Genomic DNA, 144,179 nt, shown 5'->3' on the forward strand with positions numbered 1-144,179 from the left:
CCCATCTGGAAATATCAGGTTTAACCTGGTGCAGAGTCTTCTTTCCATTAGCAGTTCTGCTGGAGCTCTCCCTATTGTTGTGTATGTGATGGTCCTATAATCAAACAGGAACTGGGACAGTTTCTTTAAGCCTGCCTTCGATGTTTGGACTGCTCTGTCCAAGAGACCATTGGACAGATGGTACGGAGCTATTCTTATGTGCCGAATGCCATTGAATTTCAGGATATATTTGAATTTCCTGCTGGTAAATAACGTCCCATTGTCCGTGATCAGTACTAGCGTAAGTCCGTGTATCATGAACGATGCTCGCAGCTTCTCAATCATCATCCCTGAGTTTGCTGTATGAACTTTATACACATCTAACCACTTTGAATGTGCATCCACAATGACCAGAAACACTGAGCCCATGAAAGGACTGGCATATTCGACATGTGACTGAGTCCAGGGTTTACCCAGCCATGCCCAATGAATATGGGGTGCTGTTGGTGGCAATTTTTGTCCTTGCTGGAACTCTGAGCACTATTCTTCCAATGCAGCTGTGTTGGCATCCTCCCTGGCCACCAGTCATTGCTTCTCGCCAGCATTTTCATCTTAGAAACCCCTGGATATCCCTGATGAGTTCAACCAGTATCTGGTGGTGACCTTTACTTGGGACAATCACCCTGCTCCCCCACACTAATATGTCATCTTCTTCGTGAACTGGTCTCGCCGGGTCCAAAAAGGTTTCAATCCTGGTTGCAATCCCCTACTCCCACCAGCGGTTTTAGTTTTGCTAGGACAAGATCTTTTTTGTGTCCACAGTTGGATATTGTTCACGGTGACTGGAAGGGTGTCCAGAAAGTTTTAACCAAACAGACACTTCCAGGAGAGAGACCGGTGGAGTATCTGCCAGTTGGAGGTGGCTCAACGTAACAGCATTAGCCACTAGGCTTCTTGGAACGTTTGAAAACTTGTACTTGTACGTGCTGAGAATAAGGGTGCAATGCTGAATTCTACTGGAAGCCTACCCACAGAGGAACAGTACATCTGGAAAGGTGCAGTTGACTCACAAAAGCTCAGTCCAAACACCAAAAAGTGAAAACACATGCAAAAAGGAAAGTACAGACGCTAAAAACAGAGTGCTAAGGCTAAGCCCTGCCACAAAATCAGTATAGTCCTTCTCTCAAAGTAAAACAAAAAGAATAACACACAGGCTGTAACCAGTCAGTGAAACACCAGTTCCCTAATGAGAAGTGAAATACATCTGTAGCATATTGACTGTGAAGATCAGCCAGTTCAAAAACCAGTCCTCCTAACAGGAGTACCAGTAACAAACTGGTTGTGTAGATCAGCCAGTTCAGGAATCAGGTCCCTGAAAAACAAAACCAACAGCAGTACACACTGGCTGTAGCCAGCCAGCTCGGCGTCAGTCCTCAACTGAGGAGATTCTAATCTCTTGGCTGTATATTTTTTTCCCTCTGAACTGGGAAGACTCTAATCTCCTGTTTATATATTTTTTCATTGCACTCCCCCCCCCCGCCCCACCCCAGCACTACTGCCATACAGCAGTAGTGCTCATATTCCTCAGCACCCATGTTTGTGTGTGTGCAGGTGCAAGATACAGTGAAAACACCAAGTGAAAATAACTTTATTAACATTCCACCACCAGAAAAGACACCTGTGCGGCCAATGAACCAGTGACAAGCAAAGCCCAGGGCGAGCAATAATCTCTTGGTTATATATTGTTTTTTGTTTTTTAGGATTCTAAATCATTCCTTTTTTTGCTTCATATAAACACTACCGACTAACAGCAGTATTGCTTGTTTTTCCCCAGCATCCATGTCATGTGTGTACAGGTATAGGACACAGTGAAGAACAACAAGTGCAGAAATCTTTATTTATATTCCACCACCAGGAAGAAAGGAAACACACAAGTGGCCAGGGACAAGCAGTGCCCTTGTCATTAAAGGGCAATGTTTAAGTGATCAAAAGGCGAAGGGGAGGGCAGGGATCAAAATAGAACTGGAGGGGGAAATAAACACTCCACGTGCCATGGTGCCCAAATGTTTTGGTCATATCAGTCAGCCAAGGCTTTTTTGATTGGCACAAGTTAACAACCCTGATCAAGAACCTTGTAGTTAATGAGGTCAACCTGGTTCCAATCACTGCACCTGCTTGTGAGCCAGTAGCTTAGGGTACAAAGTCTTACTCCAGGTCTTGATAACCAAGGAGGTATCATCCTTATGCAGTCCAACTGGCTGTATATCAACTTGTAAATCCATCCAACATTCACCTGTGATAAAATGAAAGAGACCTCTCATCAGCGATCTTTAGAAGGCAATTTTAGTACCTCGCCAAGTATAGCCAGGGATAAACATGAAGTTCATGGTTACCAATGTCCAAATGAAACAAGTTATATCAACTGACCTGTTACTGTGCTGCACATTCAATGAAATTCTGCATTAGAACAGAACACCTCAAAAGTACTTTGTTGGTGTAAAGCACTTTGGGACATCCTGAGGTCTCTTTTTAAATGATATGTGATGTCATATTTAATTAACCACAACGTTTTACAGCATAAAAGGAGGCTACTCAGCCCATTGTGTCCTTGTCAGCCAAAAGTGAATTATTCAGTCAAGTCCCACCTTCTAGATCTGGGCCCATAGCCCTGCAGATTATATCACTTCACTTTTTTGAAATTTTTTTTGCTAATAATTATTTTTCTGAATCTCCTTTGTAAGTAGTGTTCTGTGTCCAATTATGTGAGTCTATTTAACCATTGATGCCCATTGTGTTTGTTTGGTTAAACCTAGGTATGGACTAGGCAAAAATAAATACATTGTGTAAGTTATTGGAAGCTAAAGTTGTAAGCATGGAGCAAATATTTTAAAATACTGTCACAAAACCTGCCAAATGCACTGAATCTATTATTAGCTCTGCACATTTGAGATATAAAGTACAGAATAAACCAACAGTGAGAATTACGAAGGAAAATGTAAACTTACTGGCATCTACATCTTTCATTTCTTTGCTGGGAAATTCACTCATACTGTACAATCAGTGGACTTTGAAGTTAATGACCTAATTATTTGAACCATAGAGCCATAGAGATCTACAGCACAGAAAATGGACCATCAATCCATTAAGTCTGTGCTGGTCAAAAATAACCACCTGACTATTCTAATTCTATTTTCCAGCACTTGGCCCATAGCCTTGCATGCTTTGGCATCACAATTGCACATCTAAATGTCCCTTAAATGTTATGAGGATTTCAAGAAAACCAACCCCAGTCTCTCCAAGCTCTCTGCATAACCAAAGCTCTCCAGTCCTGGCAACATCCCGTTAAATCTCCTTTGCATCTTATCCGATGCAATCATATCTCCTCTTATAATGTGGATTCTAGAACTGCACGCAATACTCTAGCAATCGAATTTTTATGCAGTTTGAACATAATTTTCCTGCTCTTAAACTCTAGTCCTCAACTAACAAAGGCAAGTATTCCATTCTTGAATGCTTTATTACTTGTCCTGGTACCCTAAGGGACAGGTGGGCATGCATATCAAAGGTCCTTCTGATCTTTGGTGCTTCCCAGGGTCCTACTGTTCATCACGTACTCCTTTGCTTTATTTCTCCAGCCCAACTACATTACCTCACATTTATTCAGATCGAATTCCATATTCCTCTGATCAGCCCAGCTAACCTGCCCATCTAGGTAAAAACAATGACTGCAGATGCTGGAAACCAGATTCTGGATTAGAGGTGCTGGAAAAGCACAGCAGTTCAGGCAGCATCCGAGGAGCAGTAAAATCTATGTTTCGGGCAAAAGCCCTTCATCAGGAATACAGCTGCCTGAACTGCTGTGCTTTTCCAGCACCTCTAATCCAGAACCTGCCCATCTATATCATCCTGTAATCTAAAACTACCCTCCTCACTATTTAGCACATTACCAAATTTTGTACTATCCACAATCCTATTACGTTCTAGTCTAAATCATTTATATATAGTATAAACTCCAAGGAATCTAATACTAATTGCTGTGAAATCCTAGTGGACAAAGGTTCCCAGTCACAAAATCACTGCTCAACTATCACACTATGCTTCGTGCAACTCAGACAACACTGGATCCACTTAGCCAAATTTCCTTGGATCCCATGGGCGCTTACCTTTGCTTATCAAAAGCCTTGCTGATGTTGAATGCATGGCCCTCATCTATGCATCTGATCACCTCTTTGAAAAATTTAATCGGGTTGGTCAGACACGACCTCTCTTTTTCAAAACCATGCTGACTGTTTTTGACTAATCTCTGCCTCTACAATTAATTCCATCCCTCAGAATTGTATTCTCCCTGTCTCCTTCTTGAATGCGTCCCAATGCTGTGACACAGATTTACCCAAGAATATCTGCTCCCAATCCACTCTGGCCAAATCATACCTGACCTTATTAAAATTGTTCTATCTCCAGTTTAGAAATGTGATTCAACAATGTTTTGATAACAATTTTGAATCCAACAGAGTTATGAATACTGTCTGTAAAATACTCCCCACTGATTTTTTTTTTGCTTATTTGTTCACAGGATGAGGGCATTGCTGGCTACTTCAGCATTTATTGCCCAGAGAATAGTTAATAGTCAACCACAATGCTATTGGCCGGGTTTCATAGTTAGGCCAGACAAGGTAATGATGGCACTTTCTTTTCCTCAAGGACATTATTGAAACAGATGGGATTTCTTTTTTCCTGACAATTGATTAATGATTACCATTAGACTCTTAATTCCAAATTCTTAATGAAATTCAAATTGTACTATCTGTCATGGCAGGATTCAAACCCAGGTCCAGAGAATGTTACCACAGGCTTACCAAATCAACAAATTAGCAATTAATGCAGGAGTGCTTAGTAGCTTGTCTTCACATGGTTTCATAATTATAAGATTGGACAAACTTCAGTAGAAGGTGTGCTTTTATCAAACTGGCGTCCATTTTTGAAAGAGTTTGAAACAGTTGGACGGTTCAAGAAGCTATAGCATTGTCTTTTATTGGGACTGTTAACCTCCATCTTTGAAACCACACATTCATTTCTGAAAAACAGCATTACTGATTCTAACTTGTTTAGTCTGTGTTATATATTCTTGTGAAGGGAAGTGCTTCCCAAGGAAGCAAAGAATGGGAAGAGAGCAGAGGAGCAGCACTAATGGATAGCACTTTCAAAGGATCAAACAAACACTGATGGGCTGAATGGCTGTTGTTGCTTTGTGACCCTTTGACTTGTGTGCATGAGCTTCTCACATGATGCTGTTGTGTCTTGCTAAAAATAATTCAGTTTGTAAACTGAGAGATGTCATCAAGCTGATCCGCTGTCATAGTCCCTGGCTGACTCTGATTGCTGTAAATATCACAGCAGTTATGAAATGAAAACACTAATTTCATTAATCAACAGCAGGTTTCACTCCTATCCTCTTCTTGAACAATTATCTTTACCTTTGCTGCTTTGAATGTGATGAGTTTGGACATTCTGGAACGGGAGCCAGACAGTTTAGTTGAGCTCTACTTTGGCAGAGGTCAGATAAAAATATCTTTTCCCCTTGGACCAAACAACTTATAAATATCAGCAGAAATGTTGGGTCCTTGGACTCACAAAAACAGAGATGTTCTCATCTCATTAGAAAGCCTCAGTATTTGAAATTCTCCTTCATTCAGTTCAATCTGGGGGAGCACTGATCCCTGTGGTACCCCATGAGTCATTGACTGCCACTTGGCAAAAGACCTGTTTATTCTTGTTTCTTGTTTCCTGTCTGACACTATATCCATGTCAGTATGCTATCTCCATGCACTTTAATTTTATATGCTAATCTGTTATGGGGGTCCTTATCAAAAGCCTTCTGAAAATCCAAATGTTGTAGTAAAATTAATAAAATTCAAATTTAGAAGCAAGTCAATCAAATTTATTAAATCAGAAGCTTTTGGGAGTTGCAGCGTGATTCTGACGCTAACAGCAGAACTTGACCACGCCATCTCTCCCCGAACAACAGATATAGCAGTTTTTATCGTCTGGATGATGTGTACAACAAAAGCCTGCAAAGACGGTTTCTTGGGTTCTGTGATTGCATGCAGAAATCGCTGGTTGTGTTCTGCACATGAATGTGCAAGATCGTTGTTCTCGGGAATGGGGTACCACACCGTTGTTTTCTGCGCACGCGCAAGCAGAGATCACTGTTTCCGGGAGCGGCATACCATGACATTGTATTCTGTAAGTATTTCTTCTTTAGTTAGTTTCTGTTTTCACCAAATAAAGCACTGTTACTTAAATGGTGAATCATTGCAGCATCATATGCAGAGAGATCTGTGTGCATGAATCACAAAATGTTGGTTTACAAATGCAGCAGGTAATAAATAAAGCAAATGGAATATTGTCTTTCATTGCTAGAGGAGGTTATGTTGCAGCTGTATTGGGTGCTGGTGAGGCCATACCTGGAGTACTGCGTTTTGCTCTCTTTACTTGAGAAAGGATGTACTGGCACTGGATGGGGTGCAATGGAGGTTCACTAGGTTGATTCTGAAATTGAGACTGTTGACTTCTGAGGAGAGATTGGATAGACTAGGACTATACTCTTTGGAATTTAGAAGAATGAGTGGGGATCTTATAGAAACATATGAAATTATGAAGGGAATAGACAAGATAAAAGCAGGGAGGTTGCTTCCTCTGGTGGGTGAAACTAGAACTTGGGGGCATAGCCTCAAAATAAGGGGGAGCACATCTAGGACTGAGTTGAGGAGGAACTTCTTCACCCAAATGGATGTGAATCTGTGGAATTCCCTGCCCAGTGAAGTAGTTGAACCTACCTCAATGAATGTTTTCAAGGCAAAGAGAGGTAGATTTCTGAACAGTAAAGGAATTCAGGGCTGTGCTGAGCAGGTGGGTAAGGGGACTGGAGTCCATGAAAGGATCAGCCTCGATCTTATTGAATGGCAGAGTAGGCTTGTCAGGCCAGATGGCCTACGCCTGTTCCTATTCCTTATATACTTATCCACCAGCTCCCCCTTATCAACTCTTCTAGTTAATGCTTGAAAAACTTCAGTAGATTTGTCAAGCCTGATTTCTCCTTTCTAAATCCATGCTCTATCCAATTCTGACACTGTTTTCCAAGTGCTATTAATCTGCTACTAAATCTTTTATCATAGACACTAGCATTTTTCCTCCTAACAATGTTAGGTTAACCAGTCTGTAATTCCTTGTTTTCTCCCTGTCACCTTTTTTTTAGAGTCAGGGTCCATTAGCTACCAATCCATGAGAGCTGTTTCAAAGACTATAGAATCTTGGCAGAAGACCATCAATACATCCGCTATTTCTAGGGCCAATTCTTTAAGTGCTCTGGGGTGTAGATTATCAATGTGTGGGAATTTATTGGCCTTTACCCTGTAAACCTCCCCTCACTATTTCCCTATTAATACTGGTTTCATTCAGTTTCTCGCTCTCACTAGACATAGACTCCTCAACATTTTTGGGACATTATTTGTGTCTTTGCTTGTGAAGACAGCACTGAAATGTGTATTTAATTGATCTGCCACATCTTTGTTGCCCATTATAACATCTTTGTTTCTCCCTTTAAATGGACCTACAATTGTCTAATCTTTTTCTCTTTGCCTAATTTCAGTGCTGGTTGTCTGAGGCCCTTGATTGGCCATTTGAGGATTTCATTTGATAGCAAGTAAAATTGACCATGTACCCTCCCACCCACAATTTACTTCTGGTGGAGGTGGTAAGGCAGTGGGGATCAGGTGCACTCATATCCTACCAATGTTCCCTCTGAGCTGTGCAGGCACTGTGAGCACACGCTCACACACACACACAGTCTCCAGCTTGCAGAAATCGGACACATGGTCCTTGGTTATCTGGGAAGAAAATAAGTTAGAGAAAATATAGCACCATATCGTATTAAATGTCCCTCCTGCCTCCTGCAATGCCACCAACAGGGTCACAACATTCTGCTCTTTATGCACATGTACAGCAGATATTATTCGAGTAAAAGAACAGTTTACTCAATGGAGTTGAATGGCCTCCTGCTGTCTTTATGTTCCTGAGGACACAGTGCTTGTTTGCACAGGTCGTTCTGCTATAACGCGTGTATCATTTATGCAAATTCACTGTATTGTGATTGACAAATTGGGGACACTGTTTCTATGGTTCAAACCTTTAAAACGTGTTGCCCCTAATGTGATTACATCACCAATACTTTAGAAGCTGTTTCTAATTTTTCTATAAGCGGGGTTACACAAGAACGCAACCATTGCTTTATAGAAGAACTACCCATGTGTTCAAATTTTCAAACCGGAGATGTCAATTCTTTTCCCTAACATAAACTGACATCAAACTATGAACAGTGAAAACAGCATCCTTCACAGAGTTAAAAACTAATCAGTGTCTCACTTGGAAGGAGTGTCAAAATCTTGAAGGACCAGAAAATAAGAGATAATATACAGACATTGCACTTCTTTCCTCTGCATGCAAAGGGACTATGGGAAGGGAGAGAATGGCATTGGGGTGGGTCAGAGGAGTGGACTGAGGTATCATGGTGGGAATGGTTCCTTCTTAATGCTGAAAGGGGAGGTCAGGGGTAGTATGTTTGGTAGTGGCATATTAGGTGTGGCAGAAATGGTGGAGAATGATCCCCTTGAATGTAAACCCCTGTTATTGGCCTTATTTCTCCAGAAAGCAGAACTTGTTGAGGAGAAGTCTAAATTATTTCTTTGAAATAGCAAATGATTATGATGGGGTAGATGTAGAGATGTTTCCATTTATGAGGGAGACCAGAACTTGGAGACCATGAGTATAATACTGTGACCAAAAAATCCAAAAGAGCACTCAGAGAGACACCTTTACACAGACAGCGGTGAGAATTTGGAATTTGAAACTACATGAAATAGTTGAGGAGAGTATAAATACATTTAATGAGAAACCAGCCACATTCCTGAGGGTGAAGACCATAGAGGGATATGCAGATAATGTGAGATGACCTAGGGTAGGAAGAGGTTTATGTGAGGCATAAACATCCTCAGAGATCAGTTCAGCTGTTATGATCATGCAATAAATAAATTTATAAAATTAATCTAAATCTTATCCAGTGTAAGTGATCTTATATTGTCAGTACCACTGCCAAGTAGTATTTAATATTTGCAGAAGAAATAAACATTCAAATTCAAGATATAAACTTTGTCATCAACAGATTTCAAGTCTCTCAGAGATGAATATTATAATTTTTTTATCAACTCTTAGAGAATCAGAATACTGGTTTATATAGAAGATTGCAAAAAAAATACTAAATTAATCAAAATTCAACAAAATAAATGCAAACTAGAGTGAAATTTTAATACATCTCTTCAATAATCATGAAAACTTCCTTAAGTTAAATATATTTTTAAAGATTCAAGTACAATAAATTTTCAAACCATTATTTAATTCACAAAATATTAAAAATAGTTAACTAATGTGATGTCATTTATCACCCATCCCTAACTGCACTTAGTGAGGTGGTGGTGAGCTACCTTCCTGAAACGCCTGCAGTCCATGTTGTAGGTACACTCAGAATGCTGTTAAGGAGGGAGTTCCAGGATTGTGACCCAGGACAATCAATGGGAATGTAGTTCCAAATGAGGGCAATGTGTGATTTGGATAGGGAACTTGCAGTTGGTGATGTTCCTATGCATCTGTTGACCTTATCCTTCAAGGTGTTTGTGGTAACAAGTTTGAAAGATCCTGTCAAAGGAGCCTTGGTGAATTGAAGCAGTGCATCTTACCAATGATGGAGGGAGTGAATGGTGATGGGTTGGAGCACCAGTCAAGTAGCCCAGATTGTGCTGAACTTCTTGTGTTGTTGCAACTACACAATACTGCACATTTACTGTCAAATACAATGCATTACCACATATTCTGTAAATAATGTAATTTTGTATCATTAATCTAAAATGACTAGTACTCCTTGACAAAAATGAAACAATTAGACAGAATGATTCAATCCATTTGAATAAGTAAGGTTGTTTTATGCTGATTTTTTAAAATGACAATATCAAACCTTCTCTTTTTCTCCATGGGCTGTCAGCTGTGGCTTACTGGATAGTGTTTTGTTCGACAGTCAAATCACTGAGTCAGAAATTTGTGTTCAAGGCCTACTCCAGTGAATTGACCACAAGATTCAGGCTGAGAACCCATGTACAGTACTGAGGGCATCTGAACTATTGAAGGTGTCATCTTTATTAAACAGAATGTGTTTAATAAGTATGTTTAATAATAGAGTATGTTTAATAAAGAGTATGTTTATTTGTCTTCTCAAGTGGACTTAAAAGATTATTGTGTCATTTTTCAAATAAGACAAACTTACTTGAATGTATTCAAGGTAGGGGACTTCAGCGTCCATCACAAACAGTGCTTTATAAGTAAAATTACCGAATGAGCTTACTAACTCCGGAAGGGCATATTTTTCAGATTGGGCCTGCAGCAGATATTGAGGGACCCCATAAGATGGAAAAGCCTGCCAGACTTTATTCTCACCAGTCTATCTGATACATACACATCTGCACATGATAGCATTGGTAGGAGTGACCACTGCATAGTCCTTGTGAAAATGAAGTCTCCTGTCTTTACCCAGGCATTCCCTCCACATTTTTGTGTGGCACTACAAATGTGCTAAGTTGGATAGATTAAGAACAGATCTATTAGCTCAAAACCAGTAATCCATGAGACTTCGTGGGACATCAGCAGCCAGAGAGTTCTACTCAATCCTGCATTATTACAAGCCAAGAGATGAAACCTAGTTCAATGAAGAGTGCAGAAGGATATGACAGAAATAATGCCAAGCATATCTAAAAATAACCAGGTGAATCTACAACACAGGACTACATGCGTTAAAAATATCAGAAGCAATATGTAATAGACAGTAATAAGTAATCCCACAACCAATGGATTAGATAAAAGCTTGGTAAGTTCTGCCATACCCAGTTATGATTGGCAGTGGACAATTAAACTATTAACAGAAGGAGGTTCCACAAATATCACTATTCTCAATAATGGAGGAGCACATTTCATCAGTGCAAAAGATAAGGCTGAAGCATTTGCAAAAATCTTCAAGCCAGAATGATGAGTAGATGATCCATCTCAGCCTCCTCCTGAGGTCCCCAGCATCACAGATCCCATTCTTCAGCCAATTTGATTCATTCCTCATGATATTAAGAAATGGCTCAAGGAACTGGGTATTGAACTGGGTTCTATTGAAGATGTTCTCCAGAACCCACTGTGCCCCTAGCCAAGCTGTCTTGTTCTGGTATGGCTACAACACTCAACAAAACCCAAACATTGCCCTGGTATGTCCTGACCACAAATATCAGGACAGATTCAACCTGCCCAATTAGTGTCCTGTCAGCCTCCTCTTTCTCATCCACAAAGTTGTCGAAGGGGACATTGACAGTGCAATCAATTACACCTTCCAAACCTTTGTGAACTGGAAAAATAACAGCAGCTGATGCATGGGAACATCACCATCTGCAAGTCCATCTCTGAACCACACACAATCCTGACTTGGAACTATATCACAATTCCTTTACTGTCGTTGGACAGGATTCCTAACAGCATTTTGGGTCTACCTACATCACAAGAACTGTAACATTTCATGTAGAACAGTTACCAACGGGCAACAATCAATGACTTTACCAGTGTTGCCCACATCTTATGACAGAAGTTTTAAAAACTTATCACATTGCTGTTTATGGAAGCTTGCTATGGCAAATTGGCTGCTATGTTTCCTATTATATCAGTGGCAACACTTCAGAAGTACTACATTGGCTTGAAAGCACTTTACGATGTCCTTAGGTTGTGAAAGGTGTAATACAAATGCAAATATTTCCCTTGTGATTCAGTGATCCACTCATTAAGGGAGCTTGGGTGAGTGACCTGAGTTTCTCTCTGCACTGTGAGAAGTGGCTTGTAGAGTCTGGAAGGAAACATCTTGCTTCTCCTCATGCTGATGTCCCCAGGTTTTTCAGGGGAGACTTCCTGGAGACTCTTGCTATTAAGATAATTTCAAACTACTGTGTCTTATGCACTATGGATTGCTCCAATAGTTGACTGTGATGGGCTTTTTCACTTGCAACTCGCCTTTACTGGGAATTGGTTGGGTTCTTTGACTTCTCATCAGAAACCGGAGCTATACCCACAGCAAAAGGAACAAAACTCTTCCATCGTTGAATGTATCAACTGTAAAGACATGAACATGAAAACAAACAATTTGCAACTTTGGAAACAGACACTCCACTACTTAAAAGATCCACATTTAAAATGGGCAGTAATTAATATTTACAAAGACTTACAAACACCTCAATAAGTGCACCAAATGCAAGAAAATTAGCCTTTATCAAGACAAATTTTACTTCCTTTGCACTTCATTCCTTTGAATGTTTAGTTTCACTGAATACTGCTTCCAGATTACTATTTTGGGAATTTTATCCAGATTATTAAAACAAAAAGTTCAGCTTCAATTTTATCCTGATGTCTTTCTCCAGCTAGTAATACTTTGATACAATGGGGAATAATACTACAATTGTCATTTTATCTTTAACATGTGACAAAATGTAGTTCATGATTCTTTTCAGTCGTCTAAACAGAAACTTTTATTACAACAGAAACAGTGAGAAAAATGGCTCACTTTTCAGAAGGAAAATGGTTACAATTCGTTATCACCTTTCAAGAGTTCAGGATGTCCTAGTACTCTTTATAATCAATAAGTACATTTAAACTGTAGTCATTGTGGTAATGTCGGAAAATCAGCAGGCAATTTGTGCACAGCAAGCTCCAACAAACATCAGTGTGATAATGACCAGATAATCTGAGTTACCAAGGAATAAGACAGTAAGACTTGGAGCAGAAAGAGACCATTTGACCCATTAAGTCTGCTCAGTGTTTCAATGAGACCATGGCTAATTTGATAGTCCTGAATTCTACAGCTTTTACCCAACCCTTTGATTCCCTTAGTGATTGAAATCTGTCTGTCTCAACCTTGAATATATTTAATGACCCAAACACATCAGCTCTCTGCAGGTTCCTCCTCATTTCTGCTTTAAATGGGCAGCCCCTTACCCCTTACTTGCAGGTGATGATGTTTTCGGTCTGAGGAACAACCTCTCCAAATCAATCTTATCAAATTCTCCAAGAATCTTACTTATTTTACTCTGGGCACCAGGGAGAACACCACTTGCCTTCTTCAAAATAATGTAACAGGATTTTGTTGAGTCCACTTTAGAGGGCAAACTGCTCTCAATTTCTGCCTCACCTGAAATAAAAGCACCCCCAATAATGTAGCACTCCCCTCTTATAGCAGAGTGTCAACCTGGATTGTGCATGTTGGGAATGAGACTTGAACCCACAATCTTCTGACTCAGAAGCAAGAAACACTGAGCCATTGCTCTAAACTCTTGAGATTTTAAGAAGGACTTTAGGCTAATTGTAAACCTATATTTAATTAATAATTCAAAAGGATCAACTGCACTGATGTTAAAACCTAGAAGGGTCAGTTGCTTCAGAAACAACTAAACAGTGTGACTTTTTTTCACCATTATCCCATTAGGCGAGGCATCATGAAGGCAGCCAAATTTCCCTTCATCAAATACACTTCCTATAAGCTCACATTAACTTTCCCTCTTTCGTTTCTCATTCATGTTCCTCATGTTACATGCAGTTTCCACAATGCTGATGGTAATGTCATTCGGCATGTATCTTGAATTTGGTAGATGATTTTACAGCCAGATGTCTTGCCTGCCCCAACCCTCCCCATTTATCCAGTCTGGAGACTGATACATGCTAGTTTGTCTGCACCAGAGTTTGGGTAATATAAGCTCACACTACACACTCCCTGCTTCAAAAGGATATTCAATTACTAAAGGTTTTAGGGAGATGGTGGATTACAGAACTTAAGGGAAAAACCCTTAGTTTTTTTCTCCCTTCACAGATAAAGACAATGAAGCTATGGATGCTTAGAAATACAAAAATCTCAGACACATTGATGCAGAAATTCATCTTTGGCTGTTCTCCTGAAGGACAAATGTGAGGTTGTATTTTGGTAAGGCAAGTCAAGGCAGGATTTGGAAGGGTGAAGTTAATGATAGGACCATGAGTAGTTTGGACAAACAGACGGACTTCGGGTTGAAATAGACAGTGGTGATTAAGGCATTTGCCTTTATTGGTTAGTACATTGATTAAAGGAATTGGGTTGTCATGCTGCAGTCGTACAGGACATTGGTTTGGCAACTTTTGGAATTCAATTCTGGTCTCCCTGCTATAGGAAAGATATTGTTAAACTTGAAAGAGTTCAGAAAAGATTTACAAGAATGTTGCTGGGCTTGGAGGGTTTGTGCTGCAGGGAGAGGCTAACCAGACTGGGGCTTTTTTCCCTGAAACTTCAGAGGCTGAGGGTTATAGAGATTTATAAAATGATAAAGAGGATGGATAGGATGAATATCTAAAGCCTTTCTTCATAAAGTAGGGGAGTAAGATTTAAAAGGGATCTGAGGGGTAACTTTTTCATGCAGAGGATGGTGTATGTATGGAACAAACTACCAGAGGAAGTGGTGGACGCTGGAGGGTTTACAGCATTTAAAAGGCATCTGGATGGGTACATGAACAGGAAAGGTTTAGAGGGATAGGGGGCAAATGCTGGCAAATGGGACTAGATTAATTTGGGATAACTGGTCAGCATGGGTGAGTTGGTCCAAAGGGTCTGTATCTGTTCTGTATGATTCTGTTCATCTATGACCATTTGGTATGTATCCATGTTGATGTTATAGATAATAGGGTTGGGGGGTACTGAATATTGATTTTCGCTGATAAACAGCTCTATCAGAGCACATTTCTTCCACATTAGATTCTAGTGATGATTTCTTTTGTGTACAACAAATTGAATAAAAATGCATGACAAAAAAAAGTAGTAAGTACAGAAAGGACAGTATCTTGAATAAAAGTGGCAAATGTATAGGATAGGCTCCTGGCGGCATTGATAGAGCAAGAAGTGAAAATGGAAATCAGTTTGGTCCTCATTGATAAGTTGGTTTCAGGATTATTAAGATCAGCAACAAAGAAATCTTAATGAAGCGGCACTTTACACGAAACTCTGTTTTGTTTCTGCAGATGCTGTGTTTCTCCAGGACTTTCTGTTTTTGTTGAAGAAATCCTGTACCTGGAGATGCTAGGTGCAACCAGAAGCCGTTATTCCTTCGCTGGTTTAATATGTAGCAGCATTGGGAACAAACACAGGAAAATAATGCTGGACCTTTACAGACAGTCAGGAGGTTACAACTCTGAATAGTGTATCCAGTACTGGCCACAGTGCTTTATGAAGAGTGTAGAGGACCTTGAGATAGACACAGAGTAACCAGAAAGGTTCCAGGGATGAGGAATTTTAGCTACAATATTAAATTGAAGCGAAGGAGATTGAGAGATGATTAGAGAGAGGTGTACAAGGCTATGTCAGGTTTGAATAAGATAGACAAAGAAAAAATGTTCTCAGTAGTTAATGTTACAAAGACTGAGAGGCAAGAGATACAGGTAGGATATGAGGAAGAACTCTTCTATGTAGTGGGCTGCCTAAAAGGGTGGTGAATATGACATTGAAGATACTTTAGAAAGAAAATGGAGAAACACTTGATAGAAATAAACTTGCAGAGCTATAGGAATAGCACAGGGAATTGGGACTGAATGGATTGCTGTATAAGAGAGCTCGTATTGATCTGATAAGCCTGCTTCTGTATCATAACGTCTGTGACTTTATGATTGTTATACCACTTACTGCGTAGGGGGCTTGTAGGGGATGCTATGCAGTGTTAAACAGCCATGGTCAAACAGTTTATGTGGCAGCTTTCCTTTAGATATCCAGCTGTCTGTCTCTGGGTCATAACAATCTATTGCATCGCTGTCTTCAATAATGTTGTCTGAAGTGACAAACCGTCCACCAGTTACATAGATCTTGTTGTTTATAACTGTAGCTCCATGATGCATCTTCCTCTCTTTCATATCAGCACATTTTACAAATTGGCTTGACTTTGTATCAAAAGCAATCACTCTTCTTGTGTAGCCTGAGAGAATAAAAATCATATGTAAAAAATAAACAAAGCAAGAATGTTTTGAGCTGTTAAAATTATTGATTAAGGTATTGGGAAAGAAAAACTTGCTTTTTTATTAGCCTGTCAAGGCTTCAGAACCTCCAAAAGTGTCTTCCAACTAGTGAAGTACTTTTTAATGGGCAGTCTTTGCTGAAATATAGGTAACACAGCTTCCAGAAATAGCATTAGGATGATGACCAGATACTTTGTTTTGGTGATGTGGATTAGGGGTTAGGTATGGACCAGGAAACCATGGAGAATTCTCCAACATTTTTTTGGGACCTTTCACCTCCACCCATGTACAAGACTGGTGGATGAATTGAACTGCTCCATGTGAACTTCGTTCATTAGGGCGTCATCTCTTGGGTTTCAGGAAGTTGCTGGATTTGCACCGTAAATATGAATTGAATTTGCTGCAAAAGGTTAAGGCTGTCATCTTCGTGTGAAGATTCTTTTAGTGAGATTAATGTTCCTCCATTGACTGTCAACCTCTCTCATTCAGAAAGAGGATAATCAGGAATGCTACACAGCAAGTTTAAGGTAGCAAATTGTTCATTGAGATTTTTAAAAATGTTATTTCTTTCCCTCTATTTTTCCTATCTATTTGTTTTTTCTATCAGAATATAGTCTTTCTTTCACACCATGGGTGTAATTTGACTCTAAATCACTCGATTAATTTTTATGTTGTCATTCCCTCAGTTTATTTCTTAAAGCTTAAAACTCTTTTCTTAGGATGATAAACTGTTGGCCCCAAATTGATTAATGTGATGCCTTATCATTCCTCACTACATTGTTATTACCTATATAATACTTAGTTCCAGCTAATTCTGGTCTAAAACATTATCTTTGAATCAATCCATTATTATTTCAGCTGTTTCATCTTACCTCCAATAATAATAATTTTGTCACCAATCACAGCTGCAGGTGCACAGATATTTTTAACCATCCTTGTCTCCATTCTGAACCACATATTCCTTGATATGTTGTAAACCTAAATAATAATTCAGAATTAAAACTCTTCAAAAGTAATGCAGAAAATATAACTCCACCAAACATTCCCGGTGTTTGACTTTAACATTTCTGAACATATTTGTCTATATTGAACTATCCAGACTAAACTAGGTAGGACTTTCTCATTAAGAAAACGAATGCTGAGGCGTAACCAGATAAAGAAATTAACAGTTATGAGATGTATTAATAGAGCAGTCATTTTGTGCTGAAGACCCAAACTAGGAACCGTACATACAAGACCTGTCTTTGGAGCTCCCTGCCTAGAGATATTCCTTAGCAATTACTTGCTGAATTATGGTGAAGTGCTATTTTTTCCCCTTACTACAAGTAGGAAGTGGAAATAAACCATGAGCCTGTTTCAATTGGAACAAGAGTTGAACCCCACCTATTGTGAATCTAATCTCGACACTAGCTGTTTAGCTAACTGAGCTAAACAGCCTGCCGTGTACGTAGGAGTCGTTAATAATGGGGAATTCAGGAGAAACAGTTTTAACCTTACTGACTGTGGAAACAGTTACTGCCAATAACGGATATATTTAAGAGGAAGCTATATATACACACACATAACAAACAAAGATGTGCTGATGGGTTGAGATAATATAGCATAAGAAGAATAAACACTGGCATAGTCAGTTTGCACATTATAAATTCTGCACAGTTCCATGCAGAGATAGAGAAGCTATGGTAAATCTTTCTGAATCACTGTTTAGGTCGCAGCTAGAGTATTGTGACCAATTCTAGGATCATCCTTCTAAGAACAATGTCATGGTCCTAAGGAAAGTTCAGAGGAGATTTGCAAGAATGGTTCCAAGGGTGAGAAACTTTCAACATGTGGAAAGATTGGAGTGGAGAAAGGTAAGAGGAGATTTAATAGACATGTTCAAAATGCTAAAGGCTTTTGATCATGTAAATGAGTAGGACCTTACCAGCAGCAGGAAGGACGTAGACTTACCATAAATGGAAGAAAGGTATAGATATAGATATATATATATTCTGGTGGGAGCCATAGCTTTGGAATCCTTGTGTACACGGTTATTAAATGGTTTTGTTTCTGTCAGACTCACTTGCATGCAAACCTAAAGAGGGGACAGGCTGAGCGGAGAGTGTAATTCTATTGTTTTGATATCCTGCAATCTGTGCAACTTAACTCTAAGTTGAATTCATTATTTACAGTGTATTTTATACAACTGTCAGTTAATCACAATCTCATTAAAAATGATACAGCAGGTATCATATTTACCTCAATGAGTTACAAGTCATTTCTTTATTGAGTGCCCTAGTGTTGATTGTCTTGTGTTTTGATCTTGATGAACTTATTGGTTAATGTTAAATTTAATCTAGTAGATTAATAACTTGCATTTGATTTAAATGATGTGTGTATCATGTCGAGGCCTATTTTCATAGACCAATGTTAATCTCAATAAATGTTCCTTACTGGTTCTATACTCAAACTCCTAAATCTGAATCTCAGTGCTTAATCCAAGGTCAATCAGCTTGATTTAATAGACCCTGTCTCAATTAAAGCTCTTTTATTCCAAATCTCTTTGCTGCCAGTGCCTCATTAATCCCGAATGCATGCTTATGTTTATCACACAAATCTGTGATTAGCTGAGCAACTTCAGACTCATAAGACCTGACCCTGGCTGAACCTTGTGATATTTATACTTGCTGGAGTCTGATTAGCGACATAATTGATGGGTGAGTTGACATATAGTCTGAATTTTCACTGAATAAATCAAAACTATAATTACAAATTTTATTTCAACAAAAAGGACCTGTAAAATAAATACCATGGTAACCAACTGGTTGAGTACATTTCCTTTCAACTATTTCCATTTATGACAAACAAGTTGATCCTGTGACATCAGATTTATATAATACCCTTGTACACGAAAGAGTGAGCCAGTTGGCTCAGGTGGGTTAGTGTGTGGTTCATAATGATATCATCTGCACCAATTTGGTTCCTTTTCCAGCTGAGGCAGACTTGGCATCTGCCTTTTCACCAGGGCCTGGGATGGGATGGATGGAAGTACATCATGGCCCAGTACCAGGCCCCATGCTCAAGTCATGGGTGAGACATTGTGCCCAGAGGGGACAAGGAGCCCAGACCAGAGCAGGACCACTCCTCACCCTACCCTGAAAGCAAAAGGCAATGGACAAATCACCATTGACAAAAAGTAAAGTACCAAGAAAACAGGTCAGCATGAAGCATCTTCAGACATTGTAACAAAGGCCTTCCATTCACAGGGCACAATTGGAATAGAATAGGAAGTTAGAATATTAAGACAGTTCCTTAGGCTAGGGAAGCTCTTCACATAGAATGGGCATCACCTAAACTGAATAGATAGCAATGATTTTGTGATGAAGATATGCAGGAAATAATTAAGAAGATATAAGGAAGAATTGTCGTCATTAGGCTGCACAGAACCAAATATTGGATTAGACTTAACAATAGTGAAAGGACAAAGCAGTTCAACACAACAAAACCAGGGGAATATACCATGCAGTGGTATATTCTGCATGACATCCTAAAAGGCTGTATAGCTAGTGAAATACTTGCTTTTGAAGTGCAATCACTGTTGCATTGTAGGAAATGCATAAGCAAATTTATACACAGTAAGCTCCAACACACAGCAATGTGATAATAACCAAATGATTTTTTGTTGTGATTTTGGCAGAGGGATGAACATTGGCCAGGGCAGTGAGGTCAGCCCTCCCACTATCCATCAAATTGTGCTATTGGATCCTTTGGTTCACTTTAGATCATTTGTCTATCCTAAAGTATAAACAGAAGTCTCCTTAAAGAAGATAGAGGGAAGCGAGGAAGAGGGTTATAAATAGGTCAATGTCTTTTATAAAAGCAAAAAAAAAACTAAGGATGCTGGGAACTTGCAATAAAAAAAAACAGAAAATGCAAGAAGAACTCATCAGATCTGGTAATGTTTGTGGAGAGAGAAACAGAGTTTGCAATTCAGGCCTGTGAGCTTCCATCAGAACAGAGGAAAGTCACTAATGTAAGTCATAGGTTTTGAACAAGTGAAATGGCATGAAGGAGGGAAAGCAGAATAAAAGAGAAGGTTGTTGAAAAGAGGGGCATGTTGCTGAAGCTTTTGGTTTTACACTTATCAAATGCAAGAATGCCAAATTGAAGGTGATCACAATTACACACCAGGAGAAAAAGTGCTGATTGGTTGCCAACTTAAAGGAGATATTGTCGTCAAGACAGTAAGAGGAAGCTATAGGCTTCACAAGCTCCTGAGTAATTCAAAACAAAAGGTGACAGACTTGTGTATATTTGTTTTATTTTTCAGAAAATGGGTCCTGGGCTGTAAATTGATATTGCTCCGAGCAAGCAAAAAATCAGCCATGTTACAAACAAAACAGAAAAATTGTGAGGAGAGCTCACTGACAAAATGAAGGGGTTTTGAACCATTAATTCTTTTGGCACTTAATCTCTCTGTCCTCATCCTATTACAAACACCCTCTTTGGGTTTTCCTCTCCCTTCTTACCCTGTGGCCGTACTTATTTAAAAATTGTGACATCTATTAACTTTTTCCAGTTCTGATGAAAAGGTCATCAACTTGAAATGCTAGCTGTTTTTCTCTCCACAGATGCTGCCTGGCCCACTGAGTATTTCTGATTTTATTGCTGTCTTTCAGTGGAAAGTATGCACACGTTCGGGAACAAAGGTTGGATAGAACTTGGATGGAAAGCTAATTCCAGTTGGGATAAGATTGAGGAATAAATATTCTTGGCTGTAAAACTTAGAGAAAATAAAGAAAGAAAATAACAATGGCAGAAATCTGATTATTTACAGCGTCGTTGCAAACATGGAAAGGGCAGTGCTAATCAGTGGCATTTATGAGTTAACAAATAATAAGAAAACTATTACAGGTAAAAGATCCCTGATCTGAAATGCTCGGGACCAGCTGTTTTCCAGAACTCGGAATTTTTCGGTTTTCAGAGTGTGACAGTTTAATGCTGAAATCTTTAAAAATCTTACTGGAGAAGCAGACTTCTAATTAAGAACATGCTTGGCCACGTGCCCCCCCCCCAACCCCACGTCGCATCTGCGTGACACACATCAAGTGGGTGTCAACTTGGGGGCATTCACAGAGAAACCCCAGGCCTGTCAGTACTTGGCCACACCCCCATGTCGCATCTGAGTGACACACATCGAGTGGGTGTCAACTTGGGTTAACTGTTTGTTCGCCAAACAACCTTGTTAATGAGAAAAAAACTTCACAACAAAACCTTCAGATTTTGGAGCTTTTCAGTTTTTGGATGTTCAGATAAAGGATCTTGTACCTGTACCACCTTGGGAACATTTTTTGAACTATCAATTGGTGCAAAATACATAAGTCACTGACAGTAGTTTGTTATGCTGATAACTGGGGAGGGGGTTAATTAACCGTGCCCTATGGTTGTGGAATGGCGTCCCTCATGTTATATATTTATTAAGTTTCTGTCTCTAATGGGCAACGGATAATTACAAATTGAGTGTGATTCGATTTCGATATTGAATTTGTGTGTGAAGTTTGATTGGGCTATGGTTGCAGTATTGTTCACAGCTCTGATTCGTGAATTAGAAGTCAGTTTAAATTACATTTTTCCCCAAAAGACTAGATTAAATAAATATGTAATAGAGGTTTTCAAATGCATGGAAGTTCTGGGATTGTAAATAGTGAAAGATTGTTTCTGCTTATCAGTAAATCTCTAATAAGGGACATAAATTGAAAATTATTTGAGAAATGAAGAGGATGGTTAGAAGCATTTTTTCACCTTGAAAACTTTACTGAAGGCTCCAACCTGAACTTAATTTCTAAGTGGAACAAAAGCAAACTATTGAAGATGTCAGGAATTGGAACAAAATAAAGTAGATAATCTGAACACTTGACAAATCTGGCAGCATTTTTGGAGAGAAACAGAGTTACTGATGTTCCACTCTAATTAATAGCTCTTGTAACAAAGTGCTGAAGAACTAACAGTTGCATTGGTTTATTGGGTCTAATGTTGTCCCATTTTATCCTTGTGAGGTCTGTGGCTGGCTGAAGATTTTGTGCAGGAATGTTCTTCTGATTAATTTATTCTAACTCTCTAAGTATTACCAGCTTGTTCCAAGTTGAGGATTGCCCAGTTTCTCGTAATTTCTCCCCACTTTTTAACACAAAAGATCAGTGAGCCTGATGGCTGTACCTGTATCAGACGGACGGCATTCTGTACAACATCTTCTCCACCGAAAACATAGAGCCTTTGGTTCTTGGCAGCAATGGCTGGATGTAGCACAGCAACTGGCATGGGTGCCATTGACTCCCAGATACCGAAAATGCTATCATATCTGTGCAAAGTATTTAGTATTTCTTGACTTGGCCCAACCCCTCCCAGGGAGAAAATATAATTCATGTGTGCTATGGCCTGATTGGAGTAGCATGGCACCAACATATCTACTTCTGGCTTCCAATGGTTCATTTTCAAGGAGTAACTATAAACACATGCACTTATGGTGGTCTTCTTATTACTAACAACCAGTCCTCCAAGGATGTATATATTACTGTGTAAACATACTGAAGAAGCTTTATAAAGGTGGACAGGAAGCTTAGAAAGAGCTACCCATTGTTTTGACCTGGAATCATAAAGCAATGCCTCCTTTGTTGTCTCTTGGTTACTTTTCCTACCTCCGACAATAACCAGGAACTCTTGAGAGGCATACCTGCGGGGGACACACCACATGGGCATGATATCCGGGCTGTTTGCAAGGCTTAAGGAAAATATCAGTCGGCTGACTGATTCCAAGATGTGTCTACAAACAGGTGACGACTGAATAAAGGGATTATTGGCAATAAAGTGAAAGAGGTAAGTAGGGTGGACATACTGGAGTCGGACTTTCTTGAAGAGCTCATGCATGTGTTTTTGCCTTGTCTTTGCGTCATGGTTGATCCAAGTTGTGACAGTATCGAAAACCTGCTCTTCTTCAGCACAGAGTTCATCATCCCCCAAGTAGTCTGCAAGTTCAGTGCAGGTAAGCTCTTTCAAGTCCTCACAGGATGCCACCTCTGAGAAATGTTGCAAAGCAACCGCCTTGGCCTTTTTCTCCAAACTTTTGCAGCTGAAGATTTGTGCCAGTCTCACCATGCCAAGGCAATTTGTAGCTGTCAATTGATTTTGCAAGTATAAGGAGCATGCCTCGAGCACTTTGGGGTACTGATAGATACCAGCAGCCTCCAACAGAGAAAAAACATTTGTTGCATTTATTGTAATCTCTCCTGTGTAGACATAATCCACAATCTGAGTAAGAATGTCCACCGGGACCCCCAACAAATGGACATGGGTTAGGAAACTCTCTTTGAAGTTGTTGCAGAACATTGCCCTGAAGTAAGGGCTACTTGACGCCAGTACGTTTCGATGGCAAGGAACTTCCTTGTCTCCAGCACAAAGAATGACATCAGTCAATATCGCCTTTTTCCGTTGGGCATTAAGCTGTTTTAATAATTGATGAGACAGGTCTGTTTCCTTGAAGTGAAAATAGTTATGGAGAACCATATCTTCATTCATGCTGGAAAAAAAAGGTTTTGTAAACACTGAAATTCACAGTGATTGTATTTTCTTGAAATAGTAATTCTATAAATTGGTTTCACTGACTTATTTGTGTGTAGATAAAGAAAAATTGGAAACTTAAACATGTAAGTGATTTAACACTCTCTAAGTGATCCTACAATCAATACAAGTTAATGGATATGTGTTAACCATAACTTAGTAGCGGATTATAGTGAGGTTAAATGTTATCACAATTCTCAACAGTAACTCACATGGTAGCCAAATCATGCTTTTTTATTCATTCTTGGGATGTGATCATAAGTTCATAAGATATAGGAGCAGAATTAGGTCATTTATAGAGTCATAGAGATGTACAGCATGGAAACAGACCCTTCGGTCCAACCCGTCCATGCCGACCAGATATCCCAACCCAATCTAGTCCCGCCTGCCAGCACCCGGCCCATATCCCTCCAAACCCTTTCTATTCATATACACATCCACATACCTCTTAAATGTTGCAATTGTACCAGCCTCCACCACATCCTCTGGCAGCTCATTCCATACACATACTACCCTCTGCGTGAAAACGTTGCCCCTTAGGTCTCTTTTATATCTTTCCCCTCTCACCCTCAACCTATGCCTTCTAGTTCTGGACTCCCCAACCCCTTGGAAAAGACTTTGTCTATTTATCCAATCCATGCCTCTCATAATTTTGTAAACCTCTATAAGGTCACCCCTCAGCCTCCGACGCTCCAGGGAAAATAGCCCCAGCCTGTTCAGCCTCTCCCTGTAGCTCAGACCCTCCAACCCTGGCAACATCCTTGTAAATCTTTTCTGAACCCTTTCAAGTTTCACAACATCTTTCCGACAGGAAGGAGACCAGAATTGCACGCAATATTCCAACAGTGGCCTAACCAATTTGGTCCATTGAATCTGCTCCACCATTCGATCATGGCGGATATACTCCTCAACTCCAATTTCCTACCTTCTCCTCATAACCCTTCAACACATTACCAATTAAAAATCTGTCTAACTCCTCCTTAAATTTACTCACAGTTCCAAAAACTACCGTACATTGGGGTAGTGAATTCCACAGATTCACAACCCTTTGGGAGAAGTCGTTTCTCCTCAACTCTGTTTTAAATTTCCTATCCCTTATTCTAAGACTATGACCTCTCATCCTAGAGTGCCCCACAAGAGAAAGCATCCAATCCACATCTATTTTATCCACACTTTTTATCATCTTGAATACCTCAATTTGATCTCCCTTCATTCTAAATTCCAAGAGTATTGGCCTAACCTTTTCAATCTCTCTTCATACTTGCAGGGCCAGTATTCTTTTGCTCATTCTTGAGCTGCCTGCTTGAATTGCTGTAGCCCATAGAGAAGTTCTGTTCCGATGAAGAAATACTGGACTCGAAATGTTAACTCTGCTGGATTCCTGCAGATGCTGCAAGACCTGCTGAGTTTCATCAGCAATTTCACTTTTTGTCTGTTTGTGGGGACTGGGAGGGGAACGGTAGCTCCATTTATCGCACTTCTGGATTAGTGGTGCTGGAAGAGCACAGCAGTTCAGGCAGCATCCAAGGAGCAGCGAAAAGCCCTTTGCCCGAAACAACGATTTCGCTGCTCCTCGGATGCTGCCTGAACTGCTGTGCTCTTCCAGCATCACTAATCCAGAATCTGGTTTCCAGCATCTACAGTCATTGTTTTTACCTCATTTATCACACTATCAAAGATGCAGTTACTGGTCTATGACCCAGCGGCAGTGCTGAGATTGCTGATATATTTTCAAATTGTAAAGTCTTGGAAGAGAATTTGCAGCTAGTGGTTTTCCCATGTGAACGCATCGAAGTCTATCTGAATATCAACACTGCCAAATTCTGTTTTTCTATTCTAATGACCTAAGTGAATAACCTATCACATCATATACTTCATCTACCATCTGGCTGCCCACTCACTTAGAGTCATAGAGATGTACAGCACCGAAACAGACCTTTCGGTCCAACTTGTCCATGCCGACCAGATATCCTAACCCAATCTAGTCCCATTTTCCAGCACTTGGCCCATATCCCACGAAACCCGTCCTATTCATATACCCATCCAGATGCCTTTTGAATTCTGCGATTGTACCAGCTCCCAACACTTCATCTGGCAGCTCATTCCGTACACACACTATTCTCTGTATGAAAACGTTGCCCCTTAGGTCCCTTTTATATCTTTCCCCTCTCACCCTAAACCTATGTCCTCTAGTTCTGGACTCCCTCAGCCCAGGGAAATTACTTTGGTTAGAGTGGTGCTGGAAAAGCATAGCAGGACAGGCAGCATCCGAGGAGCAGGTAAATTGACATTTCGGGCAGGAGTCCTTCATCAGGTTCCTCCTGAAAAACATCAATTTTCCTGGTCCTCAGATGCTGCCTAACCTGCTGTGCTTTTCCAGCACCACTCTAATCTTGAGTCTAATCTCCAGCATCTGCAGTCCTCACTTTAGCCAGGGAAAAGACTTTGTCTATTTATCCTATCCATGCCCCTCATGATTTTATAAACCTCTATTAAAGTCACCCCTCAGTCTCCAGCGCTCCAGGGAAAACAGCCCCAGCCTATACAGTCTCTCTCTATAGCTCAAATGTTCCAACCCTAGCAACATCCTTGTAAATCTTGTCTGAACCCTTTCAAGTTTCACAACATCCTTCCGATAGGAAGGAGACCAGAATTGCGTGCTATATTCCAAAAGTGACTAGCTTTGTATCATCACCAAACTTGGATACATCACTATCTGTCCTTTTGCCCAAATCATTAATACATAAATTAATATGGCTTGTAATTAGCTGCAGTTCCAGTACTGATCCTTGCAGTACTGCACTACTTAAAGTTTACCAACTTGCAAATATCTCAGTTATCCCTGCTCTCTGCTTCCTGTCCATTAAACAATACTTTATCCGTGAGTCCTTAACTTACACATTAACTTTTATGTGACAATTTCCTGAATGCCCTTTAGAACTCTAAGTATACTACATCTGCCAGCTCCCTTTTATTTATCCAATTAGATATATCCTCAAAAAGCAGCACTGCCATCAGTGCAGCACTCCTTCTCTATGCACTGCTTTGTTAGCTTTGGAATGCTCAATTCCTGGAATGGAACTTGAACATGGAATCCTTATAATACAGAGAGGAACATGCTACAATCTGAGCCATGGCTGATACACTCCAACAAATCTTCACAGGCATCCCTTCAACATCACTATGTTTGGCAGGCTCCAATCCAGTTGACAAAGCCAACTACTTCCTTGTATTCCTTATCATCTTCCTACCCTTCCTCAACTCCACTTGTGTTTGCACTGTCTCTGAAACATCCTTTTCAAATGCTGCCTCAGTCTTCCAAATACCTACCACTGGGAATGCCATTCAGCACAGCACTCCTAAAGCTGGTAATTTCTTCAACCACTCCCTGCCCCAGAAAGAAACAACAGTAAAACTTAGAAATTTTTACTGGTCATACCAGAACAGCATTTTTGGGTCTGCAAGTCACATTGGACCAACTGGTGTCATTTCAAAGTTTTACTGAGATTTCCTAATCTGTTTGATGGCCTCAATTTCAACCTAACCCTCTTCCCTTCAGTTCAACTTCTGTTCCCCTGCGTCAACCTGAAATTATGTTATTGATTTTCATTACTTTCACCTAGTATTTAACCTGTGCTCATTTTGAGAATGGCTACACAGTCGTGGCACTGAACTTCTCTTCAAAAAGGTTGTGACAATATGGAATCTTCCTCTGTCACTGTAATTGGAGATGGAGGCACAGTGATAATGTTACTGAACTAATAGAGGCAAAGGCAAATGCTCTGGAGACATGGGTTCAAGTCGTACATTCAATTCATAAAATCTGGAATTCAAACCTGGTAATGGTCATCATGAAAGCATCATCGATTGTTATTAAAAATCAACCTGCTTCATTAATGTCCTTTAAGGAGGTGAAATCTGCCATCCTTACCTAGTCTTCCTAGGTTTATCAGTGATCCTAGATCCACAGCAAAATGGCTAACTCTTAACTATGCCTCTGAAATGGCCTAGCAAACCATTCAGTTTTAGAGCAATTAGGGATGGGCAACAAATGTTGACTGTGCCATGCTAGAAAATAATAAATACCTTGGTGAGACAGGACCTCCACCTAATGAGCGCTGGCTCAATATTCCTTGATGCAGTTCAGTGATCTGCCGATTGGGAGGTTAGGAGCTGGTGCTGGAACAAGGCTATAACTATAACTAATGATCATCTCCTGGATCAATCCAATGAGGCTTCCAATGAAAGCAAGGGAGGAGACAATGGCCTTGTAGTATTGCCATTAGTCTATTACTCTAGAAATCCAGGTGATGTTTCCAATAAACCTGTGTTTGAATCCCACCATGGCAGATGGTGAAATTTGAATTCAATAATAATCTGGAAACAAGAGTCTAATGATGACCATGAAACAATTGTTGATTGTTAGGAAAAGCCCATCTGTTCACTAATGTCATTTAAGGAAGGAAATCTGCTGATGGCCTACATGTGACTGCAGACCCACATCAATGTGGTTGATGCTTAACTGCCCTCTGGGCAATTAGGGATGGACAATAAAAGCTGTACAGCTAGTGACGCCCACATCCCATGCATGAAATGAACTGGATCTTAGGAAAATCTAGACAGTTGGCATACTGCACTAGTGCCATGAGTGCCAAGGACGCAATAGTTTAGAATGTTATCTGACACTCGTGTCATGTCAGTGCCACTCCTTTGTTTGCATTGAAAGCAAAGAGGAGAAGCCACTGGATCCACCCCACAGCAGGCAATAACTCTATATATGTTACCCAAATACTCTCCCACTTCCCTTGCCTGATAATTGCACCAACAATCCTGTCGGAGATTTGAGGTTAACATTTAAACTTTCTTTCAAAGTATATCAACTTTCTGTGGAATGAATCTTGTGTGTAAATGCATCAGGAGCACGTTATTCATGACATGAATACATTTTATCAACCGAACCAAGGAATTCTAGTCAAAAGTAATATTAATTTGTGTAAGCAAGAGACAAACACACAAAGATTACAAATTAGAGGAAAGCCACCATGCAGTCCATGGTTAGGGACTTGCTAACATATTTCTAACAGATTATTCAACTACCTGAATGGTGTTTGTTCGTGGAGTTGTGCCAGTCAGAACACAGTCTTCAAAACTATGTTGAACTTTTCTTTTCTGATCTGATGCCACTCACAGGAACATCAAGGAAAAGTGGAGAACTTCAGAAGAACAGCAACAGTGAATTTTACTGAATTAATGTTTTCCAGATTTGTTAATGAGCAGTCAAACTTCCTTTGATACTTGTGTTTAGTTGAGCACTCCGGCACATAGCATTGTCTGCATTCCATGACTATTAATAGGCAGCTTGCAGCTGATAGCACATGTGACCATTCCAGTTGCTTGTTTGGACTAAGAGTAAACTAAGTCATGTAACTTGTTGTTGCCAGCTAATAGGGGGTCATGCGTTTTAACTCTGTGCATAGGTAGAGGTGAATGTCGAGATGCACCCTCACCTAGTTTATGTAAGCAACACATCCAATGGAAACTAATACCAAATGTTGCTAATCTTACATTATTCTTTTGCACACCAGTTTCCATTAGGACACTAAAACTGCAATCTGTTGTTGTGGAGGTGTTATGCTGTTTTGCAAAATGTTTCAGAGATATTTGCACGGGAAGGAAAATCTGCAGATCAATAGTTATTGCAATTTGAACAAAGGTTTAGTAAGTTTATCCCAGTAATCTCCTGAATCTCTCCCTGATTATTTGATTTTCTGCTGAACTTTCCTCATGTACATTTGCCCTTCACTAAAATCAGTTATTTTGAAACTGAGCTTCATAAAAGTAATAAACAGGTCAGCTGATGATTAATGAGAAGAGAAAGAGATTTGTGTGCAGCATTGCATTTGTTTGGTGCCTTTCAAGATGCTCCAAAGCGTTTTGCACCAATGAAGGGCTTTTGAAGTGTAGTCATTGTTGCAATGTTGGAAACATGACTGCCAATTTGCACAGGGCAAACTCACAAACCGTGATTAAAACTTTGTGGTAAACATTGGCTGAGTCATTTGGTGGGAAAAAGGGGTGGATTCGGAGTCCCAGGCTCTTCTTCAAAATTACCCCACAAACATCAATATGATAATGACTGGACAAGCTACAGAAATTCACCAAAACTCCTTCGACGGCACCTTCCAAATCCATGAGCACTACCATTTAGGTCAAGAGCAGCAGATACATGGAACATCATCACCTGCAAGTTTCCCTCTGGGTCACTCACACTCCTGACTTAGAAATATATCAATGTCACTGTGTCAAAATCATAGAAATTCCTTCCTAAATGTACAAAGTTAAAAATCCCATATTACCAGGTTATAGTCCTACAGGTTTATTTGGAAGCACTAGCTTTCGGAGTGCTGCTCCTTCATCAGGCAACCACCTGATGAAGAAGCAACACTCCCAAAGCTAGTGCTTCCAAATAAACCTGTAGGACTATAACCTGGTAATATGGGATTTTTAACTTTGTATGCCCCAGTTCAACAATGACACCTCTAAATCATTCCTAAAAGTATTTTGGGTGTATCTATACCATAAGGACTCAGCAGTTCAAGAAAGCTGCTCACAACGATGTCTCCAGGGCAATTGGAGATGGCCAATAAATACTGGCCCAACCAGCTAGATTCACATTCCCTGAATGAATAAAAAAAAGACCTGAGACTACAGACTTAGTCGTTTAACATCTCAAGCAAAACATGTGTCTCTGGCAGCACTTCAAAGTGCACTGCGAGAATCAACCGACATTAATGTGAGATTAAATGTGTGAGCTCCTCTGATTCAGAGGTGAAGTTACTACCCACTGAGCCATGGCTGAGTCTGGTACTATTCCATTTTCTTTTGGGCAATTTCTTTCACGAGGGTCTGGGATGAGCTTACGAGGGTAATGAAGCATTCACAAGAGCATGATGTCTACTGGATGATCATCTCAAAGTCAACCATCCTTATTTAGCAGTGTTGTATTTTAGAAATATTTTCCAATTTCTACTTTCTTTCAGAAAGGTTACTCGATATAATCATTAACCCTTTTGATAGTATGTATTTGCCCCTCTTGCTTAGCTTGCTTTGTATTTTGTTCATAAATTTTCAATTTACAATTCTCAGCTCTGTCTGCTTGATAATGATGATGTCTAGTCAGTAATGGGATTCAGAAAGATGTATGAAATCATTTAAAATATAACAAAACTTTCCTAAACACCCATATCTGAGAGTTTGCTTTGAGTTAATATTTGAATTACTTGTGCTGTGGACTTACTTTCACACTTGCTGAATGAAACATTATATTACTTCATTGTGTTTTAATAGTTCCAATAGAATTTTGAACATTTGATATAAGGTTGAAAAGATTTTTTTAAGAAGTTTGTGAATGCAATTGTGTCATAGCCACCATAATTCATTAGGAAGATGTTTCTACATATGAGGGCGGGAGTCTAAAATTGGTAATCACAAGTGTATAATAGTCAGTAACAAGTAGAACAGAGTATCTATGAGAAACATTTTTACCTGAGAGTGTTGAGAATGTGGAAGCAAGGTATATTTTAAGGGAAAAGGTAAAAGTGATGAAGGGCTTTTGCCCGAAATGTCGATTTTACTGCTCCTCCGATGCTGCCTGAACTGCTGTGCTTTTCCAGCACGACTCTTCTCCAGAAGTATTTTAAGGGAAGCCAGGAAACCACTCGGGAGAAAGGAATAGACAATGTGCACGATAGGGTGAGATGTAGTACTGAGGGAGGAGGCTCATGTGGAACATTAACATTAGCATGGATCGGTTGACCCAAGTGGCCTGTTTTTGTACAAGACAATTCTGGAATCTTCCAGGTGCTTTCACCAGGAATCCCATTTGCTTGCTGAGGAATTGCCAAGCCATCTCACCTGACTTTTATGACCACGTCTTGCTGTTTCTTCCTCCAGTTGGGCAGTTTGGGAAGCAGTAGCAAGTTTCCCTGAAATTGTCCTAGGAGCAGAAATTCCATCCAGCATCTGACGGGCTGGACACTGCATGACCATGTTGATGAGTGGACATTTGACATCCCAATGACCAAGGTCTCAGGGAAGTGCTTTTGAGTGTGGGGGGCTAGTTTTTGGCGGAGGGAGACTCGGAGAGAGTGGGGCAAAGGTGTTGGAAACAAGGGGAGCAGGATAGCTCTTATCAGTTCCTACCCTGATTCCAACCTCCCAACTAATGATAGCCTGCCCACACTAGCTTACTAAAGGGTGGGGCATCTCTTTTGCATTCTGCGTGGAGCTATGATATTGCAGTCCAAATGGGAGTACACTCTTAAAGAGCCCTCAAATGACCATCTAAAGGACCTTAACTGGTGCCAAGATTGAAAGGTTGAGGTTGAGCCATCCTGCCCACAACTTAGTTAATGTGGTTTGGGGGAGGTAGGGGGTTCTGAAATGCCCCCGGGGGATTGAGTTTAAGACGTGAGGTTTTGCTGCAGCTTTACAAAACCCTGGTGAGACCACACTTGGAATATTGCGTACCAGTTCTGGTCGCCCTATTATAGGAAAGATACGGAGGCTTGGGAGAAGGTGCAAAGAAGGTTTACTAGGATGCTGCCTGGACTGGAGGGCTTGACTTACAAAGAGAGGCTGACTAAGCTCAGACTTTTCTGTCTGGACAGAAGGAGGAAGAGAGGTGACATGATTAAGGTATACAAGATAATGAAAGGCATGGATAGAGTCAATAGCCAGAAACTTTTCTCCAAGGCAGAATTGACTGCCACAAGAGGCCATAGTTTTAAGGTGTTAGGAGGAAGGTATAGAGGAGACATCAGAGGTAGGTTCTTTACACAGAGAGTTGTGAATGCATGGAATGTGTTGCCGGGGTGGTGGTGGAAACAGGGTCATTAGGGACACTTAAGCGACTGCTGGACATGCACATGGACAGCAGTGAATTGAGGGGTGTTGGGTAAGGTTTTCATTTTAGATTAGGAATAATCCTCGGCACAACAACATGGGCTGAAGGCCTGTTCTGTGCTGTACTTTTCTATGTTTTGTTCTATGCCACCAGCCTGCCTGATTAAGCTGTCTTTCCACCTCCAGGGCCAGAAGATTCCTCTGTTACTCCAGTACACACCATTAAGCATTGGATGTTTGCAGAGAATCATTTTGATGATGTTGCATTGAGGCTGGTATGCTTTCAAGAAATGGAAGAAAGGAACGTGGAACTTTATAAAATTGGGAGATGATGGGTTACAGGGAGCATAACAAATTGCCTAAGAACAAATTTTGCAGCAAAATAGCTGGAGAATTATAACAAGTCTCTGGTGGAATTTTCTGCTCTTTGGCCTCCAATGAAAATATTACATGTTTGGATAATTTCCAAACAGTCACACTGGAAAGTATTAAACAGGAGGCTAAAGTTAAATCAGCTGTTCCCCTGTTTGCCATTGATGTTGGCGATTTTCTCATTAATTTTCTTTTAATGACATCAGCCCATAACAAGATCAGTTTGATTGCTGGTTGAAAGTTTTGCTGATGGTATTGGGTCAGATGTGTATTTGTGTGGTCCCAGTGCCAGGAAACTATTCGCATTGACTGAGGCCAAGCATAGCAGAGGAGACATCATGGAAAATAACATAAGTCACTCTGTACCTGCACTGCAGTTGACCCACATTAAGAGCAATTGGCAGCAAATGAACACTCTGGCCCTGGTCCATCTCACAGTGTGATCGTCAACAACAACTTTTGGTTTGCAGCAACAGTATTTTTATCCATCTGATTATGTTTGGTGGTTACAAAAACCTATTTTGTTTTCTAACACACTCACTCCAACAGAGGAATACATAGTAAGGCTTGAGTTACAGTCTCCCCATAAAATGTCAGTTGTTTTTACTGATTTGAAGGTAATGATTCACTATGCCTGCTTTGTGTCCTTTTTAAATATTTTTGCAATTATGGTGCTCTTCAGAAAGCATACTGATTTAGTATGTAGCAATCCAATCCTCTTCTGTGCATTACTAATTTAGAAGCAAATTCCAAATTGGTGCTGTGTAGAGTTTATGTATCGCAGAGTAGAGATGACACTTGTTTCTACTGTGCAACAAGTCTATTTACAAGAGTTTCAAAGTATCTCTGCAATCACTTGTACTATGCCAGCTAAAGTTTCTAGCTCTTTCTGTACTGCCTGTTTACTTTGCTCTCAGTTCACACACAGGTTGAACCAAGTAAGCACAGCGAGCAAAGATCATAGGGTCATAGAGTTATACAGCTTGGAACCAGGCCTTTCTGTCTGACCATAATCCCCAAACTAAATTATTTCCACCTGCCTGCTTCTGGCTCATATCCATCCAAATCTTTCCTTTTCAAATGTCTTTTAAACGTTGCAGTTGGACCCGCATCCCCCACTCCCTCGGGAAGTTCATTCCACACGTGAACCACCCTTTGTGTAAAAAATTTGCCCCTTTTTAAAATCTCGCACCACTCACCTTAAAAATGTGCCCCGAGTCTTGAAATTCCCCCGTCCTAGGGGAAAAAAAATAGCTACCATTACCTCTATTATCTGTATATCTCATTATTTTAAAAACTTCTATAAGGTCACCTCTCAACAGCCTGCATGCCAGTGAAAAAAGTCCCAGTCTATCCAGCCTTCCTTTATAAATCAGTTGCCCGACTCATATAATCAGACAAAATAATCGAACCTTTAAACATTTCAGATGCTTTGATAGTCTTCCCCTAACATGGCTTTATAGGTGTCCCATATTCTTCACTGACGGCTGAGGCAACATAATTATCCACAGGTGGCAACCATTCATTAAATCTGAGAGATTGTTGCTGTCCCAGAGAATAGATTAGATTAGATTCCCTATAGTATGGAAACAGGCCCTTCGGCCCAGCAAGTCCACACTGACCCTCTGAAGAATATTCCACCCAGACCCATTCCCCTACCCAGCACTATAGGCAATTTAGCATGGCCAATTCACCTGACCTGCATACCTTTGGATTGTGGGAGGAAACTGGAGCACCCGGAGGAAACCCACGCAGACACGGGGAGGATCAAAGACCTCATTTCCTAGTGCATAAACTTTAGTAAACTGGATTGTTTTCAATGTCTGGATGCAGGTTATTAGCCAAGTCCTGATGTACCACCAAGGCCGCCAACCTGTAAACAGGGCTGCAACACAACTGCTGGAGCAGGATCTCCTGGTATTTTCCTGAATAACAGATGCTGCCCATCGCTGTTGAATCTCTCCTGTGAGTGATGAAGAGAAAAGCCTGAAAAGAAAAGTCTCTTAGCTTTTAGGTTTGCCAAATCCTCTTTTTTAGCGATTAAAATCTGGGGAGGGCTGGCGACATGCAACAGCTGAAGCCTCCTATTCTGGCCTTATCTCCAGCTGGCAGGAAATAGATATTAAGGAGTAGCTTGTCACATGTCATGACTTTTGTATATCTATATAACATGCTGAAATTCCTTAAAATCCCTGAGGACTGTTTGGAGTAAGACCTTTGTGCACAGCTGTCTTTTTTGTACTATGGCTTGCTGAGGCCATCTTGGGTGAAATAAAGCTATTTTTCCTGTGAGTCAACAGCTGGCCTCCATCATTAGTGATGTCACATAGATATCATGTCACATGGTGCTGGGACCTGATGGAAGAAGACAATTATGAGGACCCTTGCTGCTGTTTTAGTTTATAATTAATAAATATTAATAGTTTACGCTAGCCTTAGGTTGAGCCCTTGTCTGTCCAGAGATCCTAGAAGATGCTAATGATATTCATAAATGATGGTAAATGTGAGCAGACCCCGAAAAATGGCAGTAAGTGCCAAGGAAAAGTCTAAAGAGAAGCTCAAGATTAGCAGAGAGTAGCAGATAAATATTTTGAAGCATACCAGATCAAGGACAGGTAAACTGCAAGGACAGCCAACAACCAGCAAAGAGAGCACCACAGGAGAGATGATCCACAACTCAAACGAGCATTGAGCCATCATACCAGTGTGCTTCTCAAATATCTAAACCTCTGGAAGGATCAAGAATGGAAGTAAGCCATTTCAAGCTATTCACTTTTGAGAGTGCAGAACTAAACGTATGTTAGATCAATAACAGGGGAAAGGCACCAACCATACGTTTTCCATTTATCTATCAAGAGTGTGTGCTATGCCTGATATAAGTGAGGCCATTTTAAGGAGGTTTAGCCAAACAGCAGGAGAGGATTTCCATCTGCTGGATAGAAATTTAGGAACAGACCACTCCAGACTGTAACTGTCTAACAAATAGTGAATGCTGAATAACAAGATATGTTCTTTTGAGGCGATCTCTGATGCAGATATCATAGTTAATTGTATGAAAACTAATTTTAAATTAGATATTGGTGCAGGTGTGTTCATTCATTTAGGCACAAATTGGAGAAGTCCTAATGCTTTTTAACAGAGAGCAATCGAAGAGGACCTAATGGTGATTGCATCACAAACACCAGTGGAACTTAATTCTTTTCTACTGGTCATAGTATCTGAGAAGTTTTGGGTTATGGAGTTATAAAGAGATATTCTAAATCCATTGTCTTAATGTAAGCTGAATAGCACAATTGACAGATCGAGGAAGAGTGCATCTCTGTTGACTTTGTGAGCTTTTCAACCAATTCCTGTTTGGGAGTGAAAATGTGATGGCAGAGCTAACCACAAGCAACTTTGAATCACTTTTCTCAAGCCCCTTCTATCCACTCCAAAGCCTCTGCAATGGATGTCACTCTCAGAAATATCATTTGGGCTTGAAGTCGAAGCAAGGGAAGTTGATATATATCACCTACAAGCTGTCAAGAATTGTATTTTCTTGAAGTAAGTTGATGAAGCTACTCTTGATTGTGAAGAGTTCTAGATTCAATGAAAAATCTTGGCACAAATTTTACTTTGATAAAGTGGCCAAATTACTGCCAGCATTGAGATTTTAATAACTATTCTGATTACAATTACTCAATACACTTTATAAAGTTGTCACTTTGATCATAGAATCATAGGGTCATGGGGTTTTATAATGTGGAAAAAGGTCCTTCTACCTATCTGTGCGAGTCATCAAGCATCTTTCTACTGTAGTGCCATTTTCTAGCACTTGGCCTGTAGCCATGTGTGTTGTGGCATTTCCAGTGTTCATCTAAATACTTCTTGATTATTGTGATGGTTCCTGCCTCTACCACCCTTTCAAGTTGTGGTATTCATGCCCATCACCCATTGGATGAAAACTTTCTTTCTTAAATCCCCTCCTGGCCTTTGCCTTTAATCTATACTCCCCAGTTATTGATCCCTCTATGAAGGACAAAAGTCCCTTCTTACCTACTCTATCTATGCCCCTCATAACTTTACACCTCAATCAGGTTCACCTTCAACTTTCTACATTCAAAGAAAAACCACCTCAGCCTGTCTAAGAATAGGAACAAATTATTGCAAATGCTTTAATCTGTAACAAAATCTGCTGGAGATCACAACGGGTCAGACAGCATCCATGGAGACAGAGCAAGCTAACATTTTGAATGTAGATAACTCCTCATCAGAGCTCATTTAATCTCTCTTCATAGCTGAAATGCTCTAGCCCAGGCACCATCCCAGTAAATCTCCTCTGCACCCTCCCAAGAGCAATAGTACTATAGTGTGGTGAGCAGATTTGCCATCATTACTCCAATTGTGACCTAATGCTCTGTACAGCTACATTGTAACCTCCTTGTCCTTGTATTCAGTGCCTTGACTAATAAAGACAAGTATCCCATATGCCTTCTTAACCACCGTAATACCTATCCAGTTGCCTACAAGGAGCTATAGACATGTATGCACCAAAGTCCTTCTGATCCTCACTCTTCCTCAGGTTCAGCCATTCAATGTGTATTCCCTTACCTTGTAGTCCTCTCAAATACATCACGTTTCAGGATTAAGTGCCATTTTGCTAATGTTCAGTCCATCTGACTAGCTTGTCTGCACCATTCTGTAGTCTAAGGCTTTCCTCCTCAGTATTGACCATACCACTAATTTTCATGACTCTGCAAACTTATCAAACCTCCTACATTCACATCATTAATATGCACAAAAAAGCAGCAAGGAATCCAGCACCGAAACCTGCTCTATACCAATGGACACAAACTTCCAGTCACAAAAACAATCTGCAACCATCTCCCTCTGCCTCCTGCTAGTAAGTCAATTTTGGACCTAATTTGCCAAATAGCCCTGGATTCCATTGGTTCTTAGCTCCTTGACCAGCGACTCATGCAAGATCTTGTCAAAAGCCTTACGTAAACTACATCCCATTGTATTATCCTAATCAACATATCTGGTCACCTCTTTGAAAAATTCAATTAAATGTGTTAAGCAGGATCTTCCCCCGACAAAGCCATGCAAAATATCCTTGATTAATCCTTACCTGGGTGAGTGGAGATTAATTCTCACAATTGTTTCCAATAATTTTTCTACCACTCATGTTAGATAATGGGTGGTCAGATCTATTGCAGCAAGTATGGATGCACAAATGTAACTGGAGAAGTTGCTCGTTTCCAGTAGATAGCTGATGAGGCAGATCTGCTTTCACCAACTGAACAGGAATGGAGAGACCACCGGTTCCACCCACAGAGCAGAAACAACACTCGCCACAGCAAGGACATTCCCTGGGAATACAGTGACACCCCAGGAATCAGCAGACACTAGACAAACAACCAACATCTTGGGCTGCTTGGGTACTATTAGAAAGCCTAAACATTTTCAAGCATATGCATGAGACAGACAAAAATGAGACAGATTAGAATAAAAAATGTTTTGTTTGCCATGATGAGTTTCTTTGTAGAATGCCTATGTAACTATCAACTGCAAATGAAAGTGCATGCATTTTTTTTATGAAAAGGGAGAATGTTTGGAATAGTATCTATGCACTGCTGCCTTTTTGCCATGTACAACTCTGGTCATCTTGGGTGCAACAAAGGTCATAGACAGAAGCCATGTTTACTCACCACATCAAACAGATATTGGCAGAAGTCTGGCTTAACAACAATGTATGTTTATATTGTGCCTTTGCTACAGGAAAATGTCCCAAAAAATAATTTGAGACAAGTGACCAAGGGCTTAGTCAAAGACATCTATTTAAAAGAGCATCTTAAGAGAGACAGAGAGGTTATGGAGGGAGTTCCAAAGTCAGTCATGCTGGAGTAACAACATGTGGCAATGCACAAGAGGGTTAAACTCGAAGGACACAAACATCACAGAGGGGTAATGTAGTCAATTAAGCTGACATGAAGCATCTCAGTACAGTGAGGAGCAAGAATAGACAAGCTGTATATCACAACACACCTATCATGCCCAGATGTCATGTGATCTCCAAGGAAAGGCAAAAAAGTCTGGTATAAAATAATGGCTGTGAAAGTATTAATATTGGAGACTACATTTAGCTCCCTGTAATCTGATGATATCACACAGTTTGGGACAGAGAGAAAGGGAATCTATCTTGAAATCCTGATAGAGATGTGATATGCCATCAATGTCTCCTGGTAGTCTTAGATATTTTAACCAGTGTATTCAGACACGTGATAACACATACCTGGGGTAGGTGGGAAAGACCCTATAGCCTCTGGCCCAGAAATAGGGATACATCCACTACATCACAAGACCCCCTTGCCTAATAGACTTAATTATTATGTCTAACTAGCCAATATAATCTTTACCTCTTGCTGTTATGTAATAAACTACATCTTAGGAAGACATTTTCTCTTTAAGACTCACAAGTGATCAATTCTGAACCGTTGTTAACTAAATAGACCCTTTACCAAGTTTAGGATTGAAACCATTATGGTAAATTTAAAAGAGTAGAAAGGAGGGTTGGTGACAGCATTCTATCCCTTAGCTGTTGAGTTTACTTTTGCAACAAGTTCAACAATAAAAGCTTAAAATATTAATTTTGGTGGCCAAAAAGTCTGGAAAATTCATCTCTGTCATTCTTAGATGATCAAAACTAGTCCTAGATCTCACTCTATAACCCTAACCACTTTAGGTATTACCTGGTTCTTGTACTGAATGATCTCCCCTGCAGCCAGAGAGGGCCTGCACTCTTTGTTAAAGGAATTTAGAGCATTGGTGTCCATTGGACAAAATAACATCTATTTCCAGAAGCTTTGGAATTTTTGCACAAAACTAAAGAAAGCACTTATTATAATCATCTCTGGATTGGCAGTCATACTGAACTGTGAATTCCTTTAAAATTATTTTTAGTTTTGCACATGCTTGTGTGTGTGTGTCAGGGTAGGGGGTGTAGGCACAGCTACAAATCTGTTCTTATTAAATAGCAAAATGGACATGTAAGACGGAATGGTCTCCACTTATTCCCATATTATTTTCTGATGTATCATAATATCCTTGGTTTCCAGTAACTTTCATTCTCAAAACATATAGCAGAAAACACAACACAGTCACGAAGTGACAATGCATTAATTTATTATTTTTTGCCCTCTGTCCTTTGCCACCTATTCTCGTCTACATATCCTGGTGAAGACACAGAAGAGCAAATAGGGAATAATCAACAAAGGGGAAACCTTGTGACCTGCTGTTTTGCTTCATATGATCTGTGTGTTATTTCTCTGCAATAAGTTTGCATAAATATTTAGACATCCAACGCTTGTCTGGATTGCTCCGTGGATTAAACAAGTCCAACTTATGTTTACATCACTAAATTTCAGATCAGGATAAGATTTTATGAAGCAAGTTTCTCACTGAGACAAGAAGCTGAACTGGTATTGAGCTGCAGTGAGAGCAAGTCACTCACAGGGCCCACTCAGCAGGTGCATGAGGCTCAAACTGCAATGATGATGGAAAAATGTTATGGTTTGACGCGGAAAATCCATGAAAATAAAATAACTTATGCACACAATATGTTGATAAACTACTGACTGGCAATGATGCTGAATGAAATCTCTGATTTAGTTTGAATAAGCATATTTATGATTATGATAAACATTAGATTGTTTATTAGAGTGGGTTTCATTCTTGTTTATACAATTTGTGACAAAATGAAACCATATTTTACAAGAAAAAGAGTACAATGGATCATCAAAACCATTTTTTAGTAAAACTGAATATTTTCTTAATCATTCTTTGGGTGCAGGTGTCACTGACAAGGCTAACATTTATTGTTCATCCCTAATGTCTACCTGGAAGTTAGCAGTGAGCTGCCTTTTTGAATTGCTACAGCCGTTGAGGTGTAGGTACATCCATAGTGCTGTTACAAAAGGAGTTCTAGGATTTTGACCACACGATAGTGAATGAATGGTGATATAGTTTCAAGTTGGAGTGGTTCATGACTTGTAGGGGATCTTGCAGTTCAACCTTGCACTTCTCATGTATCTGCTGCCCTTGGTCTTCTAGGTGGTGGATGTTATGGGTTAGGATGAGCCTTAGTGAGTTACTGCAAAACATCTTGCAGACAAAGCACACTATTGTCACTCAGTACGAACCAATAAGGGCAGCACAGTGGCTCAGTGGTTAGCACTGCTGTCTCATAGCACCAGGGACCCAGGTTTGATTCCAGCCTTCTGCGACTGTTTGTATGGATATGGGTTTCCACTGGGTTCATCCCACAGTCCAACGATGTGCAGGTTAGGTGGATTGGCATGGGAAATTTCCTCATAGTGTCCAGGAATGTGCAGGCTAAGTGGGTTAGCCATTCTAAAAATGGGGATAGATTGAGGAGAACTGAGTCTGGGTGGGATGCTCTCTGAAGGGGTTGGTGCAGAATCGATGGGCTAAATGACCTCTTTCCGCACTGTTGGGATTCAATTATTCTAATGTTGGTGGTGAAGGGAATGAATATTGAAGATGGTGGACAAGGTGCCAATCAAATATGATGTTTACTACAGGATGATGTTGAGCTTTTTGCTGGAGCGACACTCATTCAAACATGTAGAGAACATTTCAACAAAGTCAAGAATCAAATTAAGTTTTAAAAATCCCCTAGCCATTCTGAGTTCTTGGGACCTGAACATTTAGGATGAAAGAATGGTATGCTTTTTACATTTTGGACAAGCACATTCAAATTTGCTCATCAGAGGCCAGAGAGAAGAAAAAGACGAACAAAGAATAAAGCTTACTTTACTCCTTAGCCTCATAAGAATGCCCCTTACTGTGCCAATGTGTAACATTGACACAGCCATCTTTCCCTCCTCTCATGATTAAGTTGTGTGGGAAAGTTGAAAACAGATTGAAGCTGGGCGCGATGTTTGGACTTCATATCCATTGTCGATGCACAAAACCACAGGACACCTGAAATCACTTTATAGCCAATAAATTTTGAAGCATGGCATCTGTTGTAATGTAAGATATGCGGCAACAAATTTTCAGACTGCAAGATCCCACAACTAGCAAAGTAATAAAGACCACATCCTTTCTTTTTGCAATATTGACTAAAGGATAATATTAGCCAGGACACCGTGGAGATATCTCATGCTCTTCTTTGAAACAGCATCATTGGATCTTCTGTATCCATTTGAAAAACCAACAGGACTGTGGCTTTATGTATTGGACTGGAATATTCACCTAGATATGGGCACTCCCTCGACTGGGACTTGAATGTACAAATGTCTGACATAGGGATGAGCTTGTTACCAACTGGGCAGAAGATAGATTCCCTTTAAGCGGTAATCTGTCCTAGAACTGAACAGAGGTTTCAAAGATTTTCCAGAATTACAAGGAAATCAAATTTATGGAACCAATATTGCATTGGACATTATGATTCTTATTGATGTACCATACAGTGTTGTATGTCTTTCTTAACACTGAGTTATACACAACGTTGAGTTTCAAATTTTGAAATCATTACAATTAATGCTGTTATGATGGAAAGCAATTGGGTTAATGTACATTGCTTCTAAACAGAGGTCATGTAGTGCAGTGGATACTGTCCTTGCCCCTAAGTCAAAAGCTTTAGGATTCAGTCCTACCCAAGGACTGGATAGCTAAGGAAAGTGTTTTTATTACCTGGCCTAAGCTGATTGAGTACCAACTTGCAACCAAAAACAGAAATTGCTGGAAAAGCTCAGCAGGCCTGGTAGCATCTGTGGGGATAAATCGGAGTTAACATTTCAAATTACTGGACCTGAAACGTTAACTCTGATTTCTCTCCACAGATGCTGCCAGACCTGAAATTTTCTGACAATTTCTATTTTTGTTCCTGATTTCCAGCATCCACAGTTCTTTCAGTTTTCACCAACTTGCAAATCGTTCCAATGAACACCAATGGCAGGTGGTAAGAATGGGAGAGATTCCTGGTCAGCCATAGAGCCTCTACCTTGCTATAACTCTCTAAAACTCTGGACGACAATATGTATGATGCCACCACCAATCAGATTCCACGAATGATCTGTAACATCAGGTTCTAATCATAGAATGATACATAGAATGGAAACCATTTGGCCCATTGTACTTGTGCTGGCTCTTTGGTACAGCAATCTACTTAGTATCCACCCCTCAGCTCTCTGTTCATTTCTCATGAAAGTAATCTAATCAGTTCATTATTTTTCCCCAAAAGAAATACCTTCACAATATTTTTTTAGAAAGCAATAATTTATGGTAGTATTACACTGGTGGCCATCTCAAATCTAACAACCAACATGGCTTTGTACATTGCATGTTACTGAAGATGGGACACCTAAAAATATTGATTAAAACAGTGTCACAGGATTGACTGCCTTTATTTTATCAAGGCCAGCAAAACTTTCTGGAAATCGCCAGACGTCTCAGATTTGACTGCTTCTGCCAAAGATATCTTGTACATCTCCTGATACCTCTCCTTAATGGATGGAAGATCAACCTGTTTCAAATAAAAAATTAAATTCAATTTTTTTATATATAGTGGGTATGATCTAAGGCCACCAACATTGTTATAAATACCATCTGTAGTTAACTGAAGAAGTTTAAGAAAAGAGAATACTTAAAAGAGAATACTTAAGCAAAAAGCACATCACTACGTAAAGATAAGTGGTAGGTCAGATGATTGATCAGAATATAAAGTATTACAGAGAATGGCTAAAAGATTAATCAAGAGGAAGAAATCAGAGTGTGAGAGGAATCTCGCTAGGAATTTAAGAACAGATAGCAAGAGTTTCCACAGGTAGTTATTAAGAAAAAGTGAAAACAAGTAAATTTAATGGTTGTCCTCCAGAGCATGAAAATGGGGAACAATTTGTATAGTTAATTTATAAACTCTGTCAAGTTAGATTTATATGAATTACTGGAATTTTTTTCATGTTTCAAACTGGTGACTATTCAAACCCATGCCAGTGCTTCAGTTTTATACTGACATGCTGACATCCACAAAACCTCTCTACATAATCACTGAATAATTAACAGGTTTATCCAGCTCGGCATGAACATGACTTAGAATGAAACAGAAAATTCTGAAAATACTCAAGGTCAACAGTATCGATGTAGAGAGAATAATGGCATTAATATTTTTGGTTGATGACCTTTCATCAGAGCTGGAAAAACATTAAGCAGTACAACAGATTTTCAACAAATACAGAGTCAAGGAAAGGAAAGAATATAATGTGTGAAGGTCTGTGGACTCAGGAGATAGTGCAAGGCAAAATGAGAAGGTAATGGGGCAAGTAACAAAATTAAAAGTTGTGACTAGAGCAAAAGCAGAAACATGACTAGCATCTGCTGTCTGAAACAGAAGGGGGCAGAAGGTATGATTTGAAATTTGTTCAACTCAGTGTAGAATCCAGAAGGATTCAAAGTGCCTCATTGAAAGATGAGGACTTGTTCTTGAAGCCTATTTAGAGCTTCATCGGAACAGGGCAGAAGGCCGAAGGCAGCGAAATAAGTATAACTGTGAAGCAGAGAATTGAAATGGGGTAATGGTTCACATGTTAATGAGGTTTTCGCAAATGGGCCAGTGAAGGCTCTTCTCATGTATATTCCATATTTCTGTTATACAGTAAGCCAAGTTGTTTCTCCATGTTACCTCTGAGCGAGATACCACGATGCGAATCAGTGTGTCCTCATTGGTTCCTGCACCTTTCATCGCCTCATGTAACACCTCGGCAAAATATGCCTGACAGTCCTTTGTGCATTGAGCTGGTGGACATAAATGGAAAAATACGAAGTTAGGGATTTGTCAGTTCATATTTTTGTATATAGAATGTGGGCACCGAAGGCTGAGCAAGCATTTATTACCCATCCCTAATTGCCCAGAGGACAGTTAAGTGACAACCATATTTCTGTGGGTCTGGGTTCACAAGTAGGCCACACTAGGTAAGGACAGCAATTTTCCTTTCCTAAATAACATTAGTGGTTACATGGTTACTAGTAGGTTAGCTTTATATTCCAGCTTTTTAATCCAAAAACTTTTATTGAATTCAAATTTCACCATTTGCCATCGTGGGATTCAAACCCATGTCCCCCAGAACATTGACCAAGTGTTTGGGACTACTAGTTGAATGAGATAACCACTACACTACCACCTGTATTCCCCCTCCCCCAATTTAAACTCTGTGAAGACATTGGCTGTACACTAGATGTATTCCTTCTTAATCCTCTGTTGATACTCATTACCATCTGCAATTGCAGAAGGTAGATGGCATTTATATAGTGTGATTGTGATCCCTGGATATTCCAAAATAAAACTAAGCATTGGATATGAAGTGATACGTTACAATGTAGAAAATGGGGCAGCTGATTTATGCACAAAATTCCAGTAATGGTCAGGCAATAATGTTCAGATAGTCCTATCTTTAGGTTGTAATTGATGATCACCATTTACTAGGAGATGAGGGAGAACCCTGCTAATTTTGCGACATAACGCTGCCATGGGACTGTTTCCATTCATCTAAGAGGGCTTCCTTATCACTTTCCTGCAATGAGATCATCAGCCTCTTGTATTTTCAGTCCATCAGCATATCCTTTTAGTCCTTTCTCTCACATCTCACTTATGAATGTAACTAGCTATTTATTGGAAGGAACATTCGCAAATCACTGCAGCTACTCATCAGAGGTGACTTTTACATTCTCGCAACTCTCCTGAAATACCTGTGAAATTTATAGGTGACTGTCTTATTTTATGACCTTGAACACTGCTGAAAAGAGATTAGTATTGCCAAAGCTTATCATCTTGAACTTACTAGAACAAACACAAAAATGCCAAATTTCAAACACTATGGGAGTCGTATAAATCATTGTGGTTGTTTGAAACTTGGCATTCTTGAGTTTGTCCTGATGAGTGCAAGGCAAAATGTTTCAGCAGTAATCAAGCCCTGCCATAAGCGATTACAGTTATGGTTCCTATTTTTGATTCACCCCCATTCCCCCCAAAACAAGTGAAAATATCTATGCCTATTGTAACAAGCACTTCCATAACTTTAAAGGCCTCTATAAGGCCACCCTCAGTTTCTCTTTTCCGGAGAAAAGCCCCTCCAATTTATTATTCAATGTTTTGTCTTAGTTACAACTTATCATGCTTAGAAATCTTCTTAGTACTTTCTATAGTGCCTCAGTATCCTTTACAGAGTATGCTGTTGTCCCCATTCCTAATGGAAAGTGCCTCTGCACTCTTGTCAAGATGATTACACAGTTGCTGATAATTGTGGATTAGCTATCTCTGCTTTTTGTGCCAGCACACTCTCCATCCACTGTTGGTACAATGACGCATCACTATTGTATTGGCAGCTCCTCAGCCTGTATTGCAGAGGAGTTTCTCTGCCAAATAGTTTGCTTTTTAAGTACAATTTTTAAAATTCTGTCATAGGCTGTTGGTGTTTTGGGCAAAACCAGCACCTAATGGCCATTCTAATTATCTTTGAGAAGGTGGTGGTGAGCTGCCTTCTTGAACTGGGAAAGTCCATGGGATTTCGATAAACCCATAGTGCTGTTAGGGAGGAAGTTCTAGAAATTTGACTCTTTCCCAACTTTTACTCTTAGTTAAATCATTTTGGCAGTCGTGCCTTTAACTTTATATACTTTAAATTTGAGAACTTCCTCTTAAGGAAAATATATATTTTTAAACAAGTCTCTGGGTAAATAACACTCACAAGAACTCAAGAACTAAGAATAGGAGTAGGCCGTTCAGCCATTGAAACCGGCCTGCTTTTGACAAGATCATGACTGATCTAATTATGGTCTCAGCTCCATTTTCCTACCTGTGCTTCATACCCTTTATTCTCTGATTAATAAGAAAATTTATCCAACTCATCTGACTCTGCCTCCACTGCTTTGTGAAAGAGAATTCCACACGCTAAACACCTTTTGAGAGAAACATGCTGCCACAAGGAATAATTGTATTCAGTAGCACGTGTTTCAGAGGAAGTTAGATAAACACATGAGGGAGAAAGGAATAGTGTGTGATGAAGAAGGTGGGAGGAGACTCATGTGGAGCGTAAACACTTGCATGGATAAATGGGATGTTTATGTGCTTCTTTGTAAAATATCAGAATGGCGTAAAACCAACATTCCCTGCCAGTGAGTTTGATTATAATCACAGAAAGGAGTTTAAAATTACACACTACTTCTGAATATATCATTTGTTCTTGACTATCCAAGTTAATGTTTGATAAATGATCTAGATAATTCTGGTACATCAAACGGCATCCTCTAAACTTTTGTCTATGACTAAAAATGCAAACAAATAAATTATTTCAAAATCAGAAGGCAACTGATGTTGCCTTAATATAACTATATTAAGGTGCTCAAATGGTCATGGTCAGCACAACACAGCCAAGCAGTAGTGAAGGTATAGATAAATTTTTGCTGATGAGTGCATTAAGGATTACAAAAACAAGACTTGCAAATGGAAAGACTCTACAGATCTGATTAAATGGATGTATAGTCTCAAAGGGCTGAATAGCCTGCTTCTGTACTGTTGTGCTGCTGCATGACTGATACTGATACGCTGCATCACTGAGCATTGATCTTTCAGTCCGTTTGCTCAATGTGATAATACAGCAACAAATTTGAAAGATATTTAAGAAATAGAGAAAATTAAACTCATTTCTCAGCATGGTGTTTGAATTGTAAAGGTCCAAACTATTACCATTGTTTAATAAAACCTCACCAATTGTTAGATAGGCCTTCTTCAAATCGCCTGATGTTTCTGTTTTGATCACTTCCTCAATGGCTGTACCATAGAGCTAAATAAGAGAAATAAGAGAATGAAAAAGTATAGTTGCAGCTTCTGTTAGATAATCTGTCAGTAGTTATACTATACTTCCAGCTGTCATTCAATGCACAATCTCACAAAGTCAAAAGGGTATAGGTTCACATCCCATTCTACAGACCCGAGCAATAATTCCAGCTTCACTTTCTCAGTATGATATTGAGGGAGGGTTGCAATGGTGGAGGTGCTGTCTCTCAAATGAGGTACTCTCTCAGATGATGTGAGCAATTCCATAGCACTAAAAGGAAGGGACTTAAGTTGTTCATCCTGCACAATATTTTTCCCTCAATCAGTGTCACTGAAACAAGTTGTCATTGTAGTGGTTGTGACAAAGTCAGCCAGGTGGACCCTATAGAGTATGAGTTCCCTGAGTGGGGCTGTTAATCTGGTCTAATCAGGGAGCCCTGGTTGACAGGAGTGTCAGCGGTTCTGTTAACTCAGAGCTGGCTCTGGGCAAGCTGGATTAATGTCAAGGACTCTCCATCTTAAATAAAGGGTGACTTGTTGATGGGATATTGGCCTCTGTGGAGTTATTTCAGTCATCTTCTCATTATTGTTTGTGGAAGCTTCCTGTGTGCAAATTGCTGCCCCATTTTCTACAGTACAACAGTTACAGTAAAAGCAATGGAGAAGGTTAACGTTTGATAAGATTATAAACCTTGCACTATCTCTTTTGTTATTTAATCATCTCTGTCTTCTACCCTATCACAGATGTTCCTTTTTGTTCCAAAACCAGGACAGAAATTGCTTGCGAAACTCAGCGGGTCTGGCAGCATCTGTGGGAAGAAAGCAGGAAAGGGTCCAATGATTCTTCATCAGAACTCCTTTTGGATTCTGTTTTTAGCTTCCCCCTTTTATGTGCCTCAACCTATTACATTGTTTAACTTTTCTAAGTTCTGATGAAAGGCCACTGACACAATACAATTAGGAAATGTTTCTTGACCCTAGAGTGATTTGGCATGGGCAATGGTGAGAAAGCCAAGAAAATACATCAAGGATGAAAAATCAGAATCTCAACATCAAGTAACTAGTAGATACCGAGTGGCAGCAGCTTGCCAAAGTCTTGCCCCGGCCATTATTGCTCTCCTCTCCACTACTCCAGCTATCAGCACCTGAAACGCAAAGTGTGGAGCCAACCTGCCTTTTCCGGCCATGTCCTCAGTGATAATGACCAAGTACCACAGTGTGATGGGCAAGTTCTTATCGTGCAGACTCTAAAGTGGTGAGCAGTTTGACTTTAAACATGGAGCCAATATTGTACTTCTGTCACTTGATTGCTCAGGTAGGGTACTGAAGAACCTGGTTGCATAATTAATGAGGTGAAGAGTGGAAGATTGCATATGCAAAGTCACTCTGAACCATGGAAAATCGTGTGCCAAGAATCTCAGTCAACCAAACATTTGAACTGAAAATAGGAAAATTCTACTCATTTGCTTTGTTTCTCTCACCACAATATTGCCTAACCTTCCAGAAACTTCCAGCATTTTTTATCTTTAGTTCAGATTCACACCAGTCAGAATATTTGTCATTCTAACATTCTCCAAGTTATATAATAATTATTGAAGTCAAATAATGGATAATAAATGGATAAAATAAAAGGAAGACTTACATTTATATAGCACTTTCCAAAACCATCTGGTGTCTCATAATATTTGATAGACAAATAAATATTTATGAAGGTTAGGCATTGTGGAAGCCATAACAGCCATTTGGGCACAGCAAGCTCCCATGAACAGGGATGTGATATTGACCAGATGATCTGTTTTTCTGACGTTGATTGAGGGATAAATATTGGCCAAGGACACCAGGGACAACTCTTCTGCTCTTCTTTGAAATAGTGCCCTAGGATATTTTAAATCCACCAAAAAAGGTAACCAGGGATCGAGTTTAACATCGCATCCAAACACCACACCCTGGCAGAGGTAGTGTAATGGCATGTAAGCAAAGGTTTTTATGCTTAAACACTTATGAGCAATCAGAAAGAATATGACTAACAGGGCTACCATGACAGCAACCTGATCCCAGTAGCAATTTCTCGTTGAATATTCCAATTTTCATTTTGGTCAGGCACTTCAAAGCTAAGACAGCAATAAACATTTTTAGTGGGACTAACTGTTGAGCATGAATTTCTTGTGTAAGAGATGAACTTCACAGTCACATGACCTGGAAACAAACAGCAGACATTCAGGAGGGCGGGGTTGATACAGTGGTAATTATAAAAAGTTATTAACTGAGTATCTGTAACTTTTTGTATCTATTACTTTTTGTATCACACCTACTGACTCGTTTAGTGTGAAGAAGCGTTAATTAACTTCCCTCCTAAATTGCCTGGCTCTGAATTTAAGGTAGTGTTCCTTCATTCTAAACTCATCTGATTTTATACAAAGGTAAGTTGAAACAACTGACACAGCAAATTATACTTACTGTTTCATAGGCTTTAAAAGTAGCTCTTAACTGCAAACAGTTCCTTTTCGTTAATACAGTATTAAATGCCAGTTCATCTGTGCCCCAGCGATTTTCGCCAGCCTGTGAATAATAATAAGTTTTTAATTTGAAAGTGATAGCTAATAATATCTTACCATAGATAGGGAGCAATAGTTTTAGTGTTAATATAATTTGCCTAGTAATCCAGAACTAAGGCTGACACTGTGGGCACATGAGCTCAAATTCACATGACAGCCAATGGAATTTAAATTCAATTATTCAATTGGAACTATAGTGTTAGTCTCAGTACTGGTGGTCATGGCAACTAATATCAATTGTTGTAACAAACAAGTCTGGTTCATCTGTGTCCACTGCAATTCCTTCCAGATCTAAGTACTGACCTACAGCATCCTGATTGACTCTTAACTGCATTCTTGAGGGTAATTATGGACAGACAACAACTTCTGCACTTGCCAGTGATACCCATATCCATGTAAAAAAGAAAGTCCATAAATTGTTTGGATTGTATTATGTTTATTTACCTCATATAGCTCTTTTGCATCTCGTTCAGCCAGGTTTACATTGACTTCAATTCCTTCATCTCTGTTAGCCTACATTTAGACAATTATCAACAATGTTAGCCAAGTTAATACTTTATATTAGCATATTTTTAAATGCACAATGCAGCTTTACTCTATACAGTTGGAATGATATGCAGATAAGGGTTGTTATATTGAATAATACAAGAAACATGTGGTCCGAGCAAATGGAACCAAAACATTAGAACCATTGTCTAATCTTCTTGCTGTGTCAGTAGGAACGTTGATTTCAACAATTTCAAGCCTTAATCATATCTTTTAATTACTGGCTGATTATCCAAGTATTATTCACATTCCAATTTGAATTGTCTCCTGTATCTTTTGATAGTGTCAGCCGTGGCTTTGTTGGTAACAATTTTACTTATCAGTCACAAAGTTCCAGTTTCAAGTCCTACTCTAGCAGTTAAGCAGAAAAGTGAGAGCTGTTACAGTACTGAGGGAATGCTGTATTGTCAGAGGTATTACTGTTTGGCTGAGAAGTTAAACTAAGGCCCTGCCACCAATTCAGGTGGATGTAGAAGATTTAATGCCATTATTCTGAAAGAGAGCAGGGGAATTACCCCTAGTACTCTGGTCAATATTCATCCATAAAGAAACATTGTAGTGCTAAGATGTTTTCAGAATCATTAAGTGACCTTTGGTGAAACTTTCACAAATTTCAACTCTTGATCAATCAGTATTGTTTTCTTCCTGTGGCCCCATTACCTTGGAATAATTCTGTTCTCAATTTTATTGGTTGTCTTACACACAAATTTTGAATATATTTTCCTCTTTGAAATGTTGTTTTGAACTTCTAATCTCTGTTGTATTCATTAGCTGTTTTCAGCCTTGGCACCTCTATATGTACAGTTTGGCAAAACAACCACAGAGAGCGATGAGGGAATGTGTTTTCTGGAGGTTGATGTTTCAGTTGGAATAATGTGATAGCCTCCTTAAGGCCCATGGAATTCACTAGTTAATGGCCTTGTGGAGCTTGTTGAGTATGTTCCCTTGGTAACAGGCAATGGCCTGCCCAACTGAAACTCATCAACTGAGCCCTAAGCAGATGTAGCAAGCATGATGGTACTGTCCCTACCCTCAGTCTATGTTCAAGTCCCACCTGTTCCAAATGCTGGTTAAAAAAAATTAATTAACTGACTAGCCTACGTATGCCTTGAGTATTGGTTCTATTTTAATGGTCAACAATAAATTATGCTCCTTTCCAGTCAGGTTTCCTGGGTTATTGTAAATATGCGGTCAAAAAATGTGATGAAAGTAGCTCAGTGGTAATTTTCAAAGGGGAATTGCATAAATATTTGAAAAGGGGAAAGAGCTGCAGTGCTGTTGGTCAGGAGCAGTGGGATTAATCGAATAGCGACATCAAATAGCTGGCATAAATATAATTGACTGAATGGCCTCCTTTGTGCAGTATAATTCCATGATTCTATATTATTGCTCTATATACATGTTTGTAGTGAAATTTCAGGGGTTCATTTTGATGGACCATTTTTGAATAATACAATTTATTTTAAAAAACAGAAATCTCTTTAATTTTATAGATTATTGTATTAGTTGAATCTTTAGCTTGTCAATTCTTTTACTATCAATTTGCACATTGAATGGAGCATTCATGACTTGAAATATATTTGTCAGAGCAGTGAGTTGGAAATGCTATTTGTACATACCTCAAGCAATGAGAGCAGCAATTTCCTCAGCGTGCCACTGATTTCACCTTGAACGTCAATTGTTAGATCATTTGAAAACACTGCCAGGAAAAAGGAGAAAGGGTTACCATGTGCAATACTGTTAAATATGATGTGAAATTATTAGTGTCACGGAGTCGTACAGCATGGATACAGACCTGTTAGTCCAACTCATCTGCACTGACCAGACATCCCAATCTGACGTAGTCCCACTTGCCAGCATTTGGCTCATATCCCTCTAAACCCCTCCTATTCATATACCCATCTCAATGCCAATTTGAAATGGAAGAAAAGGAATTATTGGTGCCCTTTCATCAGTAGATTCCCCCAAGCCATACCTAAGCTGAAATTGCTTCCTTTCTTGAATCTGTTTCTCCTCCCCTTATCATTACCTACATCTTCTTCCTTCTGGTACTTTAACAGCTTCCACTTTTGTGGCCCTAATCCTTTAGTGTACACTATAGATGTCTAATTCCTCTAAATCCGCATTTCCCACTAGGATGGTCTGACGGCTTTCCACTACTTCTTTAAAAGAGGTCCAACGGTCCTCACCCACTATCATCCTCCTCTATCTGCAAGAAATTGTTCTCACGTTGAACAAGTTCTCCTTGAACTCCACTTGCATCCTCCAAATAAAGGTATTGCTCTGGAAACCTAGCTGGATGACTGCCTTTTTGTGAGACATACAGAACATTTTTTTTCCGGTCTTGCTCAGGTGCACTCCCTCTTCTCTTTTTCCAGTATATTAATGACTATATCACTGCCATTTCCTGCTGAAATCTGGATCTGGAAAATTTACTTTGTTTCAAATTTACCCTCTTTCCTCCCTTTCACATGGTTCATCTCTGACTCCTCCTTTCCCTTCCTCAACTTCTCTGTCTCCATTTCTAGGGGTAGGCTATTGATCAATATCTACTATAATTCCACTGTTAACCACAGTCATCTTAACTACACTTCCTTACCACCCCATTTCCTGTAGACTCCGCTCTATTCTCCCAGTTTCTCTGTCCACATTGATATGGCTTTCTTGTCCTTGTATTGAAGATTTCTTGCATCACGATTGTCAAAACTCTAGAATATATCTGTCCCATTTCACACTGTTCTCTTCTCACCCCTTTCCGCCCCCCACTTAGATATATTAGAACAAGAAACCAAACATTTATCATAAGGTGAGTTTAAAGATGTTTCTCAGATGTGATGTTAAACTGAGTCCCTGTCTGCCTTTTTAGACGAATGTAAACAACTCTATGGCACGACTTTGAAGATTGCTTGCCCCTCAATGATCACACTCCGACTGGAGGTTGTGTTGTAAAATTACAAGTAGTCAATCACTTAAATAACATCGTCGCTATCACTGATATGAAACTTTTAATTCCATAATTACTCAATTAACTGAATCTGATTTGCAAACTGCTATGGTGGAATTGTGAACGCACATCTACAGATGTCAATGATTCACTAATCCAGCAATGTAACTATTGTACTATCACACTCAAATTCCCAGGGTACTGAAGGTACGCAGTGAACAGCTCAGACACTTAGACTTCTGCATTGAAACAGTGAAAATCCTTGGCTGTGGTTTAGCTCTGGTTTGCTAAAAGTTAGATGGTAAATGAAATATTGATGCAAGAGCTCATGCCATGATTGATACTCCAGAACTCCAAACCAGGAATATGCAGAGATCATTTGGCTGGAATTCCTCTTTAAATCAATGAGAAATTTAATTGGGCAATCGTGTAAAGCAGTCATTTTGTTCATTTTCACCCACCCACCAACTTTCCTAACATCCTGCTCCCAATCTGTTATCATCCCCTTCAAATCTAGAATACAGTAAAGAATCAAAAATTGGACATAGAACAGCATATCTGACTTCCAGAATCATCAAATGGTTACAGCATAGAAGACGATACCAATTCTCAAAAAGTGCAATTGTCTCACCTCCAAACTTTCCCATTAGCCCTGCAAGTATTTTCCATTAAAATAATTATCCAATTCTGTTTTTAAAATCATGATTGACTCTGTCTCTCAGGTATTCCACATGCTACCCAGTCACTGCATGGTCGCCTTTGGTTCTTTTACCATTCACCTTAAAAAGGTATCCTCTGTTTCTCAAGCCTTCTCTCAACGGGAACAGTTTCTTCTTCAACCTCAAATTACTTTGAACACTTCAATTAAATATCTTCTGAACCTTCTCTCCTCAAGATATCCTTGTAAGAGACAGGGACAGAAATAGTGGAACAAGAATAAACTATCTTGCCCCATAAATGCTGTGAAGTTTGGAGCCATTTGAACTTGTTTGCCCTTGTGCAGTAATACTGTTATTTGAAAGATGCAGGCAGCCTTGGCATTGGAAGCTTTGTGATTGCCAGAAATTCATTACTTTTGGTACAGCCTTACATGCATTTAGGGAAAAGATAGACAGCAGGCCATAGGATAATTGTGCACTATTATATACATAATATCCATTGAATCGAATAAAAAGAGTATCTTTCCCCTATACACTGAACAAAAAGAGATTAAAATTTGAAATAACATTTTAACATTTTAACAGAATTACATATAGTTCATTGTAATGTTATTACTTAATTAGTAAATGTAAGTGGCTTTCTTTTTTGAAAGTAACACTTACTTTGCTTGTATGCTTCTTTGATGGCTGTAATTTGCTGAAAAGGAATAATAATAGACTAATAATTATATCTTATAAGAGGTTTTGATTTCACGTAGCGTTTTTGATGAACAAAATAAAGACAGAAAATGTTGGAAACACACGGTAGGTCAGACAGTGTCTTGGAGGGCAGGAAAAGGAGCGATTAGCCATTGAGCCTGTCCCATACCATTCAATGAAACCGTGGCTGAACTGTTTGTAAACTCCAGCCAGCCACCTCTCTGAAGAGAGAAGCAAAGTTAAAATTTCAGGTTGATGCCTGAACAAGATCTGTTTGAAGTTAGAAGTGACCAGCTTTTGAGTTGATGCAAAGTCAGGGAAAGTTTGTTGGGTTTGGGGAATGGTGGTGTTCGTGTTTAGGAAGAGGGACATTGGTGCAGGAGAGGAAACAAGATGCATGCAGGGAAAATACAAAATGGTCTGTGATAAAGTAGAGGATGAGAGTAACAAAGCAGAAAAAGGGATGATGGTGCAAGGCAGAAGGAGGTGACAAAATTAACAAGAAAAAAAAGGCTCCAGAAAAGCAGTTACTGAAGATTCAAGAGCGAATAGATGCTATGGTTAAGAGCTGAAGGTATTAAATTCAGTGTTAAGTTGGATGTCTGTAAAGTGCCTAATTGAAAGATGGGGTCCTGTTTCTTGTGCTTACATTGAGCTAAAGACATAGAAGTCAGAATTGTAGTAAGGAGGAGAACTAAAGTGACAAACAATGTGAAGTTTTCAAACTGAACATGATGTTCAACAAAGGGCTTATGAATGTGAGGTTCTGTTTAGCGTTATTCATCTGATGGATTAGACTAGCAAAACACTGTAGATGCTGGAAGTCATACATAAGAACAGAAACTAGAAACTCTACACGGTTGGCAGTATCTCTGGTGAGATAATGAGCTTAAATGTCAAGTTCTACTGAATTCATTAAGGTAAGGTGGTGTAGGACGTGGGGTGTGGGGCTGTGTACTGGAATGGAAACGTTGCAAACTTATAGGTTTAAGAGCCAGGGAGTCCAAATTCAATTGCTTGCCAAGGAGCTAGCACAGGAAAAATGGACTGAATGATGCTCTTCTATGCTATATGATACTGTGTTGCAGGTCTTCATCTTTCCTGAAGTTTAATTGGAGTCACAATATATTCATAAATAAATATAACTTATTGATATAGTTCAAATTTAAGCATACTGAGTTGGCCCGTGTGCAAAGAATCTCAATGAGCAATTCTTCATTAGTTCCAGCTCCTTTCATTGCCTCCTTCAGCAACTTGGCATCGAATTCACAGGGAAGGTCTAGCATGGCCAAAATTGTCTTTTCTAAGCACCCGCTCAGATCTCCTTTTAGCACTTTTTCCATATCCTAGAGAAAAACAGGAAGAAAAATAGATATTCCACTGTGATTTTCCTCCTTCCAGGTTTCTTTGGGGAATATTAAATCACATTATTAACTTCCTAGTCCACCGGGTTATAACCATCATCTATGGATACATGAGTAGGTGGGCAATAAGCACTTGGACCTCCTCAGTTGGAAAGCAAGTTTTTAAATTCATTAATGGGATGTGTGATGTCCACTCACAAAGATCTTAAGAAGATGGCGGTGAGAGACCTTTCTATACTGGAGCAACCCATCTGCTTTAGGTACACCAATAGTGCTTTTAAGATTTGACCCAGCAATGAAAAAGTTTCAAATGCAATGAATGAACAAATTTGAATGAAATAGATTTTGATTTTGCACCATTTACTTCAATTGTGTAAAAATCTCCCCTTTAGATTTGGGCATAAAATTTGTGAAACAGGAGTGCACAGTTTAATGTGAAATTGCATTGGTTCAGCATCCATTTATCATGCTAGCAGTGTATTAAATTTCATTTCAGCCTTGTCACAATTGTACTTACTTTTCCATACAAAGCTCTGTATTTCTCTTTTATCTTTTGTCTCTGTGCTGTTGTACGATTTGCAAGGATTTTGATGATAGCAACTTCATCTGTTCCTAAAAGTAAAATAGCAAATCATGTGGATAAGTTAAATAGGGACACTAATTATAAATTATGTCATTCCACAGAACTAAGATTCAGGGATTGTACAATTGAGATGATTAAGGGATTTTATAGGGTAGAGAACATAAAACTTAAGAACGGTGGGGTGGCACTGTGGTTCAGTGGTTAGCACTGCTGTCTCACAGCGCCAGGGACCCAGGGATGATTCCAGCCTTGGGCGACTGTCTGTGTGGAGTTTGTACATGCTCCCCATGTCTGTGTGGGTTTCCTTCAGTTGTTCTGGTTTCCTCCCACAGTCCAAAGATGTGCAAGTTAGGTGAATTGGCCACGCTAAATTGCCCATAGTTTTCGGGGTGTGTAGATTAGGTGCATTGTCAGGAGAAATGTAAAGTAATAATGTAGGGGTATGGGTCTGGGTGGGTTACTCTATGGAGGGTCGGTGTGGACTTGTTGAGCCAAATGATCTGTTTCCACACTTCGAGGATTCAAAATTCTAAACATACGAAATAGGAGCAAGATTAAGCCATTCAGCACTATAAACCTGCTCAAACATGGAACAAATTAATGGTTGATCATATATCCAACTATACCTCCTCATATTATCTCTAAATCCTTTAACTCCCCCAGTTACAAGCCTCTGAGTTGAATATACTCAGTTACTGAGAATCCATAGCTCTAGGGGATAAAGAATTCCAAGTATTCATAACCCTCTGAGTGAAAACATTTCTCTTCCTCACAGTCCTAAATGATTGACCTTTTATCCGGTGACTGCCCTTGTGTTCTAGAATCCTCAACTTCGGGACATTTCCTCAACATCCACCCCTTCAAACCTCTTAAGATTTCTTTTTGTTTCAATTAGATAACTTCACATTCTTCTAAATTCCAGGGCACATTGACCTAATTTACTCAAGACTGAGAGAATCTATTGCCTCAACTGAGAAGAGTCCACTACAAGAAGACAAATTCTTAAGATTAAATCCAGATCCAGGAGTGACACCAGAAAGTATCTCTTTCATTCTATGAGTTATGGAAATCTCGAACTGTCTCCCCAAAAAAATATTGAGGCTGGGAATGAACTGAAATTTTAAAAACGGTGAGTGATAGATCTTGTTAAGTAAGTGTATTAAGAGTTACAAAGCCAAGGTGGCTAATTGGAGTTAAGACTAGCCATGACCTCATAAATAGTAGAGAACAGAATTGAGAGGCAGAATGACATCCTCCTATTTCTGAACTCCTAATTACTCTGTTTTATAGCTTTACAAAATAAAATATTCAGCTTCCAACCTGTCAGGATATTCTGCACCACTGGGCGGCACGTTGGCACAGTGGTTAGCACTGCTGCCTCACAGCGCCTGAGACCCGGGTTCAATTCCCGCCTCAGGCGACTGACTGTGTGGAGTTTGCACGTTCTCCCCGTGTCTGCGTGGGTTTCCTCCGGGTGCTCCAGTTTCCTCCCACAGTCCAAAGATGTGCAGGGTCAGGTGAATTGGCCATGCTAAATTGCCCGTAGTGTTAGGTAAGGGGTAAATGTAGGGGTATGGGTGGGTTGCGCTTTGGCGGGTCGGTGTGGACTTGTTGGGCCGAAGGGCCTGTTTCCACACTGTAAGTAATCTAATTCAAAAAAAAATCTAATTCAACCAATACACAAAATTTATTATCAAAATAAATATTCATATTTAAGACTTTTGTGGCTGATTGACATACAGTACATTAATTAACGGAGCATGATCATTGAGAATGGTCTTGATGAAATCAGTAACCTTAAATTTTATGCTAATGTACAGTACGTTAGAGTATTCTGAAGACATTTACATCCATCAGAATCCACCACAGCTTCACTTACATCATCAGTGTAGTGAGCTGTTGAGGAAAGGGACAAACAGAGAGATGGGGGTGCTCTGTACCAGGGAGATGAGGAGGATTGCAGTCAAAACACTGACAACATGGCTGCTTATGTTTTGGGTCAGATATCTTGGCTAGGGAAGAGATGTTCCTGAAGAAGGGCTTATGCCCGAAACGTCGATTCTCCTGTTCCTTGGATGCTGCCTGACCTGCTGCGCTTTTCCAGCAACACATTTTCAGAAGAGATGTTCAGGCCCATAGAGATGATGCACAGAGATGTGTAAATGGGCATGATGAAGTTTTGAGAGGGAGAGACAGACATTCACAAAATGGATGAACAAACATCTCATAACTTAAGATTATGAAAATTCATGTTTCAAGACTCCCAGAGACTGGGATGAATGTAACATGGTACTGCACTGTGGTGACATGATGTTTTACATTGATCACTGTTTGAGTTCAATTTCTTCAGGGTTTTATTTTTTGATCAGTGCAAATTTCAGTGATTATGTAATTTTTCATTTTCATTATTAATTATTCACTTGTATGTAACTTTTGATGCACAGGCAATGTATCCACAACAAATTTCCAAATAGGCAATAAAGTATAAGTTGAATGGAACTAAAATTAAAGGTAGGTAAGTTTAGAATATTTTGTAAGGGCACTTTATTCAATCAAGATCGATAAATTGTGAAATGCACTGACAACAACAACTTAAAATTATACAGTGCCTTTAGCACAGCAAAACATCCTGAGATGTCCAGCAACTGTTTAACGAAACAGAATTGATGCTGAGCCAAAAAAAGGAGAAATTAATTAGAACCATTGATCAAAATCTTGGTCAGAGACTGTCTTAAATGAGGAGACAGAGGTAGAGAATCAGAAATATTCAACATCAACAACATGCATTATATAGCACCTTCAATGTAGTAAATCATTTTAGGGTCAATGCTGTATAAACATTTGACACTAATCCATGTATAATCTAACAGTAGCATTTTGAGAGTGTTTTCAAAGAAGAGAGGAAAGCTGAGATGTCGAAAGGTTTGGGAGGAACCGAGGGTTGTGAGGGGGTCAGATTCCAGATCTTAGGGCCTTGATAGCTAGAGACATGAAATTCATGATAGAGCAATGAACATTAGTGATATACAGGAGACCAGAATTAGAGGAATTCACCAAAGAAGATAACAGAGACAGAAAATATTGGTATTATTCAGAATGTGTTTATTCTTCCCAGTGAGACCTTACAGGAAGCAAGTGACAGGGACCATGATAGGATGGATAATAAAAGCATGTTTCTGGTCATGAGAGGCTTGAACTAGGGGTACAGTTTGAAAATCAGGAATGTACAATATAAAACAGAGGAAGTTTTTTTTTCCCTTAGACTGTCATGATTCTTTGAACTTCTCATCCACATAGAGCATTGGAGGCAGATTCATTGAATGATTTTAAGACAGAGATAGATAGATTTTTGATTATCAAAGGAGTAAATGGTATTCAGAACAGGCAGAATGTGAAGTTGAGGCTGCAGTCATACCAGTTATGCTGTTGTTGAAAGACTGAGTAGTCTAGTTCAGTTTAATGGCCTACTCTTGCTCTTAAATTATAGCAATGTAATTGGAAGGGAAACCAGAAGTATTGTTTTTAAACTTTTATAAATGGCTTTCAGGTTCCCACATATTTTAGGAAATGACTGAAGAAGGGAATGGAAACAGAAAGTGTTGGAGAAACACAGTAGCTCTGGCAGCATCCACACAGTGGAAAAAAAAGTTAATCTTTTGAGGTCACTGACCCTTCATCATGTGACAAAATATGTTTCAGATTTCCAGCATCCAAGGCTCTTTGTGTTTGTTTTAGGAAATGTAAAGTTTATTTCCGTTTAGAGCTTTGTTAAACAAAAATGCCCAGGAACAGTAAAACCCTAACTGTTAAGAGACTTGTTTGATAGCCTCATGATATTGATAAACCACAGCTTTTATCTAAGTTATTCCAACTAAGGTGCTTATGTACCGATAGTCAAGAATGATGCATATATTTTTTCATGGTTTAGGAAGATATGAAAATATATTTGCAATAAACTGGATTAGCAACACGCACCATTGCTGACCTCTATTGTTCATTAAGCAAAGTACAACTGCGGTTTCTTCCTCAAGCTGTCTTGACATTGTGAAACAACAAACTTGTGTAATACCATTGCGGACGTATGAACTATGTCTGCTAATGTTGAGAGGGGTTTGGCTTTTGTTTCAATTCAATAAATGAAATAGTTGCATTTATATAGCATATTTCATGATCTCATATTGTCCAAAGTGTTTTATAGCCGATGACACATATTTGAATTACACTCATTGTTATAATACAGGAAGTTTGCTGGTCAATTTGTTCACAGCAAGATTCCTCAAACAGCAATGAAATAAATGATAATCTGCTGTGGTGACGTTAGTTCAGGGATAAAAATTAGTCAGAACATCAGGAAGAACTCTGCTTTAAATATTGAATCCTATAAACTAAAGCCCTCTCAGATGGTTTTAACACCAGGTCCAACAAAGGGCAACTCTTACAGCACAGCACTTCGTCAATACTGCACCCCGGATGTGCTAGCCGAGGTAATATGCTCAAATCTCTGGAATGTTATTACAAACCCATCTCCTTCTGAATCAGAGGCAAGAGTGCTCCCACTGAACCATGACTGACACTTTTCATAAGTGGCAAGGTTGAAAATATATAGTTAAAAATATATGTCTCCTTGTAAGCGTTCGTTCTTTTTGCTATTGTAGTGAGTGACACAGGTTTAGAGTTGAGAATACTGGGGTGGCCTTTTATCACCTTGAACAGACAGGAAATTACAATACAGATCGCTGTTTGTTTTTAACAGGGCATATGTAAAATGGGTCAGGTTAGGGTTAGGGTTAGCTAAACCACTCCAGGGCTGACCACTCCCACACCAGGTGGGTGGGTGCTAAACTCAGCTGCTTTCAATAGCTGTAGATATTACAGGGACAATATTATAAATATTTGTTTTTATTACACATTGTGTGATGTGAAGAGGAGGCTCGAAATAAAATAATGCAGTGTGACCCCATTTTAATGCCTCAGTCTAGATGTCACTCCAGAGTCAAAGAGTCATAGAGTCATAGAGCACGGAAACATACCCTTTGGTCCAACATGTCCATGCTGACCAGATATCCTAAACTAATCTAACCCCATTTGCCAGCATTTGGCCCATGTGCCTCTGAACCATTCCTATTCATATTCCCATCCAGATGCTTATTAAATGTCATAATTGTACCAGCCTCCACTACTTCCTCTGGCAGCTCATTCCCACACGTATTACCCTCGGTGTGAAAATGTTGCCTCTTAGGTCCCTTTTAAATCTTCCCCTCTCACCTTAAATCGATGCTCTCCAATTTTGGACTCACCCACCATGACGAAAAGACCTTATCTATTTACCCTATCCATGCCCCTCATGATTTTATAAACCTCTATAAGGTCACCCCTCAGCTTCCGACACTCCAGGTAAAACAGCCCCAGTCTATTCAGGCCCCCCCGTATAGCTCAAACCCTCCAAATCTGGCAACATCCTTGCAAATCATTTCTGAATACTTTCAAGTTTCACAACATCCTTACTGTAGCAGGGAGACCAGAAATGAATGGAGTACTCCAAAAGTGGCCGAAACAATATCATGTACAGCTGCAACATGACCTCCCATCTCCTAGACTCAATGCACTGACTAATAAAAGCAAGCATACCAAACACCTATCTACCTGTGACTCCACTTTTAAGGAGCTATGAACCTGCACTGCAAGGTCTTTTTGTTCAGGAACACTCCCCAGGACCTTACCATTAAGTGCATAAGTCCTGCCCTGTTTTGCCTTTCCAAAATGCAGGACCTCACAATTATCTAAATTAAACTCCACTTGCCACTCCTTGTCCCATTGGCTCATCTGATCAAGATCCCGTTGTACTCTGAGGTAACCTTCTTCGCTGTCTACTACATCTCCAATTTTGGTGTCATCTACAAACTTACTAACTATACCTCCTACGTTCACATTCAAATCATTTATATAAATTACAAAAAGCAGTCGACCCAGCAGTGATTGAGTAAAATTTTGGACAGGTAAGAGAGTTGGTGAGAGCTGGGAGATGAGCAGCTTCAGTTGTTGAGCAGGAGGGGCAGGAGGACAAACTAAAATACAAGCTCTTGATGCAACACCAATCATACCTCAAAGTGTAGTACATTGGGCTGTATCCAACAACAAAGATATAGAGATGCTGATGTTGCACTGGTGTGGACAAAGTCAGATGTCACATGACATCAGGTTATCATCCATCAGGCTTATTTAAAATCACAAGCTTTTGGAGCGCTGCTCCTTCATCAGGTGAAGACTATAACCTGGTGGCATGTAATATCTGTCTTTGTCTACCAACAAAAGCAAAGCAAGGATTTAAAAGAGCTTCAAAACATGTTAGAATTCAGACTGATCAACACTGCAGACATTGCTGCTTCAGAGTTCATGATGGCATCAGTGGTGGACAAGTTGTTGGAGGGAGTCCTGAGGGACAGGATCTAAATGTATTTAGAAAAGCATGGACTGATTATGGATAGTCAACATGGCTTTGTGCATGGGAAATGTGTCTCATAAACTTGAACTGAGTTTTTTGATGGAGTAATGAAGAGGACTGATGAGAGCAGAGAGGTGGATGTGATCTATATGGATTTCAGTAAGGCACTCGAAAAAATTCCTCAAGGTAGACCGGTTAGCAAGATTAGATCACATGGAATACAGGGAGAACTAGCCATTTGGATACAGAACTAGCTTGAAGGTGGAAAACAGAGGGTGGTGGTGGAGGGTTCAGACTGGAGACCTGTGACTAATGGTGTGCCACAAGGATTGGTCCACTACTTTTCATTATTTATGTAAATGATTTGAATGTGAACTTAGGAGGTATAGTTAGTAAGTTTGCAGATGACAGCAAAATTGGAAGTGTAGTCAACAGTGAAGAAGGTTACCTCAGAATACAATGGGATCTTGATCAGATGGGCCAAGGGGCCGAGGAGTAGCAGATGGAGTTTAATTTAGTCAAACGTGAGGTGCTGCATTTTGGAAAGGCAAATCAGACCTTACCATCCGACACTTAATCCGGCACGCTGGCACAGTGGTTAGCACTGCTGCCTCACAGCACCAGAGACCCGGGTTCAATTCCTGACAGGCGACTGACTGTGTGGAGTTTGCACATTCTCCCCGTGTCTGTGTGGGTTTCCTCCGGGTGCTCCGGTTTCCTCCCACAGTCCAAAGATGTGCGGGGCAGGTGAATTGGCCATGCTAAATTGCCCGTAGTGTTGGGTTAAAGGGGTAAATGTAGGGGTATGGGTGGGTTGCGCTTCGGCGTGGACTTGTTGGGCCGAAGGGCCTGTTTCCACACTGTAAGTAATCTAATCTAATCTAATCTAATCAGACCTTACCATCCGACACTTAATGGTAAGGTCCGAGGGAGTGTTGCTGAACAAAGAATCCTTGGAGTTCAGGTTCATAGTTCCTTGGAAGTGGAATCGCAGGTAGATAGGATAGTGAAGAAGGCTTTTGGTATGCTTTCTTTTATTGATCAGAGCATTGAGTATAGGAGTTGGGAGGTCATGTTGCGGCTGTACAGGACATTGTTCAGGCCACCTTTGGAATATTGTGTGCAATTCTGATCTCTGTTCTGTCGGAAGGATGTTGTGAAACTTAAAAGTGTTCAGAAAAGTTCTACAGGGATATTGCCAGGTTTGAAAGGTTTGAGCTATAGAGAGAGGCTGAAATGGCTGGAGCAGTTTTCCCTGGAGTGTCGGAGGCTGAGGGGTGACCTTATAAAGGTTTATAAAATTATGAGGGATATGGATAGAGTAAATAGACAAGGTCTTTTCTGTGGGGTGGGGGAGTCCAGAACTAGAGGGCATAGGTTTACAGTGAGAGGGGGGAAAAAATTAAAAGGGACCTGAGGGGCAACTTTTTCACGCAGAGGGTGGTGCGTGTATGGAATGAGCTGCCAGAGGAGTGAGTGGAGGCTGGTACAATTGTTACATTTGAAAGGCATCTGGATGGGTATATAAATAGGGAGTGTCTAAGGGGAAATTGCTGACATATGGGACTAGATTAATTTAGGATATCTGGTCAGCATAGACAAGTTGGACCAAAGAGTCTGCTTCCATTCTGTACATCTCTATGACTTTATGACTCTATCCCAAAATCTTATCTTGTGATTCGAGGGAAACCCTGTCATAAGATCTCTTGGCACAGAAGGAGGCCATTTAGCCTATGTACCCATGCTTGCTCTTTGAAACTACAAGTCATGTAATCCCACGCCCTCCAATCATTCCCCACATAACCCTGCAAATTAATCCTCAAGTATGTGTCTGATGACTCTATTCAAGTACCATGTTACAAATCTTAACAGCCCTCCTCTGTTCCCCTTAAATTCTTTTGTCAGTTATTTAAACTATGACATCCAGTTCCACGCCAACTTGCTGAGAGAAACAGACAGTCCCCATTCACTCCTTCTATCAATTCCCTTATCTTTGATACCAATGTTAAACTGTCACCTGGAATTTCTTCCACTGAGATCATTAAACAAAAATCTGTGGTCTCTGTCTTTAATATTTTTTATCTGGTTCTTCTGCAATGAGATTTGGAATTGGAGGCATCTGCTCGAAGTGCCTCAATAAGTTTTGCAATGATTCTCTGGGTGTGCATTCCTATCAAGTGAGGCATTTGGTTTTAACTGCCAGGGTGAAAGGAAATCCACTGATGATTGAAGTAACAATGGACTACAAATATGACATATTCAAGCATACATTTGATGCTGTAGCTAATACAACCCAAAGAAATGTTGGCTGGAAAGTGGAACTGTTTTTTTGGGCATGCTTTGATCTGTTTGCCTGCAATGCCTCAATCTCATGAAGTGTAACCCAGATCCACACTGCAGCTCTCCAAATTACTAGCAACAAAGTACTGGTGATGAGATCCTTATCCACTCCCAGTAAAACAAAGCTAGAGTGCTGGAGAAATCTGCTTGCCTGCCATGTTTCCTAATTAAGAACAATTGCTTCATTACCTGTATGGTGATTGGAGTTATTCTAAACACAGTGACATAGAGAGAGGAGGAGGCTATTTAGTCTTTCCAAACTGTACCATCATTCAGTGAGAGCATGGGTGATCTATGCCTTAACTCAAGACAACTGCAATGTCTCAGACTTCACAAAAATCTATCAATCTCGATTTAAAATGAAAATTGATCAAGCATCACTTGCTGTTGGAGGAAGATAGTTCCAAATTTCTCACAGTTACTTTATGTGGAGAAATGTTTCCTCTGGTTGAATTTCATGGCTTGAGGTGGGGAAAGGGAGAGATTGAGGTTGGGGTGGGGGTAGCATGTTGCTTGTGCCACTGTTGCAAGAGTTGGCCAATAGTTGACAGACCTAAGAAGTGCCCACCCAGAAGCAATAATGCATTGTCAGCCGGCTAAATGGGCAGAGAGTGGCATGCACCTTCCTTGGTTTGAGCAAGTCTTGCCCTTGACAGCCACCAGCTCTAGCAGTCCCCAATAGTGGTGGGTGTTGTTGGGACTGTATCCAAGATAATGTATGCAGAGTTTTGTTGGACTTCAGAGCGGGATTAGTCAAAGGCAATTAAGGTAGGGCAGGGTCATGCAGCCTAAGGAGGCAGGATGATGGCAGCTGGGAGGAAAATGGCATGGAGGCCAGGTGATGAGGATCAAAGAGATTCCTAGAGGTACCCTTCTCAATGCTGTGAGTCCTTCCATCCTGCCTTTCCAAAACCATTTTTCACAAACAGGCTCCCTCCCACCTGCCCGTGTCCACCACGTAATGGCATGAGAAGCATAGGAACGGAGTCAATGGTTTGGCTCAAGCTCAATTGCCCATTCATTTATTTTTAGAAAATGGTAGACAGGCTGTCAATTTCAATCACTTTATCGCCACTGTATTATGGGGATGAGTGGAGAAGCAACGGGCTTATTATCCCTTGTATTATCTATTCTACCACCTGCCAAAAACATGCCTGGCACATTTAGGATGCATAACCTAGCCCCCAATTTCATTCCTGAAAGATTTGGCTGTAAATTAGAGAACTGTATCGCTTTATTGTGGATTTGACACTTGAATTGGCGGGGGGGGGAGAGCAGATAGTTCTTGGAAGTATGTTTCTTCTTTCTACAGAATCAGAAATGCCATATCTCTTTATTAGTGTACCTCTAGCTGAAAGTCTTTAATCCCAATAGAGTCTCAATAAAGACTCTCCACAGTTAAACTTCAGCTTTCTTAAAAATAAAATTCTAATCTGTAAATGATCGCAAAGCATTAGATGTCAGCTAAATTCAATAAAAGTTTAATGTCCAATTTTAAAGGGTTGATTACCTGCTCCCTTGCAAGCTTTTTTTATCTTCTTGGCATCTCCCTCTTCACTGAAATGCACATGATATTGAATTCCTGGCTGCGTAATGAAATATACATTATTAATAATTGAACACACATTTTACTTAGACACAAGGCATGGTATAATTATAGCTCAAAGGATAACTTTCAATCATCCCACTATTTCCTAATTCGCACAAACCTCCATTCATTCATCATCTCCCTATGTGTGTGAACCTACATTGACTCACAATCTGGCAATGCTTTAATTTTAAATTGTTAGTGTGTGTTTTTAAATCTGTTTATGGCCCCCTGTCTCCACTACACTGTAATCTCCTCCTGCCCCATAATCCTATAATTCATCATTTGCTACTGCTCCCAATTCAATTTCCTTAAAATGTTGAACATAGAAACTCTGTTACATTATTCCCCATTCACACTAGAATGGTACAAACAGGTAAAATGGAAATTACTGAACATCAACAGATAAGGACAGAATGGCATTAATTTTTCAGTTATTGTACATAAAATTTATAGCACAGGACCAGGCCATTTTTTCCAAACAGCCATGCTTTACTTGACTCACCTCTCTTCCTAAATACACTTCACCCCATCAGTATATCCTTGTATTAATTTCTCCCTCATATATTTATCTAATTTCTCCATAAAGACATCTATATTATTTGATTCAAGCAGGCCTAGTAGTTTCAAATTCCATGTTCTCACTGCTCTTTGTGTATAGGTGTTTTTCGTGAATTCGTTGTTGAATTTATTGGTAACAGTCTTATACGTATGACCCCTAGTTTTGCAAGAGGAAACATAGCTAGAAATTTGGGTCCGTGTTTTTGCAGAGGCCACCACTTGTACTATGTATGTGCTTGTTTGGATCAATCTGGTTGTGTGCACGTTTGGTGCACCCATCTCACCTGATTGATTGGAGCAGGGCTGAGCATGTCTCTCACTGTTGTTTTCTTCTTAATACTGTTGGCTGTCTTTGCATTCAGCTGAGCCCAAATGGTTCACATTCCCATGATGCAGAATCCTGCTCTACATAAGTTAAGTGCCAGGGACTGATGCCAGCTGAGTGATAAGAACGTAGTGCATTCAGTACAGTGACAGCTGTGTAGTAGGTTAGATATGCTGCATGAAGATGTATTCGTTGACCTTGACTATCCATGTGAGGTAACTGGATTTCTTGTAGCACTGCTGCAGTTCCCTTCCACGGGTGATTTTTGAGCACTTTCTGGCCCCCAGTGGAAACAGGGTGTTAATCCTCTTGCCCACTTCAATCTCTGCTTGCCTTCTCTTTTAGCACAGACTGATAGCCAAGCAGCTTCTCATGTTTCACAGCAAAGGACAGTCAAAAGGGAAAATGGACTGGCCCATAATTGGTCAGGAAAGGTGGTGAGAAATCCCATATGAGTAAGTAGGAAGCAGAAGAGCAAGAAAGATTAGTAGTCTGGGGGAATGGGGATGAGGGAAGATGCTGCAGGCAATACAGAAAATGGTAGGCCACACCATGATGGGAAATGGGTTCAATAGTAGAGCTACAGTGAGTTTGAGGTCACAGAGAGAATATGGTGACACTTACCTTTGCAGACTGCAGAAGATCATTAACCTGCCCATTCACCAGAGTGTGGACACTATACTGATCTGGGTGGCTATTCAGACTAGGCTAGCAATGTTTGTCGCAATGCACAGTTACTGCTTCTGAACATACATTAGTCAAAAGCAGCACTAGAGGCATAGTACATACTTTATGAAGTGAGCTGTGTGAAACTCAGTGAGAAAAATCTGGAGAGCCTTTGGAAGGAAACCATCCATAAAAATCCCTGAAGTTGACAGTCAAATTCTGGGAAAAATTCAGCACCTCATTTCTGAACAAAAGCTACTGGATTCCCTGATGAATGTAGAAGCAGCCAGTCGTCTCAAAAAGAGGACCACTGCATGGGACCCTCTTAATCAGGCTCTGAAGCCATTCAGATGAGGTAGGTGCCCCAAATTTGTATGGATCTGACCTCTGCACCCAGAAAAAATTGGCACCTGAATTTCCATCCTCTGTTTATCAGCCATTGACCTATATCAATAATAATGAGGTCCTTGTAATTTTTTGCACTTCTCCCAGGCCTCCAGATCCATATCCTTTATGTACAATGGTGCCCAGAACCGTGCACAGTCCAGAAAAAAATACAAATAGTTGGACATCCTCTTTGAACCCAATTGTACTGATAATGATCACATTTCCAAACCATAGTCTAAAATATGAACATGAGTGCACAACCTTTAATTGCTTAATAACATAGTCAGCTCCTTATCTTTACTGTTTTATAACATTTCATTGACAAATACGTCCAAGGGGCCTTTTCTGTAATTAGGTTGTAAGGTTGTTTTATGGTCTTGTACCATTCAGTGTCAAACATGCTGAAAAAAACATACTGATCTGGCTGACTCATACATCCCGATTTCCTATATTGGCTGCTAATGTTTTGCAGTACCAATATTTTCCACCATATGGGCTCATGGAGTTTATAATTGGACTATATTTGAACAATTTCTGCTGTTATTGGTTTTATGGTAGCTTATTTGGAGTCATACTAGCACAAAAATGATGGATGTGGTTGTTGGAGATCAATCATCTCAGTCTCTGGGATATCTCTGCAGGACTTCCCAGGGTAGTGTCCTAGACCAAGACATCTTCAGCTGCTTCATCAATGACCTTCCCTCCATCATAAGGTCAGGAGTGGAGATGTTCACTAATAATTGTACAATCGTCCACACCATTCATAACTCCTCAGATACTGAAGTAACCCATGGCCATATGCAGCAAGACCTGGACATTCAAGTTTGAGATGGAAAATTGCACATCGCATTTATGCCACACAAGTGTCAGGCCATGATCATCTCCAACAAAAATGAATCTAACTTTGCCCTTTGACATTCAATGACATTACAATCATTGAATTTCTCACTGATAACATTCCCAAAAAGCTCTTTGGGAAGTTTTACTGCATACATGGTGCCATAAAAGTACAAGTTGTTGTTGTTTAAGACAAAGGAAGCATGTAAAAGAGTGGATTTTGCATCGATGCCCCCATGCCCAACTCACCTCGCATTCATGATGGTCAGAAATACTTAGAGATGTTCACATCAGCTAGAAGGCTCTGATGCCTGTGTACATAATGGAATTGCAGGCTGATTTCTTCCAAAAATTTCAGGTTGGAGGTCAACCCTTACCAGGCTTCACCTGCCATTCCCCTGGGCCAAGCAGATAAGAACATAAGAAACAGGAGCAGACGAAGAGCATTCGACCATGGGAGCCTATTCTGCCATTCAATTATCCTGACTGACTTTGATCTCAGCTTCAACTTCACTTTCCTGCCTGTTCCCATATATCCTTGATTCCCAAGTCGTTCAAAAATATGCCTAGTCCAGTCTTTAATATATTCAATGGCTCATCCTACACTGTGCTCTGGGATAGAAAATTCCAAAGAGTCGTGATCTACCAAGAGAGGAAATTCCTTCTTATTTCCATCCTTGAATGGGTGACCCTCTAATTTTGAAACCAAGCCCCCTTATTCTAGTTTTCCCCAGTGAGGATAAAAACCATATTGGAATCTATCCCAGGAAGGTCAATGCAGAGACTGGTCCTGCTGAAGGAAAATCTGCCTTCGCAATCGAGTACTGGGCTGCATCTGTCTCAGATATAATCTGTGCAGTTTGGCGCACAACACACTCTCTCTGTGCCTAACAGTTTTTGTTGACTAGGAGATCGAGACACATTGACTTGGAGGAAAGAGGCAAATTGGGGAAAAAAAACAGAAGTATCTGACATCTTAAAAAAAGAAACTGAAAATATTTAAATAGAATGAAATTTTTAATTTGCAATGGTTTACTTTTGTCTATCAGTATCTGTGAATACAGGTTGAGAATTATGACTGGGGAATAACACAATTCATCCTGTTTAGAGTTCTATAAATATTAAGCCCCAACATGATTGGAGTGTTCTGAATGTTCTGAATTTTGATTGTAATTTTAATGTTTAGCTCCTATAAGTCTATTTAATTTTCTGGTAACATGTTGCATAATTTCATAAAAATATAAAGTTGATGGAAGTCTTGCCAATAAAACCTACATTGCTGGATCCTGGATCCACTTACTGATTAAAAGTCTGCCTTTCTCAGTCTTGAATATACTTAACAATACCACTGTCAAGGCTGGGTCATTATATTTATTCAATGCTGAGATTGACAGGTTTTTAACCAGTAAGTGAATTGAATATTACTGGGTAAAGGCAGGAAAGTGATAACTATCAGAGCAGCCATGATCTCAATGAATGATAGAACAGATTCAATGGGCTGAATGGCCTACATCTGGTCCAACATCTTATGGTCTTACATACCATCCTGTCTCTTACAAGGATAGATTGGAGGATCTGGGGCTGTTCTCCTTCGAGGGCAGAAGGGTGAAAGTATATTTTATTGAAGTGTTCAAAGTCATTTAATTAGATAGGAAGAAACTGTTCCCATTGATGAAAGAGTTGAGAAACAGAGGATAATTTTTTAAGCTGAATAGCAAAAGAACCAAAAGCAACCATGTAGAGAGTGTTTAGCATATGGAATACACAAAGAGGCAAAATCTGTTCTGAATTTCAAAAAGGAATGGATATTTATCTGAATGGAAAAAACTTGCAGGGCTATGTGGAAAGGTTGGAAATGTGGGAATGAATTAGTTGCATTTTCTGAGAGTTGGTCTTTTTCTATGTTTGAACCATTCTTTATTCTGGAAATCAATGGTTCTGTCTTATGTCCAATTTTTGATTTTCCATTGAACTCCAGACTTGATATGTCCAATTGTCGATTGGATTATTATGGATATTCAGTGCTGAGATAGACAGAGTTTTAATCTGTCAGGGAATCAAGGATTAAAGGGAAAAAGCAGAAAAGTGGAGTTGCCAATTATCAGATCAGCCATGATCTCAATGAATAGTGTAACAGAGTCAATGGACTGAATGATCTATTTCTGCTCCTATGTTTTGTGGACTGACATAGTTTCTTTAATGCAATAAATGAGGCTTCACATGAGCTTTATCAAACAAAGATTTACCCTGAACTACATAAGTAAATATTGGGACAATTCAATCAAACAGATAGCTTTCAACTGGAAGATAGAGTTTTGAGAGGTTTAGTGAGGGATTCCAAAGGTTAGAACTCAGGCAGCTGAAGATGGCCAGTGAACCAATTAAAATCAGGGTGTGGTAAAGAGGAATGTTGGAGGAACAAAGATACCTCAGAGAGTGTTTGTGCTGCAGACTGTTACAGAGATAGGGAAGGGTATAGGGATTTGGGCAGGTTGAAAAAAAAGCTAAAAAACTAATCTCAGTAAAAACAGTATAATATCCTATGCCTCAATGAGCCTCATAATGATATGCTTGTCCTTCAGCTCCAATACACTTAAAAAAACTTGTTGCATCCAGGAAAAGCTGCTTGCCTGACCAAGACCACTTCCTTCACCACTGATGTGCTTTGGTAACAGTATGTACTATATCCAACTACAGCAACTCACCAAGGCTCCTTGAGCAGCATCTTCCGAACCCATGATCATGTCTACCTTGAAGAACAAAGGCAGCAGATGCATGGGAACATTACCACTTGCCATTTCCCCTCCAAGGCACACACCATCCTGACTTGGAACTATATCACCATTCCTTCACTGTAAAATCCTGGAAAATCTTGCCTTAACAGCATTGTGATGTACCTATAACATATTAACTACAGCGGTTCAAGAAAGCAGCTCACTGCCACCTTTTTGAGAGCAGTTAGGAATGGGTAAGAAACGCTGTCCCTGTCAGCAACACTTCCACAATTAATTAATAGAAAGAAATGTTTCAAATAAGTGGTTTAGTTAAATTATGTGCACAAAAGAACAAGTGATAGGACCAATAAAATATTTTAAGTCAATACTTATTCATCAGTTATAATATGAAATGTTAAGAACTAGGGTTTTACAAGTTCCCTCGAACTGCCTTCATCTGCACAATTAACTGAGTTAATTTAAGTCACAAAGTTCAGATATTGCAGATAATTTGCATTTTACACAGGACTGATCGACTTTACTTACATGAGAGTTGCCCATTTGTTCGCAGCTGTGTATCCTATCCTGAGACACTGACACAGTAAGATATCTGTGGTGCAATACTTATATGACGAGCAATAAAATCTATCCATGTGTTGATTGGTTATGGCTTCACCATCAGAGAGATAGGATCCAGAGATAAAAAGTTTAATAAGTAATATCTGATACATTGGCCTGACTTTGCCATGTACAGAAACCTGGAGGCAGAGTTCAGATTATTGAGTTTTGCATTCAAAGATAAATGAATCATTGTTTGAGTCAAAGATGGATGGTGATAAAGTCATAACCCTGGATATTATTATTAACAGGGCAAAATAGTGAAGTGCATAAGTACAAATTCACCCACCACATCTATACTCACAGACTGATATTGAATTCCATTCTGGAAATGACTCAATTTTAAAATTCTCATCTCTGTTTTTTGAATTCTTCCATGGCCTTGACTGTCTCTTATCTCTGCAATCTCTCTCAGCCTTACTACTTTCCAAAACCTGCATGCTCCTCCAATTCTGGCCTGTTGCATATCCCCAATTTCCACTGCTCCATTAGTAGATGTACCTTCAGATGTTTAGTCCCAAGCTCTGGAATTTGCTCTTAAAACTTTCTCCCGCTCTTTCACCAAGGTGCTCTTTAAACCCTATCTCTTTAACAAAGCTTTTGGCTGTCAAGCTCAAAGGTTCCTCTGTGGCTTGGTGCCAAATTATGCTTGATAATAATCCTGTAACATTTTACCACATTACAAATACTATATAAATACTCATTATAATTGGCATTGGTGTGTTGCTGGACTGGTAATTCAGAGGTGTGCATGGAAAGTCCAGGGAATGTGATTTCAAATTTCACCAAGCCAGTTTAAGAACTGAATTCAGGTTTAGGAGAATATCCATGAAGCTATCAGATGGTTGTAAAACAAAACTGGATGCCAATGGGACAGAAACCTACTGTTCTTACCATTGTTGATCTATGAAAAAGGGTAACTAGAGAGAGAATAGGAGCCCTCAAAGATCAACAAAGCAGCCTATACATGGAACCACAGGGGGAGATACTAAATGAGTATTTTGCATCAGTGTTTACTGTGGAGAAGGACATGGAAGATATGGAATGTAGGAAATAGATGGTGACATTTTAAAAATGTCCATATTACTGAGGAGGAGGTCCTGGATGTCTTAAAATACATAAAAGTGGTTAAATCCCCAGGACCTGATCAGATGTATCCTCGAACTCTGTGGGAAACTAGGAAAGTGATTGCTGGGTCCCTTGCTGAGATAGTTGTATCATCAATAGTCACAGGTGAGGTGCCAGAAGACTGGAGGTTGTCTAATGTGGTGCCACTATTTAAGAAAGGAGGTAAGGACAAACCAGTGAGCCTGACATCAGTGGTGGGAAAGTTGTTGGAGGGAATCATAAGGGATAGGATTTACATGCATTTAGAAGGGCAAGGACTGATTAGGGATAGTCAAGATGGCTTTTTGCATGGGAAATCATGTCTCACGAACTTGATTGAGTTTTGTGAAGAAGGAACAAAAAGGATTGATGAGGGCAAAGTGGTGCCCGTGATCTATATGGACTTCAGTAAGGCGTTTGACATGGTTCCCCATGCGAGACTGGTTAGCAAGGTTATATCTCATGGAATACAGGGAGAACTGATTATTTAGATACAGAACTGGCTCGAAGGTGGAAGACAGAGGGTGGTGGTGGAGGGTTGCTTTTCAGACAGGAGGCCTGTGACAATTGGTGTGGCACAAGAATTGGTGCTGCGCCCACTGATTTTCGTCATTTATATAAATAGTTTGGATGTGAACATAGAAGGTTTGGTTCATAAGTTTACAGACAACACCAAAATTGGAGGTGTAGTCAACAGCGAAGAAGGTTACCTTAGAGTACAATGGGATCTTGATCAGATGGGCCAATGGGCTGAGGAATGGCAGATGGAGTTCAATTTAGATAAATGTGAGGTGCTGCATTTTGGGTAAGCAAATCAAAGCAGGCTTATACACATAATGGTAAGGTCCTGGGGAATGTTGCTAAACAAAGAGACTTTGGAGTGCAGGTTCATAGTTCCTTGAAAGTGGAGTCACAGGTGGATAGGATAGTGAAGAACGTGCTTGGTATGCTTTCCTTTATTGGACAGAGCATTGAGTACAGGAGTTGGGAGGACATGTTGCGGCTTTACAGGACATTGTTGTAGAATATTGTGTGCAATTCTGGTCCCCCTCCTATCGGAAGGATGTCGTGAAACTTGAAAGGATTCAGAAAAGATTTGCTAGGATGTTGCCAGAGGGTTTGAGCTATAGGGGGAGGCTGAATAGGCTGGGGCAGTTTTCCCAGGAAGCGTCAGAGGCTGAGGGGTGACCTTATAGAGGTTTATAAAATCATGAGGAGCATGGATGAGGAAATAGGTCTTTTCTGTGGGGTAGGGAGTCCAGAACTAGAGGGCATAGGTTTAGGATTGGGGGGAAAAGTTTAAAAGTGACCTGAGGGGCAACCTTTTCACACAGAAGAAGGTACGTTTAAAAGGCATCTGGATGGGTATATGAATAGGAACGGTTTAGAGGCATATTGACTTAACTATGGCAAATGGGACTAGATTAGGTTGGAATATCTGGTCAGCATGGATGAGTTGGAACAAAGGGTCTGTTTCCGTGCTGTACATCTCTGACTCTATGTCTGGCTCCAATCCCATTTCAGCGTGGTTCACCATTCTGAAGAGGCCCATCAAATCACAATGGTCCACTATTGCTTTCCAATGTGCTCTGAGAGATCAATCAGCTTTACCAGAAATACCCAACTCTCAAATAAAAAGAGAAAAAATATGATCAGCTCAGCTATTACATTTGTTTTTTCAGTAAAAGGAGAATACTGGAGTGAGAAATAAGTGGTTGGGTTCTCACACTGTCACCATTTTTTCCTTTGACCTTCAACTATAGGCAAGAACTTTATTAATGTATGAAAACCAGGTCTAATGGTGAAGCAAAGAACAGAAATTGTGGGTTCAATTTGCTTGCTTGGATTTTATACCCATATGCTCCCAGTTTCAGAGCAGGCTGGGAAAAGGAAAGGCATTAAATGCCAGTGGGATAGCAGTGCGAATTAATTTATGATTCTCTTCTTGCTACTGTTGGTAAGATGCCAGCAATTCGTAACCACTTCTTTGTGTGGGGAGACTGCAGAGAAACTTGTTCCTTGTGGTGGACTCAGTGAGCTGGGGCAGCCCTCCTGAATCAGGTAGCCTGTGTGCATAATTGCTGGTAGACTCTCGACTTGCCTTTGGGATCACACCCCTTTTCCCCATCACATGAACCTGCCTATTGGCTCTGTGAACCCCAAATCCAGGTCTTCTCAATCGTCAATGGTCTAGAGCCTGCTGCATTCCAGCAGTAACCATTTCTTTGAATGACATTGCTGGGACAGACTGCCGCTACATATATTTTATCTTTGATCCTGACTCAAAAGTGCCACAAATTGAATTAGTTATTAATGTTTTACTTATAAAGATGTGAATTATCAAGGTGAGCCCTGGCTCTTTCAGGCATGACTGTGCAGGGCAGATTGAAAGGAGTGACAATAGAGTACATAACTGGGGTGTTGCCAGTCAGGTGTGGCTCATTAACTTGTTCCATAAAGCATACATCAACATCACATTGCTGGATTTTGGACCATTTTTCATGTTCTGGCCAATGTTCATCCCTCAGTGAACATTAAGAAAACAGTTAAAGCATTGAGCAGAAACCTGTTGCGGCTTAGGGGGCCTTGCCAGCCTGCTAGAGAACCTGCACTCCTTCTTCCAGGGAAGGCCCACTCAACCACAAGCCTGTCAGGCAGTGGTGAGGTAAAAACAATGACTGCAGATGCTGGAAACCAGATTCTGGATTAGTGGTGCTGGAAGAGCACAGCAGTTCAGGCAACATCAGGCAGTGGTGAGTCCACTGTCGGCCTTTCATAAAATCAAGATCCAGGGAGAGAGTTTCAAGTCTGCAAGTGTTGCCAGTCAAACATAGCCTGGCAACACTTGCGCTCAGCAACACTGGGGAAAGCCATGGCTCCTGCAGGAAGTACACACCCTCACAATCCCAGGATCATGAGGTACCCAGGACAGAGTTAAACAATATAGGGGATGGAGTGTATTGGGTTGGGGCTCACAGAGTGAGGACAGCAAGGGTTTCAGAAGCAAGGACGGGAGATGGCTCCCAGCGAAAACACCACCTGATGTTCTGTCCATTGATCAGGCACTGATCACCTTCCCCCGCTGATGTGACAATCTTACCACAGTGTAAAGGCTGTTATCATTGAGTTTTTACAGCACAGGGAAAACACCCTTCAGCCCATCATGACCACATCAGTCATCAATCATCTATTTTAATCCCATTTTCTAATATGCTGTAGCTAGATTAATATCAGCAGTGCCAAGATTAGGTTTTTAAATGATTTCTAATTTTTCACACATAGGCCTCAGTTGGTAATGGAGCAGAAAGATCAAGCATGAGGCTGCTCGAGCAGAACATATTTCTGTGGGAGCCAGAAAATGGCAGGATTTACGAAGGCCACCATCCTGCATCATTAAGTGCCATTAGCTCTTCCAAGCTTGCCTTTTCAGGGAACAGAAGATTCCATTCATTTTTACATTGCTGTTTGAGGGACCTCCATACATGCAAATTGGTGGCTATGATTCAGAAGCTACAACAGTAACTATGTCTCAAGCCACCTCAATGGGTATAAAGCAGTTTGGGACATCCTCTTGTCATAAACGATGCTCTATCAATTTAACTTCTTTCTTAGAGACAGCAAGTTGAAAAACTGGATACAAATCAGTTGTACAGTCTCCTCCCATGAAAGCCGAAAGCAGTATTTCTGAAGTGACAGCTCACACCTCACCACTGCCTTATTCTGTAACACTGAAAATATTCAGCCAACTTTTCCTTCAATGACTATTGGCAAGGCAAACACATAAACAGCTTTACGAAGACGCTTGAGGCCCAAGTACCAGAAGCAATGAAGATTTTAATGTGTCCACACCCAGCAATAAGATCAAATCATAAATTTCCTGTGTGTGAGAACTTGCATTTCTATGGCACCTTTCACACTTTCAGGATGTCCCAAAGAGTTTACAGCCATTGAATTACTTCTTGAAGTATAATTCTTGCTGCAATGTTGAAAATATAACTGCCAAGTCCAGCACAGAAACCTTCCACAACAGCAATGCGATAAATGATCAGATTACTTGTCTTTTGTGATGTTATGCAATAGATGACTATTGACCAGAGCACTTTCTGAAACAGCACGCTCTCCTTATGATTTTGAAGCTTAATATCAAATCACTGTCATCTAGAGGTTTCATTTCCATTTGTGATCAAGCATTATTACAAAATCTTTGTTATCAGGGGATCTCCTGTTTATTGTATGAATGTACATATATCTGTTCGTGAAATACCTAATTAGTGTGCAAAATATGCTTCAAAGAATATGACAGATTACAGTTATATACTAAAGTCACCTAACAATTTAAGTAAAACAATCCATATGCTGGAAACCAAAAAATAATGAAAACTGTTGGCAACACACAGCATATCAGTAATATCCTAACTGAATGGCAGAACAGATAAGGAGCTGAATGGGCTCCTCCTGTTTCTGTGTGTCAACACCTTGTATGGAGAAAATAAACAATATTAAATATTCAGTTTCAGATTCTCCTTCACAACAAGGAGCATTTTAGTAAAATTTTGAAGTCAGCAGGGGAAAATCCAGAGAAGCCTACGCAGGAATCTTAAGTAGAATGATGCAGATAATCAGAAAAGTATTATACAGAGGGTAGACCACAGAAACTATTCATTCAGTCCAACTAGTTTGTGCTGGTGTTGATGCACCACATGAGTTTTCTTCTGCTCCTCCTCAGTCCTAGGGGGAGATGGTAGAATAGCTAATGTTCTAGGGACGTGTGTTTGAATTTCACCATGACAGATTGTGAAATGTGAACTCAATAAAAGTCTGGTATAAAAGGTTGCTCTGTTGATTGTTGCAAATTTATTGATCGGTTGGCACAGACCTACAGAGTTCACATAATTTTCTGTTCCAAAAATAACCAAATATCAATACAGTATAACAAAATTGTAGAATGCTTACAGCATGAGTCTGTTCAGCCCATCCTTGTTGGCTCTCTGTGACAGTAATTTAGCCAATCTCACTCCCACACTCTTTGCCCCAACCCTGGAATTTTTTTTTCAGATGTTAATCAAATTCTCTTATGCAATAAATTCCAAGTTTTAATCAGTTGCTGCATTAAAATATTCTTTGTCATGTCCTGGTTGGTTCTTTCATTCGTGAACGTAAATCTGTGTCCTCTGTTTTTAATTTTTTTCGCCATTGGAACAAGCAGGTTCACTAATGTCCTTTTGGGAAGTAAATCTGTTATCTGACCTACATGTGACTCCAGACCCAGGGAATGTGATTGATTCTTAACTGCCTTCCGAGCCTTAAATACTGGCTAGCCAGCAATATGCATATTTCATGAATGAATAAAAAAAACTTACCCTCAGCACATTCTTCTCTTTCTTTTTCTCTCAAAGCTTAACTGTATCTTGCTCTTTAATAGCTTTTTGTGATACTTATTTTCACATTTTCACCACCCCCCTTACCAACACTTTATTGGTTGGGCAATGTGGTGGCTCAGTGATTAGCACTGCTGCTTCTCAGCAATAGGGACCTGGGTTCAGTCCCACCCTTGGGTCACTGCCTGTGTGACGTTTGCATGTCTGTGTAGGTTTCTTCTGGGTGTTCCAGTTTCCTCCCACAGTCACAAAGATGTGCAGAGAGGTGAATAAGCTATGCTAAATTGCCAATAGTGTGCAGACTGGGTGGATTAGCCATGGGAAATGCAGGGTTATAGGGTGGGGGTGGGATGCTCTTTGGAGGATCAATATGGTCTTGATGGGCGAAATGGCCTGCTTCCACACTCTAGGGCTTCATTTCCATTTAGTACTGACTATCTAGCATTTATGGTCCTCTCGACAAGTAGAAATATCTTCTCTATGTGTATCCTTTCACAACTTTAAAGAATTCTATGAGATCACCCTTCAGCCTCCTCTTTTCAAGAGAAAACAGCTCATGTTTGTTCAGTCTTTCCTGATATATTTATCTTCTCATTTGAGTCATGTAAAACCAGTTCCTGTATGTGACCCATGACCTGGAAGCTACGAAATATTTATTTAAAAAATGATAAAACATTGTCTCTCTGAAATCCTACTACCCTGTGTATAGTATCTATCAAATTTCCTCTCACTCTTCTCTTTTTCAGACAAGAACAGACATTTTCAGACGAGAACAGCCACAGATTTCCCCATCTATCTGTAAAGCTGAAAGCCCTGAAATATTCTTGTATTTCTTTTCAGTGTAGAGGTTTTGGTAGGTCCGAGGAACTCCAGGAATGTGAAAGTTTATTCATTGTAACTTTCAAAAGGGAATTGGATAAATATTTGAAACAGAAACAATTGTAGGTCTGCGAGGCAAGAGCAAATGAACTGGACTCTAAACATTAACTCTGTCCTCTGTCCATAGATGCTGCCAGACCTGCTGAGTTTCTCCAGCAATTTCTGTTTTTGTTTGTCTAAGGGACTTAAATGAAAGATCTGGCAAAGAATGGCTTCCTTCTGTGCTGTAGTGAGAAAGCTCATGGCCTTACATCTGACACATCTTCTACAGGATATGCAGGAAAGCGCTTGACCACGGTGGTAGCCCATTTGCTCTTAGTGTCAATAGATCGGTGTAAATAAGGTGATAACATTTGTTCACTTGTGGAATGTGTCTCAAGACTTCCTTTTGACCCCAAGGGCTGGATGCTGAACATATTTTACAGTTGGAGGTTGGATAACTAAATTTCTGCTTTATATTGAAGACTCTGAACAAACTCATACTCAGTAGGAAAATAACTTGTAATTTAATAAGCTAAGTGGAATACACATGTAATAGAATACATTTTCATGTATACCACACTGAGCTGATACATTTTCATGTATACCACACTGAGCTGATTTAATTTTATGAAGTTCAGCTCCCTAATCTTGACTGTACTGGAATGTGAATGTCTCATTATGCTTATAAGCTAGGAAAACACAAAGGCTGAAATGTGAGATAGTAAAACAGTTGGAATTGCGTGCACTTCTGGTCTCCTTCCTATTGGAAAGATGTTTAGAAACTTGAAAGGGTTCAGAAAAGATTTACAAGGATTTGCCAGGGTTGGAGGATTTGAGCTATAGGGAGAGGCTGAACAGGCTGGGGCTGTTTTCCTTGGAGCGTCGGAAGATGAGGGGTGACCTTATAGAGGTTTACAAAATTATGAGGGGCATGGATAGGATAAATAGGCAAAGTCTTTTCCTTGGGGTCGGGGAGTCCAGAACTAGACGGCATTGGTTTAGGGTGAGAGGGGAAAGATATAAAAGACACTGAAGGGGCAATGTTTTCACGCAGAGGATAGTACGTATATGGAATGAGATGCCAGAGGAAGTGGTGAAGGCTGGTACAATTGCAACATTTAAGAGGCATGTGGATGTGTATATGAATAGGAAGGATTTGGAGGGATATGGGCCGGGTGCTGACAGGTGGGACTAGATTGGGTTGTGATATCTGGTCGGCATGGATGGGTTGGACCAAAGGGTCTGTTTCTATGCTGTACATCTCTATGACTCTATGTTCGTGTGTGTGTGTGTGTGTGAGAGAGAGAGAGAGAGACATTCTTCTCTAAATTACATTCACTGACCTCAGGGTACAAGAGACACTGAGACGGAGAGACAGGATGGAAGCTGGTGGAAAGGTTAACTCTTTATGATCTGATTTGAGTGTACACTTGCTTGTCATGGATTGAATGTTTGTGTGTTGTTCCCTGGAGCTCAAGATCTGGGAATGTTATGAATTTAAGTTGCATTTTGGGAATCTAAGATGATTTAAAAAAAAAGCCATTTTGTAGGACAATGATACTGGGCATGTTAGCTGAGCGAGGTCACCTCATGACCGTTTCCACATAGTTTAGACTAGTCTCTCGTCATGATGTACTGTTAAAAAGGAAGATTATCTAGCCAAAGCAATTGGCCATTTGACCTGGCTTGATCAGGGTTTCCCACTTTGATGTGCATGTAGCTTAATTAGTCAAGTGTACTCAGATCTGTCAATTAGTTTCTTTTCCTCTACAAGCTTTTGCCATTTTATTGCTGCTTATCTGATTAAGGACGTGTGGTGTTTTTGTAATCTCAGTATCAAATTCTGTACAAAGACAGCTTGTTTGCAGCAATAAGGGGAGTGGCCTGAGAGAACTCTTAGGGGTAAGGGCTGGTGCCGCTACTATGCTAATGGTTTTAGAATCTTAGCTTAAGTCTGGTTTGTAGGTATCTATATTATAGTGTAACACAGATGCCATTGGTAAATAAAGATAATAATTTAAACTAAACTGTCTGTAAGAGTTTTATATTCCAGACTGCCAGAGAGCACAATCTCCAGGATGAATCAAGAGAGGCTTACAGGTCAAGTCCATTAGGGATTCCCTGAGCCATTTCAAATAAGTACTTTAACAGTAGGATTTTGATTTTTTTCAAACCTAGTCACTTAAAAGGAATTAAAATTGAATCTGATACAAATCAAAGTTTGAAACAATGGGCAGAATCTTCTCTTTTAAAACGTTCAGGTATCAAAACTATTTCCAGACCCTGACTCCACTTGGTTCAAAAGTATGTTGACAGGAGGATTCATTCAGGAAATTCTAGTCAAGGATGTCAGGTAGGTTCCTGTGGTCAAGGTGTTGGATGTACATGAGCCAGTGCAATGGAGTTTGACAGCCGTGCTGTTTTTTAAATTATTTTGAGAAGAGCATCTCTGGCAAGGCCAGCATTTTTATCCCATTCCTTCATCTGACTGTCTTGCTTAGTCATTCTAAAAGGCAGTTAACAGTCAACCACATTGCTATGGGCCTGGAGTCACATGTAGCCCAAATTTGACATATCCAGGTCTGGGGCAAAGGGTGTGGCAGTGAGATAGTGATAGCGAAGTCACACATAGACCAAACTGTACAAAAATGGCAGATTTCCTACCCCAATGGCATTAGGAAGTGATAATTAATGAGAGTTTCATCGTCACCATTTCAGAGACTAAAACTAATCAGAATTATCCATAACTATTCATTAACGATTATTTATTAAATTATTTCAAATTCCTCTATTAGCTGTAGGGTTTGAACTCATGTCCCTAGTGACATTAAGACTAACACCCTGTGGGCTGAGGAAAACAATGAGGCCAGACTGTAAGGAGGCAGCCGCATTAGCATGCATGCAATGTTCACAGAATATAACCTTCACAGACGTTCATCTCCAGGATTTCTTCCCTCAAAAGTATGACTGCTAGATGGGCAAGAGCGGCCTAGCCATTCACTGCTGATTAGCTCTTCAATAGCCTCAAAAGTAAAGAGAGTTTTGAAGAAGAGCCACATTAAATTGAACTACAGACCTGCTGGGTATTTTCAGCACTCCCTATGTTTATTTCAAATCTCCAGCATCTGTATAGACATTTTTATTAAACGTAAACAGGCTTTGAACTTTCTCTGTGAGATGGCCTTGTGGCACCTTGTACAGAGATATCAGGGTGGGGGGGGGGGGGGGGGTGGGGTGGGGGGTGGGGAGATAAGAGTGACATGATGGAGGACCTGAGTCACACTTACAAAATTCCAGTAGTGTCCAAAGATAAGAGCTAATTGACATTTAAAGCAGTTTGGTTGGAGACCTGCCTCGACAAGGTTTGTTGCCATTTCTCATCTCTGGGAAGGTTTCCTGAAGCTGAGGTGCGCAACGTTCCAATTTTGTACATGCTCCTCCTTCCTATATTATCTTCAGGGATTGGAATGAATCCACCTGCTGATCCTATTAAGTCAGAATGCAAGGGTCTGATTTTCAGAAATGTGCTTATTTGGAAGTAATGAATTTCATGGATACATTTTAAAGTATGGGTGAGTTGAATTCTTGCAGACCCCAAGAATGAATGCCTATGTTAAAACAGCATCAAAACTCTATAATTAGGTAAATGAATTTAACTGGTTCAGAGTTAGTTAAAGCAAAATTACTAATCATAAAATAAGCTTTTAACAACTTGTTAAATTAAGGATTACATTTCTTTGTTTTTAAGGTTCCCCATTCTTTACAGCAAGATAAGCCTCACTGGGCTCAGCATTATTAATATCCAACTTTAACCATCAATCCATCGAAGGTGGGAAGTGGTTCAATGTTATCACTCCTTCTGCATGTTTGAAGACATCATAGATACATGGGGAAGTTTAGATTAAGAGCATTGGTGTAAAATTACAAAACTGACTCAAGTATTATATTAAGTTACAACAAAAAACAGGACCAACTGGTCCGTGCCATTGTTTATACTTGAGAGGAGCCTCCACCCATATGAATTCATATCATTCTGTCAACATCTTCATCTATTCCTGGTGTTTACCTGGCTTCCCCTAAATGCATCTATACATTTGCATTGAACATTCCTGTGATAATAGGTTCCACAATCTAATCCTCTTCACATTTCTGCTACGTTCTCGAATGAATTTATTTGTGACTATCTTATACTTATGGCGCAGGATTTGTAAAATACAAATAGTGAAAAGTAAATAAGATAATGAATAATACAGGTAACAATTAGTAAATGTAATTTGAACACTATATAAATTAATACTAATGAATCCCGAGCATTGCTTGTGAGTAGTGTTGCAATAAGGTTTTTGTGTTTAGTTTCTGACAATTATTACACAAGGAATAGAATATAAACGTAGGGAAGTGCTACTGCTACTGTACAATGCCTTGTTAAGACCGTACCTGGAGTCTTTTGCTCCCTTTACTTGAGGACAGACTCAGTTGTGTTGGAGGAAATTCAGAGGAGGTTCACTAGATTGATTCCAGAGATGAGGGGATTTTCTTATGAAGACTTTTGGCTTCTCCAGTCTGGAATTTAAAAGATTGAGAGAATATCTAATTGAGGTTTATAAGATTCTAAAGGAGATTGACAAAGTAAATGTGAAAAGGATGTCTCCTTATGTGAGGCAATCTAGAATAAGAGGTCTTAGTTTTAGGATAATGGGTGGCAGATTCAAATTAGAGGTAAGGAGAAGTTAGGGTCATGAATCTGTGGAATACACTACTTCAGAGCATGGTGGATTCTGGGACATTGAGTAAACTTAAGGAGGAGAAAGACATTGTTAATTAGTAACAGTTTGAAAGGCTACAGATAGCAAAACAGGAAAGTGGATTCGAGGCTGAGATGAGGTCGACCATGATGGTACCAAATGGCAGAACAGGCATGAGGGGCTGAATTGCTAGTTATTACATTTTTATATTACATTCTTTAAATCGTAGTTTAAGTACTCCCTGTGTTGTTAATGCTTGTACACTGCTAGGATAACTTTTGAGCATTCATTTGTGGTTATATCATATCAATTTAAATCATAAAATTCTTCTGATGCACTCTGGTTTAAAAAGAACTCAAGCCCTACAAATGCAAACCATTTTTGAACTTTATTTCTTTTTTATTGTCTCGGAAAAGCTCTCAGTGAAAACATTTAGTGGGATCCCATACTTTCGGGAAATACATAGCTGCTAATCTCTGGCTCAAGGGGCTGGATGTTATATCCATAAATCAGCTGGGGCCACTGCCCCGCATAAATGTAAAACAGGGTGGAATAATGTCCGATGAGTAGTAAAATGCCATGGTGCTCGTCCCAAATTGTGGCAGGTGAAGTGGGGTTGATTTCAGATGTCACTATATTTTGAAATTACTGACGGATAAGCTATTGAACTTGTCAAATGACACAATCATCCACAGTTAGTTGTTTTCTACTGCATTTATTTTGGTGCCAGATATTAAAGATTTTGGGATGTTTGATAGCAGCTATGCAGAAGCAGCCCAACAGTGGTGGAAAAGACCTACCACCTGGTAACAACAGATTCTGCTGGAGAAGGTTGTAGCATCTTTGGAATTCTTTTAAATTCATGTTTAAATAATTTTATATTCTTCAGTTAAAAAGAGAGAGAGAGATTTAGAGAGGGAGTCTTTGATTTAATTTTTTTTCATAGCCTTACCCCTCTGTCCCCTGACTCCTGGCCTAAAGTGGTGATTGGGCATGGAACTACTCCTTTTACTTTACTCATTCTACCTGAATGGCCACTAATTGATCATCTGACATTGAATGATCTGATGGCAAGGGAGGAAGAGAGCAGACTGCTCAGTTTCCACTCTATACCCCACATCCCTCCCATAAAAATGTAAAATACAGCCTATATTACAGAAACATTCTCAAAGCTCTCCAATAGTATGTGTTTATCCCATCTCCTGTCTGGGTTTGCTGTAGACTAATTGAGAGAGATTGGTTGGTAATGATGAGTCAGAAATTCCATATTGCTATATCATATAACTACCATACTAGCAGAAGAAAGAACAGATGCATTTCTGTGGGTAATACTGTAAGTTCTGAGTCAGGAGATCATGGGTTCAAATCCTGTTCCAGAGACTTGAGTACAAGCTGACATTGAGAAAATGCTATAACGTTGGAATTGCTAGCTCTCTGATGAGGCATTAAGTCTGTCCTTGCAAGTGAATTCAAAAATCCTATTGCATTGTATGGAAGCAATGCAGGGGAGTTTTTCTTGTTGTCCTGGGTCAATACATTTCTCTCAAGCAGCATAATTAAAAACAGATCAGTCAGTCATTACCTTCTTGCTGTTGCTTATGGGATCTTGCTGTGTGCAAATTGGCTGACACATTTTGCACATTATAAAACTACTTCATTGACTGTAAATCACAGATGTCCAGTGGTTGTGAAAAGCAGAATATAAGTGTAAATATTTCTTGCATGGTCCTTTATGTCTCATAATCTTGGTTTCCAAACAGTCTAATTATGCGTTCATACTTAGTTACACAGAGAGCACTTAAAATATGTGTGGTTAATCTTCCTTTGTGAAAAACAATCATTTTAATCTATTATTATTTTACTTTCTAAGTTTATTAGGTGATTCAAATTGAAAGATGTCTATGCAGAAGATTAAGTGATATAATGTAAAAAATAGCTTTTTTCATTTTAAATCATGTCAAATTCCAGTAAGTCAACTTGAATAAGAAATGGAAGTGTCAGGAATATTCTTCTATTTTGCTTGTTTTTCAAAAGGATCTGTGTCAAAAGAAACAACTGACATTTATATTGTACCTTTACCTTAGTAAAGTGTCCTGAGTTGCTTTATATGTGGTTTATAAAATAAAATTTGACACCAAGTTACATAAGATGATATTATTTCAAGTCAAGAAAAGTTTAGGTCAAAATAGTCATTTTACAGAAGGAACTTAAACAAGAGAGAGGTAGTAAGGTGGAGAGGGTAGAAACAGCATTGAGCAAGATATAAGAAAACTGCAGTATTATACTTTGCAACTGTGTTCTCTGAAACTGATCCTACTGCCAATTATATTTCAGGGTCTGTTGTGCAGTAGTTCTGCTTTCAGAGCAAACAGGGATATTTATAAAATTGCTGCTGTTTAAAACAACACTGTCGGATGATAAGCAACAGATAGTTGTTATTACCCATATCTCTGAAAAATAACTTCAGTCCACTTTTAAACTTCCTGCTCAGGATGACAGCAATGCTTTCAGGTTTCAGCTGAGGGTCACTGAGTGCCATTCCTCTGCTAAGTCAGAAGGTTTGGGTTCATATTCCACTCTAGGAGTGAAGTACAAAAAAATCAATGCTGCAGAAACTCCCAGTGTAGTGCTGAAGGAGTGCTAGATTGATGGAGCTGCCAACTTTCAGATGTGATATTATGCCAATGCACTTAAATGAATGTGAAAAAAACCCACGGACTTATTTTAAAATCAAAAACAAGCGAGTTTGCTCAGTGTTCTGGCCAACAACTATCCTTCAATCAATGTTGCAAAAAAACAGGTCACTTGTTTATTTTCACTTTAATGTTTCCTACATTACAACAGCGGCCACATTTGTAAGGTAAATTACTAATTGTATGATTATAATTAAAATGCTTTGACCCATTGTGAAAGACACCATATAAATGCAAACCTTTTTTTTCTTTAACATTTGTACTGTCTGCTAGAGGACAACTATCTTCCTATTTTAACGTCAGCAGCATTTGCACTATGTAGCATAGTTTTTTGCATTCTGAAACCATAAAGATGGTTAGTATTAGTAAATGTGTAACTAAGGTAAAATCAACTTATTGATTTCAACAACATACACATACATGAGGAGTGTTTGGCCAACATTAATTATCTTTGTTATCTATGTAATAAGTCAATTCTGCTATCAGTGGTGTACAGTCAGTACCAACTCACTGTTGCTCCACCCAATGATTTCCATGACACTATTGATGTAATGTGTACTCTGTTTCAGAAGTTCTGGCTAGGTTACATTAAAATTAACTGCTCTAAAATAATTTTATTTTAGGTTGAGATACAATTGCTTGGTAGCATGGAATCATAAACACCAGCACAGACCAATTGGGCTGAATGGTCTGATTCTGTTCTATAAATTCTATGTAGTTGCAGCAAATTATTCCAAAATAAAATTCTCATGCTTATTTTCGAATTCCTCCATGGCATTGTCCCTCTTGATTTCTGTATGTTTTCCAGTTCTGCAACCCTTTGAGATCCTCTGGAGTGCAACCCTTTGAGATCCTCTGGAAGTTTCTAAGTTGTCTGGCAAGCTTAAAAGTAGATAAATCTCCAGGCCTGGATGAAATGTATCACATATTATTGAGTGACGCTCAGAAGGAAATAGCAGGGCACTTGCAAAAGTTTTCAATTTCTCTCTGGCCACATGAGAAATGCCAGAGGACTGGAGGACAGCCAATGTAGTGCCATTACTCAAGAAGGTAGCAAGGGATAAAGCAGGAAACTGCAGGCCAGTCAGTCTAACCTTGGTGGAGGAAAAACCATTGAAAGCAATTCTGAGGGACAGAACTAACCTGAATTTGGAGGGGCAGGGATTAATTAAAAACAGTCAGCACAGTTTTTTAAGAACAGGTCATGCTGACCAACTTGATTGAATTTTTCAAAGAGGTGATTGGGTGTGCAGATGACAACAATTCTTGTGATGTGGTATACTGGGATTTTAATAAGGATTTTGATAGAGTTCGACAAATAGGAGTGATAGAATCCATGGGATTCAAGGACATTTGGCAAACTGAATCCACGATTGGCTGATTGGCAAAACTAGAGGGGTGTTTTTCCAACTGGAAGTCTGTGACCAGTGGGGTCCCACAGGAATCAGCCCTTGCTGTTTGTGGCTTATGTAAATGATTTAGACTTGAATGTAGGAGGGATGATCAGTAAGTTCACAGATGATACAAAAATTGGTAGTGCGGTAAATAATGATAAGGATAGCCTCTGATTACAAGAAGATATAGATGGGTTGAGTGGTGGTGAATGGAATTCAATCAGGACAAAAGTGAGGTGATGAACTTGGGTAGGTCAAACAAGGCAAGGGAACACATTCTCAGTGGTAGAACTCTGGACAGCACCAAAGACCAGTGGGACCTTGGTGTGCATGTGCACTGGTTCCTTGAAGTATCAGGACAGGTGGATGATGTGGTTAAGAAGGCATATGAGATACTTACCATCATTAGCCAAGGAATAGATTTTAAGAGCAGGAAGTTATGCTGGAACTGTATAAAGTATTGGTGAGGCAACAACTAGAGTACTGTGAGTAGTTGAGGAATTCACACCGTAGGAGAGACGTGATAGCACGAGAGAGGGTGCAGAGGAGATTTACCAGGATGTTGCCTGGGCTGGCAAGTTTCAGTTATGAAAAGAGAGTGGAGAGACTGGGGTTGATTTCCTAGAAGTAGAGGAACCTCTCATTAAATGTTTAAAATTATAGACAGGGAAAACAGGAAGTTTTCCCCCTTGGGGAAACAGGAACATTCCCCCTTGATTGAGGGACCAATGAGCAGGGGGTAGAAGGCTTGTCAGAGATATGATGGAAAGCTTTTAACCCAAAGGGTGGTGAGTAACTGGAGCTTACAACTTGTAAGGATGGTAGAGGAAGAAACCCACATAACATTTAATAAGTATCTAGATGTGTACTTGCAATGCCAAGGCACACAAGGTTACAGGCTAAGAGCTGAAAAATGGAATTACAATATTTCGATGGTTGTTTTTGACTAGCACAGATAGGATGGGCCAAAGGGCCTTTTTCTGTGCTGTAGGTATCTTTCACTCCTACAGTTCTAGCCACGTGCACATCCCTCTTTTCATTACCACAACAATGCCTTCTATTTTAGAATTTCCTCCAAAATCACTGACTCTCTTTTATCTTACTTAGACCACTCCTTAAAATCTACGTTATTATGCTAAGCCTTTGGTCCCCTGTCTTCACATTTCTTTTGGCATCAAAAACATAATCCGTTTAAAGTTTGGTATTTGTCCTATTCGGATACTTAAGCCATTATTTAATTGAATAACAAAATAGGCTTGAGGCCATGAAGGGTCTACACTTGTTTCTAATTTCTCTAATCTCTGAATTCTAGGCTGAGAGGGCTGTGTTCAGTGGCAGTAACAAGACGTTACAGATTTATAATAATGGGGAAACGAACCAGGGGAGGTAAGGAGAATATTTTTGACAAAGTAAGTTGTTGTGAACTGGAATTTGCTGCTGAAAAAGCACCGGAAGCAGATTCAGCAAGAACATTCAAAGGGAAATTGGATATCTATCTGAAAAGGATAAATCTGCAGGGCAAACAGGAAAGAGAAAGGAATTGTGAGCATTATGGATCAAAGAGTTTCATTCTGTACTATGCACTTCATAATTATATGTCAAACAAAGGCCCTCATTTTTGGTTTCAATCTGGTAAATCTCAGCATCATTAGCGATCCATATAGGTGAGTGTTTCATGGACCAACAATGTTCAGAAGTAACATAAGTTGGTTTAGCTTAAGGTAGTCAGTAAGCTTTGCACAGTCAGCAAGGAGAGATCACATCCAAAGTAGATACAGACTGAGTGAGTAAATAGTTCAGGGAATTTGGCAGCTGAAATAACTCCATGAAGGCTGGTATCCCATCATCAAATCACCCTTTATTTACACATGCACAGAACATGACATTGACCCAGCTGGAATAGAGAGTGAGCAGAACTCTAACATTCCTGTTTATGTCTGTCAGCCAGGATTCCCTGATTGAACTTGGATAACAGTGCCAATTAGAGAACTCATATTCTTTGAGGTCCATCTGGCTTACATCATCGCAATCACCATCCCTCCCCTTCCAAGTCCCAGGATATAGGGCATTATTTTTCCTGTAGCTTCTCCTGGGATGCTTTTGCACTGTGTCTGGTTCCTCATAATCTGCCTCAGATACTGGCACCGCGTACCAGACTATAGCCCACCTCTTATACCTGGAGTGTCTTGGCCTAAACTTATCTTCTTTAGGTGGTAATGGCATTGAAGCTCCACATCTGCTGTGTCCATCTCATCCTCAGAGGTTTCTTTGATGCTAAGCAGAGGGGGAGAACATATAGCTTCTGAGGATGTTCTGAGGGGTCGGGTATGTTTTACTCCTGCCCTCTTTGCAAAGTTGCAGCTTTCATGTGGTCCATGTGTTGTTTAGGACTGCCACATCTACTGCCACATGTTGTATGTCACGGGACCAGACCTGCGTCGACCATGCCTGTAACCCATGCAGGGCCATTGCTGTGGTTGCAATACCAAACTTCATCGCCTGAAGTAAATTGCTTCACTTGCTTAGAGGAGTCTTGTGTCCGGCCTTGGCATTCCTGATGTCGTTTTACCCTCCCCCTCAGTTTGGGGAACTACACGGGTGGTTTAACTTGGTGCGGAGTCTTCTTCCCAGAAGCAATTCTGCTGGAGCTATCCCTGTAGTTGTGTGTGGGATCGTTCAATAATCAAACAGGATCTGGGACAATTAGGTATCGAGTGAAGCTGTAGGCTGTTTCTTTAAGCTTGCCTTCAAAGTTTGAACTGCTCTTCTGCCAGACCATTGGATGCTGGATGGTATGGAGCTGTCCTTACATGCCCAATACCATTTGACTTCAGGAAATAATGTAATTCCCTGATGGTAAACAATGGCCCATTACCTGAGATCAAAATCAAGACAGTTAATGAATGGTTTGGATTTCATCTGCATTTATGTACGGGGCATACCTGGAAATTTTGAAACAATGTTGGGTAGGTGCTTGTGTTGTGCCTGTAAGAACAGGTTTGTGTGAAGAATATCTGGAGCACACACCTTGAGTGCTATTTCAGGAATGTTGTCAAGACCCATAGCCTTTACTGTTTCTTGACAGAATGTGGAGTGAATCAAATAAGCTGAATGTTGACATGTGTTCTGGGAATCTGTGGAATAGGCTGAGATGGATCATCTATTTGGCATTTCCAGCTTTAGCCTTCTCTTCTGCACTGATGTGCTCTGCTGCCCAAACATTGTGATTTGGATACTTATGAAGCCTCCTCCTCTACTGTTTATTTGTCCACTGGACGTGGCAAGACTGCAGAGCTTATCTATTAATTGCTAAAGCGCTTAGCCCTGTCTGTCACTTGATGGTTTTATGACAAGTAGTCCTGTTTTGTATCTTCACCAGGTTTGCCTGGTGCTGCTCCCAGCATGCCCTCCTGCTGTCTTGAACAGAGTTAATTTCCTGGCTTGATAGTAATGGTAAGACTGAGGGATATACGAGGCTATGAAGTCTCCTCAAGGATGTGTGGTGGGCACTCCTACTGATATCATTATGGAACAGATGCAAATTGGTGTTATGAGGTCAAGTAGAGCACGGTGGCTCAGTGGTCAGCACTGCTGCCTCATAGCACTAGGGTCCCAGGTTCGATTCCAGCCTTAGGCTGTGTGGAGTTTGCACATTCTCCCTGTGTCTGCGTGGGTTTCCTCCCACAGTCCAAAGATGTGCAAGTTAGGTGAACTGACCATGCTAAATTGCCCATAGCATTAATCAGAGGGAAATGGGTCAGGGTGGGTTACTCTTCAGAGGGTTGGTAGGCCTGTTTCCACACTGTAGAGAATCTAATCTAGATAATTCCCTCGTTGGTTCTCTCATGACCTGCTTCAGACATGTGCCACTGTGCCCTCTTTATGACTGATACTAAAATGTCCCAGCCAGAGTAGATTCCACACTCTTGCTGCCTGTCAGTGCTTCCTATAATTGGTGTTCAACATGTTGGAGTACTGATTCATCAGTTGAATGGTGGGATGGCTGTGGGGTGGGAGAATAGTAAGTGGTAACGAGCAGGTTTCCTTACTTATGTTTGACCTAATGTTTTTCCATACAGTGGGAGAGTCCGGAACTACAGTGCATAAGTTTAGGATGAGAGGGGAAAGATATAGAAGGGACCTAAGGGGAAACATTAAGGGTGGTGTGTGTATAGAATAAGCTGCCAGAGGAAGAGGTAGAGACTGGTACAATTACAGCATTTAAAAGGCATCTGAATGGATATGTGAATGGGAAGAGCTTAGAGGGATATGACAAGTAGTTCTGTTTTGGGTATATGAATGGGAATATGAATGGGAAGAGCTTAGAGGGATATGGTAAAAACAAGGACTGCAGATGCTGGAAACCAGAGTCTAGATTAGAGGTGGTGCTGGAAAAGCACAGCAAGTCAGGCAGCATTCGAGGTGCAGGAAAATTGACGTTTCGGGCAAAAGCCTGACCTGCTGTGCTTTTCCAGCACCACTCTAATCTCTTAGAGGGATATGGGCCAAACACTGGCAAATGGGATGAGATTAGGTTAGGATATCTGGTCAGCATGGACGGGTTGGATCAAAGGGTCTGTTTCCGTGCTGAATATCTCCATGACTCTGATGCCACAATTCTTCACATGGGCACAGAGTCAATGTTGAGGACTGACAAGGGAGGCGCAGTAGTAGTTTGGCGCACTGACCTTTACACCGCTGAGGCCAAACGCCAGCTCGCAGATACCTCCTCCTACCGTCCCCTTGACCATGACCCCACCCCCCACCACCAAACCATCATCTCCCAGACCGTCCATAACCTCATCACCTCAGGGGACCTCCCATCCACCGCCTCCAACCTCATAGTCCCACAACCCCGAACCGCCCGTTTCTACCTCCTGCCCAAAATCCACAAACCTGACTGCCCCGGACGACCCATCGTCTCAGCCTGCTCCTGCCCAACCGAACTCATCTCGGCATACCTCGACACGGTCCTGTCCCCATTAGTCCAAGAACTCCCCACCTACGTTCGTGACACCACCCACGCCCTCCACCTCCTCCAGGATTTCCGCTTCCCCGGTCCCCAACGCCTCATCTTCACCATGGACATCCAGTCCCTGTACACCTCCATCCCCCATCACGAAGGACTCAAAGCACTCCGCTTCTTCCTTTCCCGCCGTACCACCCAGTACCCTTCCACCGACACCCTCCTTCGACTGACCGAACTGGTCCTCACCCTGAACAACTTTTCTTTCCAATCCTCCCACTTTCTCCAAACAAAAGGAGTAGCCATGGGCACCCGCATGGGCCCCAGCTATGCCTGCCTCTTCGTAGGGTATGTGGAACAATCCATCTTCCGCAACTACACTGGCCCCACCCCCCATCTTTTTCTTCGCTACATTGATGACTGTATCGGCGCTACCTCGTGCTCCCACGAGGAGGTTGAACAGTTCATCCACTACACCAACACCTTCCACCCCGACCTCAAATTCACCTGGACAGTCTCGGACTCCTCCCTCCCCTTCCTAGACCTTTCTGTTTCTATCTCAGGCGACCGAATCAACACGGACATCTACTACAAACCTACCGACTCCCACAGCTACCTGGACTACACCTCCTCCCATCCTGCCCCCTGTAAAAACGCCATCCCATTCTCCCAATTCCTTCGTCTCCGCCGCATCTGCTCCCAGGAGGACCAGTTCAAAATACGTACAACACAGATGGCCTCCTTCTTCAAGGACCGCAATTTCCCCCCCGACGTGGTCGACGGTGCCCTCCACCGCATCTCCTCCACTTCCCGCTCCTCCGCCCTTGAGCCCCGCCCCTCCAACCGCCACCAGGACAGAACCCCACTGGTCCTCACCTACCACCCCACCAATCTCCATGTACAGCGCATCATCCGCCGTCACTTCCGCCACCTCCAAACAGACCCCAGCACCAAGGATATATTTCCCTCCCCTCCCCTATCAGCTTTCCGTAGAGACCACTCCCTCCGCGACTCCCTTGTCAGATCCACACCCCCCACCGACCCAACCACCACTCCCGGCACCTTCCCTTGCAACCGCAGGAGGTGCAACACATGCACCCACACCTCCCCCCTCACTTCTCTCCAAGGCCCCAAGGGAAACTTCCATATCCGCCACAGATTCACCTGCACCTCCACCCACATCATCTACTGCATCCGCTGCAGCCGGTGTGGCCTCCTCTATATTGGGGAGACAGGCCGCCTACTTGCGGAGCGATTCAGGGAGCACCTCTGGGCCACCCGGACGAACCAACCCAACCAACCTGTGGCACAGCATTTCAACTCCCCCTCCCACTCCACCGAGGATATGCAGGTCATTGGACTCATCCACCGCCAAACCACAACAACCCGACGGTCGGAGGAGGAGCGTCTTATCTTCCGACTGGGAACCCTCCAACCGCAGGGGATGAACTTGGACTTCACCAGTTTCTTCATCCCCCCTCCCCCCACCTTGTCTCAGCCGGATCCTTCCAGCCCGGCACCGCCTTCCTGACCTGCAGTCTTCTTCTTGACCTCTCCGCCTCCACCCTACTCCGACCTATCACCCTCACCTTGACCTCTTTCCACCTATCACATTTCCAACTCCCCTCCTCCAAGTCCCTCCTCCCTACCTTTTATCTTCTCCTGCTGAACACTCTCTGCTCATTCCTGAAGAAGGGCCTGTGCCCGAAACGTCGAATCTCCTGTTCCCTGGATGCTGCCTGACCTGCTGTGCTGTTCCAGCAATAAAGTTTCAACTTTGATCTCCAGCATCTGCAGACCTCACTTTCTCCCCAATGTTGAGGACTCCCAGGCCAACTCCTCCTGGCCATAAAAAAACTGTGCCACCAGTCCTGCTGGGTCTGTCTTGCCTGTAGGGGACAGAACATACCCAAGAATGATAATGGTATTTCCTGGGACATTTTTTGCAAAGTATGACTCCACGTGTGTGTCTATTTCAGACTATTGCTTGACTAGTCTGCAAGAAAGCTCTTTCCAATTTTGGCACTAATCTTCAGACATTGGTTAGGATTTACTTGCACGATCCACAGGGCTGATTTTGCCATTGTCATTTCAGGTGCTTGCGTCACCCGCCCTCAGTCAAAGCAAAACGCTCAGAGACACAGTGTAGTTTTACCTCCTTCATTTTATTCTGGGCCCTGGAGGGAGAGAGTACAATTGCCCATATGCACAGAGACATGGGTTCGCTGTCTTTTCTGGCACAGTAGTTTTTCAATGAACTATATAGTCATTTTACAGGGAGGAACATCCATATAAGGCAACATACATATTGATTGGATGACCGTTACAATCAGCGAGTTGTCAATAGCAGAGATTAAGCCATCTGCTGTTACGCAATGAATAACTGACTTCACATAATAAATACTTTTCACCTTGTTAAACTGACCTCAAATACTGAATGTTTCCAGTATTGTTAAATAGCTCTACATAATGAATGCTTTTCCACTTTGTTAACCCATTACCTTTGCCTCCAGCACCCCATTGTTAACTGTAAGTTGTTATCTGATCAGAGTCATGCTCAGCTGAACCTCATTTCATAAAACTCAGAACTTAACTCTATCCCTGCCTGCTTATACCCTATACACATTCTCACCTGGAACCTGATAATGCCAGGTGCTCTATTGTGAAATGTTTGATCACCGACTGCACTGTGGAGGTCATTGTTGGAGGATTCCTCATGCATTTGTTACTGGACTTGGCCCAGGTTGGCCATGATCAGTGGAATGTTCAGCTGCCAGTCCATTTATCCACAGTCTTGACTGTGCCAAAGTGTCCCTCAAGAAGAAACATGTATTGCCTACCAGTGTACTTAAGGCCTTCTGTGAGCTGTCAACACTACAGCAATTGGGGTGGATAATGATTAACAGCAATCCAATTATTATTCAGGTTTGATAAATTTAACATTGGTTAAGAAAAAGTTTCCCTCATTTTTGAATTGAGCCAACACACTGGCTTATCAAGCTTCTACCTGACTGTTCTGAGGTCCTTCAGCAAAGAATTGAGGTAACATGGATCCTGCATGTGAACAAGTAGCACGATATTCTCACTCTGTATGAATTAGTGTTCCCTTTCCAAGAGTGTTCCTTGCGCGTTTCACACAGGGTGGCGAGTGTCTGGAACGGGCTGCCAGAAGTAGTGGTGCAAAGGAGTACAGTTCCGTCATTTAAGGAACATTTAGGCTGGTGCATGGATGGGACAGGTGTGGAGGGATATGGTCCAAACACAGGCAAATAGGACTAGTTTAAATTGTGGAGACTGTGTGACATGGGCAAGTTTGTCCGAAGTGCCTGGTTCCATGCTGTAGGCCTTTCGATTCTATGAGGAGAAAGTGAGGTCTGCAGATGCTGGAGATCAGAGCTGAAAATGTGTTGCTGGAAAAGCGCAGCAGGTCAGGCAGCATCCAAGGAGCAGGAGAATCGACGTTTCGGGCATAAGCCCTTCCTGAAGAAGCTCTTCGATTCTATGGCCGTCCTGATGCGTGTCAAGATGAAATGCTAAGATTTTGTGTCTCTAACTGCAAAATAAACTCCATATTACCAACCAATTGATTTGTGCGACTATTTGCTGCTCAACGTTATTCTGCATCGCGTACACAACGCCATATCTCATTACCGGTGATTTTAGAGACGTTTTCATAAACAGAGATTTTGCTACAAGGCCGCCGAGGCCAAGAAAAGCATGCGCGGAAATTCGGAAGCTGCGGGACAGTGCGCATGAGTCCGCGTGCGGGCCGTAACACACATGCGCGACCAGTCCGTCTCCGAAGATGAGCGCAAACGTATTCCCCACTGGATCGTTGCAGGAGCGGGGAGGGAAGCATGCGCAAACACGGCATTGGCGGTGTGGGATTACGCATGCGCAGCTTTTAGGCTTTTGTTGACAGCGCATGCTCAAAAATGAGCACGCACACGGCTACGTTTACGTCTTACGTTCTGGTGTGCGTAGGTAACGGTGCTCTGGTGGAGCGCAGGCGAGTTGGCGTTTGGGCCCGGTGTGTGTGTGTGTGTGTCGCGGGGAGAGAGTGAACACTGAAGCCCAACATCTCCCCCACCTCACACACACTCGCTGCTGTCCGCTATGGGCTAGGGTCAAAGGAGTAAAACAAATCCGCTGACCGGCAGCTCGGGCCCATCCGCCTGCCATGAACATCGACGTGGAGTTTCATATACGCCAGAACTACCCGTGGTCTAAGCTCCCGGGGAATGTCAGGCAGGTCAGTACTGCACTGTCAGAGGGTCAGCGCCGAGGGAGTGCTGCACTGTCAGAGGGTCAGCGCTAAAGGGAGAGCTGCACTGTCAGAGGGTCAGCGCTAAAGGGAGAGCTGCACTGTCAGAGGCTCAGCGCCGAGGGAGTGCTGCACTGTCAGAGGCTCAGCGCCGAGGGAGTGCTGCACTGTCAGAGGGTCAGCGCTAAAGGGAGAGCTGCACTGTCAGAGGCTCAGCGCCGAGGGAGTGCTGCACTGTCAGAGGCTTAGCGCCGAGGGAGTGCTGCACTGTCAGAGGGTCAGCGCTAAAGGGAGAGCTGCACTGTCAGAGGCTCAGCGCCGAGGGAGTGCTGCACTGTCAGAGGGACAGCGCTAAAGGGAGAGCTGCACTGTCAGAGGGTCAGCACTAAAGGGAGAGCTGCACTGTCAGAGGGACAGCGCTAAAGGGAGAGCTGCACTGTCAGAGGCTCAGCGCCAAGGGAGAGCTGCACTGTCAGAGGGTCAGCGCCGAGGGAGAGCTGCACTGTCAGAGGGTCAGCGCCGAGGGAGAGCTGCACTGTCAGAGGGTCAGCGCCGAGGGAGAGCTGCACTGTCAGAGGGTCAGCGCCGAGGGAGAGCTGCACTGTCAGAGGGTCAGCGCCGAGGGAGAGCTGCACTGTCAGAGGGTCAGCGCCGAGGGAGAGCTGCACTGTCAGAGGGTCAGCGCCGAGGGAGAGCTGCACTGTCAGAGGGTCAGCGCCGAGGGAGAGCTGCACTGTCAGAGGGTCAGTGCTGAGGGAGAGCTGCCCTGTCAGAGGGACAGCGCTAAAGGGAGAGCTGCACTGTCAGAGGGACAGAGCCGAGGGAGTGCTGCACTGTCAGAGGGTCAGCCCCGAGGGAGAGCTGCACTGTCAGAGGGTCAGCGCCGAGGGAGAGCTGCACTGTCAGAGGGTCAGCGATAAAGGGAGAGCTGCGCTGTCAGAGGGACGGAGCCGAGGGAGTGCTGCCCTGTCAGAGGGACAGCGCTAAAGGGAGAGCTGCACTGTCAGAGGGACAGAGCCGAGGGAGTGCTGCACTGTCAGAGGGTCAGCCCCGAGGGAGAGCTGCACTGTCAGAGGGTCAGCGCCGAGGGAGAGCTGCACTGTCAGAGGGTCAGCGATAAAGGGAGAGCTGCACTGTCAGAGGGACGGAGCCGAGGGAGTGCTGCACTGTCAGAGGGTCAGCGCTAAAGGGAGAGCTGCGCCGTCAGAGGGTCAGCGCTAAAGGGAGAGCTGCGCCGTCAGAGGGTCAGCGCTAAAGGGAGAGCTGCGCCGTCAGAGGGTCAGCGCTAAAGGGAGAGCTGCGCCGTCAGAGGGTCAGCGCTAAAGGGAGAGCTGCGCCGTCAGAGGGTCAGCGCTAAAGGGAGAGCTGCGCCGTCAGAGGGTCAGCGCTAAAGGGAGAGCTGCGCCGTCAGAGGGTCAGCGCTAAAGGGAGAGCTGCGCCGTCAGAGGGTCAGCGCTAAAGGGAGAGCTGCGCCGTCAGAGGGTCAGCGCTAAAGGGAGAGCTGCGCCGTCAGAGGGTCAGCGCTAAAGGGAGAGCTGCGCCGTCAGAGGGTCAGCGCTAAAGGGAGAGCTGCGCCGTCAGAGGGTCAGCGCTAAAGGGAGAGCTGCGCCGTCAGAGGGTCAGCGCTAAAGGGAGAGCTGCGCCGTCAGAGGGTCAGCGCCGAGGGAGCGCCGCGCCCCCCGGCCCGAGGGTCAGCGCCGAGGGAGCGCCGCGCCGTCAGAGGGAGAGCGCCGTGCCGTGCCATCAGAGGGCCACGGGCATTGCTGGCAAGGCCAGCACTTGTTTCTGATCTTTAGTTGCTCTTGAGAAATTAGTTGAAACTTTATTGCTGGAACAGCACAGCAGGTCAGGCAGCATCCAGGGAACAGGAGATTCGACGTTTCGGGCCCAGGCCCTTCTTCAGGAATGAGCAGAGTGTTCAGCAGGAGAAGATAAAAGGTAGGGAGGAGGGACTTGGAGGAGGGGAGTTGGAAATGTGATAGGTGGAAAGAGGTCAAGGTGAGGGTGATAGGTCGGAGTAGGATGGAGGCGGAGAGGTCAAGAAGAAGACTGCAGGTCAGGAAGGCGGTGCCGGGCTGGAGGGATCCGGCTGAGACAAGGTGGGGGGAGGGGGGATGAAGAAACTGGTGAAGTCCAAGTTCATCCCCTGCGGTTGGAGGGTTCCCAGTCGGAAGATAAGACGCTCCTCCTCCGACCGTCGGGTTGTTGTGGTTTGGCGGTGGATGAGTCCAATGACCTGCATATCCTCGGTGGAGTGGGAGGGGGAGTTGAAATGCTGTGCCACAGGTTGGTTGGGTTGGTTCGTCCGGGTGGCCCAGAGGTGCTCTCTGAATCGCTCCGCAAGTAGGCGGCCTGTCTCCCCAATATAGAGGAGGCCACACCGGCTGCAGCGGATGCAGTAGATGATGTGGGTGGAGGTGCAGGTGAATCTGTGGCGGATATGGAAGTTTCCCTTGGGGCCTTGGAGAGAAGTGAGGGGGGAGGTGTGGGCGCAAGTGTTGCACCTCCTGCGGTTGCAAGGGAAGGTGCCGGGAGTGGAGGTTGGGTCGGTGGGGGGTGTGGATCTGACAAGGGAGTCGCGGAGGGAGTGGTCTCTACGGAAAGCTGATAGGGGAGGGGAGGGAAATATATCCTTGGTGCTGGGGTCTGTTTGGAGGTGGCGGAAGTGACGGCGGATGATGCGCTGTACATGGAGATTGGTGGGGTGGTAGGTGAGGACCAGTGGGGTTCTGTCCTGGTGGCGGTTGGAGGGGCGGGGCTCAAGGGCGGAGGAGCGGGAAGTGGAGGAGATGCGGTGGAGGGCACCGTCGACCACGTCGGGGGGGAAATTGCGGTCCTTGAAGAAGGAGGCCATCTGTGTTGTACGTATTTTGAACTGGTCCTCCTGGGAGCAGATGCGGCGGAGACGAAGGAATTGGGAGAATGGGATGGCGTTTTTACATGGGGCAGGATGGGAGGAGGTGTAGTCCAGGTAGCTGTGGGAGTCGGTTGGTTTGTAGTAGATGTCCGTGTTGATTCGGTCGCCTGAGATAGAAACAGAAAGGTCTAGGAAGGGGAGGGAGGAGTCCGAGACTGTCCAGGTGAATTTGAGGTCGGGGTGGAAGGTGTTAGTGTAGTGGATGAACTGTTCAACCTCCTCGTGGGAGCACGAGGTAGCGCCGATACAGTCATCAATGTATCGGCGCTATTATTGCAAGCCCTCACCTTGACCTCTTTCCACCTATCACATTTCCAACTCCCCTCCTCCAAGTCCCTCCTCCCTACCTTTTATCTTCTCCTGCTGAACACTCTCTGCTCATTCCTGAAGAAGGGCCTGTGCCCGAAACGTCGAATCTCCTGTTCCCTGGATGCTGCCTGACCTGCTGTGCTGTTCCAGCAATAAAGTTTCAACTTTGATCTCCAGCATCTGCAGACCTCACTTTCTCCTTGAGAAATTAGTGATGAGTCATCTTAAATTGCTGCAATCCATTTGCTGTAGGTAGACTCACAAAGCCTTTATGGAGATGGTTCCTGTATTTTGAACCAGTAACATTTGAGCTATGATATATTTCCAACTATGGATGATTGATGTCTAGGAGGGGAACTTGCATTGGTTGTGTCCCCCTGAATCTGCTGGATTTGGAAATTGATATCTAAAGAGCCTTTGGTGAATTTCTGTCGTGCATCTTGTAGATTGTACAGACTGCTGCTCCTGAGTATCGATCATGGAGGGAGTGAATGGTACCACATTCACAAACAATGAGGCAGGCTAGTTATATTTTTTTCTTTTTTTTAACCCCCTCACTACTGCCATGTGTGTGTGCAGGTGTGAACCACAGTGAAAGACAACAGGTGTACAAATCTTTATTCAGTTTCCACCACCAGGAAGAAAGGAAACATCAGGGTGGCCAGTGACAAGCAGTGCCCTTCTCAGAGGGCACAGAACAATGCTATATTGCGTTCAGGAGCCGAATAACCGTGGCAGAACCCAAATTGAGCATCAGTGAGCAAGTGCTATTTGTTAGTAATTTGCTGACAATTTCCATTGCTTTACTGTTGATTGAGAGTGGATTGAATGGCTTAATATTTGTTCAGTTTGGACAATAGCTTTTTGTGCACAGGAAATATCTGAGAAATTTTCCATATTGTTGGGTAGCTGTCAGTGTATTGGAACTGTTTGACTTGGAGCACAGTAAGTTTGGAGCTAGAGTCTTCACTACTGTTGCATGAATGTTGTAAAAGCCCATAGTTTTTGCAGTCTCCAGCCTTTTGCTATGTTATTCATTATGTAAAATTAATCTAACTAGCTTAAGACCAGCATCTGTGAAGCCTGGATCTCTGGAGGAGGCTGCAATAGGTTATCCACAAGGCACTTCTGACTAAAGATTATTGCAAATGCTTTAGTCTTATCTTTTGCACTGATGTGCTGGGCCACCCCATTATTGAGTTAAGGAGTGTTTGTGGAGTCACCTTCTCCAGTTGAATTGTCCTCCACCATTCATGACTAGATGCAGTAGAGCTTAGCCATGGGCATCCACGTGGGCCCCAGCTATGCCTATCTCTTCTGGTACATGGAAAAGTCCATTTTCTGCAGCTACACAGACACTATTTCCCAGCTTTTTTCTCTGCTACATCGATGATTTTTATGGTGCCACCTCCAGCTCCCACGAGGAGGTTGAACAGTTCAACAGTTCCACCCTGACCTTAAGTTCATCTGGACCATCTTGGCCACCTTCCTCCCCTTTCTGGCCCTTTCCACCTCCAATAACGGTGACTGACTCAACACAGACATCTACTACAAACTCACCGACCTCCACAGCTCCTTGGTCTACACTTCCTTCCCCTCCTGCCTCCTGTAAAAGTGCTATCCCTTATTCCCAATTCCTCTGCCTCATCTGCTCCCAGAAGGACCAGTTCTACCACAGAACATACCAGATGGCTTCCTTCTTCAAAGACCGCAATTTCTCCTCTCAATTGGTCAATGATGCCCTCCAGCGCATCTCATCCACTTCCTGCACCTCTGTCCTCGAACCCCACCTCTCCAATCACAACAAGAACAGAACCTCCCGGTCCTCACTTTGCATCCCACCAACCTCCGTATAATCGCATCATCCTCCGCCATTTCTGTCACCTACAAACAGAGCCCACCAAACGGTATATTTCCCTCCAATTCCTATCCAAGTTCTGTAAAGACCATTCCCTCCTTGATTCTCTTGTCCGGACCTCCCCTGCTGACCAGATAGATTTTCATAGCAACTTTAACATGGCACCACAAGAATTGCAAAACCTACACCCCCCCCCCCCCCCCCCGCCCTCTTATCTCTGTCGTAGGCCCCAAAGGAGCCTTCCACATCCATCAGAGATTTAGCTGCATTTCCAGATACATCACTTACTATCTCTGTTGCTCCCAATGTGGTCTCCTTTACATTGGGGAGACAGGATGCCTTCTTGTGGAATGCTAAAAGTCCTGATGAAGCGCTTATGCTTGAAATGTGGCTTCTCCTGCTCCTCAGATGCTGCCTGACTGGTTGTGCTTTTCTGGCACCACACTCTCAACTCTGATCTCCAGCATCTGCAATCCTCACTTTGTTGCAGTAGAACTTAGCTCTAAGCTCTTGGTTGTGGAATTAAGGTCTCTTTATCACTTGCTGGTTTTGCTATTTGATGCCCTTATTCTTAGGCATGCCTGATGCTGCTCCTGGCATGTTCTCTTGCATTTTCATTGAACCAGAGTTGATTCCCTGGCTTGATGGTAATGGTGGAGTGGGAGGATATACTGGGCCATGAGGTATGCAGATTGTGACGGAGTATGATTTTGCTGATGGTCCACAGCATCATTTGGAAGCCTAGTCGTGAGTTGCTAAGTCTGTTCAAAGTTGAACCTATTCAGTGTTTGGTGTTAGTGTTGTGCATCATTATATAAGATAATCTCGATGTGATGACTGGACTTTGTCTCCACAAGGACTGTGCAGTAGTCACTGCTATGGTCAGCTTCATCTTCAGCAGGCAGGTTGCTGAGAATAAGGTCAAGTATATTTGTTCCACTTGTTGGTTTCCTCATCACCTGCTGCTGACAGTCTTATAACAATATAATTTAGGACTTGACCTATTCGAACCATAGTGCTGATTTTGACGTTTCCTTGTCCATGTTTGACCTGGTACCATGATGTTTTGTGGTGTTTGGAGTCAATGTTGCATATTCTCAGGGCACTTCTGTCCTGCATGTGTACTTCTGGGCCTAATCTGCCAGTGGGTCAGGATATGTACAGTGGTGGTGTCTGGGACATTTGTAAAGTATGATTCCATGAGTATTGCTGTCAGGTTATTATTTCAGTATTCTGTGAAACAGCTATGTGAAGACACGCACACCCCTCCCACCCCGATGATTTTGAGCTAACATGGCTGTTTTTGCCATTGTTGATTATGTGAGTTGTTCTGTGCAATATCATTGTTTTTGAGAGTTTCTAGTGATTGTTACAACTTGCTAGGCCATTTCAGAGGTTGGTAAAAGAGACAACTGTATTTCTGTAGGACATACCAGATAATGATGGCAGTTTTCTTCCTTAAAGGGTTCTGGTGATCTTGCCATGCATGCTCGTACAATTTTTCACAGTCAGCACTATACTTTTAATTCCAGATTTTTATTGAATTCTACCATCAGCTGATGGCCAGATTTGAACCCAGGTTCCACTAGGTCATCCCCTTAGATCACTCCTTAAATCCCCAGGTCAAATGTTTGATCATTTGTCCTAATATCTGATATGATTAAATGTTGAATTCTGATTGCTAATTTACCTTGGGAGATTTTACCATGTTAAAGTTGCTATGAAAATCTATCTTGTCACTCTTGAATGATACAATGGATCAAGTAACTGATGGGCACCTGGCCCTCTGTGGTCTGTGGCCTGTTTTGGACTGTAGCTGTGCCTGACCTTGGGCTGGCTGCCCCAATTTATTGTTTCCTTACAGTAAATATGGAGCTCTTGACCCAACTGCCTTAGTTCTTCTTTCTCAAAATTGCAAACTGAAACCTGCAGCTGTATCAGCTCAACACCCTACCCCCTTACAACTGATGTTGTATTCATTTCTTGATGTCACAATACTATTAACATACTAATTCTGTTTCTGATTTATTGATTTTTGTTTTGTTTGCTCTGTAATTTATTAATTCGCTGCTGCTCGACTATTCTATTAATTCGATGCACCTGTTCCAAATTTATTAACTTGGCATGCTTCATTAGTGTTATGTGTCTACCATGAATTTTGATTTATATTTGCTGTTTTGAGAGGTCTTTTCCATTTGCTGTTACGTGATGTTTTGTTAATTTTCCCAGTTTTCCCTGGTCTCCTCACAGCTTAACTAATCAACTTATTCTCATTACATTTTTCCCTTTGGCAGTGCTCAATCTCTTTGTGATTTGTTGGTGTGACTGGTATGCTGTGAATTTATTAATTTGATACCGAATATGCCTGTTTTTGCTTTTTGCTGCTGACTGCTTCTACCTGTTGCTGCTTCACCAGTGTTTGCTACTCCATATGTTAATTATTCGTAGCCCAGCTACCTTCTGCAGTTTCATTTCATTTGTGTTTTAGTGATGATGGTTGAGGGATGTTTGGCCAGGACACTGGGAATGGTGTTCCTACTCTTCTGGAAATCATATCACAGGATTTTACTTTGTGGCCTGAAGGGTGGACACAAAAGCCTCAGCTTAATATCTCAGCGGAAGAACCACTTGTGACAATGCAGCACATGCTCTGTATTCCTCTATTATGCCAGGCTGAGCCTTGTGTTTTAACATCCTTACCTAGAGTGAGACTTGAACCCATAAACTTCTGACTCTGAGAGCAAATTCATCTAATGTTCTTTTTTTTTCCTTTTTTAGTAAATAGCACAATCTTTGGGTTATCCAATCTCATTCCAATTAAAACTATTGTGCAGATGGTTAAAGTATTATGAGAAGGTTTTAAACCTCTGAGCACAATTCTGCATAGAAGAATGAAATAATATTTACATGCAGTAATAAAAATCATAATCTTATTTTGAATGGGGAAAGCATCTTGCTTCAAAAGCGTCAATAGTTAAATATTTAAATATGTTATTTTGTGCACGTTTCACTTTTGGGTTATTTTGATGGTAGAGCTGACTCAAAGCAGATAATGCCCAGAATAAGAATGAAACTATGTAGAGTGTCACAGTTCATTTGTTGACATTATCTCTTCTGAGTCAGAAGGCTGGTGTTCAAGACCCACTCCGGAGCCATAGCACATTAACCCATATTAACCTTCCCAGAAGAAAGCGCCATTGTCTTTAAATTCTATCTTTCAGATGAGAGGTTAGCTGCAGTCCCAGCTGTCCTTTCAAGTAGACATCTGATGGCGAGGCAGTATTTTGACAAAGGGGAATTAACCTTGCTGTCCTGGTCACTTTATTCCGCAATCAAACTCACTGAAAGAACACATTGTCACAGTGTAATCTAGTCATTATTAGCTGAAAAATCACTCTGAATTGATATCTTCTTTTTTTGTAAATGTGCAGAGGCTATGGCATCACTCTTGCGAAACTCAAACAATGAGGAAGATGATAACCACTTTCTGATGTCTTTTGCAGAGTCTGGGGAACTCTCCACGCGAGTATGAGAAACAAGTTCTGCTTTACAGCATCCGCAATCAGTTGCGGTACAGAAACAATTTGGGTAAATGAAACTGTAATGTTTTATCAGTGAAGTCTAACATATAGTATTTTCATTGTCTGGAGTTAGGTTAGCTTAGTTGGCTAGATGATTTGCTCACAATACAGAGGGACACCAGTTGTACGGGTTAAATTTTCATGCCAAATGAAGTTGCGTGGAAATTTCTCCTCAACTCCTTCCCTTGCCTGAAGTATGGTGACCTTCAGGACTGAAAAGTCGGCGCTCTCTCGTCAGGCAGCAGCTCTATGGCCCTTTTGGACCATGGGGAAATTTATTTACTCCATTTATCAGGTCCCATTAGATTATGAGAGGATTAGTGCTAACTTCTATGTAATATCCCCAATGTATTGAAAATATATAATGTGTGTTAATCAGTCGGCATGTTTCTCCAAGCAGCAACTAGATTTGTTTCCTCTATCACTATGGCTGGAGGGTGTATTGTCCACAAGATGCACTGTAGGTGGTCAACAATGGCTCTTTCAACAGCACCTTTCAAACCTTGGACTACTGCCACCAAAAGGCAGCAGCATCTGAAAGCCACATAGCATCCTGACTTGGATCAAAGCTACTGCAAATTTATAGTCATTGGGTGCAATTGCAATATTTAGAATACAAAGCTTCAAGAAAGTGGCTCACTATGATCTTCTCAAGGGCAATTGGAAATGACCAGAATGTGATGGCCTTACCAGCAATGCTCATATCATGAGAATGAATAAAAATGCTACTTTTTTTTTCCAATCGGAAAAAAATGCAAGAAATTAGGTTTAGAGTCATAGAGATGTACATGAATTATACTATTTCATGGACAGGGTTTCTTTTACAAGACACTAATTTGACTTGTTTCAAACTGCTCTACATTATCCAGTCTGAAAGATGGTCAAACAGTTGATCAGTCGGGCACACACTCCTGTGGCTTTATGGCCTGGCTGTCAATTGCCTCACCCCAAAGCTCTGAAATTCTCTCTCTCTATCCCTCTCTCCGCATTTTAAGGTACTGGTTTAAAACCTGATTCTGACCAAAGTTTAGCCACCTGTGGTTTTGTGTCAGATTTTGGCTGTGGGTGCTCCAGTACAATGTGCTAGTATGTTTCATCCCAATAAAAGTAGGATATAAGTGAAAGTTATTTTTATTATAGTTCCAATATATGAACTGACTATATGCCTTTTACTTTTTCAGTGAGATATATCAAGAAAGATGAACGCAAGTACTATGAAGAGCTGTTTAAATATAGCAGAGAACATCTCATGCTGTATCCGTATCATTTATCTGACATTATGGTGAAGGGACTACGGGTTACACCTTTTTCCTATTATATAGGAATTATGGAGGTGAGTTTAGTGTTCAAGAGCTTTAAACTGTCAAGTAAAATTCTGAATACATAATCTGTGTAAATTTGTATCTTTAAACTTACATCCAGTAGATTTAATGAAGTCGCACCAAATTTATCTCCGCTGTAGTCAGTATTGTTTCCATCCATTGGAACCAATTTTCCAACAATACAAATCCTGTTTTGCTTGTTAAATATTCCCACTACAGAATCAGAATCACCTGTATTTGATAACTAGTTCAAGTGATATTCTAGCTTGAGATTACACCTAATATAAATCTATACATATCTCATAAATAGAAGTACAATAATGTGTAAATATTTTTTAATTCACTCATGAGCATCACTGGCTCGGCCAGCATTTATTGTCCATTTTAATTATGCTTGAGAAAGTGGTGGTGAGCTGCCGCCTTGAACCACTGTAATCTGTTTGATATAGGTAATGCCATTAGGAAGGGAGTTCTAAGACTTTGACACACTGACACTGAAGGGACAATAATCTATATCCAGTTCTGGATGGTTTGACACTTGGTGTTCCCATTTATCTGCTGCCCTTATCCTTCTCGGTGGTATATACAAACATATATTAAAGTTAGTGTTATATGTAACTTTAAAATTTACTGGATTGTAGCAACTGGAACTAATTAGACAGCTTTACCAAGAAAAACACAATAGTTTGAATGGCCACCTTATGTATTTTATGTCTGATTTTATGTCACATGTAATGCACAGACATTAACCATACAGGTCAAAAGTCTATGCTCCAGACAAGCCTTCTTCCACTCCTCTTTTCATTATTGCAGAAGTGTAATCTTCTAAATCCATGATTAAACTAACCCCTGTAAATTCATGTGTGTTTATCCAAGTGCTCAATGCCTTAACCTATCATATAAAACTGCTTGTTGAGGAACTCTGAACTGTATTATCCACATTTCACTAATTCTCAGTTCTGGCTGGTGGAAAGATTGACAAAAGGAGTCAAAAGCCAGAATTGCAGAAAGAAATGATTTTAGTCCTAAAATGTAACTGTTCCCCCTGACACCAGGCACACTATAATCAAACCCTAACTTCTACATTTTAAATTGGTGAATATGATGACAGTTTGCCAGTTGCCGGTCATATTATCTAATAGCTGTGTGGATGGATTTATAGACTTGTGTAGGGATAGAATTACAAAGCCAACAACAAAGTCTCTCCGGTTTTGGACTCCAGTGGAGCTATCATTTATTTCATAGAACTTAAGTTTTTTTTTTAAAAGCACTTTTTTTTTTTTTTCTTTTTAGGATATCATGAACAGTGAAAAAAGTTATGATTCGTTACCAAACTTCACAGCTGCTGATTGTAAGTTTTCTACACTTTTTTGCTATCTGAATAAAACTGACTTTTTTTTGCACAGGATGTGCAAATGTTCTCCATCCCAGCTTGAAAGAACACTACTTGCTGAGCTCCCAAGTGACAAAACAACAATATGCTTTTATTTTCCACTTTTTATGTGAAATATGCCAAGATATCAAATTTGATGATGAACCAATTCGAAGACAGTAGAGCAGCAGGTGAAAATCTTGGTCAAAGCAGTAAGGTTTCTGGAGTAACTAAAAGAAAGGGAGACAGGTTTAGACAAAGGATTGTGGCCTTTGCAGCTGAATGGTCAACTGCCAATGACAGAATGATTAAAACTGGGGTGAGCAAGAGGCCAACTCAGAAATGCACAGATGTTTATTGACTTACTTAAGTGATTTTGCATAGATCTGCCTTTATTGTAAATGACAGCACATTTGAAACTGTTGAGTTTTTTTTTATTTTAAATGTTATGGTTTTAATACATAATACACAAATCTATGAATAATTCATCTGGATTGTTCTAATCTCATTATTATACTGCAGATACTCCTAACTTAATGGCTTGTTTTGACTCTAATTCTGCATTCTAGAAACTGAGGCAGTGAAGAGCAAATTGTAAATGCAAGTCTTTTTTGCACAGCTTTCATTGAGACAGTTTTGCTTCTTAATTTTATCCGTACTGTATATCAAAGCTAATGAACTGGAGTGGAAACAATGAATTGAGACCAATTTTCTCCAATTCGGATGATTTATGTTGAGGTTTCTAATGTGCCCTTGGTACTGTACTGTTACAGGGAGGCAGTGTAATAGTTGTAATGTTACTGGACTAGTAATTCAGAGGCCCAGGCTGATGCTCAAGAAACAGGTTAAACTTCCACCAAAGCAAATCAATTTGAATTAATAAATCTGGAGGAAAAATAGACTTCGTATTGCTGATCATGAAACTATCCTGGTGAACCAGATAGGTTTTTACAACAATGTCCTTTAGGAAATCTGCTATCCTTACATGGTTTGATGTACACGTGACTTCAAACCATAGCAGTGTGGTTGACGCTTAACTGTCCTCTGAACTGGTGTGCTAAACCATTCAATTTGAGGACAGTTAGAATATGTAGTAAATGCTGCCCTTGCCAGTGATGCCACATTTCCATTGAAGAGCAAATAAAGTTAGGAAGCTGTTGATGGGGACCTAGAATCAGGAACTTCTTACAGCGGTGGATACTTAGAATAAGGTGATATGCCCACTGCTGTTGTATAAAACAAGTTTGTAAAAATCGATTTTTTTTTTTGGAAGGGATTCGGTGTAAAAAATACTGATTTTCTTTCTAAGAAAAGAGATGCCAGAACTTAGTGTTTTATTCAGTATTAGAAAAAGGTTTGTTTGTAAGAACTAGGAAACCAAGTCTGTAAACTGTTGGCTATGTTGGTATTGATTTCTTTCAGAAACAGCTTGTCCAAAATGCATACTTATTTTGTTAGCTCTTCCCAGCCATATAACCCTCCAAAACCTCTACATGCATCCTTGAAAATCCCCAGTTTTTATCCATGCATCATTGGCAACTGTGCCTTCAGCTGCCTGGGCCCTGAGCTCTGGAATACCTTTGCCTAAACTTCACTGCTTTTTTCCGTCCTGTAAACTTTCTAAAATCTGCTTCTTTTCAAGCTTTTGGGTACTTGTCTTGATTTCCTTGTACAGCTTTGGCAATTTTATGAAATACTGTGGGGAATTTTTAGCTGGTGTTAGAAGATAAAAAGAAAAAATCTGCGTTTCTATTACACCTTTTTGACAACAGTGCTAAGTACTTTACAGCTAATCAAGTACTTTTTAAATTTAATTTAGCCTGGTTCTGCAAGAATCAAAATGATGATTGGGCAATATTGATTTTCAGTGATGTAGTTGCAGAATGGATATTAGCTAGGACATTGGAAAGAACCACCTCTTCTTTGAAATAATGCCAAGTGTTATCATCCTAGATGATACTGGACAAGTCTGATTCCAGAGTGAGACCTGGTTTAATAGGCCAAAAGTTTTATATTCCTTTTGGTTACCGTAGAGGTCAGTCACTGAATGTATTCACAAGAGGCTGCTAATTTACTTTTACCAAAAGAAAATAATATAAACTATATTGCACTAGATATGAATTATCAGAAAGATCTCAGAAACATTTTTTAAAAAACCCTTAACTTTAGTGAACAGTCATACCTATCTTCATACTAAAGCTTGTTGGACAGCTGGCACCTCCATAATCTTTTAATTTTTGACAAATTGTTACATATTCACTAGATGCAATTTTATTCCATTTATTTCTCTCCCATGACCCTTGAAACAAAGTACTAACCCAATTCACTGTCACTTAACATGAGTCCCCTAAAATTGGGTCTTCGACTACCTTATAGGATCTCTCCCTTGCTGACTCCTCCACAGCCAGTTTCTGGAGCCTTTCTACTTACTGACTTATAAGCAACTTAGGACATCTCCCGAGCCTGACTGTGTTTGAGAGCTGACAATGACAACCCCTTTTAGTGGTGAAAACCAGTGAATGACTCATACATGTCCAGCTAGTCTTTTAGATTCCAAAATGGAGCTCCAGTGTGAGCAGTATTATTTCAAAGTATTACTGCTTTTCTTTACTGTTTTCTCCCTCTGGGATGCCTCGCTCCACCTGAACCTGCTTCTAGCTCCACTCAGTCTGCCTCTCGTGGTCATAAAGTTAATCAGCAAAAACCTTAGGGGCAAAAACCCTAGCAGGTAACTGCTGTGGATGCTTTACTGGTGATTTAGCTGAAATAATCTTATTGTCATAGTTTTAGTAAATGCTATTTTGAACTCTATGATTAAAATGACTTTCTGATCTTGTTTTTAAAAGAAGCCAGGTTTTTACAGAATTGAGAAACTCAAATTCATTTTCCTTCCTCTTTAGAAACCAACTTCCCAAATAATAATGTTATGAATGTTCATGAATTAGTGAAATTTTTACATGCAGCAAAGAGAGAAGGCAGGGCTCTGTTTTAATATCTCATCTGAAAACTGGCATCTCCAAGAGTGCATCAATCTCAGTCCTGCAGTGAGAATATTATCGTGGAGTTTTATGGTTGTGTCTCTGGAGTTGGACTTGAATGCTTAGTCTCCTGGCTCAGATATAAGACTGTGTACATCGCCCAGCTATAGCTGACGCTTAAAAGCCATGCTTTATTTTAAAGAATATGGTGAACCTTTTACAACTGCTTTAGTGATAAAGCTACAGCAGCTTGAGCTATCAAAAGGGAAGAAAGTACAGCCATTTATTGAAGATGTCTTCAAACTGCATGTTATTAAGCATTTCTTGAGTGTGATCTTAAGTTTTTTTTATGCATAGGTCTAAGGCTCCTGGGCATTGGAAGGAACCAGTACATTGACCTCATGAACCAGTGTCGATCATCAAAAGTGGGTTTTTCTTTGTTATTTGAAGGATTATGAAGTTGTTTACTTATTGAAGTGGTGTGATTTTTGTATTGGAAAACTAGACACCTTGCCTCAGAATTGTTTTCTAGGGTAAAAAGTGACAAATGCAATGTTTCTTAACAGCAGTGTGAATATTTCCATTGGATTTGAACTTGAGTATCAGCTGAAATGTGTACGATATACATTGTCATGTTTTGCATTTTCATTATTGGTGAGCTAAAATTAGTAAATGCAGCTTCTTGGAGACTATAATTTGGGTAGTGTTGGATAGTCTGTTACTGAACAGTCATCTTTAGATTTCATTTTCACATGCGGGCTCTGTTATAATCCTAATATTTGTGCTTTATGAACAAATCTGGAAGAGCAAATTATCCCATTCTAAACCAGGGCATGCGATAAAAATGTGAAGGAAATTAATTCCTATGCACTCAACTAATTACGTAGTTTACATTTGCTATCCAATGAATGTTGGATGTTGTAAAGAGAACAGGGTTCCACCATATACTGATGGGTTCAACCTAACAAGCACACTATCTACTAAGAAATTCTATATTTGCTGTAGAATCATGGCTGCATAAGCAATAAATTTATTAATATTGGAACCTGCTGAAACTTGATTTTTTATGCATAACCTATTAGTAACAACCCTTGTAAATTATGTTGGCTATTAAATGTGCGAAATATCCATTATTCCAGAAATTCTTTCGGCGGAAAACAGCTCGTGACCTGTTACCAGTGAAACCTGTGGAGATTAGTATTGAGCCATGGTGGGTGGTGCAGGCTGGTTTTATCACAGAGGATGATATCAAGGTAATGCAAAACTAACTAACTAAAGTATTATTTATTATGAACGTTGAGTTTTTATGTTCTATTATGGCTGTTTTATTCACAATAAGTCCTGAACCCATAATACAAACTGACATACTACTGCAGTTTTTTTTTGAACACTGAGGTAAGAGTAAAGTAGTTTAGTGAGCCAGCAGTAGGTTAAAATGCTTGTCAGGACTGTCAAGTTCATGTGTCTTGTACAGGAGTTTAAAAAATGCTGAAAGTTGGTGATTGGGATGTGCGGAGAAAGATGAAGTTTGGGAAATGACGGAAAGGTTTTCAGCAGTTGTGTTGTGGAGCAGCAGATGACCACATTCGTAGAATTGCTATTCAGCAATGACAAGTGACAAGATCTTTTCCCAATACATAACAAAAATATCCTCATTGTCAGTGGGTTTGCTGGCATCTGAAATGGACTAGGAGAATAAAATAGTGCAGGACTTGATTGATAATTTGGAGCGTGAACTAGAAAGGAGAGACTGACCTTTTTTAATCTCGATGATTTCGTGTGTGCAGGTGGATCAACGAAGCTGATTCAAACAGAGGCTGAGGTTTATTGATCGAATGGCTGACTTTTTTTTTAAAAGAAAGGAAATAAAAACGAGAAAGCTCAATATCATGCTGTGTGTGGAATTTAAGATGGAGTTGATGCACAAATTGAGGGCGCAATGAAAATATGACATTGCCTATGAAGGAAAGGTTGAAATGAAGTGAAGAAGAGATCTGGAGATTAACTTTCTGTTGCCAGTCTCTGAAGCTTAGGTTTTGGCCTGAATCAAAGATCAATATTTTATAGTTTAAACTACCAAATGAGAGAGAGCTTGACATTATGGGTCAGTTCCAGCTCACTACTGCTTGTTATCAGCATGGTGCAAGGTGTGGGTTTGGCAAAACTTGAGTACAGTGCTTTAGAGAATATGAAATATTGCATCCATATAATGGGTTGCTCTGAAATGGGGAAATTCAAGATAGATCTTCTGAGGAGAAAGTTGGAAGGTAAACAAGTACTAATATCTGAAGTAATATAAGTAGATCTCAGTACATAAATGTCTTGCAGATACTGCAAGATCATCAAACTACACTCCTCCCCCATATACACCTCGCCGCACCACACCGACTGTTGAAGTGTTTTGAGCATTGTTGGATATCTTTTGGTAATGCTTTTTATTAGCAACATTCTTTAACCAATTTATTAAAGGAAATATGCTCATGTTATACTGAAATAATGTATCTGAGGACTCTGGAAATAAGCTACATAAAACCAGGAATTACTGACAAAACTCAGCAGATCTGGTGGCATCTGTGGGAAGATGTTTGTAAGCTTAAAATATTGACACTGCTTTCTCCCCACCAATGCTGCTAGACCTGCTGAGTTTCACAAGCAGCACCTGCAGTTTTTTGTTTGACTTATATTGGAAATAACTTAATCCTGCCAATTCTAGTTCTAAATTTACTTTCAATAAGGCCAGATTGTAATGAGACCTGCTTGCACATCTGGAAGTATGACTGTGGCATGCAACACTCAAAACAAATCTTTACAATCAAACTTTGTAGTGTTCTAAATACTCTTTCTATATGAGAGAATTGATGAGATCTTGTTGAGAATTGCTGTGTTATTGTCTCCAGATTTGTTCAGGACCTGAGAAGAGTGCTATTGATAAAATCATTGATTCGGGACCTCAGCTGGCTGGAATTTTGGAACACAATGTGGTTCTCAGTAAGTATATCCTTTGCAATGAAATCTATCTTGTCAAGCCCTATAACTTCTAAGTTTTACTAATGGCCCGATCATCCCAAATGCATGCTGGACAAAACTGGTATATTTCAATGCAGGTAAATGTGAGGTTATTTGTTTTGGACCAAATAAAGGGATGGATCAGAGGTTTTAATGTGAAAAAAAAATGGCAAAAAGCTAGAAACAGTGACAGTTCTGAGAGATTTAGAGGTCTATGTTCACCATTGAGATGTAGTGCTCAAGTACAAAACTTGAATTCATATTGAATGTGCCATTACTTAACAGCAGCAGAAAATTCCTACGAAGATTATCCTCATAACCAACAGTCTATGTGTCTTGCAGATGAAACCGTTCATTTTGCCTTTCTGTTCACCCTCCCATCCCAGCACGTTCGTGCCCCTCCAGCCTTCAGAGTCATGTATACATGCTAAAGTCCCAGAAAGAATGCATGCAGTCAGTTGTTGTCATTCGTATTCCGTACAAGTATGTAGGGAAAACTGGAGTGCAAAAGAATGCTACTACAGTTTACAACTATATTCTGAGTTATCCTCACCTGACATCAAAGTTGAAGTACTGTTAATCACGCACAGTAAGGTTAGGTCTATGAGCTCTTGTCTGGCATGTACAGCAGTAAAGTTGCCTTTGCCCAATTATCAAGAGTTACAGTAGATGTCAGAGGGTAGTGCAAGTTCATGCCTATATTTAAGGAGACCTGGAATACTGAACTATTTTCCAACTAAAATGTCGAGCCAGGAATAAGTTAAGATTAATTTCAAATACCCAGATGATGAAAAACTGAAAGTAGCTATATACTTGTTGCTGTGGAATATTGGGTAAAAACAATGACTGCAGATGCTGGAAACCAGATTCTGGATCAGTGGTGCTGGAAGAGCACAGCAATTCAGGCAGCATCCGAGGACAGGCAAAATCGACGTTTCGGGCAAAAGCCCTTCATCAGGAATAAAGGCAGAGAGCCTGAAGCGTGGAGAGATAAGCTAGAGGAGGGTGGGGGTGGGGAGAGAGTGGCATAGAGTACAATAGGTCAGTGGGGAAGGAGATGAAGGTGATAGGTCAGGGAGGAGAGGGTGGAGTGGATAGGTGGAAAAGGAGCTGGGCAGGTCGGGGTCTGTTTGGAGGTGGAACAGACCTCACCACCAGGGATATATTTCCCTCCCCACCCCTCTCCGCCTTCCGCAAAGACCGTTTCCTCCGTGATTACCTGGTCAGGTCCACGCCCCCCTACGACCCACCCTCCCATCCTGGCACTTTCCCCTGCCACCGCAGGAACTGTAAAACCTGCGCCCACACCTCCTCCCTCACCTCTATCCAAGGCTCCAAAGGAGCTTTCCACATCCATCAAAGTTTTACCTGTACATCCACTAATATCATCTATTGTATCCGTTGCTCCCGATGCGGTCTCCTCTACATTGGGGAGACTGGGCGCCTCCTAGCAGAGCGCTTTAGGGAACATCTCCGAGACACCCGCATCAATCAACCAAATCGCCCAGTGGCTCAACATTTCAACTCCCCCTCCCACTCTGCCGAGGATATGGAGGTGCTGGGCCTCCTTCACCGCATCTCCCTCACCACCAGACGCCTGGAGGAAGAACGCCTCATCTTCCGCCTCGGAACACTTCAACCCCAGGGCATCAATGTGGATTTCAACAGTTTCCTCATTTCCCCTTCCCCCACCTCATCCTAGTTTCTAACCTCCAGAAACTCGATCCCCTGACCTGTCCGGACTTGTCCGACCTGCCCAGCTCCTTTTCCACCTATCCACTCCACCCTCTCCTCCCTGACCTATCACCTTCATCTCCTTCCCCACTGACCTATTGTACTCCTATGCCACTCTCTCCCCACCCCCACCCTCCTCTAGCTTATCTCTCCACGCTTCAGGCTCTCTGCCTTTATTCCTGATGAAGGGCTTTTGCCCGAAACGTCGATTTTGCTGTGGAATATTGTCAGTGCTTTGTACAGTTCAACAGTTATTTCACAAAAGATAACAATTCTAGTCAGCAGGTGTGTAAATTTGCCCAACCTTCCTATATTTTAGACCCAGGTTGACAGCACAGATTAGGTTTCTGTACCTACAAGAAATATTATAAATACAAGAAAAATTACAAATAAATAGGTTCTAGTTGCAAGTAAGTAATTATGAACTGCCAGCATTTAACTCTGAGTCAAACCTCTTAAACCCCTTAAAACTGCACATAGACACTCACACAAAAAGGTGTGTTATAAACAGAGGGGGGAAAATGGGGAGACAGTTCAAAGGCTCCCTGTTCACCGGTTGTTGAGTTGATCTTTGGTCTTGTCAGGACTTGGTGCACCTCAATCTCTGTACTTTCACTTGCTTATAGGAGATATAGAGCAACTGGTTACACATAAAGTGTTTGACTTATTGGTTAAAAGCCATAGCTTAGAGCAACTGACGAGTGGATACTTCAAGTTTTTTTTTTAAACTTTGGGGGAATGGAAATCTACTTCTTTATTTCTGGAGATCCAATGGCTTTTGAGCAAACATTCACATTCACAAGCTATATTAGAGCCAATCACTTAGTTGGTAGGCAGAAGGATTCAGCACTTAAAATGTGTATTGGTAACCTGTCCTTAGTGCAGTAAATGTTTCCACAATCCTTGATTTTTCAAATAGTGCTTGGCAGGGAAGTGGAATAGTTTTCCTCTCATGCATTCCTGAATTGTAAATCTCTTAAGGTGTTTGGACTGCCACTTACTGAGAAGCCATCTTTTATGACCATAAGTCTTTGTCATCCGGTGCAACCTAGCTCATCTTTTGTTACTGGAAATCTGATCTGCATCTTGTGTGGTTACAATATGGTACAGATGCTTTGGAAACCTTTCTAAACCATGTGCTTTTACCCACAACTAAATCTTAGTTTTTATTTCCTCACATTGTCCCTGTATCATTTCTGATTTAAAATTGCCAAATTATGTAGAACTGTGGTGTGTTTTGTATATGAATTTTGTGTCTATTACGTGCTGGATGCCTCTCACTGTACATAGAATACTTGCATTTAGCTGGCGTTGCAAGGAAACAATCTTCCCAGTACACATACCCTGCCTTTTATTTTCTTGTGTTGAATTTTTGTGTAATCAGATTGTAGGATAAAAATCTTTTTTATTTGCCTGTTGGCTACAGGAATCCTATTAAAAATACACTTCATATTTTCAGTTGAACTACTTAGCACTTCCAGCATAGAAGTCAGCCATTTATGGGTGGCATGGTGGCACAGTGGTTAGCACTGCTGCCTCACAGCACCAGAGACCTGGGTTCGATTCCCGCCTCAGGCGACTGACTGTGTGGAGTTTGCACATTCTCCCCGTGTCTGCGTGGGTTTCCTCCGGGCACTCCGGTTTCCTCCCACAGTCCAAAAGTGTGCAGGTTAGGTGAATTGGCCATGCTAAATTGCCCGAAGGGGTAAATATAGGGGAATGGGTCTTGGTGGGTGGACTTCGGCGGGTTGGTGTGGACTTGTTGGGCAGAAGGGCCTGTTTCCACACTGTAAGTAATCTAATCTAATCTTAACAGGATTATTATCAGTGTTTATGCACCAGGGGTTTCCTTCTACCCAACTTCAGCCATCTTTATCAATACAGCCTTCTATTTATTTCTCCCTCATATACTTCTGGACAGGTATAATGGGACAAATGGCCACTTCCTGTGCTGTTTATTTAAAAAAAAAAGTTTTCCTCATAGTGACTATGCACTAAGGAGCAAATGGGTTTCGCTCTCTGTAGTGATTGGTATTAATTCATCTGTTTATTGAGGTCAGAAGACTAACTGCTGGAGATGGAAAATTGTTGTGGTGATCCTTCAAGGAGTGCTAATGAGTCTGGAACCAAGGCAGAATGTCGGGGAGGCGTATGGGTTGCTTGAGTGCATGCCTAATCAGGCTATCCAAAAGCCTGGGTGTGTTCAGTTTCTTGGTATTATAAGTAAGAAACATTCACGCAAACATGCACATGCAGTAGGTAGGGCTATTGACATTTTCTAATGGTAGTTAATTGACTTGTTTTCCCTCTTGCATTGCAGGTTTGTATAACAAAGGCTTTATTTATCTTGATGTACCAATATCAGATGACAGCTGCATAGCAGGTGAAAAGTTTATTTGAAATGTAATTTCATAATTCTGATTTGAGTATGATCTTAGTTGATACAAGAATGAATTAATCCCTAATTCTAAACCATTCTATCAGCATGGATGTTTTTCCTTTGGATAATGGAACTCTAAGAGAAATGTTGATCAAAATATTCAAAATCTAGAGGGTTTTGATAAGAGTACGTGATGAGATGTTGTTTTTAATAGTATATTGGTCAATAACGAGAAATCTCAGATACATTGACAAAAGAACCAGAGGCAACATGAAGTGAAAACAAACCTCCTGAATAAGTGAGTTTTTGTGACCTGGAGTGCATTGCCTGAAAGATTCCTGGAAGGAGTTTCAGTTGTACCTTTTTGAAAAGGACTTGGTAAATATTAGGAAGGATAGGGGGAGGTTTGCTGGCTGTGGGGAAATAGAAGGGGAATGAAACTGATTGGACAACCTTTTCAAACAACACAGACATGGAGTGTTGAATGATCTTCATTTTTATGTTACCGTTTGACTGAGTGTTTTTCTTTATTTCTAACAATTTGTAAAAACCATTATAGGAAGTGAGTAATTTAGTATTAGTTAAGCTGGATTTTGAGATGATGGATTTTTTTTTGGAGTTGTCTCAGCAGATTTCTTGCGTTCCTTTATCGATGTGTTTTTAAAAAAGAAGTAACTTTATTAAGAATATATATTATTTAATTGACATAACATGATTTCATACCAAGCTCTTTCTTAGATCTGAAGTGTCAACTTGGTTCATTTGACTTGAATTCTAAGTCTTTTGGTTGAAACCTTACTCTTATACATGAACTTTATAATCTAACCTGATTCTTTGGTACAGTTCTAAAGAAGTTCTACATTGGTAGAGGGTTGAGAAATGGGTATATCTTTCAGATCCACTGTTAAACTGAGATTCTATTGAAATGCTTGTGTGGATGTGCAAAGTTGGATAGCTATGTTTGCAAAGGAGCTGAACATTTCTGTATAGTGGCTGACATTTATCCCTTGGTGTACACCACCATTGCTGGAAAATATTAAGCGTCAGGCAACATCAATGAATAAGAAAGAACATTTGAATTGTTTCATGTTGACAGTTCAACACTAGTGCAAGACAAAAGGGGGTGGTAATGGGACAAAAGTAAAATAAAAAATGTGAACAGAGGCTATATTGACTGGTTAAAGCAGAAGACTTCTGGAAATGCCTGGGGGAAAAAATGTGAAGATTGCTGAGATGGGGACCACTCCACTGGCCTTGTCAATAAGGAATCACCACACTTTCTCCAATTTCGTTGATGCTGGTGCATATATCCATCTGCCCTTTCAATATTTCCATATCTTCCTTCCAGGATGGCAGTCACTCCGAGGTGAAACACTGATTTACTTGGTGGTATTTCTAATATAGTGTATTTGCCACAATCAGTGCACCCTCTCCTGTACGTAATGCAGATTGGGTGATTATTTGCCCCTACTGAGGCTGCAAACATGATAATGAACTATAGCTTTGTCACTGAGTGAAGAGAAATGTCTTTACTTTTGAGAATTGTTGAATGCTTTTCTGTACATTTGGAACGCAGCAGACACTATCTTCATCCATTAAGGGAAAATTAGTAAACATTACATGATGACAAGAATAAAAGGTGAAATATTATTGGTAGCAGATAAATGTTGCTGTGGATAGGGAGGGATGACTATGAAAGCTCTTTTCCTGAGTGGAACATCTGATCGTTTTTTAATTGCTGATTTCAATTGAGCATTTTAGTTTTGAAAAGGAGACATTCTGTTGAAATTTGTTGCGTTGCATGCATCAGGACTGATACGTGAATGCCAAATTTTAAAGTTTATATGGCATGAAGAAAACATGCTGATTGGTTGGGTCATTGACATAGAGAATGCACCATGGAATTAAGTAATATAAATTATTGCTGTCTTTTAAGTATGAATTTATCATCTTACACTCATCAGGACAAACACAAAAATATTTCACAGCATGTCTTTTTTTCCTACAATGCTGAAGTCCGAAACTACAAATTGACTTTTATAATGTTTTATATCAGTGCGGACAATGTGTTTTTTTTTTAACTTTTTCTTTCCTTCGGTGTTTAGTTCCCCCTTTAGAGGGCTTTGTGATGAACCGGGTCCAAGGTGATTACTTTGAAACGCTTCTCTACAAGATTTTTGTTTCTATCGATGAGCAAACCAATGTTGCAGAGGTAGGGGGGAAAACAAAATAAATTTTGTTCTTTTCTTCTAAACCAGTGCAAGCAAGCAACCATGTCACAGTATTTTTTTTTTGAAAGCACAGACAAGTTTAATATAAAAGGAATCCTGCACTGTCAAAGGTGTTTTATTTAGATTAAGCTGCGGCCTTGTCTGCCTCTTCAGGTGGATATAAAAAATCCCCAAGGTACTATTTAAAGCCCAAAGTGTTATTTCTAGTGTGCTCTTCAGAATACTTATCCTCTGACCAATATCACTTTAGAGCAAAAACAGATTGCATTGCTATTTGTGGGAGTTTGATGCAGTCAAATTGGCTGCTGCTTTTCCTACCTTCCAATGGTGACTTTACTTCAAAATTGTTTGTGACTGAAACACTTTGGAATGGCCTTTTATAAATAGTTTCTTTCTTGCTTTCTTTCCTGAAATTTCCATATAACCCATTTGCATTTAGTGTGAGCAACATTTTCATTTGAAGTCATACACTGAAATCTAAATTATGTTTGTGACATTGGAAAGGCAGAAATCAGTAAAAAATTCTGTACAGACTTTTAAACCAGACCATGTATTTATTTATTTTATTCTTTTAAAAAATGAATTGAGTACAAGAGTTTAAAAATATTTAAATTATGCAAAACTTTTAATAGGCAGTCAGTGATGTTTTAAGTTTTTTGAATTCATTTGTGGAACATTGGCTGGCTGGCCAGCGATAGCTATCAGCCAGCATTTGTTGCCTGTCCCTAGTTGCCTTTGAGAAGGTGGTGGTGAGCTGTTTTTGAACCACTGCAGTCCACATGCTGTAGGTTGACCCACAATGGCCTTAGGGAATTATAACTTAATATTCTTGAAAAGTTTGGCTTTATTTGTTGATGCACTCCGACATTTGTATGCCCTATCTGTTCCATCAGATGCTGCTCATCATAATTATGTATGTTATTGCCCTGTTCTATTCTCACCCTTTTTAATTTTCACATGTAATATACAATCAGTTAGTAGCCCAGAATTGAGGATTCATATTTTAAAGTCCACTTTATTCTTTTCCCCTTGATTGATCCAAAGGAAGACATAAAAATGCACGCGAGATAATTATAAATGAGACAAACATAAAAATTTTTCAGAAATGAATCCAAGTTGTAAATCTTAAGCTTTCAGCAGCTAACAAAATACCAGTTTACTTTGGAAAATTTGTTCACTCATTCCAAGCTCGGTACTCTATTTAAGAAGCAGCAAATGAGAAACAAATACCTTTAAAGCTCCTTACTCTCCAAAATACTTCTAAAATGTGTGTACTACAGATTTGTGCTTAGTTTTGGGGAGGATGGGGGCCAAGATGAAGAGGAGAAACAAAGGAAGCATAGGAACAGGAACATTAAAAGAGAATCTGGTGATAAACATGGCCAGCACACAGCCTGCGTACTGAATATACCACATCTCAAATATTATACCCCCTCTGTCAAGTGCTGGTATTGGCAAAACTCTCTCGCATTCAGGCCATACTCCCAGAAACAACCATTTTATTATAATGTTACAGATATTAAAATATCCAGAACTGATTTTCCTTCAGAGTCATGCTGCTGTTTATAAGATCTGTCAAGAGATTTTGAGACGCCAAGAATTTTAGAACGAGCAACAATGTGCAACTCCCAAATCTCCCCAATAATGAAATTCTATTTTTTCCAGAAGTGTAAATTGAGCATTAACAGTTTATACATTCCATCTGGCAAAAAGTGACTGGCAAAAAGTGACTGGCAAAATGCCAAGTAGCCAGAATCTCATTCTAAAGGCACTTTGTTGTTTACTTCCACAACTATTACGGAAAAAACCTAACAAAAATCTGAACACTAACAAAATCAGAACTAGATGAGATTCAATATTGAATTATATTGTACTGTATTAAAGTTTTGGAAAATTACAAAGAAGTTGACTTCATCTGAGTTTCGAAAGCTATGTATCTTGTAATAGCATCAAGTTTTGCTCCCATAAACATGAGGCAGGATTGGTTTTATTTGCATATTCACCCCAGAGACAAGCCTCTCGACCAACTGCCAACTTTTTCTGTGCTGCAGTTCCTGTAGTTTTTGAAGAAGCATTAGGTAAATGGCACAGATAAATGTGCACAGTGACAGACGTAATAGGAGATTGTGGTCTTGACTTGAGATGGGCTTTGCAGAGATTTGGTTGAGGTCTTTTAATAAATTTTTCTAAAGGGGCTTGGCAGTTTGAACTAGGGAAGTGTATTTGCCAGACATGTTTGGAAAGGGCTTGATTTGGTGGATGAATGCACTCAGGATGGATACAAGAAAACAGTGGCAGATGATCTTATCACAGGATACAGAATGGTGAGATTGAGGAATGGTTGTCAGTACATTGTGGGAACAAACATTTGAAAAGTTTAGAAGCCTATATTTTACTGATTTTTGTGATTTTAGAAAGTGTCTTTATGAAGGAAGTAATGGCTTTTTAATGTTTTTCAGCTAGCAAACGTGCTGGAAATAGATTTGTCTCTTGTGAAGGTACGTATGTTTTACAAATTTGCAATTTAACATTCAGATACCATGTAATAAAAGTTAAGTGTACATTTTTTTTTGGATTGTGACGTTTTAAGTTGCATTTTCTGACAGAATGCTTGAGATTTTGAAGTGCTGCATGAAACTAAAGTGTAGATGCGAGAACATTTGAATTTAATTATATTATCTCTTTACCATATTTACTGAATAATGAGCACAGTTGTAAACTTGAATTCCAAAATACTAGTAAAAATTCCAGAATGTGGTATAATTGAATGGAATGTTGCTAATTCATGCAGAATTAGTGACCCTGATGAGAGAGACTTTACTATAAAATACTGAAAATGCTCATTCACTCACAAAGTCTTGGAGATGATTTAGTGATGTATAAAAATCTTAAATCTGACTATTTCCAATCACTTAACGATTACATATTTCTGAACCTACATTTGTACTTTAAACTACTTGTGTAAAACTTGGTAGGCTATAATTATACCAACGGATGACCAGAGGGAGATGTAATTGTGGTTTAGCAGATCCATATTGGCAATTTCTAAATGCATGACACTATGCCCTGGATTTTGTATGGACACAATAATATTCAGTAACTAACAGAAACCTTTAGCACCCACACATGTAGTTCAACCCAGAAGTTGCTGTCTCTGACACCTTGCTCCCCCACAGGGTGTGCTGTTAAAACCCTCAGATGGAAATCAACTAGAATTCACTGAGTTGATGTGAAATCCCACCCATATGTTCTTATTCTTATTGTACCTAATGTGAATAAGTTATCATTCGTTGAATTAGGTGCAAGTAGGTTTTGATGAACATTACAACATAAATTCTGGTGAACAATTTATCTAACTGTGAAAATCTGATTCATTTATCAAATGGCAAATTTCCAAACACTTCCAATTAACATTTCTGGAAAAATTTAATATTTAAGCTTTTCTCTTAGTCCTATGTGTATGTCATGATCACTATTTCATTTTCTGTACATTATAAGATGGCTTGGTATCTGAGAGAATTCTTTTAATATGGCTTCTTGCCCTGCTCAATGTCATCACTGTAGCTGAATGCTTGAGGCCCCTTTGGCTAGCATTAGAATTAGATTTAAACTGGAAAGGTGAAGTCCATGCCATAGAGCTTGTTATATGTTAGTGAGTGGCTGCCTTAGTGGTCAGATTTTTAAAAAATATATTCAGTTTTAGTATGAGGGCATCACGAGTTAGGGTCAACCACATTGCTCTGGGTCTGGAGTCCAGACCAGGTAAGGATAATCATCTCTTTCCCGAAAGGACATTAGTGAATCAGATGGGTTTCCCCTGACAATCGACACAATAGTTTCGTGGTCATCATTAGACTCTAATTCTAGATTTTTAGAATTAAAATTCTACCATCTGCCATTGTGGGAATTGAATCCGAATCCCTGGTATACTAACTGGGTCTATGGACTAATAGTCCAGCGATTATTACCACTAGACCATTGCCTATCACTTTATTTTGCGCACTGAAAAATCTGGGCCTACATAGCCTCACATGTCCTTTTCAACATATTTGGTGCTAATTCTCTTTAACTTCATTGTTTGATGACATAATTTTGTAAGTGTTCATTTTCTGTTCAGAATGCAGTATCAATGTATTGTCGACTAGGTTTTGCACATAGAAAAGGACAAGTGATAAATGCAGAGCAGCTTCACCCAACCTGGAGGAATGTTCCATCGGTCAACAGATTAAAGTAAGGGGAGGCTTTTGCACTAATTATTTATCCATTGTGGCCATCAATTGTGATTTTTTTTTTTTAGTATTGTTGGTGAGAACCAATTTGCTTTACAAGTACCAGCTGGGGTAATTTGAGAGAGAGTGACATGTTGATTAATTGAAGGAAAGTTTAATTTGTTACTAATTTAAAATGTAGGTGTTATTAAAAATGAGTTACAACATTGCACCTAAGATTGTATTGAAGACTGATGGTGTATGGTCATAAATGACAACTCTCATGATATGAAAGCCAACTCTCACCCATAGCACTTGTTATACCTGTAGATGAAGTGTCCTTGACAATGTTAATGGGCCTCGAGCTAATATCAGTCCTTTGGTTATTTTCTACTTTTATATGAAACCATTTGATGGAAGACCATGAATCCGAATTGTCAGTATAACCTAGCTTATGCTACTAGTCTTAAAGCTACTGTCTTTGAGAATTTGTTCCCACTGATGGAGGTCTGTAAATGGAGATCATGATTTTCTCTCTCAAATTTGAGAAAATTCCTGTTTTTCCTTACCACAGAATGAAAAGGAAAAATTGGATTTCTGAAGATAGAAATTGTACTTTTTTAAAAGTTTCCTAAAATTATAGTCATTGCATTTTCACCATCTACACCACTTATTGCTAACATCAAATTTAACGCACCAAAACTAACTATTCTCACTATTTTGTTTGTGCCAGTATTTATATCGCACACAAATTTTGTTTGTTTAATTTGCTTCATCTCATTCCATCAACATACTGTGGCAAAGAGGTGGGAGGGGTCGTGGCTTCCTTTTTTAATAACCCTCTCTAGGTCAGTTGCGACAATTCTTTTTGCTTAATTGTAGTTTAGCTTGTAGCTGTCACACTTCAATTAGATCTCGTTAACCATATTAAAAATGTTAATTTCAACATTTCTCCTGTGTGTTTCTGTGTGTGTCTCTCTCTGTCTCACACATACATGTACTGATGAAGAACTGTACTGTATATTGTAGACCACGTATTGCAATATCATTGAATTCAAATGGTTACCATTACACACAAAAACAAATAAGACTGAGGAAAATGTAGCTTTTGAAATGAAACATACAGCAATTGGCTTCAGATAGAATAGCCTTTGGTGAAAGCTATTTTACATTAAACATTTTTTTGTTTTTATAGCCTTTAGGATCATGCTTCTCTTTCATTGTTTTAAATTATCCTGTTATGTAGCACTTGAAGCTTATTCTGTTTTTGTTTTACTTGCACAAATACGGATCTGACTAAGGAAAACCTGGTAAGTGCTGATTTCGTATGTTCTGTTCACCAATCAGACTTTGCTTTATCTTGCATCTTCATGAGAGTGCCCTAAGCTTTTAAAACTTACAACAGAGTGCTGTGTGAATGTATATATGTAATGTAGCAACTAATGTTTTTCAAACATGTTTGAAAAATGGATTTAATGTATTGTTGGAACCTAGTTCTAGTTTTTTTTTAAATCCTGTATTTTTGATTTGTTGCCTGGGATGTCATGTTTTCCCATTCTTTCTTTCTATTGTATTTTTCAAAACATGTATTGCACCCCATGTGTTGAGCTCTACTGGTGTTTGTTAGACTGTTGTTTTAGAGCATGAAGTGTTGAGCACATGAACAACTCCAGTTTTTAATGGGTATGTTTCAAATGGGTATGTTTCAAACCAATGTTTTGTTTTTGCTGCTTTTATTGTCATTTGAAATGGGATATGAAAAAGAGTCTAAGACTTCTAATGACAAATTACTACAGGAACATTTGTAAAAACAGTCGATGTATTTTCACCAAGGAAGTAAATGTTCTTTAAAGTTGTGTTAAATTCTAAAAATGCAACTTTGTAGTTGTTTAATTAACACTCTGCCCAAGGTTGTGCTAATGTCAGTGTTGCTTCATTGCTGTCCACAGGTGTGCAATGGATCCACAAAAGATGCTGCTGTCATGGGAGGGGACTGAAAATCGAAGTCCTGTGCATGATGTATCATCAACAGATGTGGATGCAGCCAGTCAAGATGATGCAGGTGAATGTATGCCTCTTCATTTTGGTCAAATTCAGAGTGTGTGATGTTGAATAATGTTTATACATTCAGGTAACTAATTAGATAACTGCCAAAAAACAAGTGGGCTGTGACTTGATCTTAAAAAAAACTTCTGTAATGAAAAGTATGAACATTGTTTTTTTTTTTTAGATTAGATTAGATTAGATTACTTACAGTGTGGAAACAGGCCCTTCGGCCCAACAAGTCCACACCGACCCGCCGAAGCGCAACCCACCCATACCCCTACATATACCCCTTACCTAACACTACGGGCAATTTAGCATGGCCAATTCACCTGACCTGCACATCTTTGGACTGTGGGAGGAAACCGGAGCACCCGGAGGAAACCCACGCAGACACGGGGAGAACGTGCAAACTCCACACAGTCAGTTGCCTGAGGCGGGAATTGAACCCGGGTCTCTGGCGCTGTGAGGCAGCAGTGCTAACCACTGTGCCACCGTGCCGCCCTGTGAAGACTGTTGTAATCCTACCTACACCACATGGACTGCAGTGGTTCAAGAAAGTGGCCCATTACTATTTGCTTCAGAGCCTTTTGGGGCAGATGATAAATGCTACCCTTGCCATCAACATTTGCATCCCTCCGGTTAATAAAAAAAAGTGAGTTTTAATCTTTGTAGGTTGTTTCAAACTTTCAACCTTTATGGATTTTTTTTCATTCTTCGTGATAATGTGAATTTCTTTTGTGGATTGTACAATTGGAAGTTAATTACGGTAGCATTGTGGTTACATAAAGTTGTCTTAATTTTTAGCGGACTCTGCCAGTGTGAACAGTCTGAGCATGCCCAGTGGACACACTAAGCGAATTGCCTTCCTGTTCGATTCGACCCTTACAGCATTCCTTATGATGGGAAATCTTTCACCGGTGAAGTATTCTAAAATCTATCTAACCTAGTTTATCGTGATTGAGGTGTAAATATTGGCCAGAGCGGCAGAAAGAATTACTTGGTTTTTCTCCAACATATGAGGCATTTTCTGGAGAAGAATGGGTAATTGATATGGTATAATCTGTACATGACCTTTCAACACAAATGTCATTCAAATCAAAAGTGAGAAAAAAAAGTAACAAATTACATTTATTGTACAGTGCCACTATTGCATTAAAAGTAAAGTAGATGCTGAATTAGATGAGCTCATTTTCACTAAATTAGTAGAGCTGTTGACTGTAAAGTATATTTTGAACCAGTTACTGTGGGGCACAAATGCTAACATTTGATTTTTTTTAATGTTTGTCTCTGTTTAAGTGTTAGTTTTGTTCATGTTTCATTGTTTTGTTTTCTACAGAACCTCAAGAGCCATGCTGTGACAATGTTTGAAGTTGGAAAACTATCAGATGAGTCATTGGACAGCTTCCTTACGGAACTTGAAAAGGTAGGCTGTTGGGGTGAGTTTTACTTTTGAGGGAACGGTTACTGCAGTTTGCTTTGAAGCATTGTTTAGATTACTGGATGTTCAGAATAATTCAATATATTAAGATTGTGGAGGTTGAGTACAGCAAATAAGGAGAGACTGTTTCTTGTGACAGGAGAATCATAGCATCTTCTATTTAAGATAATTAGCAAGAAAGCAAATATTATTAAAATATGGAATGTGCTGCTTAAAGGTGGAAGCATCTTGTATATTAACTGTTTTATTGTATTAATTATTGTGGGGATTTATTATAAATAAACACAAATGAAACTCTGTGGGTATTGCGGTAAGGAGTTGTGTTCTTGAAGTGTGTTCTCTTTTTAAATATAATGTAAAGGTTGGCTCCAGTTGTATCATTCAATTCACTTCCCAGATTGAAACAACTGTGGAGAGAAAATTGAATAAATACTTGGAAAGGAAATATTGCATGGCCCCAGGGAAACACAAGGGAATGGAATTGATAGGGTAGCTCTTTGTAAGAGCAGGTACAGATACAGCTGGCTGAAAAGTCTTTTTGCATGATGCTATGATATGTTGCAATGTACATGATGTTTTAATACAGTTAATCTCAGAATATGTCAGAAGGTTTTCCTTTTGGAAAAAAAAATACTGGTATGTTTGATTTGGGAGGAAAGAAACGTTCTGAATTTTGAGTTCAGTAGGATTAAAGTTTCTTTAAAGTGGTACATTAAAGGCATGTAAGGGTCTAGGAAAAATAGCATTTGGATCATAGGCAGTACAGCTTTGGTTTGCCAGATGGTAGTTAGTTAAATATTGTTTGTGGTTATACAAATCACCAGTGTAATGTAAGCTCTTCTCTCATAAGGAATTTTTAGAATGTAGCACCTCATTGCAGAGCTCTATTATGAGCTTTGTAATACAACTTAAATTCTGCAACAGTTTCTGCTGCTTTTTTAGGGGTTTCTTTGCTCTCAGTGCAGTTTTAGAACAATGCATAATGTGATCAAATTGAGATGCTGAATAAGGAATAAGCTGTGGTGCTCAGCCCAAATTTGCACGGTGGTGCATTTTGCAAGCTCACCTCACTTACCTAGAAGTGAACAACAGCAACTTGCATGAATATAACCTGTGTAACATTGTAGAGTGTCCCAAAGAGCTAAGAATTCCAGAGTTGAGAAGCTGAAGGTGCACCATCTATTGGTGAAGTGAAGTGGGTGGACAAAATTATCAAGTTTGAGGAATGCAAAGCCATGGAGGGTCATTATGTCCTATTTGGGAGAGGCAAGACTGGAAGAACGAGGCCTAAGATGAGTAAATGAATATGATCACAGCACTGTCCTGCTAACTCCCCCTCGTTCTATTTTCAGATAGTGACAATCTGATTGTGCTGCATTGCTGTGTCACTCTGCTCTTGTATACGAGGTAAACTTTCTAGTAGAATCTGAAAGTCATTTAAGAAACATTTTCCATTGCCTGGAATCCATTAACACTTCTCAAAGAGAGGATCAAGTAATTCAGCTAATGTTGATTTTTGAAGGCAGGGTGGCTTATTGGTATTGGCCACAAACTGGCTTATTTAATGTGTTGTAAATAAAACCTTGTAATTGATGCCCTTGGAAAAGGGAGGTTGCCTTGTGCAAACACTTGCCCACCACAGTAGAATAAATAGCAGCACCTGTGTTTATATTTTATAATGTGTTTATATTTATCTAAACACAGTTTTCCAATTTTCAAAAAGTGGAAGGACTGATTATGATTTGCAACCTGTAACAGATCGGTTTTCTTTTAAACATGCAAATTCTTGTAATTAAGATTTAAACTTGATCTTGTTGAAGCATAAGGGATTTTGAGGTGGTTTGACAGGATAGATGCTGAAAGGAAGATTCATTTTCAGATGTTTCATCACCATACTAGGTAACATCTTCAGTGAGCCTCCGAATGAAGCATTGGTGATGTAGTCCACTTTCTATTTATATGTTTGAGTTTCCTAGGTGTGGTGACATCATTTCCTATGGTGATGTCATTTCCTGTTCTTTTTTTCAGGGGGTGGTAAATGGGATCCAAGTCAATGTGTTTGTTGATAGAGTTCCGGTTGGAATGCCATGCTTCTAGGAATTCTCGTGTGTGTCTCTGTTAGACTTGTTCTAGGATGGATGTGTTGTCCCAGTCAAAGTGGTGTTCTTCCTTATCCATAAGTAAGGATACTAGTGAGAGTGGGTCATGTCGTTTTATGGCTAGTTGATGTTCATGTATCCTACTGGTGAGTTTTCTGCCTGCTTGTCCGATGTCGTGTTTGTTACAGTTCTTGCAAGGTATTTTGTAATTGACATTAGTTTTGCTTGTTGTCTGTATAGGGTCTTTCAAGTTCATTAGCTGCTGTTTTAGTGGAAACTCAAACATATAAATAGAAAGCGGGCTACATCACCAGTGCTTCATTCGGAGGCTCACCGAAGATATTACCTAGTATGGTGACGAAATATCTGAAAACGAACCTTCCAGCTCAGTGAGCAAACCTACATCCAGAGCCTCAATCTGATCTACAAATCTTCTCAAACCTCGCCATGCTGATTCCCGCACGAGGACTGAAGAATTTAGTTATAAAATAAGGGATCTTCCATTTAAGATTTATTTTTTTCTCTAAGGTTTGTTAGTCTATGGAATTCTTTTCCCCAGTGAGTGGTGGTGGTCATATATTCCAGGCTGAGTTAGATTTTGATTGACAAAGGAGTCGAGGATTATACATGGGGTTTTGAGTAGGAAATTGGCATTACAGCCATAATTAAATCATCATGATATTATTAAATATTCCTGCAGGTTGTAGGGGCCGAATGGCCTACTGTTTAAAATTTTTCTTCCTATTCTACTGCTGGTACCCAAGGTTTCTGATAGTTACCATATTTTTACTATTTAATTTTGGAGGTTTTGCTGAAGCATAATTTAGACACATAAAGTAATCAGAGCATTTTATATTATAGGTTCAAAATACTGGTGAGGGGGAGGCCCAGAGATATTTTGATCATGCACTAACTTTGAGAAACACTATACTCTTCCTGCGTCACAATAAGGAGCTGGTTACAGATGAAGAGCAACCAAACAATGGTAGGAATTATAATTTGAAAATACAAATATCCCTTTGTATGTGCAAGGTCCCTTTTTTTTGACCACCTCCGCGAAAGATGAAATTTTAGAGTGCAGAGCCATTTAAAAGTACATTTTAAAAATAGGTTAAAAATCGTAGATGTACAAATTTGTCCCCAATTTAGAGTTTTGTTACTGTTTACCTTTTTTGGCATGGATAAGCAAAATCATGAATTCGTGGATGCAGAGGATTTATGGTAATTATTCAAGGCCTAATTTTAAAAAAACTATGCCAAACTGTAGATGTAGGGGAGATACTGATATAATGATTAGTAATCCAGAGACCCAGGCTAATGCTATACAAACATGGGTTCAAATCCCACAATGGCAGATTTTGAAATTTGATTCAAATGAAAATCTGGACTTAAAACTTAGCATCTGGTTCAGTACAGTCCTTCTTAGGGAAATAAATCTTCATTCTTGCTTGGTCTGGCCTACATGTGACTCCAAATCTACAGCAAAGTAGTTTACTCTTAGAGGCCCTGGCAATACATTCAGCTCAAGTGGCAGTTAAGGATGGTCAACAAATGGCCATCCAGTGACACCCACATCCCATGAATGAATAAAAAATACTAAGACACCATTGTCATAGGTTCATTTCCCATGACGTTACCTGTGTCATTTCTAGAGGGATAGGAGTGTTAAAGAGAATCCGAAGGGTTTTTATAAATACATTTAAGGACAAAAGAGTAACTAGGGAGAGAATAGGGCCTCTACAAGATCAGCAAGGCAGCCTTTATGAGGAGCCACAGGAGATGAGGGAGATACTAAACAAGTATTTTGCATCAGTCCATGTGGAGAAGGACATGAAAGGTATAGAATGTGAGGAAATAGATGGCAACCTCCTGAAAAATATACATATTACAGAGGAGGTGGTATTGGATGTCTTGAAACAAATAAAACTGACGAGATCCCTGGGAACTGATCAGGTGTACCTGGAACTTTGAGAAGCTAGGGAAGTGATTGCTGGGCCCCTTGCTGACATATTTGTATCATCAATAGACAAAGGTGAGGTGCCGGAAGACTGGAGGTTGGCTAATGTGGTGCCACTATTTAAGAAAGGTGGTAAGGACAAGCCAGGGAACTATTGACCAGTGAGCCTGACCTTGGTGGTGGGCAAGTTGTTGGAGGGAATCCTGAGGGACAGGATTTACATGAATTTGGAAAGGCAAGTATTGATTAGGGGCTAGTCAGCATGGCTTTGTGCATGGGAAATCTTGTCTCACAAACTTGACTGCGTTTTTTGAAGAAGTAACAAAGAGGATTAATGAGGGCAAAGCAGTAGATGTGATCTATATGGTATTCGACAAGGTTCCTCATGGGAGACTGGTTAGCAAGGTTAAAATCATGGAGTACATAGAGAACTAGCTATTTGGATACAGAACTGGCTTAAAGGTAGAAGACAGGGTGTTGGAGGGTTGTTTTTCAGACTGGAGGCCTGCGATCCGTGGTTTGCCACAAGGATTGGTGCTGTGTGCTCTAATTTACTCATTTGTATAAATGATTCAGATGTGAACGTAGGAGGTATGGTTGGTAAGTTTGCAGATGACCCCAAAATTGGAGGTTAGTGGACAGCGAAGAAGGTTACCTCAGAGTGCAATGGGATCTTGACCAGATGGGCCAAAGGACTGAGAAGTGACAGATGGAGTTTAATTTAGATAAATGTGAGGTGCTGCATTTTGGAAAAGCAAATTTAGAAGGACTTGTACACTTAATGGTTAGGCCCTGGGGAGTGTTGCTGAACAAAGAGACCTTGGAGGGCAGGTTTTTCATTCCTTGAATGTGGAGTCACAGGTAGATAGGATAGTGGAGAAGGTGTTTGATATGCTTTCCCTTATTGGTCAGAGTATTGAGTACAGGAGTTGGGAGATCACGGTGCAGCTGTGCAGGACATTGGGTTAGGCCACTTTTGGAATATTGCGTGAAATTCTAGTCTCCTTAACGGAAAGATGTTGTGAAATTTGAAAGCGTTCAGAAAAGATTTACAAGGATGTTGCCAGGATTGGAGGAGTTGAGCTATCGGGAGAGGCTGAATAGATAGGGGCAATTTTTTTCCTGGAGCATCAGAGGCTGAGGGGTGACCTTATAGAGGTTTATAAAATCATGAGGGGATTTGATAGGATAAATAGACAAGGTCTTTTCCCTGGGTGGGGGAGTCCAGAACTAGAGGGCATAGGTTTAGGGTGAGAGGGGAAAGATATAAAGGAGACCTAAGGGTCATGTGTGTATGGAATGAGCTGTGAGAGGAAGTGGTGGAGGCTGGTACAATTACAGTATTTAAAAGGCATCTGGGTGGGTATATGAATACGAAGGGTTTAGAGAGAAATGGGCCAAGTGCTGGAAAATGGGACTAGATTAGGTTAGGATATCTGTTCGGCATTAGATTAGATTCCCTACACTGTGGAAATGGGCTGTTCGGCCCAACAGATTCACACCAACCCTCCGAAGAGCAACCCATCTAGTCCCATTCCTCCACCCTACATATACCCCTGACTAATGCACCTAACACTATGGGCAATTGAGCATGGCCAATTCACCTGACCTGCACATCTTTAGACTGTGGGAGGAAACCGGAGCATTCGGAGGAAACCCACACAGACATTGGGAGAATGTGCAAACTCCACACAGCCAGCCACCCCAGATTGGAATCGAACCCGGGTCCCTGGTGCTGTGATGCAGCAATGCTAACCACTGAGCTACCGTGTCAAGTTGGACTGAAGGGTCTGTTTCCATGCTGTACATCTCTTTGACTCTAAAACTAGATTGAATATTATGCAAAAGTAATCATTTAAATGTTCGAATCCTTTGCAGCATGTCTTAAAATTGAGATTGGCATGACTTATTCCAGGCAATTAATTTAACTTATTTAAATAACACTGCTTAGATTGGTAAAATTTTGTTTTTTTTCAGAGCGAAGAATGTGTCGATATTAAGTTAGGGAGAAAGATTAGGGTCGTGAGGGGTTTTGATTGCTATTTTTGAAATCTGGGAAGGCAAACTCTGGTGAGGTTCTGGGGTCAGGGTTTGACAGCAGGATCATAGTAGATTAAAAAGGTGGTGCCTGATTAGTGGAAGGGTGGATTACTGTTTGTTCGAACGAAGGGTTCGAGTTGGGGAGAGTGGTTGAAGGAGGCCATGTGGTTGGGGTTGCATGCAGTGGTAAAGATAGGAAAGTATTAAAGGTACTAAAATTGATCCTCTTTAGCAAGGTGAACTGTCAGAGCCTGACAGGGAGAGGGCAGCTTTGTGAGCAAGAATGTGAATGTGGTACTTTGAATGAGATGCAATTTATGGAGAATTAAATGTGGCTGAGCATGATTTCCACATTCGTTCTGTTAATCTACTAAAATATGAACAAATGTGATCAGGTCCAGAAGTCTAGGGGTCTCTACTTCGACTGGCATAAATTTAACCGGTTTTAAACTGCAAACATACCAGCATTTTGATAATAAAGTGATCCTTGATTGAAGGCAGTATTTTAAAAAAATTACTTTTTTGACTGTTGATAGTTTAATTCACCCCTGGTCAAAGTTGGGAAAGTTAGGCTTTATTTTTCTCGTTATTGCTAAACCTTTCTGGAAGTATAACTGGTCATTTGAAGAAAAGGTTGTATGATTGCTATGCTGGATGTATGTATTAAAATGGCAACAATTCATTTAAATGCTTTGGAACTGATCTTTTCTGGAACCAGTGAAGAATGTCTAGATTCTTGTTAGGTAAGGGAATCAGCAGTTATCAGGGTAGATGGGAATGTGGAATTCAAAACAAACTGATCAGCCATGAACTTAGTGAATGGCAGGGCAAGTTGAAAGGGTTGATAGTTGACTTCTGTTGCGATGTTCTTATGTTCAAAGAATAGTTCTGTTATTCTTTGTTCTGTTTCAGGATTTCCATTAGATCTGTTACGTTGTGAAAGCTTATTAGGATTGGATCCTGCAACATGCAGCAGAGTCCTGAACAAAAATTATACACTGTTAGTCTCAATGGCGCCGCTCAGCAATGAAATCCGGCCAGTAAGCAGCTGTACACCACAGGTAAGTGCAGGAGTTGCAGAATGATCATCCAGTACAGCTTTTTCTAAACTTCTAGATCTTCTCAGGAGGACTGAAAATTAGTTTGCTCTTTCAAAAGAGCCAGCACAGATACTGTAGGCTGAGCAGTCTTCTTCTGGACTGCATCATTGCATCACAGCTGTAAAAGTGCAAGATTGGAAAGTAGTATTCAAAAACTTTAAGTAATAAGAGCAATAGAACTAATTTGATAGCTGTTTCAAAGAGCTGACATGGGTATAATGAGCTGAATGGTTACTTCCTATGCTGTTTGGTTCTAGACTTCTGTCAGTTGCTGATTAGCATCCACAACTGGTCACAATTCAATAAACCAAAGGTCTTTTTCATGACTGTCTGTTTCTTGGGTAGCTGAAGTGTGTGTGTGTGTACACATACACAGAGGAGCTCTCTGACCTCTGGAAGGGGAGATGGTGTCTTCCTAATAAGATTCCTGAAGTCAAAAAAAAAGCTTTTATCCCACCACTAGCTTTAAGCTATTGCATTTAACCAACAAGTCAATGACTTTATAATTTGTGAAACTTACTTTGTGCTCCTATGAAGAAGTAGAAAAAACCCCAAGGTCGGAGAATGAAAGGACTTGGGCAAACAAAAGAGACACCTATCAAATCCTGACAACTAGTGATGAAATAACTCCACAGTGGCTGGTATCCCGTCACCCTTCACTTACACATGGAGAGTCCTTGACTCTGGTACAGCCTCATCAGAGTCAACTCCCAGACTGTCAGGACATTTGACACTTCTGTTTTTTATTTTTTTTAAGGAGGACAGTCCTTGCACACACACACATTGATCTAGTTCCCTCAGAGCAAACAGAGCCTCTGACACTCCTTTTTTTTGAGTGAATAGGATGTCTGATGCTCCTATTACACTTCTGTTTTTTTTACCCCCACACTATCGCCTAACTGCGGTTGTGCTTATTTTTTTCCCCAGCACCCATGGTGTGTGTGTGCAGGTGTGAGACACAGTGAGAGACACAAAGTGCATGAAACTTTATTCAATTTCCACCACCAGGAAGATAGGAAAAGACCCAAGTGGTTAGTGACAAGCAGTGCCCTTCACAAAAGGGCAATGCTGTGCACTTCTGTTTTTAATATGTCAGTCAGGGCTGTCTGATTGAGGCTGTTAATTTGGACCAATCAGGGAGCTTGTACTCTATAACATGCACCTGGCTGACCTCGTTATAGTCACTACAGGTGACATTGAACTATTTCCGTAGTGCTTGTTTGTCCTCCATCCATAATGTCAATTTGTTTTTGTGTGTGTGTGTGTAGTGTGGTTGGGGGAGGGGTGGAGAAGTGAGTTAGAGTTTCTACGAGAAGACTTGTTTCAGTTTAAATTTTTTTTGTAGTTAATGATGGTTCATGTTAAGTATGGAAACCTTGTCTTTTTTTTTTGTTAACCCTAGTCTGTCAGGCAGATAAATTGGTGGTATTTATGTACTTGGATAAAATGTTTAACTTTGTGACAACTCTGGGAATAGAGGGGCTTGATTTCTAGCTTATTACCTGGTGAGGTGTAACAGAATCGGTCTTAATGTTTTGTATATATAAATATCTATCTTTACTAAGAATTCATAACTAGTTAGATTAGTTTATTAGGCCTATTAATATACAGTTGAATAAAACCTATATGATTAATCATAGCTTGCTAAAATTGAAATGAATGCTATATGATGATCCTCATTAATATTTTATACATGGATCTCACCTTGAGTTTAAAAATAACTACAGCGTGAGAGTTCACTGGAAACACAATAATATATTATTCTGCATCTGATTGGAATAGGCACATTTGGTTTATGTTTTCTATGATATGTCTAATTTAGTATACATCATTCTTGCATTAAATCAATAACTTTTTTGTTCAAACAATTAGCACATAGGACCAGCTATCCCAGAGGTTAGTTCAATCTGGTTTAAACTATACATCTATCATATTACTGGACAAGGACCCCCATCATTGCTACTTTCAAAAGGATCAAGGCTCAGAAAACTTCCAGATATTTTTCAGGTATTTGGAGAAAGCAATCATTCATACATTTCCTGTTTAAATGCACAAAGTTTGTTCATTCCTATAGTGCATCAGCATAATTGATTAAAAATACATTGTTGTTTTCCTTTTTTTATTTTGTCAGGGCTATGACCGATTGCTTATAACCTCTTGGGGACATGATCCTGGGGTTGTTCCTACTTCAAATGTGCTCAGCATGTTGAATGATGCACTGACCCATTCTGCTGTATTAATACAGGTGAAAGTTATTTGACTCTAACTGAGAAATCTTCTATTAATTGAGCATCTTGCCTGCTGGTGCAGAATGTAAGAAAACTTGTACTGTGCCCCAGAGAGTGATGTGAGTTTTATTTTTACATTATCAGTTAAATAAAGTAGTCAACAATTACAATTAAAAAAACAACATTCCCTGATGTGTACTTGCAGTAGATATAACTGTGCAGAGAGCTTTTCTAAGGGTTTCTGTCAATCTCATGAATAGACTTGTGTGCATGTTAAAAATGATTGAATATTGCACCCAGTTGAAGCAAAATTTGTGATGACTTGCTGGTAATCTGGTAATGTATTTTTAAAAGTCCAGTCTTTCCAATAAAAACATGCTTTAGACCATATTAGTTTTCTTTTAATGCAAACATCTGGAGACCTTGGCATAGAACTAAAGTCAAGGGACAAGTAATCCAGAGGCCCAAGTTAACCCCAGAGGTTTACAGGTTCAAATCCTGCCTCAGTAGTTGGTGGAATTTAATTTCATTTAGTAGTTCTGGAATTGAAAACTAGTTTCCATAGTGATGGCCATGGAACTACTACCTATTACCATAAAATTCCCAAGGATGTCTGCCATCCTTACTTGATCTGGTTGATATGTGACTCTGGAGCCACAGTAATGTGGGTGACTTGTATTTGTTCCCTGAAATACCCTAGTAATTCACTCAGAGAAATTCAGGTTGGATATCAAATATGATCTCCGTGTTCTGTGAAAGAGTAAATAATTCAGTTTAAGCTACTTGAAGTGGATGCTGTGCTGCCACTTTTGCACGATTTTAATAAAATAAATAAATACATTGTTATTTATAGGGTTATGGCATTCATGGTGATGGCGAAACAACTTATGTTCCGTTCCCTTTTGATGAAGCAGAAATGAAAGAAGGTGAACATTTTAATTCTGACAATTTGCATTCCTGGAAAACATTTGCATTTTTTTTATTCTTCAGATCTACTTCTGTGCATGATAGTGTTTTAAGATGCAACTTAGCTGAATAATGCTTTGTCTTGGGTCTGCTGCAGAATTCTCCCGGAGTAACATGTGTGCTCATCGAGCTTTGAAAGTGTTGAGGGCAAAAATGGATCTGGACCATTTCTGTGGCTTTGTGACTATGTTGAATCCTTGTGTGCAGTGCATCAGTGGCAGGCATCCCATTGAAGAACTAGAGGAGAAAGGTACTCTAAAGACCAACTTAGCATTATTAAAACTGCATTGGAAATAAACCTGAAAACCAACTTGTTCTAAGTCAGAATGCAATAATTTATATTTCATAAATTTCAAAGGTTTGTGATATTGTTGCAATAGCACATTGTTGAAAAGTTGAGTGGTTGAAGTGCAGAACCTGCTACTGCATTGCATAGAATTGACGGCACATACATAAACCATTCATACAGTAAATGGACCAACTGGCATTTGCTTAAACTCTACATGAGCTATCTCCCTCCCTCTTCCTCTCATCATTGCTGCATATTTTCTTTTTCTTTTTAAACTTCTACTTAGCTAGCTTCCCCCTTAAGGAAAGACTCCTGTTGGTAAAGAGCCCTTCATGAACCAGGACATCACACAGGTTTCTATTATTGCTGAAGTGCTTGTAACCAATGTGTACACAGTAAACTCTCAAACAGAGCAGAGATAATAACCAATTAAGCTAACTTTACATGTCAGTTGAGGAATAAATGTTGGCCTGAACATGAGATAATTTGTTATTTGAACAAAATACTATTCTTTAAAATATGCTGTGTTAATTTTTAAATCCAGTTGATAGTGGTCTTGGCTTAATGTCTTTTTCGAGAAACAGCACCTCTGATCGTTCAGGACGTCTTCAGTATTGCACTGGGAGTGTCAGTGAATATTTTTGCACCCAAGTATCTGGAGTGAAATTTGAATCTACAGCACTCTGACTTGAAGTGAAAGAGTTGCCTTTGAGGCTAAAGCACACTCTTAAATACATCAGAACTCTTCATCTCAACCACTCTCATGAAGTAGCAAATTTCAGATACTTACCACTGTCTCAGTAAAGAGTGGAGTAGTTAAAGTGAAAAGTGAGGATGCATTTGAGAGGAAGCTAGTCAGTACATAAAGAAATTTTGAAGGGTGTGTTGAAGGGATTAGATAAGTGGGCATAGATTTGTGTGGAGCCTAATCTCTCATCACAACTTTAACCTAACTGGGCTGAGTTGTGCTGTAATTGTGTCGGATCATTTAAACCATAAGATATGGGAGCAGAATCAGACTACTCAGCCCGTCCTGTCTGTTCTGCCATTTGATCATGGCTGATATGTTTTTGGACCCCATTTTCCTGTTCTCGCCCTGTAATCCTTGATCCCCTTGCAATTAAATTTATTGCATTGCTGCTGTCAATGTGAACTCCTCTACATTTGGAAAGATGAAACACAGACTGGGCGCACACTGCTGTGTCCACAAAATAACGCAGAGTTTCTAGCTGCCTGCCACTTCAACATACCACTACGTTCCCTCGCCAACATTTCTGTCTCAGGCCTGCTGCGAGGCTCATTGCAAACTTTGCATTTGCTGCTTGGGAACCCTGCAGACTTCAGCTCTCAATATTGAGTTCAAGAATTTTAAAACTTAAATATCACCTTCTAGGTCCTTTATTGCCCACCCTCACACCCCAGGCCCTGACATTACAAGAGCCTTTTTCAGTGCAGCCAACCCATTTTCACCTACTTGCGGTCCCCATTACCAGCTTTTCTTTCTTCCTGGCATACTGTCATCCATTCCTTTTGCCTGCCTAACTGTTGTTCTCCCTGTCGGCTCCATCTCTTCCTATCCACTCGCTCCTTGTCTTCTTTCTTCCTCCCCCAATTCCCCACCTTTGACATGTATACCATTTTTTTATATTAGCTACCATGAGTTCTGAGGAAGGATCACTGTACTCAGAACATTAAGTCTGCTTTCTACAGGTGCTGCCAGATGTACTGGGTTTCTCCAGCAATTTCTGTTCTTTTTAGATTTTGCACTTCTCTTTAATTTTATAATTTAAAGTGTGTTGAATTATCGTTGGGTGTTGTGGTTAGATGCTGCAGTCACAGCCAACCAATGTCAATCTGACCATAACTAAATTATGAAAGAAATTCACAGTTCAAAATAAAACCCAAATTACAAAACTCTTGAGATGGCTATGTAAACTATTTGAACTTGCTTGCCAGAGATTTTTAATTCTATAAATTTCTTCAATAAATTACCACTGTTTTAATTATTTAATGTAATTACATGAGCTCAATTAAACTGGGCTCTCAACTAACCAGTTTACTGCCAAGGCACACTGAAGATGTGGTAAGTAATCATTGGCACTTTGAAGATACTAGGATCATCTGTTGAGTAGAGGACTAATAAGCAGTCTGTGTCGTCTTAATATGGTAAAGTTGCTGATGAGCAACATTTCCCTACATACTAATCTGTTATTTTGAAATCTGGTTTTGACTGTATTATATTCCATTTGTCTGAATGATATTACCTGTAGCATTGTGGGTGGTATTCGTGCCTCTGAGTCAGGAGATTTCTGAGTAACGTTCCGTCTCAGAGATCTAGGTGTAACATTGCGGACACTCCGTGTGTGCTACATTGTCAGTGGTGCTATGCTTTGCAATGAGACATTGAACCATCAGGCCTTTCGGATGGATGTAAAAAGTCCTTGCGCTGCTATTTCAAAGAAGAAGAGGAGAGTTCTATTCATCCTGGCCAATAATTATCCCTCAATCAGTACACCAGAAACAAATTAGTCATTATCATTTGCAATTTGTGGGAACTTGCATAGATTGGCTGCTTTGGGGTGTAAAAGAAGATTTTTCTAAATTACTTTTTAAACAGTTAAACAAAAATCTAATGATTAGCTTTGATTTAAATGGAATCTTAACTCTCCCACACTGCACACTACTGTATATTCACATCTAAAAATATATTTGCTTTCCAGTGGTGTTCTGCAGATTTTTAATTGAGCTAGAAATTATCTTAAATAATGTTTCTGTCAATTATGTGAACTTAAATGTTTTGTAGAAGAATTTGATTCTCCACCTGGATCTGATGCTCAAGGCAGCACGGAATCATTTGAGTTGGTAACTGATGAGCCCATGGCTGATGCTGTGCCTAAAAGAATTTCTGAAGGTAAATGCAATTATCGTCATGTTAGTTTTGTGCATTTAAATAAAATACTGCATTTCCCAAACCTTTGACTTTTCACCTGGAATTATAAGGACAGCCAATTGCATGGGAACATTACAACTTCCAGGCTTCCTTCCGATGTCTCATGT

General features: G+C 40.5%; 3 protein-coding genes and 2 long non-coding RNA genes across 8 annotated transcripts in view; 2 read left to right on the forward strand and 3 right to left on the reverse strand.

The window, feature by feature from the left end:
- Window positions 1-1,853: 1,853 nt before the first annotated feature.
- On the reverse strand, window positions 1,854-29,054 carry LOC122549220 (kelch-like protein 38). 2 transcript variants are annotated; one of them, XM_043688660.2, is made up of 5 exons: window positions 28,813-29,054; window positions 22,318-23,674; window positions 16,995-17,100; window positions 15,797-16,082; window positions 1,854-2,272 (listed from the first exon to the last, which is right to left on the reverse strand). In XM_043688660.2, exons 2-5 carry the CDS (start codon window positions 23,671-23,673, stop codon window positions 2,269-2,271), a joined length of 1,752 nt encoding a protein of 583 aa, XP_043544595.2. In that variant the 5' UTR covers window position 23,674; window positions 28,813-29,054; the 3' UTR covers window positions 1,854-2,268. The 2 variants fall into 2 exon arrangements, with proteins under 2 accessions (XP_043544595.2, XP_043544594.2); XM_043688659.2 differs by lacking the exon at window positions 1,854-2,272 and adding an exon at window positions 9,122-12,216 and having other exon boundaries at window positions 28,813-29,052.
- A 14,333-nt stretch (window positions 29,055-43,387) lies between these two features.
- On the reverse strand, window positions 43,388-73,617 carry LOC122549222 (annexin A13-like). Of its 3 annotated transcripts, none has more exons than XM_043688663.2 (11): window positions 73,584-73,617; window positions 67,470-67,545; window positions 57,112-57,206; window positions 56,406-56,576; window positions 55,195-55,228; window positions 52,548-52,627; window positions 50,827-50,895; window positions 50,285-50,386; window positions 47,759-47,834; window positions 44,678-44,790; window positions 43,388-43,522 (listed from the first exon to the last, which is right to left on the reverse strand). In XM_043688663.2, exons 1-11 carry the CDS (start codon window positions 73,596-73,598, stop codon window positions 43,403-43,405), a joined length of 951 nt encoding a protein of 316 aa, XP_043544598.1. In that variant the 5' UTR covers window positions 73,599-73,617; the 3' UTR covers window positions 43,388-43,402. The 3 variants fall into 3 exon arrangements, with proteins under 3 accessions (XP_043544598.1, XP_087842344.1, XP_087842345.1); XM_087986218.1 differs by lacking the exon at window positions 73,584-73,617 and adding an exon at window positions 73,029-73,115; XM_087986219.1 differs by lacking the exon at window positions 73,584-73,617 and adding an exon at window positions 68,393-68,534.
- On the forward strand, window positions 48,376-91,193 carry LOC148150131 (uncharacterized). Its single transcript, XR_015756947.1, has 3 exons — window positions 48,376-50,247; window positions 58,100-58,306; window positions 91,146-91,193. It is a non-coding gene; the product is annotated as an uncharacterized LOC148150131 (long non-coding RNA).
- A 5,752-nt stretch (window positions 91,194-96,945) lies between these two features.
- LOC148150132 (uncharacterized) lies at window positions 96,946-98,641 on the reverse strand. The gene is made up of 2 exons (XR_015756833.1): window positions 98,451-98,641; window positions 96,946-98,352 (listed from the first exon to the last, which is right to left on the reverse strand). It is a non-coding gene; the product is annotated as an uncharacterized LOC148150132 (long non-coding RNA).
- A 159-nt stretch (window positions 98,642-98,800) lies between these two features.
- Window positions 98,801-144,179, forward strand: part of fam91a1 (family with sequence similarity 91 member A1) — a 54,828-nt gene continuing 9,449 nt past the window's right edge. Inside the window, exons 1-21 of the mRNA XM_043688655.2 lie at window positions 98,801-99,051; window positions 107,651-107,735; window positions 108,910-109,061; window positions 110,344-110,401; window positions 113,758-113,825; window positions 114,540-114,653; window positions 116,298-116,388; window positions 120,461-120,523; window positions 122,626-122,732; window positions 125,211-125,249; window positions 126,869-126,981; window positions 128,909-129,021; window positions 129,810-129,922; window positions 130,342-130,428; window positions 133,404-133,527; window positions 137,452-137,600; window positions 139,512-139,646; window positions 139,771-139,884; window positions 140,721-140,793; window positions 140,931-141,083; window positions 143,926-144,033. Coding sequence (XP_043544590.1) covers window positions 98,980-99,051; window positions 107,651-107,735; window positions 108,910-109,061; window positions 110,344-110,401; window positions 113,758-113,825; window positions 114,540-114,653; window positions 116,298-116,388; window positions 120,461-120,523; window positions 122,626-122,732; window positions 125,211-125,249; window positions 126,869-126,981; window positions 128,909-129,021; window positions 129,810-129,922; window positions 130,342-130,428; window positions 133,404-133,527; window positions 137,452-137,600; window positions 139,512-139,646; window positions 139,771-139,884; window positions 140,721-140,793; window positions 140,931-141,083; window positions 143,926-144,033 — 2,131 coding nt within the window. The 5' untranslated portion in view covers window positions 98,801-98,979. The remainder of the gene's footprint in view (window positions 99,052-107,650; window positions 107,736-108,909; window positions 109,062-110,343; window positions 110,402-113,757; window positions 113,826-114,539; window positions 114,654-116,297; window positions 116,389-120,460; window positions 120,524-122,625; window positions 122,733-125,210; window positions 125,250-126,868; window positions 126,982-128,908; window positions 129,022-129,809; window positions 129,923-130,341; window positions 130,429-133,403; window positions 133,528-137,451; window positions 137,601-139,511; window positions 139,647-139,770; window positions 139,885-140,720; window positions 140,794-140,930; window positions 141,084-143,925; window positions 144,034-144,179) is intronic.

Source organism: Chiloscyllium plagiosum, unplaced genomic scaffold (assembly GCF_037043375.1).
Source record: "Chiloscyllium plagiosum isolate Xiang-an unplaced genomic scaffold, Cpla_swu_hap1 HiC_scaffold_4, whole genome shotgun sequence".
In the NCBI taxonomy this organism is placed as follows: Eukaryota; Metazoa; Chordata; class Chondrichthyes; order Orectolobiformes; family Hemiscylliidae; genus Chiloscyllium; species Chiloscyllium plagiosum.

Excerpts from the sequence above, each read along its gene's own strand:
- LOC122549220 (XM_043688660.2), bottom strand. The coding sequence starts at position 23,673 with ATGAATGAAGATATGGTTCTCCATAACTATTTTCACTTCAAGGAAACA. Across the intron at positions 17,101-22,317 it reads ATGCCGTCCGTCTGATACAG|GTTTACAACATATCAAGGAA; the intron begins GTACAGCCATCA and ends ATTATTATTTAG. Across the intron at positions 16,083-16,994 it reads CAAAATTATTATTATTGGAG|GCTACACAAGAAGAGTGATT; the intron begins GTAAGATGAAAC and ends TTATTCTCTCAG.
- LOC122549222 (XM_087986218.1), bottom strand. The coding sequence starts at position 73,100 with ATGCATCTGCTGCCTTTGTTCTTCAAGGTAGACATGATCATGGGTTCG. Across the intron at positions 67,546-73,028 it reads ATGCTGCTCAAGGAGCCTTG|CCAGGAATTCAATATCATGT; the intron begins GTGAGTTGCTGT and ends TTCATTACGCAG. Across the intron at positions 50,387-50,826 it reads ATGCAAAAGAGCTATATGAG|GCTGGCGAAAATCGCTGGGG; the intron begins GTAAATAAACAT and ends TATTATTCACAG.